The sequence below is a fragment of the Mytilus galloprovincialis genome, chromosome 5, assembly GCF_965363235.1.
Source record: "Mytilus galloprovincialis chromosome 5, xbMytGall1.hap1.1, whole genome shotgun sequence".
Classification (NCBI taxonomy): domain Eukaryota; kingdom Metazoa; phylum Mollusca; class Bivalvia; order Mytilida; family Mytilidae; genus Mytilus; species Mytilus galloprovincialis.
This window is the reverse complement of record NC_134842.1, coordinates 17,840,000-17,961,895: the sequence shown is the minus strand read 5'-3', so window position 1 is coordinate 17,961,895 and position 121,896 is coordinate 17,840,000. Positions and strand designations below refer to the sequence as shown.

At 32.0% G+C, this 121,896-nt stretch overlaps 3 protein-coding genes across 6 annotated transcripts; all 3 read right to left on the bottom strand.

Moving 5' to 3' along the window:
* Positions 1-314: 314 nt before the first annotated feature.
* On the bottom strand, positions 315-36,214 carry LOC143075301 (uncharacterized). Of its 2 annotated transcripts, none has more exons than XM_076250674.1 (10): positions 35,949-36,214; positions 33,026-33,185; positions 22,843-22,902; positions 18,449-18,561; positions 9,271-9,435; positions 8,709-8,804; positions 7,903-7,992; positions 5,306-5,417; positions 2,242-2,285; positions 315-1,635 (listed from the first exon to the last, which is right to left on the bottom strand). In XM_076250674.1, the coding sequence occupies exons 2-10, from the start codon at positions 33,166-33,168 to the stop codon at positions 1,130-1,132; spliced, it is 1,329 nt and encodes a 442-aa protein (XP_076106789.1). In that variant the 5' UTR covers positions 33,169-33,185; positions 35,949-36,214; the 3' UTR covers positions 315-1,129. The 2 variants fall into 2 exon arrangements, with proteins under 2 accessions (XP_076106789.1, XP_076106788.1); XM_076250673.1 differs by lacking the exon at positions 35,949-36,214 and adding an exon at positions 35,052-35,192.
* A 2,862-nt stretch (positions 36,215-39,076) lies between these two features.
* LOC143074366 (uncharacterized) lies at positions 39,077-50,086 on the bottom strand. The gene is made up of 9 exons (XM_076249854.1): positions 50,007-50,086; positions 49,006-49,152; positions 48,090-48,149; positions 46,718-46,830; positions 44,804-44,968; positions 43,460-43,615; positions 42,888-42,972; positions 41,103-41,143; positions 39,077-39,532 (listed from the first exon to the last, which is right to left on the bottom strand). Exons 2-9 carry the CDS (start codon positions 49,137-49,139, stop codon positions 39,231-39,233), a joined length of 1,056 nt encoding a protein of 351 aa, XP_076105969.1. The 5' UTR covers positions 49,140-49,152; positions 50,007-50,086; the 3' UTR covers positions 39,077-39,230.
* Positions 50,087-59,266: 9,180 nt separating this feature from the next.
* LOC143075299 (uncharacterized) lies at positions 59,267-81,538 on the bottom strand. 3 transcript variants are annotated; one of them, XM_076250670.1, is made up of 10 exons: positions 81,482-81,538; positions 76,639-76,696; positions 71,285-71,344; positions 70,214-70,317; positions 68,111-68,278; positions 67,580-67,666; positions 66,718-66,804; positions 63,867-63,969; positions 62,334-62,371; positions 59,267-59,709 (listed from the first exon to the last, which is right to left on the bottom strand). In XM_076250670.1, the coding sequence occupies exons 2-10, from the start codon at positions 76,653-76,655 to the stop codon at positions 59,432-59,434; spliced, it is 942 nt and encodes a 313-aa protein (XP_076106785.1). In that variant the 5' UTR covers positions 76,656-76,696; positions 81,482-81,538; the 3' UTR covers positions 59,267-59,431. The 3 variants fall into 3 exon arrangements, with proteins under 3 accessions (XP_076106785.1, XP_076106786.1, XP_076106787.1); XM_076250671.1 differs by having other exon boundaries at positions 70,214-70,293; XM_076250672.1 differs by lacking the exon at positions 68,111-68,278.
* Positions 81,539-121,896: the final 40,358 nt, after the last annotated feature.

Here is a 121,896-nt window from a genome sequence, read left to right as displayed (position 1 = left end):
CATAACTATAACAAGCTCTCTGTGTGAGGAATAGTCTTGTAGATCAGAAGTACTGTATTGGCATAAAAATACGGATTGTGTTAGATATTGCTGCTATTAAATTAAGAAACTGAAATTCACTTAAAATAAAATTTCGCCAGTGCACATATCTAATTCCTTATCAGGGTTTTACTATACCATTATTTATCTTTTCAGTTTTATATGCTCTTGAAATGTATGTCATTTTTGAAAATACAATATTATTTTAACTTTGATGCATGTCTTTCTGTTTGGATATAAAACACTCATGAAGTACCATACTATCTTTGATGATGTTTTTCAATATTCGAATGAGCATCTTACAAATATTTTTTTTAGAAAAGCTTCTAATTATTGTATTGCTTTTATTATTGACAGTAATATATACAGTCGTATTCCGACCTAAATTTATCATGATATGAGGTGATGTTACATTCATATAGTTGATGAACCATTCCAAACAGCTACATACCTAAATCTGAAAAACTATTGCAAAACATGGAATGAAAAATGTTTTCAAGTAGATACAAATGAAACGTGCTTGACATATGGTCGGCAGTATAAATATCTACAAGCACGGCTATATTTAAGGTAATTTCAGTGTATATCATGTCAAATTGACTTTTTTATATACACATTTCTTACATTAAAGATACTGGTATCCTAATCATATGACACGTTTTAAAGGAATAATCAAATGATCTACGCTCACGGCCAAACAATTAAGAAACTCAATACAAAAAATGTTTGTTGCACATATACACAAAAAGTTTGAGACAAAAATACACAAGATGATTGAGACACTAATACCTTAACTAACCTGAACAGAACATCCAAAAAAGTTCAAGCAAACTTTTTCTAAAAAAGTTGCAACTTAATCTTTAGTCCAAAGCATTATCCCAAAGGTAAAACGTTTGAAATACCAATTGAATATTCAATTCACCAATTAAATAAGTACCAGTATGACTTAAACTTAGTAACTACAGATCAACAATGATGCAATTACTATATAAACTGACCTTTGGCAGCTTAGAATTTAAAGCAACAACATATTGACATAAATACTACAATTTTAACAATAAATATTGCACATAATAATGTGTTCTCTGAATTAAATGCTCGACCTTGATTTTGAGTCCCGTTTTAAAAGTTTTTCTCGCTCAGGGTTATGAGATTCAGTCTGTTTAGCATTTTTTTCAAGCACAAAATAAACCGGCACATCACTGTACCGTTCATCTTTCGCACTAGAATCATTAATTAGTTTATCGAAATCTCCATGATCATCGGGACTTGAGTTATCGTCCCTTTGTATCGCTTTTGCTAGAGAATATGTCATATCGTAAGTTCCTTTATCACGCAAGTCTCTGTCCCTGAACAGATTACTTTCACTCCGTGCGAATCTTAATGCAGTGTACGGGTTGAGATACCCACATTCATCTGTCTCGATGTTCTCATCTGCTTCTGGCAGTTTATAGTACTCATTATTGACAGGTCTGTCGGGAAGGTTTGGTTTATAACAGTTCCCATTTTGTTGACCTATTTCTTCTTCTTTTATTTCAGAATATACAGGTTCTGGATCTACATACTCTGTTGTTTCATCGGAGCTTGAAAATTTTACTGAAATTTAAATAAAACATATCATTACAATCCATGACCTTTGAAACAGAAATAAATCAAATGATACAAATCATGTGTTAAATCTTTGGAAGATCAGACAAAAGAAAACACTGGATCTGAAACAAATACTCAAATATCATTTGACTCCAGGGAAGACATGGGATAATTTTAGTCTACACCATTAAGCCAGAAGGTCCCCAATGGCCATCGTGGGCAGTCATACAACAACTTTATAATGTCAATACAAGAAATTGTTAGGTAAATATCAATGGGACAGAAATTGCATCAAGAAAAAAGAAAGGGTCAACATGGAGTCTCAAAACAACCAGGTTGTGGCTATACAGTATGACAAGATCTCAAATAACCTGTGTCTTGCAATATGTGAGTAAATTGGAAAGAATACTCAAAGTTACATAGATAGATCAGTTAAATGTGTAATTTAAAATGTCAACGTTAAGATTTGGAGCAAATTATTTACGAAACGATTTGTAATGTAAACATATAAAAAGTTGGAACTGCAATAGATGTTCCCGTTAATGTACGATGCATTCAGTTTTACCAATCAAGACAATAACATAATTGTGTGAACATGTCAAATATCTATACCTAGTACTGATTCTTTTATTTTCTGTTTCTGTTTTCTGTGATTTCTGGAGAAAAAAGTAAATGACGTTCACGCAATAGTCGATATTTAAGCATGATATGTTAAAAATTTGTAGTTACATTCAATAGGTACTAATAATCGTAAGACTGCAAAAATGAGGCGAAACATATTAAGTAAACAGGATATTTAAACTAACAGAACAACCAAAATACAAACAACAGCAAAGTCTTGGAAATCAAATACATTCTATAGATGACAAAACTAAATAGATTCTTAATCGAAATGCAAAAATCGGTCTATTGTGAACTTTCACTGAGGGAATAGCAATTTTAGGTTGGCAATTCATATTTTATACTATAAAATCGTTGAATAACTGTAACAATGTGAAAGATAAAACATATCGCAGTGGAACCCATCGTGTTGTTTTACACTATTTCTTCATATATAAAACAAGAGTGCACACACTGAAATGTCTCGCATTCTTTACTAATCATTAATATTATGTTGATAGTCCTAAGTATAAAGCGTTATTACAACTGTCACATAAACTTAACATTAAACAAGATAGTTAAACAAAGACCAATGAACCATGAAAATGAGGTCAAGGTCAGATGAACCATGCCAGGCAGACATGTACAGCTAACAATGCTTCCATACAACAAATATAGTTGACCTATTACTTATAGTTTAAGAAAAATAGACCAAAACACAAAAACTTAACACTGTCCAATGAACCGTGCAATTGAGGTCATGGTAAAAAAAAACCTGCGGGACTGACATATAGATCATAATATATTTCCATACACCAAATATAGTTGACCTTTGGCTTATAATATTAGATAAAAAGATCAAAACTTAAAAACTTAACTTTGACCACTGAACCATGAAAATGAGGTCAAGGTCAGATGACATCTGCCCGCTAGACATGTTCACCTTACAATCATTCCATACAACAAATATAGTAGACCTATTGCATAAATTATGAGAAAAACAGACCAAAACACAAAAACTTAACTATAACCACTAACCATGAAAATGAGGTCAAGGTCAGATGACACCTGCCAGTTGGACATGTACACCTTCCAGTCCTTCCATACACCAAATATACTAGCCCTATTGCTTATAGTATCTGAGATATGGACTTGACCATCTAAACTTAACCTTGTTCACTGATCCATGAAATGAGGTCGAGGTCAAGTGAAAACTGTCTGACGGGCATGAGGACCTTGCAAGGTACGCACATACCAAATATAGTTATCCTATTACTTATATTGAGAGAGAATTCAACGTTACAAAAATTCTGAACTTTTTTTTCAAGTGGTCACTGAACCATGAAAATGAGGTCAAGGACATTGGACATGTGACTGACGGAAACTTCGTAACATGAGGCATCTATATACAAAATATGAAGCATCCAGGTCTTCCACCTTCTAAAATATATAGCTTTTAAGAAGTGAGCTAACACCGCCGCCGCCGACGCCGGATCACTATCCCTATGTCGAGCTTTCTGCAACAAAAGTTGCAGGCTCGACAAAAATGACATATAAGAAAAAAAGGACAGTAGTGAGTCAATGAGATATCAGTTACATGTAACATTGCAGGTGCTTTTGTTGTGAGTATTGTTGTGAGTCTATTTCAAAGGGTATCACCAGCCCAGTAGTCTGCACTTCTGTGTTGACATGAATTAACAATGATATATATGGTCATAATTATAAATTAACTGTTTACAAAACTTTGAATTTTTGAAATACTAAGGCTTTTCTACCTCAGGAATAGATTACTCTAGCTGTGTATTTGGCAAAACTTTTAGGAATTTTCCGTCCTCAGTGCTCTACAACTTCGTTCTTATATATTTGGACTTTTTAACTTTTGTTTATACGAGCGTCACTGATGAGTCCTTTGTAAACAAATTGCACATCTGACGTATATAATAAATTTCAAACCAGTTATCTATGATAAGTTTATTTAGATATTGCATATGCTGTCATGTGTCAATGAGATATCACAGTTAACATTGTAATAAACCTTTCTTGATGTACTTAATGTTCATTCCATCGTACCATATTTTAAACAAGAGGCTGTCACAACGACAACAAACCGGATTTATTAACATTTATTTGTGTCCTGGCAATATCACAAGAACCATTACTGATGAATGTGAAAGTGAAAATCGTCAATATCAAATTTGACCTCCATTTTGTCATCAGTATCAACATATTAAAATTTGAAAAGCTTAGATTGAATAGTTCATGAGTAAATGCAAAAACGTGAATTGAAACGCCATTTTTCAATCTTTCAAGATTCATAACTCCTGAACGGTAAAAGTCAAAATCGTCATTATTGAACTTGACCTCCATTTTGTCACCAGTAACAACATATTAAAATTTTGGAAGCATTGGTAGAACAGTTCATGCGTAAATGCACGGACACGACTGGAAACTCCATTTTTCAATCTTTCAAGAACCATAACTCCTGAACGGTAAAAGTCAAAATCGTCATTATTAATCTTGACCTTCATTTAGTTGTCAGTAACAACATATTAAAATTTTAAAAGCTTTGGTTGAACGGTTCCTGAGTTAATGCACGGACACGACTGGAATCTCCATTGTTCAATCTTTCAAGAACCATAACTCCTGAACGGTAAGAGTCAAACTCACCATTATTAAACTTGACCTTCATTTAGTTGTCAGTAACAACATATTAAAATTTTAAACGCTTTGGTTGAACGGTTCATGAGTTAATGCACGGACACGACTGGAAACTCCATTTTTCTATCTTTCAAGAACCATAACTCCTGAACGGTAAAAGTCAAAATCGCCATTATTGTACTTGACCTTCATTTAGTTGTCAGTAACAACATATTAAAATTTTAAACGCTTTGGTTGAACGGTTCCTGAGTTAATGCACGGACAACATTTGATTGCCGCCCGCCCGCCCGCCGTACATCCCCAAATCAATAACCGACATTTTTGTCACAAAAATCCGGTTAAAAAGTGTTTTATTAAATACGTATATATATATGTGTTTATTTAAATTTATTATTGTTATCCCAAAGTTTTTACTTACCTTTCTCTTAGGACAATACATGTAATTAATAAAATTGTAAGTATGGCTAAAGACAGAACAACGGCTATCAATATCGTATGACCCTTTCCTAAGCCTTTTTTAATATTACTTCCTGAAAAGAAAATATACTCGAATTAGTTCCACTACATGTTAATTTGCTCATTGTAAGCATGTATTCATGTATTACAGGGCATTCTCTTTGAAAATCGTAAAGAGTTTTGTGGAACCCAGTGTTTATCATGCGATTGCTGATGTTTGTGTAGAGTATTGTAAGCTGTCAAAAACAAAGACAGTGTATGTGTATAATACAGAAAAGTACTTATTTTTCTTTAAATGTTATTTTCTGATCCTTAAGAATCTTCTGTTCTTAGGTTTTAATATTCTATGAAAGTTTGACAATGTTAACAACATCAGGAAAATTCAGACAAACGAAGAAAGGGTACAAATGTACAGGAAATGAATGACACCTTCAAAAGAAACTTTTTAAAGTATAGACAAACATATCCATGACATGAATACGCCAGAACAACAAGAACAATAATTAAAGACTACACCAACACGTTAGGCAAACTAAAAGTTGTCAAACTATAAACAGTTCCAAAAGATGTAAAAGGGCAAGCCAATAAAGTAAAATATTCGTACATCAATGATACCATCATCAAAGCACTATTTTGGAAGTACATAACAAAATCCAGAAAAGCTAATCATAGCGATGTATCACCTGTAAAAAACAATCAAAAACGAAAGGGAAATTGATCAGTTGACAGGAAAGGGAAAGGAAAAGCGGAAATATTAAACCAACAATTTCAACAATTTAAATAAGTATGCATAATTGACCTATCGACATCGAAAATAAAAATAAAAAATACATAAAAGAATCTATACTTAAACTACAAATAACATCAAAAGTTAATGAAAACAACTTAAAGATGTAAATCCATCTAAAGCATCTGGACCAGACGGTATACCAAACAAGATTTTGAAAGAATACGTGACAGAAATAGAACCAGGCCTTAGTGCTATCTTTCAAACACCAATATACACTGAAATACTATCTGAATACTGGTAACATGCAATCATTTCGTGTGAATTCTAAAAGGGAGATAAGACCCTTCCTAAAGTTCCAGCAAGTCTCATTGTCATCTGTATTTTGCAAACTACAAGTTCACGTCATATGCGAGCAGACCTCAAAACATCTTAATAAGCATAGAGTATTTACATAGCTCATTCATGGATCTGGCTAATTGTGGGAAACACATCTTTTTGTCATTTGGCGTGATTTCATGAACAAATTCGACGACAGCATTCAAAATGACATAGTACGGAACTGTATATTGTCCGCTAGTCTTATGTCACATAAATGACCTCAAGGACACTGAAATATATTGCGTATAGCTGCATGTTCGCTGATGACGGTTTAACAAATCAAAACAGAAAAAGAACTATTTTATGAAGATTTATCTAACCTACTAGAATAGGCACACAACTGGTAAACGTGATGTAATGCAAAATGATGTTACATCTGAAGCATTAAAACAATAAATAGAGATTCTTTACACTCTATTGACAAATCGGATCCTACAATAATTACAGAAAAAACCTTACTAGCAGTTAAAAAATAAAATGTAAAGTCAACTACACACATAACAAATGTTGCCAAAAAATGCACACTCAATGTTTCCTAGAGAGGAACATACGGTACTGTCCACTGGAATGTAAGGAAAATGGTTGCTTGTCGTGTGGCAACAGACGATATCTCACTTGCCAACAAAAACTGAGTGCTCAAACATTTACTTTCCACTCCACTGGGTATATACACTATATATGTCAATGTATCCTGCAAAACCAAGAATGTTGTAAACCGTTTTCAGTGTCTGTGTGGTATGCAATATGTTGACAAGACATTCAGTGTCTATGTGGTATGCAGTGTGTTGGCGAGAAAGAACAGTCATTCAACGAACGCATGAATGGTCATCGAAGTGATTGCACCAGCAAGCCCTACCTTCCCATTCGTTTTCGTGTGAAACAACCTGAGCACGCCAAGGCTGATATCAAAAACCTTACCATCATTATATTAGACCATAACGAGGATAGATCAAATGCCTAGTCGGGAAATTTTTGGATATAAGAAAGTTCTTGACAGTTTTCTCAAGAGGGTATTAATGGGGGAAAAATATAATAAGTCACTACTATCATTTGTTTCCTATAACTCAGTTTAAGTACAGGACTCCTCATAGTTTTAAGGAATTTATTTTTTCCCAAAAAAAAATATATATTGAAAAAATTAACCAACGTATTGATTAGTGATGATTTGTAAAACGATTAAGATTTCAGTTTGACAACCATATTCCAAGATACGAATCAATTGATATCTAACTGATGAGGGATATTAGTTTTCAGAAATATCTAAAATTTGTTCATGATTTTCCTTTTTTGGTGATGCTTTTATAGCTTACATATTCAAAACGGTACATGGTTTGTTCATTATTACAGACCGTTCAGTGACCTGAAGATGTATACGTAAAAGTCCTTTTACGCAGGCCTCAAACGAATCTCATTGGCTATTGAACCACTTTTTGTATAAATAGTTTACGTACCATGTCCTGCTGCTAATAAAGCACAACCAGGTTCATTTGAGCAATTTCCAAACTGTTCACATATGTCACAAGGACGGACTGTAGTTATATCTATTACAAAAAATAGAATTTCAAATAATAATACTTTTTTTTATCGGAAAGTTGTAAATCACAAAAAAAAGAGTTAGGAGTCTTGACATAGTGTTTAATGAAATATGGTCTTAAATAAATTGTTACATTATCCAAGCATAAACCTACCTACCAAGTTTCCAAGTGGACAATAGTAAATAAATCTGATTAAGATACAGACAGAAAAATACAATTGCATGTTATGTGAAGTAATTCTTAGCCTACATGTTTTAAGCTTTGTTCCATTCCTTAGTTAACTGTTGGATATATTACAGTCCCAAATTTCCCTTTCGCTGAATTATCCTTTTCTATCATACGATACACAAAAATAGGGGGAAAATGGTATAACGAACACTACATGGTGTGATACGTCCAGAAACCTTCTATCTATATGTAACATGGTATACTCTGTTGACGAACTTTTGATAGACAAATTGACGGTTAACTATTATATCTTCCTACGTGTGTGTAATATACATAAGGTCTCTACAATATAGGTCACGGTTATCTTTTTTCATACGTTTGGCCAAAGTTAAAAACTGCATGAATATTCTTATATTTCGAAGTAAAGTTAAACTCGCTTGAAACATGCATTTGACAGTTTTTATATTGAGCATATCTTGTTTATTGATGGCTTTATTTCAAGGAGAGTAAGATTTTCTCTTAACTGTCGATACAAAAACTGTGTTACTACGTACTGTATTTAATTCCATTGTCAGCATCAGTTGCACCTATAACTGTTGAAGGTGCAGAACTCTTCCCTGTTGACTGTGGTATTGGTGTTGTACTTTGGTCTGCAGAAATAATTTTATTTGAATATATCTATACATCATAATATAAACGTGTTGATAAGTAAAACTTCAACTTAAGAAAATGCATTGATTTCTATCTATAATGAGTGCTGAAATTGTGATACATTTTACAAGTATTCTCTTTAATTAAATAATTATCCTTTAATCATCAGTTAACCAACTTCAATATGTTTATAAAATGTTTTTTTTTTATATTTTTTAATATTAATTTTAATTTTCATTTTATTTTAATTCTGATTTTAACTTCAATTTTATTTTGATTTTGTAATTTTGACAATTGTTTACGTTATGCAACAACATTGGATTATACAATCATTCTACTAAAAAAAAAAGTTTTAAAATATAATTATAAAAAAAAAAAAAAAAAATAGAAACTTAAGATAAGGAATTTCATAATAAAAGTATGGAGAAATTGAGTCAATTACAACGCAATGAAAAAGAAAGCTACCTTTGTTAGACACAGTAGACTTATCATCCCCATCCCCTTCTTCGTCGTCTTCACAGGGCCTTTCTATGCACTTCTTGCATTCTCCAGTTCTGCGGTCACACTTTTTGAAGCCTGGACAATCACATTTATTCAAACAACCTAGACCGTATGTACCTTTGGGACATCCTTTAAATATATTTTGTGAAGATTATAACAGAGCGATCATAAAACATACTTTTCAATCTGAATCGTATGCGTATAATAAAATTGTATGATATCACTTCAATGTTTGTGTCTGAATGAGCTTCATTCGAATATTATATAAGAAGATGCGGAATGATTGCCAATGAAACATCTATCCACCAAATTACTATGAAAACAACTCTAGGACAATTGTATGGTCATCAATACCATACAATAAAGTAAGTTATAAGAATTAATGTCCCTTCATGACAAAATATCGTATTTTGCTTAATATCATTTTCATGTTATCATCTTCTATCTATTTGCTATAGTTTTGGAAGCAAAAGAAAACAACACAAAAATTGTTATAAATATTCAAGAGAATATCTCCTATAAAGAGTAAAAAGATTATTCCGTAAATGGCAACTCGTTGAACTCGAGATCTGCAGATCTTATGTTTGCTTCCAAGTTTTTTCTATTTTCAGTTCCACTCTAGTCTACTATGGTTTCGAACAAAAAAAACACAAAATGGAAAACAACATCAGGAAAAGGGAACAGCTGACTGGGTGTGAAGGTATGTATTGCTACACTACGTTAACCGTACATATGACCCTTCCTTTCTTGCAGTAAAACGAAAAATGCTTGATATAAGAATACTTTTTATTCTCTATCTTGACTACTGTGTTGTGTTATGTTTCCTGTGCAAACCATGTCCTCACAACACATAGGCATAAATTTAATAGAGGACTCTTACATTAGGAAAGTAAAAATTCAACAGACAACGTGTGCTAAAAGTTCACAACACAATAGATACACAAAAAGAACGTTGCATAGATAGCAGTTTCACTGGGGTAAAGCTGATGACCGTAACTGCATTCACGGTCATCCCAAGATGTCGGATGAAAAATTAGGTCAGTTTCTGTATTGTCTGTTTAAGTGTTTCTATATCATTTTCTTTACAAATCATACATTGAAACGATGTAAATTTATAAAAGAATCACTCGAAAATCACTAATTACTTCCGAGAAATGTGCATGAAACGGGAAATTCGATTTGAAAAATTCGTTAAGATGACCGTAAATCATAATCAAAATATTTTCAAGATGACCGTAACATAAAACAAGGATGACCGTGATTGGTAAAAAGATGACCGTAACTTGCAAAGGATGACCGTAATTTGTAAAGACTGACTGTAATTTATATAGGACGACCGCAACTTATATATGGATGACCATCAATTCTAAGAAATATCCGTATTGTATTCAAAGCTTTTTTGTTGAGTTTGTCGATCTCAATAGGGGCACGGTTAGCGGATATAAATATGTTTCATAAATTTCTTTTTTTAAACTATAATATAATTGGCCATATTTAGGATTTATAACAATGATAGTAAATTGCATATTTCTCGTAAACAATGAAATATTTATTGATATCGACGTTAAAATTTTAACACAAATCGACAGCGATACGACGAAAATTTGAAGAAACATGAATGTGTCCCTAGTACACGGATGCCTCATCTACACTATCATTTTCTATGTTTAGTGGACTATGAAAATGGGATAAAACTGTAATTTGGCATTAGAATTAAAAAGATCATACTATAGGGAAAATGTGTACTAAGTTTCAATTTTATTTAACTTGAAGCTGGACAAACAAACAGACGAACGGACGAACGTACGCACAGACAAGAAAAACATAATGCCAATAAATGGAGCATTAAAAACATTAATAATACATACGAATATTTGGTAATCGAGCCCATGTGTATGGTTCCAGAGGAAGCAGATTAAAATCTTAATTTGTCTTGGTATATGCAGGCGGAAACACTTTTGAAATAGAACAAAAGAATCGAAGCTCTGTATGTATCGAGAAAGCGACAAATGTTAACTGTAATGTTTGTTATAGTAACAAAATTCTAAAAAGTTAATAGAAACAAATAAAAGACAATTTTCTTATTTTAAAAACACCATTTGCATAAGTTTTCAATGTATCTATTACATAGTAATGCAAAACAATAAGATATCAAGTCGACGACATGGTTCTTATCGGGACCTTTTATAGCTGACTATGAGGTATGGGCTTTGCTCATTGTGGAAGGCCTTACTGTTACCTATAATTGTTAATGTTTGTGTCATTTTGGCCTTTTCTGGATAGTTGTCTCATTGGCAATAATACCACATCTTCTTTATTATATATAGTATCGTATCTATAAGTTGGATGTAGAAAATGCATAACCTCCGATTTTTTTTATCACGGACGGAGAACATATCAATCTTATAGTTCAGAAATTTTAGTGTCTGCCCTTCCATTATGTGAATCAAGAAAAAATTCCCCAAAACAGGTAACGATTGTATCGAAAAGAGAAAAATCGAGTGCACCTTTTTATGTTAGGGCATGTTTGGGTGTATATTTTGTCTTTAAAACGTACAAAGCAAGAGTATTTTATATAGCATCTCGCTTCAGATTCAATCATTATTATATATCAAAGCTACAGGTTGACTTTATAACGTAAAAAATGACAGTACGAAAAGATGAAATATATGAGTCAAGTGAGATACCTATCTAATGAATCACAAAAACAGAGTAGGTGTGTTCGAATAGCTATTTTTTTCTAAAAGTACTTGACGACAGTCTTTTAATTTGGATGATGAAAATGGATATCTTCGAAAAAATATGCTTTTCTTGTGTGTGATAACTAGGGTTTATAATCTTCAACCACTAAAATTGTTTAGTCTGCCCTTCCACGAAATATTCATTTAGAATTTTTTTAAATGCTTAAGAATTTTCAAAAATTCCATCTGACATCCGAACAGACAATATTTTTAAGTTGAATCAATGCAGACAAGATCATTAACTAATGCTCATTAGCTAGTAGATACATTTGTCTTTTAAAATATAACTGACATATAACGATCGATCGTAATGGTGCTATGTGGATAAATTTATCAGTTTTCAAGAGCAAAATTGGCAGAGCGTCATCCCTACAATGGCTTCCATTTCTACGATTGTGAGCATGAACTGGCGTAATGGGGAGACAATTTTGAAGAAGTAGAATCCTGACTGTATGAATAACATTTCTGTATACATTGTATATACAAATTGACAACGTTCCGCCTTGTGATACGCTTTTCGTACAATACTATTTTAAGGATCTACTTTGCTGGAGTTCACCTTCACTAGTTTATTCGAATGATATTTTCAAAAAAATTCTGTTATTTTATTTGCACGACAAAATGAAAGACGATATAATATCAATGGGTGTACATGCATTTTTTTTTGGCATTTTTAAAAATGTGTATTTATTATATCTCATTAAAAGGAATCCCAGAAACAAACAAAAAACTTATGTCGAGCAGTTGAACTGTGCACCGCATTTTTTTCATTATGCTTGTAAGGTGTCATTTTATCGCGCTTTTGTAGCATGTTTTCCCTTCCTGTTCATTTGCATGTCTTTTGGCAAATTCATTTTAAAAATTAAACACTCTACTGTAAATAAGATACATATGGTAATCTTTGCATTTGAAGCACGTCTTATTTTCTTCTACCTTTAGGATAAAACTCTCATATTAATATGTGTATACCAACACGATTAATCATTTGATACAAAAAGATAGTTATATAAATACGGATATTTCTTAGAATTGAGGGTCATCCTTTAAAAGTTACGGTCATCATTTACAAATTACGGTCATCTTAAAAGCAGTTACGGTCAGCCTTGTTATGAATCGCTGATTCTGTTACGGTCATCTCGATTGTGATTTACGGTCATCTTGGCGATTTTTTCAAATCGAATTTCCCGTTTCATGCACATTTCTCAGAAGTAATTAGTGATTTCCGAGTGATTCTTTTATAAATTTACATCGTTTCAATGTATGATTTGTAAAGAAAATGATATAGAAACACTTTAACAGACAATACAGAAACTGACCTAATTTTTCATCCGACATCTTGGGATGACCGTGAATGCAGTTACGGTCATCAGCTTTACCCCAGTGAGTTTACAAACACTATGTAACACGATGTATTCCCGTCGTATTGTTTTATTCAAATTAGTAAATTTTCAAAAGTATCCTCTCCAATCTTTCATGAGATATTCATCATTACTGTAAATTGGGACAAAATTGTTAACTTTAATTTTTTTATAAATTCACATTTTTTTTTAATTTGTGTTAAACACAACGTTACCTTAAATATTTTTATGTCACCAGGTTAGGTGGTTTTCAGAACAAATGTACAAACTATAAATCAAATATAAATTTTGCAACTAAATCACAAAATCTGGAATATTATAAACAAAGTATATTAGGCAATAATTTCAAACTAAAATATACTCAGATTATTGCTGAAGAGTATATATATATATATGAATGTGAATGAATTCACGATTGAATACATTTTCTAATTTGTTAATTGTGTCATAATAAAGCTGTTTTCAGAGAAGGATATTCAACTACAGATAACTAGTTTGTTATTTATATGCTTATTAGTATCATGAAATATATGCTTATTAGTATCATGAAAAATAATAAACTATTCCGTGCGTTCATTGATTTTGCTAAAGCCTTTGATACTGTTTGGAAAAAGCGTCTTTTGCATAAATTACGTATAAATGATATTAAATAAATGAATAAATAATATATTGTAGATTTAGAACGGGAAAACACAATTTACCCATTGAAACTGGTAGATGGAATAAAATTGAACGTAACTATAGATATTTTAATTATGTCAATGTAACGAGATTGGTGATGAATTTCATTACATTTTGCAGTAAAGCTCTTTTCAAATTTTCGACCACAATATTTGGATACTTTTTTCTTGCACAGCATTTATATACTAAAGTTGGAAAACCATTTCAGTTAAAATACAAAAATAAGTTAAAAAAAAAAAAGCTTTGCAAATTTATCAGAGTTTAACCGTTATAACTTTTCAAGTAAGTTTTCCTGGTTAATCACCACTCTTCGCCACTACTGTTTATTTTATTTTATTTTTTCATCTCATCTTGTCATGTGTGTTTATGTTATGTTTTAACTTTTGATGAACTTCTTTGTACCATTGTATCTATATGGTGTTGAGAAATCCTAATCTCGAGTTTAGAGCCAATTCCCCCTGCATTTATTTAAATTCAAAACAATTAAATCTATACTAAAATTAACAGTATCACAACTCCTTGTGGGTAGCTATATATAGTAAAGAGTTAATAACATCATACACATGATTTGCGACACTTTTCACAAAAAAATTCGGAAGGGTTACGCGGAACCCAGTGTATCGCTTACTTTTGCTGTTAATCGCAGACTCAACAAAAATGAGGAAAAACATCAATAAAAATTTCCCTCTCGATACTGTCTTTTGATTGAAAGAAGCTTTCAAGTTTTGTAAAAATCCAGGATAGTTTATGAATCTAATAAATGTTTTATAAACTTTAACTGCAGACTGTATGTAATGTTAACTGGAAGAAAAACTAAGTCCATTTATAAGTAAAATACGAAAAAAAGTCGATTTTTTTTTACAAAATTTACTTCTAAATAATATCTTATGATCAGAAACAAGATTTTGTCCAAGTTTGGTAGAAATCCAGGATAGTTTAAGAACATTATAAAAATTTTAAAAACTTAACCACAGAGTGAATGTTTTGTTTCTGGCAAAAGAACTAAGTCCATTTATAAGTAAAATACGGAAAAGTGGATATTTATTTTTACAAAATTTTCTTCTTGATACTAACCGATTGTAAGTGATAAATTTGTCCTGGTAAAATATGTCTGGGCGGGCAAATATTACTAGTATAAAAAGTCCATGTTTACAGAGTTTACTAGTATATTTAGTCCGATGTTAGTAATATATGTCCCCAGACTAATTTTCCTAGGTAAACATGTCCTATAAAATACCATAATAAATTCAATTACATTTAAACCATGGAAATTTAAATGTTATGTTTTAGTAATGTTTAAGAGTTGCATAGTATTTTGATAAAATTTATGTCCCCAGAATAATTTTCCTATGGAATCATGCCCATGTCATTAATAGTCATAGGTTAAAATGTCCATGCTCTTAATTTTAAAAGGTGAATATGAATGTAATATGTTTTATATTGTTAAAGACAAAACGAAAGAGTTGTGTATCAAAACTATCAATCTGTTTAAAAAAATTTGACTCCAGACTAATTTTCTTAGGAAATCATGTCCATGTCATTAATAGTTCTAGGTTAAAATGTCCAAGCCCTTAGCTTTAAAAGGTAACTATAAAATGTTTTAATATTGTTAAAGAGTTGTGTATCAATTTTTTAAATAAATTTTATGTCCCCAGACTAATTTTCCTACGAAATCCTGTCGATGTCATTAGTATTCCTATGTAAAAATGTCCATGTCTTTTATTATAAAACGAAAATGTTATAAGCAATGGAAACTCAATATTCATGTTTTAATTAGGTTATAAAGGAAATGTCCTTCATTTTAATTGGAAAAAAATAAGGAAATTTTCCAATCTTATCTAACATATTTTCTTCTTTTAATTTGAATATATTTTATGATATAATAAAACAATTAGAAAAAACAAGTCTTGGGACAATTTTTCCTAGAAAAACAAGTACCAGACATATATTACTAGCTGTGGACTTATATTCCTAGTAAAATCATGGAAATGGACTTGATTAACTAGGAAAAAAAGTCTGGCGGACAAATTTTACTACCGGACCAAATTTACTGTTCCATTATGATCATAAACAAGCTTCTGTCCAAGTTTGGTACAAATCAAGGATAGTTTATGAAAGTTATTAAAATTTTTAAAACTTTAACCACAGAGTGAATGTAATGTTTCCTCGCAGAAAAACTAAGTCCATTTATAAGTAAAATACGGAACAAATGGAATTTAATTTTTACAAAATTTACTTCTGGATATTTTCTTATGATCATAAACAAGCTTCTGTCCAAGTTTGGTAGAAATCCAGTATAGTTTAAGAAAGTTATTAAAATTTCAAAAACTTTAACCACAGAGTGAATATTTGTGGACGCCGCCGCCGACGACAACGACACCGACGACGGAATGTAGGATCGCTTAGGATCGCTTTTTCGACTAAAGTCGAAGGCTCGACAAAAATCTTACGATTAAAATTGATCGAAAGTAATACTGAAATGTGTATGACTTACAGTATTTTTAATCTAAAGGTTTTTTGTGAAAAGTGTCGCTGAATTGAAACAAGAGTGCGCACGCTGAAATGTCTCGCCTTCTTTACTAATCATTGATGGTTGACAGTCCTAAATATAAAGCTTTATTACAACTGTCACATAAACCTAACATTAACCAAGAAAACTAAACATTGACCAATGAACCATGAAAATGAGGTCAAGGTCAGATGAACAATGCCAGACAGACATGTACAGCTAACAATTCTTTCATACAACACATATAGTTGACCTATTGATTATAGTTTAAGAAAAACAGACCAAAGCACAAAAACTTAACACTGAACAATGAACCGTGAAAATGAGACCAAGGTCAAATAACTGCGTGACTGACATATAGATCATAAAATATTTCCATACACCAAATATAGTTGACCTATTGCATATAGTATTAGAAAAAAAGATCAAAACCCAAAAACTTAACTTGGACCACTGAACCATGAAAATTAGGTCAAGGTCAGATGACACCTGCCAGCTAGACATGAACACCATACAATCATTCCATACACCAAATATAGTAGACCTATTGCATATAGTATAAGAAAAACAGACCAAAACACAAAAACTTAACTATAACCACTGAACCATGAAAATGAGGTCAAGGTCAGATGAAACCTGCCTGTTGGACATGTACACCTTACAGTCCATCCATACACCGAATATACTAGACCTATTGCTTATAGTATCTGAGATATGGACTTGATCACCAAAACTTAACCTTGTTCACTGCTCCATGAAATGAGGTCGAGGTCAAGTGAAAACTGTCTGACAGTCATGAAGACCTTGCAAGGTATGCACATACCAAATATAGTTATCCTATTACTTATAATAAGAGAGAATTTAACATTACAAAAAATCTTAACTTTTTTCAAGTAGTCACTGAACCATGAAAATGAGTTCGCGGACATTGGACATTGTAACATGACACATCTGTATACAAAGTATGAAGCATCCAGGTCTTCCACCTTCTAAAATATAAAGCTTTTGTAAAAGAAGTTAGCTATAAACGCCGCCGGATCACTATCCCTATGTCGAGCTTTCTACGACAAAAGTCGCAGGCTCGACAAAAACTAATAAACCACAAAAGAAGATGAAAACAACTTTTTGCTTTTGTGTGACTGTTACTTTGCTATAAAAGAAACGAACTCATGCATGAACTAGCTTCTGTCAACTTTAACTCCCCAAAAAGAAGCCGTAAAAGATATGTTTACGAGCAACTCAGAAACGGAGGCAAACATTGTCATAGACTGTTTAAAGATAAGACAAGATGTTATATAAACATTTTTACTTTACCACAACTACTTATACAAGACGTAAAATCTGTAAAATGAGCATAAGATTTTTATATCATATTATGTCAATTAGGGTTGCACTTTTATAAATTTTTTATTAACATAAACCACTAAAGATAGCTCATTACATGCAATGTTTGTTGAGGTAAACAAGAAGTTGTTGAGAGAAGAATATGAAAAAGCATCACACGGTATAGCTGACTCATATAAACCCTGAAACCAAATTTCAAACATCGTTGTAATGTAGTTCCTGAGAAAGATGCGACGAAAAATATTCATGGGACGGATGGACTGTCGGATGTACTGGAGGACTGACAGATGGACGGATGGACAGAGGTAAAATAGTATACCCCTACTTTTTTCACAAATAGAGTATGAAAATGTGTTTTTCCACTTATTGATTTATATAAGAGAAACAAGGGAAACGTAAGTATGGCTTTTTTCTACACATTTTATTATTCTTTTCATAATAGGAATCTGAAGTAATACGTTTTTATTTGCAGTTATATTTCTCTTAGGTAAGTAAAAAAAAAAGCTTACTTTTACATTTCTCTTTGTGGTTTTCATAGAAGCCTGGACAACAAATCACCGTCGTTGTGGTAACATTAACTAATCCAGTCTTAAGCACGTGAAATTTCACCTGTCTCTTCGTACTAAAATAATATAAAACAAATAAGTGTGATGGCAATTTAATAATTTAAATCCTGTACGAAAATTTGTTCAATCATTAATATTAATTCTCTCTAGAAAAAAAAACACACTTGTTTATATGAGATCATTGACGTCTCTCGCTCTTTATGTGCTAATACAGAGTTGTTATATCATTTGATTGCAGTAGTGTTAATGCTGAAGTAAAAATTCCAAGGAACCACTTTGGTGAAGAGGTAGTGCCATCTCTAGTAGCGTCAGGCAATAAAACAAATTCATTCAGGCCGTCTATATGTCTGTGCGGATTTATAAATACGCTACCACGTCCGGAGCATAAACTGTGATGCCGAGTGTAGGATGAATCCTGTAAGTCAAAATAATCTTACAACAGCTCTTAGAGGGGTCTAATAGTGTTTTATTTTTCACAGCAAATAATTGCGCATTTTGTTTTGTGGTAAAACAATTTTCACCAGATTCATTTGACGACCCTGTCTGCAGATCTTTCAAATGGATTATTGTTAATGTGTTATCGTCCTTAACGTACAGAACAGTTTTCTACTGGCTGTTTGCAGACAAAAATCCATAAATCCAAACAAGGAATGGCATCATGATTATGAACCTATTTATCTTCGGAGTATGACATGATCGAAAGATTGACATTCTGATCTGTTGGGGAATTGTCTTTTTTTTTTATCAAACAGTCGTCATTAATTTTTCGCCAATTTGTCAAAGTCCATTTTTCCTGTGTTTTCTTTCAATGTGACTATGTTGAAAGCTTGGTTTTACCATTGAGGCAATCATTAGACAGTGGTTCAGCGAACAAGCAAAACCAAAAATTGCGGCTTTCAACTTCAACACCTATACTATAGTCCAAATAGTCTGTCGTATATATTCTTAAAAATTATTTACGAATACGCAAAGTCTCTCTGAACAATCTCTTTTTCTTCAAAGTTTGCGAAAACACTAAATTGTATCAACTTATATAAAATTTATAACAAAGTTTTGAACGATTTTTTTGAAGGGAAAAGTTGACAATAAAAATAAATCAGAATAAACATGATACATCTTCTCTTTTGTACATGCATCATAATGTATCTTCCACCCAACAATTACCAAGTTTGTGTTAAAATCGTTTAAAAAAATATATATATATATATAATGTCTAAAAATAGCACCAATCAACATTCAATCTATTTAAGCGTGGATCAGTTTGTGAAAATAAACTGATACAGTTACTGAATTAAAATTATATAAATGTCTAAGAATATAACTTAAACACACTAATTAATACATTAAAAAGTTCTATTAGATGTTAAATAGAAATACGCAATATTTCGCTAAACAAATTAGCTTCATCAGGCGTGTGCATCTCTCAAGGTGAAATCGGATGCATGACAAAATAATATTTTTGTAGCTTAATCTATACAAGAGTTGAGGAAAAGTGTAACATATTGATTGATGTTGCATAAAATATGTTTTGTAGCTACAACTACATGAAGTTGGAATAAAAGTTTAACACATTTATAGATGTTCGATTAATTGTATGAATTTCTATAAATTAATTTGTATGATTTCAAGATAATTATGGTTTTGATTTGTTTTTAAATTTTTTTTCGTCTCTCTCATTGAGTCCATCAGGTTCAAGAGTTCGTAACTGGTGCATCCAAAATCTCTCTCTTTTTTGTCTTCCTTGTGTATCCCAATTTTGATTTTTCTCAATGATTTGAAATGTGACGTTTACAAAATCATGTCCTGCTCTTAAAAGGTGTCTTGTAATTGGGCAGTTCCTTTCTTTTGTATAAAATGACCGATGGTTATTTAGTCGGATGTTAAATGGTGTTTCTGTTTCACCAACATATTGTATTTTGCAAGTTCCACACGTTAGAACATAAATACAATTTTGCGTTTTGCAATTTGATGTTATGAATATGTTGTATTTTTTCTTTGTGACTGTGCTGACGAATTGGGTTTCGATAGTGGCGACTCTGCAGCACTTACAATTGCCCCTTCCGCATGGTGTATAACCTCCGATTGTTGATATCTCCTGTTTAGATACTTTGGATGTTACTAGAATATCTTTGAGGTTTTTGGGTCTGCGGTAAGCCATAACGGGAGGTGATGGAAAAATCTCTTTTAAGGAAGGATCATTTTCAATAAGACGCCAGTGTTTGTGGACAATTGAAAGATTTGTCAGGTCAGGATGAAAGCTAACAACAAACGGGATTTTATTTGTCTGGGCCGTCTTTTCTTTGTATTCAAGTAGGTTTGTTCGGTCTTTTTCTTTTGCTTTACCGAAAGCTTCTGAAATATTTTTGTTCTTATAACCTCTTGATTTAAGTTGCTGTCTGAGTTGCCCCAAACGATGGTTAAATTTTGATTCCGATGAACAAATCCGTTTTAACCTGATGGCTTGGCTGTACGGAATGCTCCGGGAGCAGTGTTTCGGGTGGCAACTCTTCGGAGAGAGAAATTGGTGTTTATCAGTTTTTTTGGTGTGAAGGTCGGTTGTCATGACTCCGTTTTCTAAAGTTATGGTGGTGTCGAGAAGCGCAATTTTCTCATTTGAAACTTCAGATGTGAACTTTATCGATTGATGAAAGTTGTTACAGAAATCGAGAAATTCTTGCAGACGTTCTGCAGTTTCGTTCCATTTGATGTCGATGTCATCAATATAACGGAGCCAAGACAAGGGTTTGTATGGTACATTCGAAAGGATGCGTTCTTCGAGACTCCCCATGAAAATGTTGGCAAAAGAAGGTGCCATTTTGGTTCCCATACTGGTACCGTCAACCTGCAAGTAGTGCTGGTCGTTGAATACAAAATTGTTGTTTTCCAGCACTAGTCTCAGCAACTGAACCAGACAGTCTGTTGGGGATGTTTATCCTTACGATTGTTCCATACTTGTTCACAAGCGACTATTCCTTCATTTTTGGGAATATTTGTACACGTTTGGGGCAACTCAGACAGCAACTTAAATCAAGAGGTTATAAGAACAAAAATATTTCAGAAGCTTTCTGTAAAGCAAAAGAAAAAGACCGAACAAACCTACTTGAATACAAAGAAAAGACGGCCCAGACAAATAAAATCCCGTTTGTTGTTAGCTTTCATCCTGACCTGACAAATCTTTCATCAATTGTCCACAAACACTGGCGTCTTATTGAAAATGATCCTTCCTTAAAAGAGATTTTTCCATCACCTCCCGTTATGGCTTACCGCAGACCCAAAAACCTCAAAGATATTCTAGTAACATCCAAAGTATCTAAACAGGAGATATCAACAATCGGAGGTTATACACCATGCGGAAGGGGCAATTGTAAGTGCTGCAGAGTCGCCACTATCGAAACCCAATTCGTCAGCACAGTCACAAAGAAAAAATACAACATATTCATAACATCAAATTGCAAAACGCAAAATTGCATTTATGTTCTAACGTGTGGAACTTGCAAAATACAATATGTTGGTGAAACAGAAACACCATTTAACATCCGACTAAATAACCATCGGTCATTTTATACAAAAGAAAGGAACTGCCCAATTACAAGACACCTTTTAAGAGCAGGACATGATTTTGAAAACGTCACATTTCAAATCATTGAGAAAAATCAAAATTGGGATACACAAGGAAGACAAAAAAGAGAGAGATTTTGGATGCACCAGTTACGAACTCTTGAACCTGATGGACTCAATGAGAGAGACGAAAAAAGATTTCAAAACAAATCAAAACCATAATTATCTTGAAATCATACAAATTAATTTATAGAAATTCATACAATTAATCGAACATCTATAAATGTGTTAAACTTTTATTCCAACTTCATGTAGTTGTAGCTACAAACATATTTTATGCAACATCAATCAATATGTTACACTTTTCCTCAACTCTTGTATAGATTAAGCTAAAAAATATTATTTTGTCATGCATCCGATTTCACCTTGAGAGATGCACACGCCTGATGAAGCTAATTTGTTTAGCGAAATATTGCGTATTTCTATTTAACATCTAATAGAACTTTTTAATGTATTAATTAGTGTGTTTAAGTTATATTCTTAGACATTTATATATATATATATATATAAACACTTTTGTATTTCAGATTATATTATTGCATTAATATGTATCAAAATCCTCCATGTCCTTCGACAATAGAATACGAAAAAACATCTTATTTATAATAAAACATATTACAGTAGAAACAATATGTAAACAAAATGCATGAAAAAAGTCTTTTTCTTACTTTATTTTTTACATCTCGATGTTTACTCATTACATGTAGAATTGCACTTACCCGTCTCCTTTTTTTAGGACTGATGACAATTTAACATATACCTCATGACTCTCAAGTCTCCTAACAAATAAATAATAAGTAGGTATTAGGTTATCTTAAGGCTATATCCAAAGTAAATGTTATTTTATGATATGATGGACCCCTAAATATATATGTTAAATAGTTTTACCTTGATAGTTAGTATTATACATTAATGGGGAATGTTGGCGTATGAAAAATAAAAATATGTGGTATGATTGTCAGTAAGACAACAGTCTACACAAGAAAAAACCAAGAGACACAAACATTAACAATTATAGGTCACAATAAATACGAGTCTTCAACAATGAGTTGAACCCATACAACATAGTCAGATCTAAATGGACCCCAAAATGACAAATGTAAAATATTTCAAAGAGAAAACTAACCATGCACATTTTTGGGGGTTAAAATAGTATGGATAAGATGGAGAAAGAATGCGTTTTAAAAACAATGCCGAAATTTACGAGATGTACTCGTGAACTTTCATTTCAAGTTCACAGAAAGTTATTTTCAACAAGGGGACATTTACTATAGTAAATTATGTGACAAAATGAGAGCAAATGCAAAAAACAAATGGCAACAATCTGTTTCTGGAATAGACACTCAAGGTTAAAGTCAGATAAACCAAGCCAACAATACATTAACACCTTATAATAAAATAATTCCACACATTATATATAGTTGACTTATTGCTTATAATAAACAAGAAACAGATCAAACTATGAAAACTTTACATTGTCCAATGAAACAAGAAAATGAGGTCAAAGTCAGATGATACCTACAAGATAGACATAATATACCTTACAATCATTCCATACACCTAGTATTGCTCATAATTTAAGAAAACCAGATCAATACAAAAAAAAACATAAAATTGAGCAATGAGCCGAGAGAAAATGAGGTCTCGTCGTAGAGAAAAAAAAATACAAGAAAATGAGGTCAAGGTCAAATAATACCTGCCAAACTGAAATGTACATCGTAAATATTTATATAACATCAAATACAATTGACATATTAATGATATTGCTACATTACTAAAAATAACCAGATCAAAACACAGAAACTTAACTTTAACCACTGAACCATAAACATGATTTGATTTTTTGATTTTTGATGTTTTAACGCCACTTTTAAGCACCGCTTTTGGGCTATTTCATGGCGGCCAGTTTTTATTGGTGGCGGAAGCCGGAGTGCCCGGAGAAAACCACCGACCTTCGATAGGACAAGAGTGTACACACTGAAATGTCTCGCCTTCTTTACTAATCATTGATATTATGTTGATACTCCTAAATATAAAGCTTTATTACGACTGTCACATAAACTTAACATGAACCATGAAAATGAGGTCAAGGTCAATTAAACCATATGCCAGGCAGACATGAACAGCTAACAATGCTTCCATACAACAAATATAGTTGACATGTTGCTTATAGTTGAAGAAAATAGACAAAAACACAAAAACTCAACACTGAGCAATGAAGGTTGAAAACCAGGTCAAGGTCAAATAAAACCAGCACGACTGACATATAGATCGTAAAATATTTCCATACACCAAATATAGTTGACCTATGACATATAGTATTAGATAAAAAGACCAAAACTCAAAAACTTAACTTTGACCACTGAACCATGAAAATGAGATCAAGGTCAGAAGACATCTGATCGCTAGACATGTACACCTTAAAATCATTCCATACAACAAATATAGTAAACCTATTGCATAAAGTATGAGAAAAACAGACCAAAACTCAAAAACTTAACTATAACCATTGAACCATGAAAATGAGGTCAAGGTCAGATGACATCTGCCCGCTAGACATGTACACCTTACAATCATTCCATACAACAAATATCGTAAAACTATTGCATAAAGTATGAGAAAAACAGACCAAAACACAAAAACTAAACTATAACCACTGAACCATGAAAATGAGGTCAAGGTCAGATGACACCTGCCAGTTGGACATGTACACCTTACAGTCCTTCCATACACCAAATATACTAGACCTATTGCTTATAGTATCTGAGATATGGACTTGACCACCAAAACTTAACCTTGTTCACTGATCCATGAAATGAGGTCGAGGTCAAGTGAAAACTGTCTGACGGGCATGAGGACCTTGCAAGGTACGCACATACTAAATATAGTTATCCTATTACTTACAGTAAGAGAGAATTTAACATTACAAAAAATCTGAACTGTTTTTTTCAAGTGGTCACTGAACCATGAAAATGAGGTCAAGGATAATGGACATGTGACTGACGGAAACTTCGTAACATGAGGCATCTATATACAAAATATGAAGCATCCAGGTCTTCCACCTTCTAAAATATATAGCTTTAAAGAAGAGAGCTAACACCGCCGCCGCCGCCGGATCACTTTCCCTATGTCGAGCTTTCTGCAACAAAAGTTGCAGGCTCGACAAAAACTGACAATCCTAGTCAATTAAGATTGGAGTCTAGTGCACCCGCACGAGCGGGGTTCGAACTCACAACCTCAGTGTTGACTGGCTAGTGATTACATAATAACTACTTAGACCACTCGGCCACCGAAGCCGGGGCCTTAGCCCCACCATAAAAATGAGGTCATGCTCAGATGACACCTGTCAGCTTGAAATGTTCACCTAACAATCGTTCAAAATATAGTAGACATATTGCTTCCGGCATCTGAGATATAGACACAACCTCAGGTCAAGGGAAAACTGTCTGACAGACATGAGGACCTAAAAAGGTAAGCACATACCAAATATAGTTATCTTATAATCACAATGAAAGAAAAAATAAAAGAGTAATGCGCCCATGGGACACAGATGATGCCCCGAAAAGTTATAAAGGGATATAACTGAAGAACGGTAAAATTAAGTGACGCTACACAAATATGTACATAATCTGATATTTAGTTTAGGATAACTTAATTAAGAGAACAGAAAAGAAAAAACTAGTTATTTTTCCATTTTAAACAGGCATAACTAAAGTATGACTTTCTGTGGCATTTAAAGATGGGTTGACGGGTTGGTTGCAATACCAATGTGTATCAACGCCAACGGAAATTGGGTACTAATGAAGCGAAGAGAAAGGAAAAAATAAATAAACAAGTCTAGAATTCCTTTAATTTAGACCATTTCTAGCGGTTTCAAAGGGTTTCGCTTCTGTAACGATTTACTGATATACAAAGCTCTATTTTTTTTTATACCAACAAGTAGCAAACAAATACAAGATTTTATGTTATACTCCAAAACGGTGCACTTAATACCAGAAAATTTCGAGGTCAATAGCCCTTCGTCGCCCCGTTTGCATGATACTCAATTGTTTTTCATTTTTTTTACAGACACATAATTAGATTATGATAATATGACTTCATATTTACTGAAATTCGCTCTCAAATGAATCCAGCCTAGGGTACGGCAACTTGCTACTGTTCACATATTTTCAGTACGGCAACTTGTTTTCCAACTGTATGACAACTTGCTAGTTTTATTATATGTTTATGCCATCCTTTTCAAGACTTATAACATTATTTCTTGAAAAGGACGGCATATACATATAATAAAACTAGCTAGTTTAAATAATTTATTTATAAATCAAATATAAATATAATTCGCTTAACGGCATTGTAGATCATGGTACATGTATCATACACAATATTTTGCAACGCGGTTCAATTAAATCATTAGCATTTATGAAAAATACATATTTTTCTAGATGTATACAAGACTTAGTGTTTTAGCTGCTCTTTGGTCGGATTTTTGTCTCTTTGACACATGCTCCATTTCCATTCTCAATTTTATTGTTATGTTAAAATTTTACCTGTTCACCATACAAAAAATCCCTGTGTCCATAAATAAACCCCTTTTAATTGTAACTAACTATCTATTTGATTTGTAGATTACATCACATCTCTTAAATATCAGAGTTTACGTCAGATATGCGATGCAATGTAATGTAGTCAATTGGCATTACTACTAGCCGACTATACGGTATATGTTTTATTCATTGTTGAAGACCGTACGGTTGCCTATAATTCCTTACAACCACTTCATTTGAACTTTGGTGGATAGTTTTCTCAATGGCAATCATTCCACAACTCCTACTTTTTAACTAGATAATCATGATGATTTTATCCTAGTTGAATATTAATTTTCCTCCTTTGCTACTCATTATTTTTTTTCACTCGTTTTTTTTTTTTTTTTTTTGCCATTTTTGTAGACAATTGTTTTCTGCATTTTTTGTGTTGCAGAATTTTTATTTTGAAATCTTCCAAAGACGTTGTAGTCCAATTTCTTCTAAAATCTCACGAAGGCATGACAAATTCCTGTCATGTCTCAGTGATATTGTTTGCCTTAAATTACCGGAGAATAAATGCTTTTTCCCCTGGAGAAGAATCCCAATTCGAAAAAAAAATGGCTTAAAATTATTCCCAAAAAGACAACTTTTTTCCCAAACAGTGCAGTCTCAGTAGTAATTGTGCATGAATACAAACTAAAAAACACTCATTTGAATACATTTTTCATGCCTAAAATGACTATATGTCTGATTGTGCAGATTTGATGGTCTATTTATGTATAATAATCACTGACGATAAGGGGTCTTATTTCATATGAGGGTTTCAATTATCTCTAAAGGGGATCTGCACATTGAAGTTCCAGTCAAGTTCATGGTTTATTATAAATTTACCAATATGATAAAAATGACGCATATTTTCCCAATAAAAAAGAATAGACTCAGAGGTAGTTTTGAAAAAAAGTTAACAATATCACTGTGTCTGTTTCAACATATTCAGCAATAATACTTCCAATACTTTAGAAAAAAGATATGATCATAAGTATAAGTGATCTATAAAGGTTATAAAAATTCTTAGAGATGTACTTTATAGCTTGTTTATATTGTATAAATTTTGACATGTAATAACTTCCAATCAACAAATTAAGAAAATATGGTTTTAATAATATATGTTAAAAGTGATACAACACTATTTAAGATTTCATTATTTTCATATATTTGAAGTTTAAGTGTTTATTTTTAAGGTAGTTCATAAAACCAAATCTATAGGTCTTACTAGTATTGAATTTTATCATGTCTTTTGACACAATCTTAAAGTTAAATTTAGAAATGCATGTATTCAACATTTTATTCGTTAAAAGTACTACAAAAAAAAAGAACTCGGGCGAAATCAATCCTCCCACACTACCTCTCCATCAACTCATTGTAATTCAAGCAAAACAGCATTAACGACGATCTTTTATTTTTCTACAAATTTGAAAAAAAAAATCTATAATAGAATAAAAAGTAATGGGGGTTTCTACCAATAACACAAAATCAGTAAAAACAAGAATGTGTCCCCAGTACACGAATGCCCCACTCGCATTTTCTATGTTCAATGGACCGTGAAATTGGGGTAAACCCTCTAATTTGGCATTAAAATTAAAAAGATCATATCATAGGGAACATGTATACTAAGTTTGAAGTCGATTGGACTTCAACTTCATCAAAAACTACCTTGACCAAAAACTTTAACCTGAAGCGGGACAGACGGACGAACGAACGGACAGACGGACGAACGAACAGACGGACGAACGGACGAACGGACGCACAGACCAGAAAACATAATGCCCCTCTACTATCGTAGGTGGGGCATAAACATGTATACACACAGCAAAACACACAAAAAGCAATGGAACAGTCCTTTCATTGATGTTCTTCATCTCAGAGCCACAGCGAAACCTTCAACACAGAAAAATAATGTTCACCTCACAGTAAATTTAAGACGGACCCTAGCAACTGCAAATTGACGATCACGACACAGTTGTGAATTGAAGAACAAAGCCATGGTCTTATATCAAGACTAAAGAAATCTTTAAAAGAAATCAAACATTTACTGTCATGATTTACCCAAACAATCACACTAAATAATACAAACATCAAGACCACCATGGGGCACATCGAGATATATGTTAGACAACTTGGGAGGAAATAATGTACGTGTATGGCAAATAATTCGTAAAGACTTTGTAAGATGTAACACCAACTCGAACCCGGTCAAAAATGTTTAAAGCAAATTTTCCTACCGACAATGTAAAATTTCATTTCAAACTATGTAGAATATAAAGCTGCACTCGCACCAGCAAAGTGAAACGGGATTAATGTAAGTTGTAATAACTTGTTCCCAATCCACTATAAAAAAAAATGTTTAATCTAATATATATTGATAATTAAAAGTATCAATTGAAAGGCGAAGGACTGTTGATCCTTGTAGAACACCTTTTGACTGATAATTAAAAAAAAAAATTATGAATGAAATAAACTAGAGGCTCTAAAGAGCCTGTGTTGCTCACCTTGGTCTATGTGAAATTAAACAATGGACACAGATGGATTCATGACAAAATTGTGTTTTGGTGATGGTGATGTGTTTGTAGATCTTACTTTACTAAACATTCTTGCTGGTTACAATTATCTCTATCTATAACAGTACTTTCTGTGGAAAATTGACTACGAAGGGCAATAACTCCTTAGGGGGTCAATTGACTATTTTGGTCATTATGACTTATTTTTAGTTCTTAATTTGCTGTAATTTATTGCTGATTACAGTTTATCTCTATCTATAATAATATTCAAGATAATAACAAAAAAACAGCAAAATTTCCTCAAAATTACCAATTCAGGGGCAGCAACCTAACAACCAATTATCCGATTCATCTGAAAATTCCAGGGCAGATAGATCGTGACCTGATCAACAATTTTACTTCCTGTCAGATTTGCTCTAAATGCTTTGGTTTTTGAGTTATAAGCCAAAAACTGCATTTTACCCCTTATGTTATATTTTTAGCCATGCAGCCATCTTGGTTGGTTGGCCGGGTCACCGGACACATTTTTTAAACAAGATACCCCTATGATGATTATGGCCAAGTTTGGTTAAATTTGGCCCAGTAGTTTAAGAGGAGAAGATTTTTCTAAAAGATTACTAAGATTTACGAAAAATGGTTAAAAATTGACTATAAAGGGCAATAACTCCTAAAGTGGTCAACTGACCATTTTGGTCATGTTGACTTATTTGTAGATATTACTTTGCTGAACATTATTGCTATTTACAGTTTATCTCTATCTATAATAATATTCAAGATAATAACCAAAAACAGCAAAATTTCCTCAAAATTACCAATTCAGGGGCAGCAACCTAACAACCAATTATCCGATTCATCTGAAAATTCCAGGGCAGATAGATCGTGACCTGATCAACAATTTTACTTCCTGTCAGATTTACTCTAAATGCTTTGGTTTTTGAGTTATAAGCCAAAAACTGCATTTTACCCCTATGTTCTATTTTTAGCCATGCAGCCATCTTGGTTGGTTGGCCGGGTCACCGGACACATTTTTTAAACAAGATACCCCTATGATGATTATGGCCAAGTTTGGTTAAATTTGGCCCAGTAGTTTAAGAGGAGAAGATTTTTCTAAAAGATTACTAAGATTTACGAAAAATGGTTAAAAATTGACTATAAAGGGCAATAACTCCTAAAGTGGTCAACTGACCATTTTGGTCATGTTGACTTATTTGTAGATATTACTTTGCTGAACATTATTGCTGTTTACAGTTTATCTCTATCTATAATAATATTCAAGATAATAACCAAAAACAGCAAAATTTCCTTAAAATTACCATTTCAGAGGCAGCAACCCAACAACGAAATGTCCGATTCATCTGAAAATTTCAGGGCAGATAGATCGTGACCTGATCAACAATATTACCCCATGTCAGATTTGCTCTAAATGCTTTGGTTTTTGAGTTATAAGCCAAAAACTGCATTTTACCCCTATGTTCTATTTTCGCCATGGCGGCCACCTTGGTTGGTTGGCCGGGTCACCGGACACATTTTTTAAACTAAATACCCCAATGATGATTGTGGCCAAGTTTGGTTAAATTTGGCCCAGTAGTTTCAGAGGAGAAGATTTTTGTAAAAGTTAACGCCGGACGACGGACGCAGGACGACGACGGACGACGGACGACGGACGACAAGTGATGGGAAAAGCTCACTTGGCCCTTCGGGCCAGGTGAGCTAAAAAAGAAGGACATTTGTTGCGTATCGTCTGTTTCTCAATGAAGAAGTACATGTTTATGGAACCAGTACGCTCTGATATGTTAAGAACGATATACTGCCCCAATATATATTGAAAAATTTAACATAGAAAACAATAGGGCCAAGGATATGTGGTGTGGGTCTTCTTAAAATTTTAGTACAAAACTGGCGTCAAAGAGAATATATTATAGCACAAATACGAGAAGTTATCTCAAGAATTAATACTATATAACTTAAAAAAACTTAAGAACATACACCTCAAGCACCAAAGCTGTGATTATTTGTCTTTAGATACCATACATTTAGTCTGCCGGTGTAATAGTAATTTGGAGGTTAAAAGTCTTACAAACGAACTAAATCGACTTAGCTGGTTCCTTTGCGGATTTATTTTCAGAATTACATTTTAGGCAATAATATATCTCTATTAATTAATAAGAGATCTCTATTAGTTTATAAGATATCTCTATTAATTAATAAGATATCTTATAAAGTATGTATTTAAAAGATATCTTTATAAAGAAGTAAGATATCTTATATACTTTATAAGATATCTTATATACTTTATAAGATATCTTATTAATTAATAGAGATATCTTATTAACTTATAGAGATATCTTATAAAATAATAGAGATATCTTATAAACTAATAGAGATATCTTATTAACTTATAGAGATATCTTATTAACTTATAGAGATATCTTATAAACTAATAGATATATCTTATAAACTTTTAGAGATATCTTATTAACTTATAGAGATATCTTATTTAATTGGTTATAAAGATATCTTATTTAATATATAAGATATCTCCATAAGTTAATAAGATATCTCTATTAGTTTATAAGATATCTCTATTAATTAATAAGATATCTTATAAAGTATGTATTTAAAAGATATCTTTATAAAGAAGTAGATATCTTATTTAATTGGTTATAAAGATATCTTATTTAATATATAAGATATCTCCATAAGTTAATAAGATATCTCTATTAATTAATAAGATATTTCTATTAGTTTATAAGATATCTCTATTAATTAATAAGATATCTTATAAAGTATGTATTTAAAAGATATCTTTATAAAGAAGTAAAATATCTTATATACTTTATAAGATATCTTATTAATTAATAGAGATATCTTATTAACTTATAGAGATATCTTATAAACTAAAAGAGATATCTTATAAACTAATAGAGATATCTTATTAACTTATAGAGATATCTTATTAACTTATAGAGATATCTTATAAACTAATAGATATATCTTATAAACTTTTAGAGATATCTTATTAACTTATAGAGATATCTTATTTAATTGGTTATAAAGATATCTTATTTAATATATAAGATATATCCATAAGTTAATAAGATATCTCTATTAGTTTATAAGATATCTCTATTAATTAATAAGATATCTTATAAAGTATGTATTTAAAAGATATCTTTATAAAGAAGTAAGATATTTTATATACTTTATAAGATATCTTATTAATTAATAGAGATATCTTATTAACTTATAGAGATATCTTATAAACTAATAGAGATATCTTATAAACTAATAGAGATATCTTATAAACTAATAGAGATATCTTATTTACTTTCAAATTAAATAAGATATCTTATAAAAATTAAAGATATCTTAATACTTAATAAGATATCTTGTTAAATAAATAAGATATCTTCAAATTTGAATAAACATAAAAACGGCGTGCCATAATACTGACGTTGGGATTTGGAGCCCTGCATGTAGCAGATGCATTCGACTCCGAACTTATGTCTTATAGACTAAGATCGCAAGTATTCCTGTCGAAGGTTGGTGGTTTTTTTCTGGCAGTCCGGCTTCTTCCACATAATATAAAATTATTACAACAGAAGGCAATACTTACTACATGAATAAAAAGTTCAAGCCGACATTTTTTACGGTACGTACAAGAACATGTAAATCTTGTGTGGTTCTTTTTTAATTTTTTCTTTAGGATTTCAAAAATGAAATGTCTCTTAGGACTGTTTGAAAATCAATAAATACATGTACATGAAGCATTTCTTATAACTTGGTATTAATCTATTCTAAAATGAAGAAAATCATATTACCATGTTATATTTTGACATTTACGTTTGTCCGCTGTATAAACTATTCCTGATCCTTGTTGATCTATTGATACTCCCAAATTTGCAGTACACAGTATCAGGGTACAAATACAAAATATGTTTGTGGTATGAAGCATCACATGCATGAATAATTCCACGGAATCTAAAACAAATAAATTCACATTCAGAAGTTAGAAAATCAAATAGGTTGCATATTATTCCGTATATTCAAAAATTTATAGGAACCCATGTGGCAAATACAGAAAATGTCATTAATGACATGTGTAATAGCAAGACAGTAAAATCCCAATAACTCAATATTATCGCTGACACGTGTAATAATTAGCAAAACTATTTAATTACAAAAGCTCCCTTGTTCAAGACATAAATCAATATTTTGACACAACATACTCAAAATGGTGAATGTTTTTATACATTCAATTCTACATATATGGTGCCATACTGATTCTAACTCAATACGTTGCATTTATTTTGACGATGGTTGTTCTCATTTGTTAATAATTATAGATTATGTTATTGCCGTTCGTTTTTTAAAGCACACAGTTTGTAATATTAAATAGCAACATAATTCCCACAAAACATATACAAACGAAAAGATGAGCTTGCATTATTATACCTCATTTCATATTTTCTGTATAAATTTACAGACAAATACATTTCCTTTTGAACGAAATTGTCATGAAAAGGCTATTTATGGTTGATATTTTAAAAAACTTTTAACTTGGTATGATTTTTTCCTTGGAATAAAACATTTTCCTGCAAAAGGCTATTTTACCGATTAATAGTTTGCAAAGTCTTTACTGGAAGAAATCATTTTCCCGTACTTTCTGTATAATAAACTACCTATTTACTGGCTATATTTGGACAATAGCATTGCCAAGTATATAGCCACCCTCCAAACCCTGTATTTCACTCATCTTCGAGTCGGGGTATAGTTGATGTGTCGTGGGACAGTAAACTTGCTATTGTCCCCATAAGCGTAAACGGTGGGAAATACTATGTTGATTTTCAATAATATAAAGTCTGTACTTGAGTTGAAAAGTAATACTATGTATTACTACTAGTATTAATTTTGACTGGTGGTGTATTAAAATTTTCTCGATATTTCCCCCTTTCAAATCTCAAAAGGTTGGAAGAAGGAGAAACAGTTCTAAGCTTAAATGAGAACACAGTTATAAATTGTTGAAACTAATTCTAACAGGAAATGCCGGTTCTTTATTTTTATTGTTTCTATAACTTATGCATGTTATGGCAAGGAGGTAATTTTGAACTTTAATAAGGGTTTGGGGATGGGAGTTTCTTTTTTAGTATACACGCACGCATTACTATTATGATGTTTACGGACTTAAAACTGTCGGGTAAGAGAGGCATTCCCAATTCTCTTTGATTGCTGACCTTATAAAGGCTTATTAAGGTCCAATCTACGATTAACAAAATACTATCAGTTTACGGAATTTAATCGTCTTAAAATATGATTATGCAATGTATTGTGTAATTTATCGATTTGTGCGTAGGTGGTATGAAAGTTGTACATATACGTGGTAATATCTAGAAAGATTGACATTTCCCCTTCGTCGTGTTTTTAAAAGTAACAAGCCAGTTTTGTTTTTTCGACAATTAAATATAAATATTATGAAACTGTTTTTTTAGCACTTTTGGTTGGCAATACAATATCATATTAATTTATTTGCGTCTCAACATTTACATTACAATCAAATAAAAAAAACATTTTAATTCAACTGCATGTGGTAAAGACCGTTCGTGTATGAAAGACTATCATTTGTTTTAGTGATCTGTTGTTATCTATTGAAAAAGAGTGACTGAGTAATTTATGTGTAATTATGATATCATTTACACACCTTGAAAATACAGGTAAAATAGTAATTGCGTCAATAGGTAAATGATTGAAAACCCGAACATAGACCCACAAAAAAAGTCATCTTAAAATAATATGATCTGTAACAAATGATAAAAACAAATAAATTGTGAAAATCAACTTTCATCTTACCCTTTGAAATAATAAATTCCTCGTTTCACAATGTAAACATTTGATAGTTCGCCATGTAAGGAAGTTAATATTTTCTAAATATAGATTAAAATTTAAAACGCTCGAGTGCTTTTCATAATTTCAAAAGTCAAGTGTGGTGAAAAGTACTCGGCTTACCGATAGGGTATTGCTGTGTAGTACCGACATATGAATCATTGATCATGTCGATTGTTTTTTCCTGTTTAATGTCAATAACGGAAATATAAAACGAGGAAGTTAAAAGAGTGAAACGTGATGAATTGAATTGTACAATAACAAAATTCTCACAAATTAAGCTTTTATTTGGAAAAATGAAAATGATCAATGACGTCAAAGTTAGATGTCCTTGAATTTTTATACTCTTTCACTTTTTTTGGAGGGGGGGGGGGGGGTAACATGTTATTGTTGGTATTTAGATCGCTTTATTGTATTGGAATGAATTTTCAATGACGTTTACTATACACATACTGTACATATAAAAAAGAAAATGTGGTTTGATTGCCAATGGGACAACTCTCCTGACTTGGGACAGGTACACACATACATAATGTGGCAGGTTAAACATGGAAGGGGGATCCCAACCCTCCCTAACCTCGGACAGTGGTATAATAGTACAACATAAGAACGAACTATAAAAATAGCTGGAAAAGGCTTACAACTCATCAGATGGACAAAAATACAAGTGGACGTGGTCGTGTACTTGTACATCCCAACAACAACAAAAAAGACACTAGGAACAGATCTGAGAGTACTCGTATATACATGTACATGTATATAAGCCTTCCCCGTTTTTTAAAGCGTCGTTACCACCGTCCGACTTCACTGATAATAATTTTTGTCGTTTTTACACGTCTAAATTTGACAACAAAAAATAATTACCTTCACCAATGTTAAAGATCAGGACCTTATTCTACCAAATACTCCCAGTATAAGTATTATACATGATTATTACTAGTATATCAAATTGAATCCAATTATTATAATCCTCATTCAATGCATTAAGGTGGTCATTGACATAAAATTAATCCATTAATTTCACACATACACACTTTGTTAAAGTGTTCAAATATAATAGCCTACGTAGATATAACTATTATAATTGTGAACATTATGATGACAGATGGAAATTAAAGTACTGAAGTACTGAACATCGGATGACTGCAAGTTCTTGTGGATGGTCCGCCAAGCACTTGTCTCAGAAAAAGAAATCACACCTCTATACCTGAAAGTGAGGTTAATGTACAGAGATATATTTTGTTTCTGAGACCAGTTCGTGCGTGGATGAATAATAGATTACAGGAAATTCAACCTCACCGTAATAACTTTTATATTGTAATGATGCAAATCAGTATACACTAGTTTGTTGTTATATATTATATGAATATAATAGTTACATGCATATATACTGCAACTGTGCTATTTGAGCAGTCAAATTGCATTGACTGTATATTTATATGTGATATACATGCAGTCACTGACCGTATATCACCTTGTTTATGACGTTGACAATGGGTTTCTGTAGAGTTTTATTTATGACGTCAATAAATCATACACTAACAGGTTCGCAGAAATTTAACGTCGTCCGCTCCAACTTAAAAATCGATGTTTTTTACCCTAAACAGTTCATTTATAACAGTTTTAAGAGTTGCACAGCCTCGCTTTCTACCTGTTTTTAAGCCTTGTACAAATAACATTGATATTTTGAGACAATGTATGGTTATTCTATCTATATAATTTTATCCATTGTATATCATTCTATTCTACTATTCTAATAATAGTGCAGTGCAAGTGCATGGTGGACACTTCTGTAAATATTCTTTTTTTTCTAAAAGATTGGATATGAGTTGGCATTCATATTTTCCCGCAAAACAATTACAGAGTTACATGTCCTTGCCGGGGTTGTCGCAAAACGCGCTTGATATATTCTTCCGCATGCTTTAACACAATTTATCGGTACGTGTGCATATTATCAATAATTTTTAATTCATATATATAAATATATCTAACGACAAAACATTTTATATCATTAATTTAGGCTCTTAAAAAAATAGTTTTATCAGTATTCACGATTTATAACAAACGCTAAGGAATGTTAGTTTGCACTCGTTAATATCCGCGTATTTAACATGTTTATAGATATGTTACAAACCCAAAACGAAAGTTACAAAATGGAAATCTAGGCGATAGCAATACATCGGAATGCCCTCACGGCACTCCAAAATGCAAAGTTCGAAGATAAAGCTTGAAAGCAAAATAGCAAATGTTAAACCCCAATAAGGACAACAAGACTGACACAACACATAACATTAAAGACTGGGCATGTGTAACACGACCCCTATCATAACCGGGCGTTAAAACGGTCCGATAAGCAGATCCTTCTCTACATGTGGCTCCCGTCGTGTTGATACAGACATTCAAATTAGATCAGATGCACTTTTTGACAGTTCTTTTTAGTGTTCGTACTTGCATTGATTTGCTCGTCTTGAATATGCTTGAAATATATACCCCTAAATGTCATTCGATCTATGTATAAACATTTTATGCAATAGCAGGAACTGAGAAACAAATTTAACAACCTAAATACATTTACAATCCATCTCCATGTTTAGTAGTATAAAACATATCACTTCTGATCCCTGGTATACGTCAGTATTTCATCTTGTTAACTATACAACATACATATACTTACTGGGGTTAACATAAATAGAGATAATTTCCCAGCAAAAAGTTTTCTCACTAATATGCATATAACTTTTACTGTTTAGTCTGTTTTTTTTGGTGATATCCATTTAACGTGACTCTACTTATACATCCTGTCAATGTGTTAATGTTCTATGATACTATTTAAGGTCTTTCCTCTACGCGAAGAAAGACCTTATTGTTTTTCCAATGTTTTTTTTTCTTTTTTTTTTTCTTCAAGCATTTTTTTGGGACGCCCTTCTACCATGTAGTTATACATCCCGTCATTGAATAATTTTCTGAATAATTGTTCTATTATGATGTTTGTATTCTTGTCTTTCACTTTTGCTGATGTGTTTTGTCTTTATTCCTTTTTGTGTTTCTATGTTACATATTTGTTTATCTCTGTAGTGATTAAGACTATAACACAATGTTGACTGCTGTACCATTTTTTGACATTTTACCTATTATGTCTGTTTTCTTTGTTCACTCATCGTTCTCAATATAATGGAATCTAATGCAGCTGTCATACAAGAGAGAGGTTTGGCTAGCTTTTAAAGCAGGTTTAATATACCATTTTCTACACAAGAAAATGCTTGTACTAAGCCATGAATATGTTAGATGTTATCAATTCGTTTGATGCGTTTGAGCTTTTGATTTTGCCATTTGATTAGGGACTTTCAGGTTTAAAGTTTCTTCGGAGTCAAGTATTTTCGTGAATTTACTTTTCACATGCCAAATAAATGTAGTACGTAAAATCAATTAAAACTTCTGAAATTTCAAGAAGCAAGTAATGTTTCCCTAAGTGAGTTAGAAACTAAGTTTCGCAATTTTCGAAGTGAGTTAGAAAGCAATTTATTGCCAAGTTCAATCTAAATGTTTGTGCTTTTTAATGTGCATATCAATGTACAATCAAACCTAACAATGCTGTTTTTGGCACAACTTTTGGGAATTTTGGATCCTCAATGCTCTTCAACTTTGTACTTGTTTGGCTTTATAAATATTTTGATATGAGCTTCACTAACCCCGCCGCATTTTTGCGCCTGTTCCAAGTCAGGAGCCTCTGGCCTTTGTTAGTCTTGTATTATTTTAATTTTAGTTTCTTGTGTACAATTTGGAAATTAGTATGGCGTTCATTATCACTAAACTAGTATATATTTGTTTGGTGGCCAGCTGAAGGACGCCATCGGGTGCGGGAATTTCCCGCTACATTGAAGACCTGTTGGTGACCTTCTGTTGTTGTTTTTTTCTATGGTCGGGTTGTTCCCCACTTCCATTCTCAATTTTATTATGTAGACGTAACACGCGTTTGGCGTACTAAATTATAATCCTGGTACCTTTAATTTGATAACTAATTTCATTTACAGTTCTTTTTACAGTATGCATATATTTGAATAAAATAATTGCTTATGAATTTTAACAATTTAGAATTTGAAATATCTACATTTGTCCGACAAATGAGTCATTTGTGAACACGTTAACTCATTTCGATTCTACAGTTTCATGGTCATTTGGAACTGATGGTCGCATGTTTTCAGTCAAATACTGCAAATGCATGCTAATGTATTGTAGATCTTTGCTTTTTCTTTCCACATCTGAGTCACCGTGACGAACATCGACATTCATTGCATTGTACATACTAATGTAAACTCGGTTACCATCCACGTCTTTGTAACTACCACCCCTCAGTATTTCTTCACTGATATTAACTTGAGTAAATTCGTGGCTTTCATTCATTAGTTTCATTGTATGGCTGCTCTCACTCATCAACTTGTGAACTGATTCTAAAAATATCATTGCCAATAAGATAGTATTTAAGTAAACCGTTCACAGCATATAATATTGTAAAATAAATTACTGATGAGTCTTTTGTAAACGAAACGCGCGTCTGGCATATATATAAAATTTAGTCCTGGTATCTATGATGAGTTTATTTACAACCACTGGGTCGATGCCACTGCTGGTGTAGATTTATTTCCCCGAGGGTATCACAAGCCCAGTATTCAGCACTTTTTGTGCTGACATGAATTGTCATTGATATTGTTATATTTATAAACTAACTGTTTACAAAATTTTGAATTTTTTGAAATACTAAGGCTTTTCTACCTCAGGCAAAGATTACATAAGCTGTATTTGGCAACACTTTTAGGAATTTTGGATGTCAATGCTCTTCAACTTCGTACTTTAGTTGGCTTTTTTTAACTTTTTGGGGTTCGAGCGTGACTGATGAGTCTTTTGTAGACGAAACACGCGTCTGGCGTATATATAAAATTTAGTCCTGGTATCTATGATGAGTTTATTTACAACCACTGGGTCGATGCCACTGCTGGTAGAGATTTATTCCCCCGGGGTATCACAAGCCCAGTATTCAGCACTTTTTGTACTGACACTGACATGAATTATCATTGATATTGTTATATTTATAAATTAACTGTTTACAAAATTATTTTTTTTAATACTAAGGCTTTTCTACCTCAGGCATATATTACCTTAGCTGTATTTGGCAACACTTTTAGGAATTTTGGATCTCAATGCTCTTCAACTTCGTACTTTATTTGGCTTTTTTTTAAAACTTTTTTGGATTCGAGCGTCACTGATGAGTCTTTTGTAGACGAAACGCGCTTCTGGCGTATATATAAAATTTAGTCCTGGTATCTATGATGAGTTTATTTACGTGTTTATATTGTCTAAGGTTTCAGTTAATAGTTTGATATATCGTTTACAAATGTATATATTTCAAGGTTGTTATTTTGCCGGTTTTTTTATCAAATGTCTTACTGCTGTAGTTCGGCGTTTTCATATTTCTTTTGAAATATTTTCATATCGATATTGTTTCAATTCTTTCGTACAAAATCAACACAATGTAATCTATTTTCTTGATTCGTCCATTGAAATTGGTGAGTTTAGAGACAGATGCAAAACTTTCCATGATGGTAGCGAAATCGCTACTATTGTGACATTACATGAAATATCAAAATGAATGAAACATTTTCTGTTTAAAAACGTAGTTCCTTAGTTAAAACGATAGTCTTTTTTAAACATTTTGAACATTCAGAATGTTTCTTTCAGTCTATAAGTCTATAGCAATGTCAGATTAGACGATCGAGAAACTTAATCTACCTGTATATCATTTGTATATTTAAAGGAAAAAAAGTTTTAAAAACATATTGTTAAGTTAAATTCTACTGTTATGAGCAAAATAAGAAAGATGAACGTGTTTGCTTTATCAATTGTATTTGTTTAAAGATATTAATTTCGGGACGAAAATATCAACATGTATAGTACATGAAATATTAAAATAAAGTAATGTTAGCTACAAGCTCACATTCTTCATTCTTGGATAAAACTATTTACCTGTGGTTCCACGTTTCTTGAAATTATATCTACCATGATACCTGCAAAATATAGTGACGAAAGATATCAAAAGGAATATTCATAATGCCTTTATAATAATTAAATCAAAATAAACTGAACTTCGCCATGGTAAATAAGGGCAAAAGTAGTACATGTATACCGGTGTTGAAAGTCATAAATCTATTGAGAGAAAACAAATCCGAGTTACAAAGAGAAAAAAACCAATCCGAGTTACAAAGAAAAAAACCTATTCGATGAACAAGAGTATATAAAACACAACATAAAGAAACAAAGACATACTAACACGATTCCAACTAAACCTTGGAGTTCACAGGAAGGGTTAAACGATCTTGTTCCATATGTAGCAACAGTCATGATGCGCATGCTAGTACAAACAAGTTGATACATATATCGAATGCACCATAACATATTTAACAACGGACTCTGACTTCTTTTAAGCTAAGTTTTACTGTGCGTATTATTGTGTATTTCTTTCTTCTACATTTGCTAGATGTATAGGGAGAGGGTTGCGATCTTACAAAACACGTTTATCCTCGCCTCTTTTTTGTGCCTGTCCCAAGTCAGGAGCCTCTGGCCTTTGTTAGCCTTGTATGTTTTTCTGTTTTAGTTTAGTATGAAGTCCATTTTTACTGAACTAGTACACTTTAGGGGCCAGCTGAGGCTTAGTTCCGGGTGTGAGATTTTCTCATTGCGTTTAGGACCTGTTGGTGGCAATAGGCTGTTCTGTGCTCTTTAGTCGGGTTATTGTCTCTTTGACATATTCCCCATTTCCATTCTTACTTTTATTGATAAAATAAGAATATCATAAAGAATATATTAAATGCTAGTACTACTTTTTCATGTCGGGGCCTTTTGAATGTATGGCCGACTATACAGTTTTTATTCTTATATTGTTGTTTCTGTGCCTTTTACAGCTGACCATGAGGCATGGGTTTTGGTCACTGTTGAAGATTTACGTTGGCCTATGCTTGTTAACTTTTACGTCATATGGTATCTAGGGAAGTTTTGTCTCATGGGCAGTCATATCAAAGTTTGTTTTGAATATCTACCCAAAGAAATTTTCACTCTGTTGCCTGACTGTCAATCATAACATTTTTTAGTGCCAAAGATTGTCATTGCAACTATCAACTATTAATAGATATAGGAAGATGTGGTGTGAGTGCCAATGAGACAACTCTCCATCCAAATAACAATTTGAAAAAGTAAACCATTATAGGTCAATGTACGGCCTTCAACACGGAGCCTTGGCTCACACCGAACAACAAGCTATAAAGGGCCCCAAAATTACTAGTGTAAAACCATTCAAACGGGAAAACCAACGGTCTAATCTATATAAAAAAACGAGAAACGAGAAACACGTATAAATTACATAAACAAACGACAACTACTGTACATCAGATTCCTGACTTAGGACAGGTGCAAACATTTGCAGCGGTATTAAAATTAAGTCTTGTTTAACTGTGATACGTTTATTTATAAATATGAACAAGTAAATTTGTTTATTTTCAAAGATACATTTTATGCTGGAAGAGTTAAAAGTCTTTACGATGGCATTTGTTTTGCTTTTGTTATCTGACGTTGATACTCTCTAAAGATTGTTACAGGGTGGATTTTGCTAAATAATAGCATATAACAAGACGCTCGTGTATAGTGTTTCTTTTTTGAGAGACATTATTTGAGTAGGTTAATAAAAAATGATTTCGACAAATGAAAGACTTTGAAAAAATGAACATCTAAACCATTTTGAAAATTCTGTTAACAAACCTTTTTACTAATAAAACAAGGATAATGATCAGCACAAGGAGTGGTATGATCACTAATACTGCAACAACTGATGTAGAAATATCGCCTACAAAATAACACATTTTAGTTAAATTAACAACCATAGTCTTCGATTATTGAAAAAATAACAAACGCTTTGAAATACGACGTTTCAAAATGAAACCTTATGATATAAAAACGAAACGTGTAGGAGCACAAATGAATAACAGACCTTCATAATGTATGTACTTCGGATTCAATGATATCAGTTCAAATGAAATTCATAAATAAAGACTAGCTACGAATTAAATTGTTTAAGAAAACACTAATTGCTCTTAGTCTCAAATTTAGAATTTTCAATGCCACAAAAAAAAAATTTTCTTTCTAATTTTACTGTACTTGTTTATTTTACCCGATCATATAACCAAATAACCGATTTGACAGTAAATAATAATAGTTGTAATAAAAAAACAGTTAAGGTAATTTTTCTCCGGATCCGACTATAATTTAGGTAAATGGGTTCTTTTAGAAATTAAATAACACTTTTCTTGAATATAGTTCAATATTCATATTACCACTTTGTAACGCTTGTTTTGGGTCCCGTTTACTTGCATCTGCAGTTGGGAATACACTCACATCGAATTGTTTGGTATTTGCTGATGATTCAATTGTCCTTTTTTGTCGATTGAAGAATCTTGTATATGAAGCAATTGTAAAAATCGACGATGACTCTATAATAATAAACATTTGTAATGAGAAACGAATACATATTCTGTCTAATGCAGCCCCTTCATGTTATTTTGATAATTATTAATATTGAATACACCATCGCATCTCTCTGTTGCTATTATATTAACGGTACCAAATTACTGTTCAAGATGTGCATTTCGACAAATACCCTTTCTGAGCACCTGAGATCACCCTTCCCCAGTTTTTGGTTCTTGTTGCTCAGTCTTTAGTTAGTTTTGTTGTGTTTTGTGTACTATTTTCTGGCTTTTTTTCTTTTTAATTAGTAATGACGTTACCCGTTTATTTTCAACTTGTGAGTTTGAATATAAAATAGATGGGGTAATTTTGTCAATTTCCCTTTGGTATTTTTCGACTCTCTCTTTTAAAAAATCTTCAGTGGTGATCGAGACCAACATTGCACTATATATCCAACAGAAATAAACATTATTTGAGGTAGTAAGGGATCATATGAACACTTTGTTATTGCATTTGCAATACTCTGATAACAATTACGACTTTCTGCCCCTACACTACCATTTGATATTATAAAACAAATACATGTATTAGTTTTGTGAATCTATCTTTTGACGAACCTTGATTCAACCTTATTTGTTTGTGTTGTTAAGCCCCCTAGATTTATAACTAAATTTGATTAGATATACCCGTTCAGAACATACGAATGCAGGTAAAATACAACCTATAGGAATCACATGATCCATAAGAAATGATACTTGGTTGACTTGACAAGGTTTGCGTTCCTGTTTTGCACTCTTCGTGTTAATCAACGCTCAGTCAAACGTCCGAAAGAATACAATCATCATAGATACCAGACCTTCATTTGTAGTTTATGTTGCAGTTTGGTAATTTTGTTAAAGTTCTTTAAACAGATAGAAAACAGAGAAAGAGGAAGGAGTTTCTTGCTTATGGGACCAAAAGTTTAACATTATAAGTACAATACGAGGTTGATGACAAAAGGATTTCTAGAGGGTAACTTGACTTTTCCTTGCCTAGTTCGAATGACACTCAAACATAGATATAAGAAGATGTGGTATTCGTGCCAATGAGATGACTCCTCATTTCAACTTTTTGTTATACATAACAGACCATGTAGTTATGGCTCTTTTTTTTTTATCTTCCCTACATAAATGTGTGATTCGACTTCGTCAACTTTCCACTTCTTTATTTAATACCTGTCATAGTTTCTGGTGTTCCGTTGATTGTTTCTTCGTCACATCTGGTATCAGCCGGATTTTCATTGCACGTTTTACATTCTCCAGTTGTTTTATTACACTTTTCAGACGCAAGGCATCTGCATTCTTTTGAACAGTTCAAACCATAAGTGAATTCTGGACACTCTATGGATAGAAATATCACGGAAAGAATTTAAACGTTTTTCTTTACTAATTTATGCAAAAGCCATTGGGGCTTCACGATTTTTCAAAAGTGCATTTGTCCATACCCGTGTAAATTGTTTGCAAAAATAATTTTTATGTTAACGGTATATTTGTATTTCTTGTATATTCTTTACCATGAACTGCCAATGCAGATATAATACATAAAGTACATAATTGTAATAGTAATCATAAGAAATTATCGTGTGCGTTTCTTGCTAAAATGTTATTCGATCAAAAGAACTCCACAACTCTGTTTTTATTTCTTTATTTTAACCAACAAAAGTATGTTTGTACAGACCACGATCAGTCATTTCAATTACAAAATTTCATATACATAAGGTGCTATTTGTTTATTGTTTTAGAATGCCATAATCATACAACTAGCATAGAAAGTATCAATCAGGAATTACCAGATAAAGCCAACGTTTCTATCACGATTGTTTATGATAAAAATACCGGACATCCAGGAAACGTATTTATTATTTTTATGAACAATGGCAAGGACATCCGTTATGGAATGTCGCTCTTTTTATGAAATGGTACTTATATTTGAAAAAAAACCGTATATGTGCACTTTAACGAACGAAACTACAAGGGATTTCCGCATCGATAATGTTATGATTGTTGTCTGCTGGCAAATTGATGTCAATACACTAACAAATTCTTCCTGATTTTCAGGTTACACTTTTAAATCTAGGATTATAAAAGACTTATTCCACAACTGCACATCTTGGTATGTTTAGATTGGACTTTCTTCAGATGTATATAAGTTGTCTTGAACGGTATATTCCTTACTTCTACGTCCCACCTCATTTCATGCACTTGAGAGGTTAGCTAGCTTTAAAACCAGGTTTATTTCACCATTTTTGTATTAAAGGAATGTCTGAATAAGACAGTTGATTTCCATTCGTTTGATGTGTTTGAGCTTTTGACTTTGTCATTTGATACTGGATATTCCTTGCAATTCGGTAATTTTTTTATTTTACTTTTTTTGTTGGTTTCTGCGAAAGAAGGTTTTTGTTTAAGTACAAATCAGGCATCTATTTTCATTTTTTGTCACATACATGTAGGTGTTTTTTAGAGGTAACTATACGGTTTGGGTTTTGTCCATTTTGAACTTATAGTTGCGTACATTCTAGTCCTATGGTCTCAAGTAGATACTCATCTCTATGGCAATCATACTGCACATTCTTTTCAATTTGAGGCAAACATTACATAAGTTTTTAAATGAGTACCTCGCATAAGTACTTTTAAACAATAGATTTGTACAATGCTGACTTACAAAATCTCGTCTTGTATGATTTTTAATTTTAGTTTCTTGTGTGTAATTCGGAGTTTAGTATGACGTCCATTATCACTGAACTAGTATATATATTTGTTTAGGTGCCAGATGAAGGACGCCTCCGGGTGCGGGAGTTTATTGTTGTATTGAAGACCTATTGGTGACATTCTGCTGTTGTCTGTTCTATGTTGGATTTAGTGTCTCTTTGACACATTCCCCATTTGCATTCTCAATTTTACGAATGTGTTGAAGATCTTTTTTCTTAAATTGTAAATTATCAACTATGCCTTTTGAAACTCATTTAGAAGTCTCATAGACAATCATACAAGATCTGTTTATTTTGATATTGATTGTGTTATGCTTGAAGCCTTTATGTACAAGCATGTGATCATTTGTATCCATGTCAAATGCTTTTAACGATGAATTACTTTCACATATTCCTTTGTGTTGTCTATAGAAACCTGGACAGCAAATGGTTACATTGACTTTTATATTGGACAATCCTGATTTCTCGACTTCATAAGTAGCAATTCGCGCTCGACTGAAAATATAAGACAAACAATTGTTTAGCACATACCTTTGTCGTTAATTATTTGTATCACTAAGTATTTTTAAAACTGCACAATCATCGGGAAAGACACACATTGGCAAATCTTGAATTTGCATTTTTACCACATATATATTTTTTGGGGTTATTCATCAAAATACCAAGAATTTAGAGTACTGTAACCTATTTATGGAAGTAAAGTTGGTATACGATCTTTAAAATCAGAGGGAGACTGCGACTGTTTTGTAATATTCATGTTAAAGTGAAAACGGCAATAGTCAAAATGCAATCTGTGTGCTTAACTACAACAAATTTAAAATTTACCAACTTGAATGTAAAATTTGTATAGAAATCATGGGTGGTGGAGGTCCTCATTTATTTATGGAGAAATTCGTTTTCATTCTACTCTATCAATTTGACGTGATGTTTTATCTGCAATGCATGATACATTGCCGTGAAATATAAACATTTTTACGGTCTTCTTTGCTTTGTTGAAAGGAGAGAGGTGCGAAAATGTGATACATATACTAAAAAAACCTTGCTGTTTAACACATGTTTTTTTTTTATCTTCAATCCGAAATCTACACCTTCTACAATTGCTGAAGTACTGTCACTTTCATGAAAGTTGCCTCAAAGACCTGAATGCATTAAATGTTGGTGTTCACAATATATGAACAATATAATGAAGGACTCACTGCCTTTATAATTACTTAAATATCCTTTCTGTGAGGGCAACTTCCTGACAAGTCTTGTTATCAATATTTCAAAATAAAAGTCTAGTTACCAATAACCAGCAAGGAAATTTTTTATAAGTATTGTTTTAATTGATTATTTGTCAAATAAAGCTCAAAATGGAAGCATTAAAAGTCAGAACAAAACGAAGAGACACATACCAAATTGTAACTATAAAATAGGTAACGTGGTGATAAAAGGCTGTTTCTCAAATGTTTATAGCTTTCGCGTAAAACAGAAGTAAAATAGTTTGTTATAATCAATATTTAGAACTTATTTATGTAAATGATTGGTAAAACCTACCTGTGATTCAAAAGTATCACTTACCATCGTTTTTTGTTTATAAATGTTACATACTGTTAACGTTGTGAGAAGGGATTTGGAATATGGATTTTTATAAATATATTAAATGATAATAGCAAACAATTTAAAAGTATGTTCATGAGACTATAACTAATAGTATATCTTCGTCGTGTAAATTTGCACGAATTAGCTCTTAAAACTATAACTAAATAACTTACCCATCTCCTTTTCTTAATTTACCCGTTACATTGTGGTAGAAAGATATTGCTTTCAGTTCCCTGTAAATAACAAGGAATACATGACCAATAATTGATATATTAGGTAAAGTTAGACAAAAGAAATTGTTATTAATTTTTATCGGAATATTTCAATAAAATTCTTACATTTTGTAGAAATGTTGGTTATTTCTTATCATTATATTTCCTCTTGTGCATTTCCATCAAAAACACATTTAATGCATGTTATCCTCATCCAAGCACACATTTATATATATATATGATGCATTTTTTAAATGATATGCTTCATGCGCATTCTGATGTATTGCTTTAAATGCCTGGTCTTCGAAAAGGAATTATAACCCCTTATGAATAGAAATAAATGGACGACGGGCAATATTTGATTTTATTTTAAATCCATAACAGGGAGGAAAATGATACAACAGGGACAGTCAAACTCAAAGATCGAAACTAAACTGACAACGACATGGCTAAAAAAAAAAAGGAAAATCCACAAATAATAGTAAACAAGACACAGCCTAGAGAACTAAAGACCAAGAAACACAAACCCCACCAAAAACTGGGAGTGATATCAGGTGCTGTCATAAACATTCTTCATGTGTGTCAGTTTTATGTATAACTGTGTAAAATCCTTAATTGGCATCCGATGTGATTGACATAACATTGACGAGGCTTGGTTTTGATTGTTAAACTAACCTATTGAATATAAATCCGTGAATTTGATATCTGTTTTTGTTGATCAACTGTTTATTTAATATATAATAATGTATGTATCTAATCTGAATTAACTACTCTCTCTCTCCGATTTTCACGATCTCGGTTTCTATCATTTTTCGTCCACTTTCTCTCTATCTTCCTCTTTCTCTCTCTAAACATAATTACATGCTAGTTTTATTACCATGTTGTTTTGGTGCAGATTCCAACATCTTTTGTAAGACTGATATTTGCAAGATCGGCGTGTACACGAACAAAACAAATAAAACAAACCATGCCAACTCCAATAACTGTTATAGGATTTTTATGAACTATCATCTCAAAGTTTAATCTGAAAAAACAAAACAATGTTGCATGTTTATTGATACCCAGTTCAGTACTGGGATTATGCACATACCAAGTTGTAAAGATTCTTTTTTGACATTGGACCTGGACATCTTTTAAACTGTGTGTATAGCTGTGTGTTTCGTTATTCTACATTGGTCAGAGGTATAGGGAGAGGGTTGATATCTCATTTAACTTGTTTAACCCCGCCTCAATTGTGTGCATGTCTCAAGTCTGGAGCCTCCGATTTGGTTACTCTTGTATATATATTTGTTTTTAGTTCTTTACATGTTTTTGAGTTTATTATGACGTCCACTTTTACTAAAATAATATAAATTCTTATTTAGCTGCAAGCTAAGGCTTAATAACGGGTACGGGATTTTCTCTGTGCATTTCAGACCCATTGGTGGCCTTAGACTGTTGGCTACTCGTTTGTCAGGTTGTCTCGTTGACATTAGACATATTACCATCCTCAACTTTATTAACATTTTGTATTAGTAATTGCAAACTTTAGTATTTAGTGAACTATGAATTTATTAGTCCTAATTTTTATTTAGCATATTATTTTTAAAGTGAATATCATATCAAACATTCGTGCCACGTTACAAGTCGATGTGACCTTAACTTTATGATAAACAACTTTTAAACTCAAATTTTAAGATGAAAAAACGACAATAACGATTTTATTCCTATTTCATAAAAAAAGTATATTGATTGACATTTTTAAGCGTTATTAATTCAAGTGGTCTGACTAATATGTTAATTTGATAATAAGTGGTTTGTTTCTGAATTCATAGCATAAAATATTTGTTTTCATGTTTGCAACATCAACAGCAATAAGAATGATAAATCATTACATACCCCTAAAATTCCTTGTTACATTTAGTAGATAAACTACCTTTTCATGTTGTTAGCTTTGTTGAAAAAAAAACCGCTTTACATTTGTTTTACATAAAATAAAACAATAGTTAATTGATGCATTAATTACTTCCGCATGACTAATTGATAGTTTTGGATAAACAGGATTATTTTGTTAAATACTGTACACACCCGTTTGTTAGTTTGGTTGCAGTTCATCATTCATTTACCATATTAAAATAATCTAGATTTATTCATTGTTTTACCAATTTTGTGTTGGTATATTTTGAGTGATAATTTTTCATAGAACTCGTCTAGATATAGGACCTTTATGAGCGAGTAAAAAGAGAATGTATAATGTCTAGCGCTTACATCATTGCCCTTGTTATGGAAATCATATAAAAAGATGATCAATGGTACTTCCATTTCTAGGTTCTTTCTTAACTACATGTCATATCATAGCTAGATATGAGAGAGAATCTGATGCAAAACCATTGATGATCTATAATTATCGTTATTTTACGAAATTGTCCTTTAATCGTAATGACTGATAATTTTATTTCTCAGCACAGTATAGTGATATGAAAAGTTACCGATAGAAACTAAGGGCGCATGTCCCATTGTCAATGAAATTAACAATGTTGTCATAGGTAAAATAGCGATCAACAAATTATCATAGGTCATTTCATCTCGATTGCCTTTCGCATCTTTGCCGTACCGGCTAAAGAGGGAATATCAATCTCGTTGAGATTATAATGATAATCTATTAGTATTGACTGGATATCAGATATATTTTAGTTAATATTTTAGAGGTATGAAATCGTTGTTCAAATTGTTTTTGACGACCATTTGTTGCATTTTCACTTCTACCTGGTTTTTACACAACTTTCTATTACATTACACTCATATGATTCGAAGTTCCTTCGGACACTTGTCAAAAACAAGAAGATCAAGAAGCAAGTCACTTGATATATGGATGATGATCTTTTTATGAACAATCCAATCGTTTCTGATTGTATTCCATTAATATATCCTCCAGATCTAAATATTAAAGAAACATCAGACATGGTTCTTTTTGTTTCTTGTTTAGACATATACTTCAAATTTGAAGGAAGCAGTCATTTCAGAACCAGAATATATGACAACCGAGACAATTTTAATTCTAAAACAAGTAATCCTGTGTTAGGATGCTAACACAAAAGTCACCAAAACGGACACACATCATTGTTCTGCAGTATCATTGATGCCAAATAATGTGTGTGTAAAGTTTTCTTCAATACGATGAATTTTTTTCTTCTACATTTGAGCCATTTCCGTGGTAACGGCAGCCATTTTGGAAATTCCAAACTTAAAAGTCAAGTCAAAATATACCAGAAATCATCTGTTTTAAGTTTCATCATATTTTTGCTGTTTCCATGGTAACGGCGGCCATTTTGAATATTTAAAAGTCAAACTGCTGCTGCAAATTGTTCTCTCCATACTTATATACCATCATATACCATTAAATGTGTCTAGAATAAATTTAACTTTGATGTTCTGGAATGTTCTATGAAAATTCAACCCCCTAAAATTATTCCAGGAGACCCCCTACTGAAATAAAAAAAGTTCCATGCTGAAGCAGACATGTGTCTCTTAATATTTATAGAAGTAATCATTATTCCATCTACTCTACATACAGTAGGAAATTCAAGAAATGTAAAAAAAAATTGACCCCACTTATCTTTGAGCCCCCCTAATTATGCCAAGATGACACCCTGGTATTACGGACATTGGGTTCTGAAACCCCCATGATGCAGACCTATACCCAGAATAAATATTAAGTTTTCATCCTCTACTGCTTTGAAGAAAATGGTAGGACAGTTTAAGGGGTCAGAAAGAGAAGAATAAGAATAATTAAAAACCAATTGTTCAAAGAACAATTGAAGGTCTTTCAACCAATAAGGATCTATTTTGATATGAAAATATTAAGATTCAGTTGAAAATGTCAGCTGCTATGGCTTTATGATATAAAAATATGAATTTCGAGCAAAGGTCAAAATCTAGAACGTCCAATTAACCTATGACCTTGATCTCAATTTCAAGGTCATAAACCAAGGATCCCAAATCAAAAGACCCTAGGTCTGTATTATGTATGGTTCATGAGTAATATCACTTTACGCATAATTCTAAATATATGAGGGGCAAAAACTCCCATCTATTGTCTACGCACCCTTCCAATCAAAATTCATAAGTTACGACATATCGCAACTAACAATTTAGTAAAAAAAATTGTCGAAATCTTATAAAGTTAATGAAAATAAGTGAAAATAAGCCAAAATTAAAATTTAGAATTTGACCTTGACCTTTGACCTTGACCTAATTTTCATTTTTTATTACTAAGGACCTCAAATCTAAAGACCCTTTGTCTCTATCACTTATGGTTTACTATTTAGAAATGCATATCACTTAGTTTAAATGAAAAAGCGGAATAACTCTCATATGGAGTCTCCATAAAGCTTCGTCCAAATGAATATCCTAATCCTTATGATGTAACGAGCAATTTGGTAAAATAAATTTGTCGTAATCTTTTACGGTTGCGAAGGAGTAGTGGCCACAAGAAAAACACTGTTTGGGGAGATAACTCTTACAACGTAAAGTATTTTGTTACGCAGTTGTAAATTTTTAAAGCGTATAAACTATACGACATCATATTTCAAATATGTAAGCGACATCTTTTGAAACATCATTACTACGCAAGAAAAAAATTTATGCGGAAGAAAAAAAAAAAATAAAAAAATAATAATTAAAAACCAATTGTTCAAAGAACAATTGCAGGTCTTTCAACCAATAAGGATCTATTTTGATATGAAAATATTAAAATTCAGTTGAAAATATCAGTTCCTATGGCTTAATGATGTATAAATATGTATTTCAAGCAAAGGTTAAAATCTAGAACGTCCAACTAACCTATGACCTTGACCTCAATTTCAAGGTCATAAACCAAGGATCCCAAATCAAAAGACCCTTGGTCTGTATTATGTATGGTTCATGAGTAATATCAGTTTACACATAATTCTAAATTAAACGAGAAGACCTAATTTTTTGGTGTCGCTTCTCTTCTTTCCACAATAAATTAATCATAATGCCTCTATGTCCAATGGGTACAGTGCAAAATCGCATTTGTCATCCATTCATATGATTAATCAGATTGAGTTATTTTGGGTGAAAAACGAGAAAAAAGACGTCCGGATATGTTTCCGTCATTGGGGGAAATTTTAAGTCAGATTAGACTTCCGGTTTGCGTTTTCCTGTATACTTTGAACATACATTATACTACGAATACAGTGTATTTTCTGTCTTATATCCGTCATTGGACGAAATTTAAGTCAGATTAGACCTCCGGTTTGCGTTTTTCTTCTTACTTTGAAACAAATACATATACTACGAATAAAGTTAGTGTATTTTCTGTCTGATATCATTTTCAAGTTTACTATCATCGGCGGTCACAGAGTTTATTAAATAGAGAGGGTCAGAATAATATATCAATAACCGCCGTGGATCGATTATTAAACTGAGAATTGTCTGTAAAAAGAAAATACACTTTCGGGACGTCTGGAACGTGTGTTTTTAAGATCGAAATTTCAGGATTTACCATTTCGGGATCCGGGATTTCTTTTTTCGAATTTCGGGATGTCACGGAGATATTTAATTTGTATAGTAAATTCAGAACCTCGGGATTTCATTTTTTAAGCCCGGGATATTGGGATCAGGGCCCCTCCGCAGTGGCGGATCCAGAAATTTTCATACGCAGTGGCCCGTTGATTGCCTAAGATGGGCCCGCTCCGGTTATGCTTCAGTGATTGTCTATATAAGCAACCAATTATTTTCCAGAAAAGGGGGGGGGAACGGGCCCCCTAAATCCGCCTGTGCCCCGACCCCCCTTAAATGAATGTTCATAATATACAGATAAGCGCTAAAGTTAATAGAAAACAAACAAATAAAAAGGATTTTTTTGTGGAAAAAGGAGGAGCCGGGCTAGAAAAACAATTATCCTGTCCCAAATTACCTATGACTTTTGATACCTTTTCTGAAATTCTCAAGTATGAATGCCAATGAGACAGCTCTCAACAAGAGACCAAAATTACGCCGAAATTAACATGTATTTAGATCACCTTACGGCCTTCAACAATAAGCAAAAGCCGATACTGCATAGTCTGATATAAAAGGCTACGAAATGACAATGTAAAACAATTCAAATGAGAAAACTAATAGCTAATGAGACAGCTCTCCACAAGAGACCAAAATGACACCAAAATTAACACGTACAGGTCACCTTACGGCCTTCAACAATAAGCGAAAGCCGACACTGCATAGTCTTATATAAAAAAAAATGACAATGTAAAACAATTCCATGAAATGAGAAAACTAACAGCCTTATTTATGTAAAAAAAAGAACCAAAAACAAATATCACTGAACCACTGAATTACAGGCTTCTGACTGAAATGTTCATAATACATGTACACTAAATGTATGTTCATAATACATGTACACTAAATGTATGTTCATAATACATGTACACTAAATGTATGTTCATAATGCCACTGGATAATGAAATTAATAGAAAACAAAAAATGGGAATTTTGGAAATAAAGGAGGAGGGTTAAAAAAACATTTTCCTGTCCCCAAGTACCTATGACTTTTGATACTTTTCCTGAAATTCTCAAGTCATTAAATCTTTTACAAAATTCTTCCTACAACACTTTACATCCTTTCAAATACGCTCTGAATGCCCGCGACTTCGCGGGTGTGTTCTAGTAATTCTAAATATAAGAGGGGCAAAAACTCCCATTTATTGTCTATGCACCCTTCCAATCAAAATTTATAAGTTACGACATGTCGCAACTAACAATTTAATTAAAAGAATTTGTCGAAATCTTATAAATTTAATGAAAATTAGTAAAAAATAAGCCAAAATCAAAATTTAGAATTTGACCTTGACCTTTGCCCTTGACCTTATTTTCATTTTTTTGGAGCAAGGATCTCAAATCAAAAGACCCTAGGTCTCTATCACTTATGGTTTACCAGTAAGAAATGCAAATCACTTATATCATATACAAAAGGGGGGATAACTCTCATATGGAGTCTCCGGATAGCTTTGGTTAAAATTAAAATCCTAATCCTGAAGATGTAACGAGCAATTTGGTAAAATAAATTTGTCGTAATCTTTTACGGTTGCGAAGGAGTAATGGCCACAAGAAAAACCGTGTTTGGGGCGATAACTCTTACAACGTAAAGTTTTTTGGTACGCCTTTGTCAATTTTTAAAGCGTATTAACTTTACGATATCATATTCCAAATATATAAGCGACATCTTTTGAAACATCAATACTACGCAAGAAAAAAGTTAGGCGGAAGAAAAAAAAAAAGAATTAAAAACCAATTGTTCAGAGAACAATTGAAGGTCTTTCAACCAATAAGGATCTATTTAGATATGAAAATATTAAAATTCAGTTGAAAATGTCAGTTCCTATGGCTTAATGATGTATAACTATGAATTTTAAGCAAAGGTCAAAATCTAGAACGTCCAATTAACCTATGACCTTGACCTCAATTTCAAGGTCATAGACTAAACATCTCAAATAAAAAGACACTAGTTCCTTAATATGTATGGTTCATGAGTAAAATCACTTTACGCATAATTCTTAATATAAGAGGGGCGAAAACTCCCTTTTATTGTTTACGCACCTTTGCAACCAAAATTTATAAGTTACGGCATGTCACAACTAACAATTTAGTAAAAAAAAATTGTCGATATCTTATAAGGTTAATGAAAAAAGGTGAAAATAAGCCAAAATCAAAATTTAGAATTTGACCTTGACCTTTGACCTTGACCTAATTTTAATTTTTTTGGACCAAGGATCTTAAATCAAAAGACCCTAGGTCTCTATCACTTATAGTTTACCAGTTAGAAATGCATATCACTGATATCATATATAAAAGGGGGGATAACTCTCATATGGAGTCTCCGGATAGCTTCGGTTGAAATGAAACAGAACATCCTAAGGATATAACGAGCAATTTGGAAAAATAAATTTGTCGGTTTCTTATACGGTTGCGAAGGAATAGTGGCCACAAGAAAAACAGTGTTCGGGGAGATAACTCTTACAAGGTACAGTTTTTTGTTACGCGGTGTCAGTTTCAGAAGCGTATTAACTGTTCGATATCATTTACCTTATATCTAAGCGATATCTTGTGAAACAAAAAAACAGCGAAGGAAAAAAAAGTTGGCGGAAGAAAAAAAAAAAAAATTAAAAACCAATTGTTCAGAGAACAATTGTAGGTCTTTCCACTAGAAAAGATCTTTTTTGATATTGAAATATTAAAAATCAGTTTAAAATGTTAGTTCCTATGGCTGTATGATGTATTTATATGAATTTAAAGCAAAGGTCAAAATCTAGAACGTCATATTAACCTATGACCTTGCCCTCAATTTCAAGTTCACAAACCAAGGACCTTAAATCAAAAGACCCAAGGTCTTTAATATGTTTGGTTTATTAGTAATATCACTTTACGCATAATTCTAAATGTAAGATGGGCAAAAACTACTATTTATTGTCTGCGCACCCTTTCAATCAAAATATACAAGTAAGGACATGTCGCAATTAACAATTTATGAAAAATTATTTGTCGATATGTCATAAGGTATTTGAAAATAAATGAAAATAAGCCAAAATCAAAATTTAGAATATGACCTTGACCTTTGACCTTGACCTCATTTTTATTATTTTCGACCAAGGACCCCAAATCTAAAGACCCTATGTCTTTATCACTTATGGTTTACCATTTAGAAATGCATATCACTTAATTTAAGGGAAAAGGGGGAATAACTCTCATATGGAGTCTCCGTAAAGCTTCGGTCCAAATGAATATCCTAATCCTGAAGATGTAACGAGCAATTTGGTAAAATAAATTTGTCGTAATCTTTAACGGTTGCGAAGGAGTAGTGGCCACAAGAAAAACAGTGTTTGGGGAGATAACTCTTACAACGTAAAGTATTTTGTTACACAGTTGTAAATTTTTAAAGCGTATAAACTATACGATACCATATTCCAAATATCTAAGCGACATCTTTTGAAACATCAATAATACGTAAGAAAAAAAATAAGGCGGAAGAAAAAAAAAAAAAAAATAATAATAATAATAATCAGAACAAATTCAATAGGTCTTTCCACGGAAAGGTGGAAAGACATAATAATAATAATCAGAACAAATACAATAGGTCTTTCACCTGAAAGGTTGAAAGACCTAATAATAATAAGAAACGATACAAAAACAATAAGTCCCCAAAACTCCGTTTTGGTGACTTAATTATAAAAGACAAGGTACCATAAGGCTCGTTTTTTGCCCCCTATTTTCTCATGTTTCAAATTCTGTTTTGGAAAGCTTCTTATCGTGTTCAAATATTCCCTTATGGTTGAAGTTTGTTTGGCTGAACTTCAAAACCATTAATTTCACAAAATGAGTGAGGTTTTGGGGGATAAATGCCACAAAAGACGCCAAACGAAGGAAAAATTTCGATTTTCGGTCGTTGTTTCCTAAAACTTAATAGGGTGAGCCTACGTGACCCAGAGAAAATAACGTCGATGTAGACAGCATAAACAGTGCTAATGACATTCGAATGAAAAAATTGCTGCGTCACGTCGGCGCAGGCACTCAAAAAAAAAAATATGTTGTACAAAACACTAAAAAGTCAACAATAATTACAATTTTTGATTACTAACAGAAAGTTAACCCCCCTCACCTCACCCAGTTGCTAAAATTAGTAGATTTGAAGTTCATTCTAACAAACTTTTAAGCATGAGGGAATATTTTTACATAATAAGCAGCTTCCAAAAACAGAATTTAAAAAGTCAAAACAGGCATGATCATACCTTGTCATTTCGCCCACCTGAGCAACATGTACCAACTTGCATATGCTATATTCATTTCCAAACTTGTTCGGTATTCAAGAGCTGCTACTCAGACTTTTAAACAACGCCACCAAAGTCTGAGCAGAAAGTTGATGAACAAGGGATATGTCAAAGAACGCATCGTCCTTTTACTAAATCATCGGAAGATACAAAGAACTCGTTGACATTTTACCAGTATCAACTTCACAAATAATACATGATGATCTTGAAGTAGATTCTTGGTATTGGGGTTGTTTATTATCTAAACTACGCATTGAAAATATCAAAATAGAAAAAAAAAAGCAAATATGATGTATCTGTACACGACACACACATTTTGTAGATTGTTAACCTTTACTGCTTAGACCATTTGTGTGTGATATCTTTTACACTTGGTTCGATATTTTATACACCCTGCATTTATGTTGTGGTCTTCATGTCATTCCATTATACTACTGTGCTCCGAATGTAGAGCGTCTATATGCCAGTTCGTGTTTTATTTTGTCATAGTTGTTTGTTATATGGTGATAAATATTACAACAAAATGGTGACTGCTGTACTCCAGTTATTTACATTTTTATCTATAATATCAGTTTGTTATGCTAACACATTGTTGTCAGTATATCATGATAATGTATGTTAGTCTTATGTTGTATCTCTCGAAAAGGAAGTAGGATTCTGGTTACAATGATTGAAACATACCCGTACGCATATGTAAATAAAAGCAACACTAGTGTTATGGATTTTCAATAGTAATAAATCGATAAGCAAACAAAACTCTTAGTCACAAACTTCAATTAAAAAAAATATAAAGGAAACACAACGGGACAACAAGCACACTGACTTGCAACACAACCCAACGTCAACATATGTAGGAATGGACTTTTTTACAAGTGCCGTTTTTCCGAATTTACAACAGATACACCATAAAAAAAACAATCTTGTGATTGCATCTGTAATATTGTCTACGGAATGACTTGATAATCCCTTGGGACCCTTGTTGATATAGCTTGCTTGTATGCTTGTAAGCACTGCCTCTTTATCAAAAAGAAATCAACCATGACATGGAAGATACCGGAGATATCATGTTATAACCCAGAAGAACAAATTAAAAGGCTAGGTGTTGTTTTTTGCTACTGTTTGTCACATCTTTTTTTTTTTTTGTGGTATATTGTCAGCTTGTTTTCGACTTTTGAATATTCTTTTTGTATCTTTTGCATGTCATTGGGAAATCAATAAAACATGGATAATTTGACTGATGCATCGATGCAAACCTTTTCATATCAAAGCAATGTGAACAACATTTAGAACGACTGTGTTTTTGCTAAGCAAATTTATTTAACAATTGGTGAAAACGCCTATTCATTAAGAATCATATTTTTATTTTATTTTATTAACTGTTTATTTTTGTACATATCTTTACTGAATCTGGTTTGATTTTTACAAGCATTGTTGTGAAAAGAGCTTAATATACAGATTGTCTTATCTCAAATTGCCATGCTATTCTACAGTTTCGTAGTCATTAGCAACTGAATGTCTAGCTGTCTCTATTACCATATCAGAATGCATGTTTTGACGGTCATTACCGTTGGGGGTAAAAGCATCTGTGTACTCGTGTGTGACGTTTAATTCATTATACATGCTGACATAGGCTCTGTTGTTGTTTAAAGCATTGTATGAGTGACAGTCATCTGTCATCTGCAGGTATTCATGGGACGACTCAGCCATAATATTTTCCCCGCCATTATTGACATCATTCGTTAATTTGATGACTGGTGCTGTAAATAATATTTATAACAATGTATTTAGGTTTGTCAAATATATGAAAAGACAAATTAAGCTCGATTAAGACGTTAGTTGACTGATCGATGTCTTAAGGTCTCAACTCTATAGCAGACATATATTCGATGTATTATAACCTAACTTGTTGGAACATCTTGTTTCCCTACTTGAAGAGTTAATCTTATCATTAAATTTTATAAGTTGATTCATTAAAGAGGAACGAAATATGCCAGAGGGACAGTCAAACTCATAAATCGAAAATAAACTGACAACGTCATGGCTATGTTCCGGACCATATGAGTATTTGGACCATACGCGTATGGTCATGACCATATGCGTATACTCATATGGTCCGACCATACGCGTATGGTCCGACCGTACGCGTATGGTCGGACCATATGAGTATTATACTCGTTTGGTTATTAACGGGCCGGACCATATGAGTATTTGGACCATATAGGTATTTTTTCAAATATACAATAGAAATAATACAATAAACGTTATCTTAAAAACAAATGTGTTTACAAAACAATGTATTAATTTTACATGTCAAAAGCTACATAAACATTAAATATTGATGCCACAGTCAGTTGATCTTAGTTTTCATCGCTAATTGTATTCGTGTATGCTTTTGTATACTTAAAATGAAATTCACACGGTACCATACATGTAGTTTTTCTGAGATTGCTTGTTTTGGCTGCGTGCAGTGATATCGACTCGGACAATTCCGATGTGTCTACGGTGTTTTTGAGAAACTCTAGATCTTCAATATCGTAAAATGAATTTCACAGATCAAATTAGATAAAGACAGTGGATATTTCATGGCTCTTTTCAAAATGCTATTTTACCGTCTTATAATTAAGATTAAATAGAAGTATAGAAAAAAAGAATAGAAAAAATAAAGAAACATACACTTTTAATATTTTACTTTTAAAATGTCTTAAAAAATATCATGATCTTTAAAAATATCATGATCCTTGCCGGTGATGTCACCTACTTTAAAGAATAAAATTCCTTGTACAATATGTTCATTTAATTTTGGAATCTTTTTATAATTGTACTTACGAATAGTAAGAAATATTAACTGTGCGAAACTGTTTTTTTTAAATATTTTTTTTTAATATACATAAAATTACATTTTAGTGACGTAACAATCAGAAGGGTCACACCTAATGAAGAGTTTTTAAAAGTATACGTGTTCATTACCCCGACCATACGCGTACGGTCCGACCATACGCGTATGGTCGGACCATATGAGTATATACCCATATGGTCATGACCATACGCGTATGGTCCAGATACTCATATGGTCCGGAACAGCTACAAATGAAAAGGACAAACAGACAAATTATAGTACACATGACACAACATAAAGTAAACAATAAACCACACGAACCCCATCAAACACTAGGGGTGATCGCAGGTGCTCCGGAAGGATAAGCTTATCCTGCTCCACATGTGGCACCCGTCGTCTTGCTTATGAGATAACAAATCCGGTAAATAGTCTAATTCGGTAGGTCACATTTATGAAAGGGAAGGGATTGCAGTTACGACGTAAAAACATATCCGATATATTTTAGTATGTTCTCACTGTTGTACTGAGATTTGAACATCGCTTAACTGCTATCACTTCCAATTTAATTCAGCATTCCCAATATCGTTTTCATAACACCAAAATTATTAAACCTTAAAATACCTTTACATTGAAAGTAACATGCATCAGTTTTAATGAATTTTGAAGTGTCATTAGAAAGTTTATTCCGAATTTCCCCCCCAATAATGTACATCAGACCACAATTGACTGATTGATTGGAGAAAAAAACACCCCTTTCAGGATTGTATTGCTATTTATTGGCGGTCAGTTGACACTGACGGAGGACTTCAAAATGTCTGGAGAAAATCACCGACCTCAGAAAAATGCCACTCAAAAGATCGGGATCGCAAACGATCTACATTTTAAAAATCTAAATATTCGAAAAAAGTCAGAACTGTATTTTAACTAACGGATTAAAGTTCAAATATTTACTTGATATGTATTTTTTTTTAAATCGGAATTGTTACAATTTCTTTGAATAAAAATAAAATAGCTAGAAATATGATTCTTGACATAATATCAAGATTAGACATAGACGGGGTCAGTAAATTCCATATTGGGCAAGAGCGACATTCGTTATCATGTAGTATTTAAGTCTAGTAGCCTATCAAAGAAATCGAGTCTTCAAAACCGATTTACTAAGAACCTAGTTCCATTTTCCTATTAAAAAAACAAATATAATCACTACTTGTTAGCTTCAAATGTGTTTTAAGAATTAATTTAAATCGTTCATCAATTTTGTCTTTGTCTGTTGCAACCATTATTATTTTCCTCAACACTGTGTTGTTTTAATAAAGGGACGTAACGCCAATACAAACCGTGTATTGAAAAGGTATCGCCTTCTTACATAAGATGTTATATACACGGTATCCACGCGTTCACTTTTAACCAATCATATGTCTAGAATGTACAAGTAGTAAGATAAACATAATTTATTTATCGTCTTCTTTCTGGTTAAAGAACATGAGTTATTATTGACCTTTTGAAAATTATTTTACTTTTGAGGTTGAATAATTAAATAATTACCAGTTTGACTTAAATTTCGTTGCCGCCTTCTTTGGTACCTGAAATTTGAACACCAAGAGATAAAATGTAAAAAAAATGTTATTAATCAAAAAATATTTTGAACTAGCTCCTGTGTTCAAATCAACAAAAGAAAAACCAACGAAATTTGCAACAAATTTATATAAACTATCATATATCTTACAATGGTTCATAAAAAAGCAGCAACACTTTATCGTGAAAATAAGTGTACACTTAAAAATTAAATGGAAATGTGATATTTTGTTTTCATTTTCATAAGGTGCACATATCGATAGCCCCTTTATTCAAAACAATTGATTTCCATAAACACTGATTCTACCACATATTTTTCGTATACAAATAAATGATGGAATACAATTGAGAATGGAAACGGGGAATGTGTCAACGAGACAACAACCTGACCATAGTACAGATTGCAGGAGAAAACGTTGCATGAAAAACAGGAACGGATTATCTGATGGAAATTGACAATGAGGTTCGGTTGAAAACAAAACTTTACGACAAAAGAGATGATTTCAGCTTTCCAATTGTGAACTTTCCATTTCTAAGTAGCAACATTCTGTCAAAAGAAAACCAGGATATAATTATATACCATCCGTACCCGACCCTTTCGTGAGTTACGTTAATGTTATTAAATAGAATATAAGATTATCTTATTAGTTGATCGTTTGATAGAGTAAAAGGTATACATAAATTTAAAAAAAGTTAAAAACTGACACGAAGACGAATATAAATACATGTAGGTCACAGTATGATTTCCTTTTCAGTGTGTATCGTTCTGAACATGCATGAAATATTTGCCAGTGGATGTTAAGCAAGCAACCAAAAATCAATCAACCTCTTCAGTTTGACTCAATAAGATTTTCAAAATCTTACACACGAATATGTTAAATCTGGATTTATTTTATGAAAGTCTTCATTAAAATTCATCTGACATATATATGAAAATGTTTCTTTATTGTAGCGATACATTAACAAAACTTCATGTACTTCACGTTATTTGTTTCTAAAATTAAAATGCGGGACTTAAATGACAGTTTCTTTTACACCTATCATCGATTGAACTTTAAAAAATAACAAAAAACTATCAGAGGAATAAAGTTTTGAAGTAAATCATAGATTGCATGTTTATCAAGGAAAATAATGACCTCACACAAGTCATTATTTTATGCCTTGGAGCATATATCATTGAATCATGGTATCGTCCGGGTTGATTCTGAAAAAGAATGACCTGTCGTTCTGAAAGAAAATAACTCCATATAGGTATATAATATAAGATAAACTCATCATTGATACCAGGACTAAATTTTGTATATACGCCAGACGCGCGTTTCGTCTACAAAAGACTCATCAGTGACGCTCAAAAAATTTAAAAGGCCAACTAAAGTACGAAGTTGAAGAGCATTGAGGACTAAAATTCCTAAGGTACTCCATAATTTGATGTCATTCAGGATTTGAACTTTAAAATTTGTTAATTTGTTAATTTCTATGACAATCTATATACATGTACTCTACCTTATGAATCCCAATACAAAAGCGATGACATTTCCTATTACACTTATGGACAATACGATGCTAATGATAGTCCAATTGTCAGTCTTGTGGCTAGAACCAGAACCTGCAATTACAATTATACAAATATGATATTCATTTGAACAAACATAACGTGACAATTTTCAAAAGCAGTAGTCATTCTATGATCATTAGTTTGGTGATAGTGAAATATTAAAACAAATTTCTGAAATTTACTTTCTCCTTTTTTTATATAGATCAGACAGTTGGTTTTCCCGTTTGAAAGGTTTTACGTTAGTAATTTTGGGGCCTTTTATAGCTTGTTTGTTGTGAGCCATGGCTCCTTGTGGAAGGCCGTACATTGAACTTACTTATTTAAATTGTCATTTGGATGGAGAGTTGTCTCATTGGCACTCAAACCACATCTTCCTATATCTATTAATCCATGCAAACTCGTCTAATACACTGTATGCATTTAAAATATATTTCATTGGCTCTTATTAAAGAGGTTTTGGAATTTTTCCAGTCTCTGGAGGTTATTTTGGCCTGCACTTTCAATAGAGGTGATTAAAATGTCAATGTTATACATATAACCGAGTGTATATAGTCTAACTCGTCTCTTTAACATAGGTACCTTGCAAACTACTAGAGCATGGCATGTGCGAGCAAATCTCAAAACATCTTAAAAAACATACAGGATTGCTGATACATGGATTCATATCTGGCTTCTTGTGAAAAACAAAACTTTTGGTCACCCGAAATAACCTTTTGAACACATTCGAAAAATTTTATAAATTGTGCAGAATTTTATCTTTGTTGACAGATAAAGAAATAATGGCACTAATGACGTTTTATCCTGTCCAGTACTATAGAAAAAAATTCTCACAAGTAAAGGCAACGATGTTCGAAAGTCATAAATCGATTGAGAGGAAACAAATCTGGGTTACAAACTAAAACTGAGGAAAACACATCAAATATAAGAGGAAAACAACGAAACATTAGAAATACTAAAGTGATACAAAAACACACTACAATGCAACGCATAAAGAAACGCACTATAAGATAACAATTGCCATTTTCCTGATATGGTGCAGGACATTTTATGACCATAGTTAAATCTGGTTTTGTGGTTAGACAAACCGCGCGATTGCATGGCAATGTTAAATATTCACTAAAATGACAACATCACATAACAGGACTACAATACAAATAAATGAAAACAAAAATTCAGGACAGAGGAATAAACAAAACATCACAATAGAACATTACGACATGCTAATATTTATTAAATGGACCATGCTGATCATTCCACAACCTTTCATTGCATATTAGAACAAAACCATCACTGAAAGTTAACCAATCAATCTACCCCTTATTTATCCCATGTTCAAGCTCAAGTAACCATGTAAAATAAAGTTTTTAAAATATTCTATAGAAACACCAAATAAAAATTAACGTTGTTTTGAAATACACAAGAAATATGTTAATGACCCAGGTATGTTTTACTGCAATAAAATGAAGGAATAATTACCTACAACTGACAATTTCAAAGAAATGTTTTTTCGACCTTTTTTCGTATGCAATAGATATGACCTACAATAATTTGGTGGTATTACTCATAAATTACATCGAGGACACTGAAATATCTTAAGAATGACTTTTCACTGATGACGGTATACCTAGTTAACTGTTTAGACCATCAAACAGAAATTCCACAATCTATTGTATGGAAATCGATCTATCCTCGAAGAATGGACACACAACTGAGAAATGGGATATATTTCAATACATTGTTACATATTAAGCATTAGAACAATAACCAGAGATTTTATACACTCTATTAACAAATCCTACAACAACTCATGACTAAGAGTTCAAATATACATATAACAAATTTGCCAAAAAAGGCACTCTTAATGTTTTCTCGGAAGGCGCATGAAGTACTGTCTACTGGAATGTGAAAAAAAGCTTGCATTTCATTAGTCATTCAAATATACAAAATCAGCATAAGTGTGGGACTAGTTACCAACAAGCTAGAAAAAATACAACGTGATGCAGAAAGGTTTCGAAAAGAATGACAAAATTTAAAAGTTAAACAAGGCAGCTAGTGTGAAGAACGATTACATTGACTAATCTTTCCACACAACATCTTTCTTGCAAAGGTTATAAATTTAGGGATGTCAACGAGTACTCATCAATTATCGCTCGGCAGGAGCGAGTTTCGAATACTAAAATGACACTCGACTAAACGGTTAAATGTCAAATGTTGTTGTCTTCCCAGAGGGAATTCATTTGTTCTCCAAAAAAATTAATACTCAAGAAATTAATTGATTCGTGATTATTTGTTTAATAATCAAGATTGCTATTTCAGTTTAACAAACATATGCTAGTATACGAATCATGTGACATCTGACGGATGAAGGATATTAGTTATCAGAAACAACTAATATTTGTTCATGATTTTGTTGATAATGTTGTACCATTATAGACTCAGCCTATGTTATAATACATATGTATTGAAGTTATATATCTATGACATGAAAACTTCCTGGTATAATTGCAATTGACCCAGTGCACGTGTTTTTGTGTGTATTTGTATCTAAATAAATGTTTACATCATAATCAGTATCAATACCGTATTTGTTTTTCTTTTGTGTAAAGGATACAATTGATTCATAGTCTGGCATGACACATGCTTTTATAGCTTACATGTTCAAAATGGTACATGGTTTGTTCAATATTGTAGACCATTTGGTGACCGTAAGTTGCATACATCCTACTAGGCAGTCCTCAAACGAATCTCCTTGTCACTAATACCGTTTTTCCCCTAATTTTTCATTGATAGTTTACGTACCATGTCCAGCTGATAAAACACAACCAGGTTCATTTGAACAGCTTCCAAACTGTTCACATATGTCACAAGGATGGACTGTAGTTATATCTAAATTAAACAAACATAATTCTATTATTTCTGTCTGAATGTTGCAAATCACAAAAGCAGGAACAAGAACGTAAGGAATCTTACCACAGTAACCAAGTGGTCTAAAAAGTCCTACTTCTATCACTATTGAGTCAATACTGAGGTTGTGAATTCGAACCCCGCTCGTTCCGGTGCATTCTACTCAAAACTTAATTGATTTGAATTGGTAGTTTTCCAATCAAAGGTTGGTGGTTTCTCCGGGCTCTTCGGCCTACTCCACCTATAACAAATGGTTGCCACGAAATAGACCCAAATACGCGCTAAGAAGTTATTCTTATCCTACTAGTATATGTTTTAAGTTTGATTCCATTCCTTAGTAAACTGTTTGGTATTTTAAAGTCCAAAACGTCCCCTTTGCAGAGTTATCATTTTACATAATACGATACCGCAAGTAAGATAAAAAAAAAAATAAAAAAATTATAAAACCAATAATCTATGATGTGATACTCCAGAACCTTTCTATTTATATAAAACATGTAAGAGACTATGTTGCCGAACTTTGACATTTAGACTATTTTATCTTTCTACGTATGTGGTATTTACAATATATTTCATAACTTCGCTGAGTTGAAAACTGCATGAATATTCATTTATTTCTAACAAACGTTAACACTCGTTTTAAACATGTATTTGATAATGTTTTAATAATAAAAATATCTTGTTTATTTATGATTTGATTTAAAGAAGTGTCAGATTTACTCTTAACTGTCGATACAAACACTGTATTACTACATACTGTACTTAATTCCATGGTCAAATTCAGTCGCTGTTGAAGGTGCATAACGTTTCCTTAATAACTGTGGTCTAGGGGTTTTACTATAATCTGCAGAAATAATTCTATTTTCATTTCTTTATACATGTAAAGATATTAATAGGTACAACTTATTGTCGAAAATTTTATGATTCCTAACTCACGTAAGTTACACTACACAACTTTGAAAATTGTAATACTGGTATTTTAAAAAGAATGAAATAACGATTATTATTTATCAGTTAACCTTCTTTAATAATTTTTTTAAAATCTACGGCATATTTTATTTTTATCTTTTAAGTTTCCTTTTATTTTTTAATATCGTAGCTGACAATTATGTTTTCCTGTTGCAATAACAAAGCCTAAATAATTTTTTTCATTCTTCTAAATAAAGTTAAAAATATGTAATTAAAACAAGATGCTAATGATATATGTAGAACACTACAGATAGGAAAAGATAATACGAAAAATATGAAGAATTTAAGTCACTGAAAACTCAATGAAAAAAATAGCTACCTTTTGTTGAAACCGTGGACTTATAATAATTATCATCTCCTCCCTCATCATCTTCACATGGTTTTTCTTTGCATTTCTTACATTCTCCTGTTCTGCGGTCACATTTTTTGTAGACCGTGCAATAACATATATTTAGGCACTCTGGACCATATGTACCTTTGGGACATTCTATAAGTATATATTTTGCGTAATAAAGGACGCTATTCATTTCTTTGCAAACATCATATAAAATATTTTTTAATACGGAATACTGTTTTTGAAAATGTTGCATTCTAATTTCAATGACAATAGAAAAATCTAACGATAACGAAATACACTAAAACAGTTTATGAGTTAAAGACACATTTTGAACTTGTGATGCTGATGGAATTCAGTCTAATTAACTTTATACCAACTTCTAATGTTATTCTTACCGATCTGTGGTTTGCTTTGTAAAAACAAATGATCACCATTTTCAAGGCAACATATGTTGACGCCAGATATTCAAACAAAATCGACAGCAGAGTAGAGAAACATATAGAGTGGGGTGCTCATTTTTGCCATATCTATATGAAGATAACTTCAACATGCCTAAGCTTGAAAACATGTTTGTTTGAAAATAATCATCTGTAAAGTTAGATTAAAGGGTGTTTGAAATTTCCAGAAGTTTTGTCAATGGGGGACACATATTCGCCGTTTTACACATCTATTTAAAACCAAATAACTGCAGCTTTATATATTATTTATAAAATAAATTTCATTAAAGATGAACAGCAGACATTTCTAAGGTGTAAAAAAACAGAAATTTAGGGAAATCAGTCAAAAAATTACTAAGATAAAAATCTTAGAAAATACTGTTTTTCATTCCGGGAATTGACCGAACATCGTTGTCCGTTTTTCGATCTTTTGCAGTAAGCGCCGTAATTTTGTTTAAGTTTAAAACAAATAATCATAATAATTATAATTTTCATCATATTTCTTCCATTCCAGCCATCCTTTGAAGTGTTTACACCTCAAAATCATAAAATGGCGAAATTGTGTCCCCGGCGAATATGGCCCCCACTCTAGTAAGTCAAACGAAAAAATGATTACCAACGTTGTCAAAAGAAATTAAAAGAAGAAAAGACAAATACTCTACAACACACTTTAAAAATCTATAAATTGAGCTCCCCGAACTATACATATTATCAAGGCTTAATTCATCAGCGTGATGAAGATTATGGTGAATCCGATTGCATTAGTAGTACGACTCAATCATGACTTGTGATCATTTACATTTTGAAAAAAGACATACAATAAGAATAAACATAGTGAACATTACAAATTGAACATTTATGTAGTCAACTGTGACAATGATATTCCGTAAAAGGACTAGCATTGGTGGCACTCGTTAAACGAGGTTTTTTTAATTATAGGAAGATAATCTTTGTTTAATGTACTTGCAAATTGTAAAACTTCGTGTAAAATAGCTATCGTGTATTATAGACTGTTTTGGTTGCAGTTGTCGTTTGTTTATGTAATTTATACATGTTTCACTAGACTAGACCGTTGGTTTTTCCGTTCAACACTAGTAATTTTTTGGCCCTTTATAACTTGTTCGGTGTGAGCCAATGCTCAGTGTTGAAGGCCGTACATTGACCTATAATTGTTTACATTTATAAATTGTAATTTTAATGGAGAGTTGTCTCATTGGCACTCACACCACATCTTCCTATATCTAATTAAACCCTGATAATTCCTTAAAACTGCTGTATGCTTTTATCTGGAATCCTTTTTTTTTATGATAAAAGCTTACAAAAAGGTAAGAAAAAAAGAGTTGAGATGGGTTGAACCCGTGCAACAGATAATCCACCAGTCAACTAGTTAACTGCAACTCTATGATATTTCATATTCACATTCTTCATATTTCGGAGTCAGTTTTGATGCGATTATATTATTAATTTAGTGCGTAAAATACTCGTCACCACCAAATTTATGAACAATGCATGCTATAAGTACTCCCAAAATTGACCATCTAGACAATAGCCAATTGTAGAAAACCTCGTCGTAAAACAGATTCAACTTTGTTTTGCCTGCTTTGTTAATAATTTTACAAGTTTTAAAGATATTCGTAATATAGCTTACTTTTACATCTCCCCTTTTTTTTGGTATAGAAGCCTGGACAGCATATCTCTGTCGTTGTGGTAACATTAACCAATCCAGAGCTAATCACGTTAGTAATTGCCTTTCTTAATTCACGGGAAAATAACAATATCATCACGTAATGAAAAACGATAGAAATAATACAAAATGATTATAACACTAGTATTGTTATGTATTCGAAAACAAAGACGTATAGTAGATGTTGTAAGATACACTTAATTTGTTATATCCAGTTCATTAACGATAAATTCAAACATTGGATATGGGTTTCCTTTTAAAATTGGTTTTTGACTATGCGTATTGCTGTGTGTTTGCTTATTCAACATAAGCCATATGTATAGGTGAAGGTTTGTGAAGACACAAGATATGTTTAACACAACTTTATTGTTGCGCCTGTTCATGCCTTTCAATTTTGTGTACATTCGTTTTTTTGATAAATTTTGATTAATTTGTATGTTTCAGATTTTAGTGTGACATCCATTTTTGCTATATATTATTGTGTAGGACCCAAATGCAGCCCGCCTCCTGGTGCAGGATTCCTTGAAGTGTGGAAGGCCCATTGGTGGCCAAGGACAGTGTTTTGCACTTAATCGGGTTATTCCCCCTTTCTATTCGATTCTTTAAATGTAATTCAATATACCAATTTGACTGATGTCTCTATCAAAGCGCTACATGCACAATAAAATGCTTGGGAGTATAGATAAAACAACTAATGATAGATGACTTCAATCATGTTCGAAACGGTTTGTCTTTGAATGTAAAACACAAACCTTATAGACTGAAGCAAAAAATTAGAGCACGACATATTATATAACCACCTAGTATTATTGAAATAGTAACTATTTTAAATGGTTGGACCTTTTCTGTTTGTTTTAACGCTCCCAAAAATCGTTTAATTAAATTGATTTGTCCCGAGCTTTCTCAGCAAATGTTACGTCAGTAAAAAGTGTCAATTATACTTATTGTGGTATCATACCTTTATATAAAAATTATCAATATATATTAAAAAAATAATATTTGTACTTGTAAAGATGACAAAAACCTAACACATACCCATCTCCTGTTTTCAAGACCGTCGATACGTTTACATAGACATCACGTTTCTCAAGTTTCCTGAATTAATAAAACATTATACGAAATAAATACGAGCATAGCTTGGCACATTCTTGCTATCTAATTTTTGGTTAGATTATACTGGTTTTTGTTATGATCTTGACTACAAAATTTGATAGAAAGTACAACAAGACGTTAAACATATACATTTTAATAAATATTAACCTCACAGATATGTTTTCAAAAATATATTTGTTTCTAGAATGTCTAAACCTCGATGCGTTTTTTTAATTTACAGCAGGAACGTAGAGCCTTTTGAAATAGCTAACATTGAAGCTCTAGAATAGACTGGACTTCCAAAATGCTTTATAAACACTTTATTAATTTCCACGAAAAAGTCAATAAAAGCAAACGGAAAACTATGGAAGTAAAACATGTAATACAATAAGTTAGCTTCTTTACAAGAATGTTCAGATTCATAAAATAAGTACTTTACATATTAAATCAGCTACAAACTTAATGAGCACGTTAAGCTAGTATAACAATGGTCGCTACTTTGTTTAAAAACAACAAGCCTGTGACAAAGCAGTATTTGAAATGAAGATATAATTGAAAGGTCCCTGTTTTCGAGATATACATGATATAAGCCATTGCAAATTTGGTGGGCAATGATTCTCTCTAGATTTTTATATATTTAAAATTGTCTCTTTTTTCTTTCAAAAAACTATGAAATTAAATTTACTAAAATCATGAAAAAGAGGGTAGGGGTTACATGGATAAAAAAAGAGGAACATCCTATATCTGACAAAAAGTTAAAAAGAAGAGTAGCGAACACCGGTACCCCTACCTTTTTTTTGTGCCTGCACCAAGTCAAGTGTTAAGAGTAATTTGTTGTCTAATGTAATTTATTTTTTTTAATATCATTTTTGTCGGAGAATATGGATGCTTGTGAATTATGCTGTATATTGTCCATATGGTAATATTTTGATGATTTTGTCAATATATAAAAAGGAGATGTTGTATGCTTGCAAATTAAAGTGGTATGAACGATAATAAACGTCAGTACGTAATTTACAAAAACCTATTAAACACAAATTAATCAGAAAGAACAACATATAGTGGAAGATAACTTACGTATCACCAGCCGAGTAGTCAGCACTTCGGTATTGGCATGAATATCAACTATGTGGTAATTTTTATAAATTTCCTGTTTACAAAACTTTGAACTAATAAAACAACTAAGGATTTTCTTACCCTAGGAATAGATTACTTTAGCCGTATTTGACACAACCTTTTGCTATTTTGGATCCTCAATGCTCTTCAAATTTGTACTTGTTTGGTTTGATATTTTTTTTGATATGAGCGTCACTGATGAGTTATGTAGACGAAACGCGCATCTGGCGTACACACTTATAATCCTGATACCTTTGATAACTATTAGCAAGCAAAACTATACAAATAATGACACAAGTATGAATATTAGCACGAAGCATCATTTTTATATACTTTTTAAGTAAGAACAGATGGCTATAAAATACATTTTGTTGTTAAGATAGCCACGGCCTATTTCTAAACTGGCTGTTCTTTTCAATTCGAAAATACTTATGTTTTCTGGATTTTCTTTCGTTGACCGTCATTTGGGAAAAAATATTATCAGGTTTGGTGCATGTGACATATATTCAAGAAATAATTATTTGAACTATTAAGTTTAAAACTGACACAGAAACATCAAAACTATTCACTATATACTTTTCGGATTTTTAATGATATCATGATTTAGTTTGATAATAGTTTTAAGGATATGATACACATGCGTTTAACAGTTTTGTTCATGCACAAACTATGTATAGACATAGAGGGCGATTTGCATGCACTACCAGGGAACACTTGTTTTTATCCTACAGACGAGAATTCCGATTTCGTAATCATATCTTGTTTTAAAAGTTGCAATGATCAAGCAGTCGATGTATACGGTGACTTTTGTATTTGATTAGTAAACTTAGATGGAAAGGCCAGAGAAGATGATATTATCGTCAATTTTGTGGATTGGTAATTAAAATGGCTTGTTTTAACATTCTGGATGATATATTGCAATATATTGGATGGACATGCTCCATCATTGAAGCCGATATTGCATCGCCTAGAACGGTAGATTCTTTTCGTGTTTGTTCAAATTTAACGAGGAGTAGACACCCATATTAGACAAATGCATATGTTTTGGTTGAATTGATTATGTCGACTTATGGAAAAGTAAACGCAGAAAATATAGCGCATGACGTCTATGATTGGATAGACTCGTATAATAAAAGAAAGTCATCTTGACCACAGTAAAAATTTTGTTTAAATTTTGTTAATTGTAAATGTAATTAAATCTGATGCGACTGTCATAGAAGAGAGAGGTTCAGCTCTATAAAACCAGGTTTAATTCACTTTTTTTCTACATCAGAAAATGCCTTTACCAAGTCATGAAATGTCAGTTGTTATCCTTCCATTTGATGTATTTGAGCTGCTGATATTTTCCATTCGATTATGGACTTCCGTGTTAATGAGACAAAGAATACAACATATACAGTTAAGTCTGCTTTATATCTTAACTTACATCTATAAATGAGAGTCGGTTGAAAACAAAAACTTACGAGCAATGATTTCAGCCTTACAAGTGTGACCTTTCCATTTTTAGCAAAGAGTTCAAAATAGGTAAGTTGAAATCATCACTTCATAAATTTTACAGACGCCATTTCGAATGAGTTGACCGTTTAGGAATATCCGTTTCACAGATGTATCAGATATATTCTTTATGTCGTAACTACAATACAGTTCCCTTTTCACGAATGTGGCCTACCGAATAAGACAATTTACTGGCTCTGTGTTCACATGAGCAACACGTTGGGAGCCACATGTGGAGCATAATTTGCTTACACTTCCGGAGCACCTGATATCACCCCTAATTTTTGGAGGGGATCGTGTTGTGGTTGTTCCTCTATTTGTGACATTTTTACCTCCTATTGTGTTTGTTTTGTTCATACATCGTTGTCAATATGAGACAAGTGAGAGGGTTAACGGTTTCAAACCAGGTTCAATCCACAATTTTCTACATTTGAAAATACCTGTATCAAGTCAGGAATATGACAGTTGTTGTTGATTCCTTTGATTAGTTTGTGCTTTTGAATTTGCAATTTGATTAGTGACTTTTGGTTTTAAATTTTCCTCGGAGTGGAGTATTTTTTTAACTTTTTTTTTTACTTAATGAATATTTTATAGGCTGTGACAAAAAACGCAAAGTGGTAGTGCTAGACGGACATTTGTTGGTTATCGTATAACGCCAAGGGTATGGAGTAGTTTTCTCTGTGAAGATGACAACAAATTGATTTTTCAAGTTTCTTGCCGACAGAACTGCCTCTTTATAGACTAATAAAAAATGCTTATTTTGCCCAAGCTGTAAATATTCTTTGCAATTTGAATACGGATACTTCCCAGCTAACATAAGTAACCATGAAGAAGCAGTTACACCTATTTTTGCCAAGTGAGGCAAAAGATTGGCTTCCTTAGCTGCCGTTGCATCCTCATGTCAAGAACTTTTGAAATACAGATGCAAGGAATTCGAGCTGAATTGGTAACTGTAAATGCTACCGTGTTTTGAATTCCTTATACTGTTTTGTGTATTTGCAACTGTCAGATAACTATAAGACAAGTAACCTGTCTTTCAATTCAAACTAGGCATTTTGTCCATCTGATGAGCCTTTTTCAACTGATTTTTATAGTTCGTTCTTATGTTGTACTGTTATACCACTGTCCCAGGTTAGGGGAGGTTGGAATCCCGCTAACATGTTTAACCCCGCCACATTATTTATGTATGTGCCTGTCCCATGTCATAAGCCTGTAACTCAGTGGTTGTCGTTTGTTTATGTATTACATATTTGTTTTTCGTTCATTTTTGAACATAAATGAGGTCGTTAGTTTCTCGTTTGAATTGTTTTACATTGTCTTATCGGGGCCTATTTTAGCTGACTATGCGGTATGGGCTTTGCTTATTGTTGAAGGCCGTACGGTTACCTATAGTTGTTAATGTCTGTGTCATTTTTGTTTTTTGTGGATAGTTGTCTCATTGGCAATCATACCACATCTTCTTTTTTATATTTGAACTTAACGAAGTAAGTGACATTACGTGTTAAACTGATGGAAATGATAAACCTTTAAATTTGTGTATTGTTTCATCGTTCCTTTGGAACTGTAAAAGAGGGACGAAAGCTACCAAAGGGACAGTCAAACTCATAAATCTAAAATAAACTTGCAACGACATGGCTAAAAATGAAAAAGACAAACAGACAAACAATAGTACACATTACACAACATAGAAAACTAAAGAATAAACAACACGAACAACACCAAAAATTAAGGGTGATCTCAGGTAAGCAGAAGGTAAGCAGATCCTGCTCTACACGTGGCACTCGTCGTGATGCTTATGTGATAACAAATCCGTTAAATAGTTTAACTCGATAGGTCACATCCATAATAGGGAAGGATATTATAGTTACGACGTAAGTAACATATCCGATATAATTTACGTTTCATCAAAACGTACATTGGATTATACCTTTAACACAGATTTCAAAGAATTACGACATGAAGCCGATTTGATATGAAAACATATGCAAAATGAGCAGTGGACATTTTGAAAAAATGATTCTTTTTATGGCCAGCAATTGTTTTTTTTTAATTATCATTTAGTAAACCTTTATACCAAATGTTATGGTTGTTTTACGATTTTCACACTTATTTCTTTAATATTTAAATTATATGAATGACAAATTATGCTTATATCGTAACAACAAAATATATCTAAACCTACATGTATTAGAAGGCGATTGTCATACATCGGATACAGAAAAAAGATTCGAAACGAAACATGTTATCATGTTACATAAAGAATTCATATAGCAGCAAGCTTGATGAAACAATTGTTGAATTTTAAAAAATGATTCAATTAAGTTTTGAATAATACATGTACATACACATATGATTATACATCTATTAGCCCTTTTTAAGAAGATCGTGTCTTGCCTGTCTAATTTTCTATAAAACGCATCTCATCTCAAAATTGCAATTTCACAAATTTCGGAATATTCATATTGTTGATACCGGTTTTAATCAATGTCTATTTATTTATAGAAGTGAATTCTTTTTTCATACTATCAACGACATGAATCATCCTTGGGTAAGACAGCTTATGAACAAGACATTTGATGTTGGGTATATAATGAAAATAAAAAATCATAATTACCATGTTACATTAAGACAAATGTGTTTATCTGATGTGTACACTATTCCTGTTCCTTGTGTGTCTGTTGACTCACCCCATGTAATCAAACATAAAACAAGAAAGAGGAAGTTTAAACTACGAATTGGTTGAATCTGAAAATAGAATATGTAATGCAACAGTTATGTTGATTTCAATTTTTAATCACGCTATACATAGTTTATGTATTTGCTTATCACTTGACTATCAAATTGTTCACATGGGAAAGAAAATAAAATTAAAGCCATCATTAATTCTATGTCTTCATATTTGTTCAACAAAGACAAAAGTTATCCCTCAATCATGTCAATGCGTGTCCGCAGTTCCAGGAATTTTCTCCCCATCACTTTAAATTATTGTCCACCCCCTGAATAAAACAAGTATGAATGAAATTGATTTGATTTTTATGTAATTACTTGTAATGGATTTGAACTAGATTTTGGTAACTGCGAGTACTAAAAAATCGGAAATTTGTGTCTTTTATTTTTAATGTTTTATGTATTTTGTACTTTTCTGTACCAATCTGTAGATTAAAACCATGTTTAACTGATTTAGTGTTTGTGTGTTGAGATTTATGTTGACGACGCAAGACTGAGGTACCTTTAATAACTATTGTCGTGATGTTCTATTGTATTGTTTATTCGTGTATTTCTCTGTCCTGTATAATCTTCCATTTATTTGTATTGCAGTCCTGTCATGTAATCTTGTCATTTTAGTGTCATATTATAATTGACATAAAAGCGGGAGGTTTGGCTAGCCACATGCCAGGTTCAACTCACCATTTGTTCATAAAAATCATGTACCAAGTAAGAATAATAGCTTGTGGAATCGTGTAATTCGTTTCTATGTTTGTTGTTTTGTCGTTTGGTTTTTGGTTGTACCGTTGTTTTACTCTTATATATGGTGTTTTCTCCTCAGTTTTAATTTGTTATCCGCATTTGTTTTCTCTCAATCTCTTTATGACTTTTGAACAGCGGTATACTACTGTTGCCTTCATTTAAAGATGATCATCCATAACAAGATACGGTTTTTATCATAGAAAACAAAAAGGAATTTACAGGGAAACTTTCACGATATTCTCAACGTCGCAGTAATTTTACGACTCTTAGATGTCCAAGGTTCTTAGACAAACAAATACATGTTATTTTCGATTAACACCGATCCGTGATGTATATATAATAGGATAGGAAAAAAAGCTTACCATTGTTGGTTCAAGGATAAATATCAGTAAATTAATCGTGTTAGATCAATTAACAAAGGCACTTGTGACGTATGTTACAACATTTTTTCCTCTACTAGATATATGATTCACTTATTGTTTTGATATATTTTCAATAGAACGGAAACATATTTATTAATAATTTATCCAATTGTTTGATTAAACAATTCAATAGCACAAAACACTTAGGAAAATACATGTGTGCAACGACTTGATGAATCAAATTGCTTTATGAAACACAGCTGTCAAGGGAAAAAAGAAGAACAATTAAATGCCACAATCTTTTCCAAAATATAAAGTTGTGTCCTAAATCTAATTCATGTATGTAAACAAATTTCACAATTCGTTTCTAGTCTAAAAAGCTATCTGCATCAAAAGTGAACATATGAAATCTTCTTATATAGATATAGGAAGATGTGACGTGAGTGCCAATGAGACAACTCTCCATCCAAATTACAATTAAAAAAAAGAAGTAAACTATTATAGGGTAATGTACGGCCTTCAACACGGAGCCTTGGCTCACATCGAACAACGAGCTATAAAGGGCCCCAAAATTACTAGTGTAAAACCATTCATCAGGGAAAACCAACGATCTTATCTATATAAAAAGAACGAGAAATACGTATAGATTACATAAACAAACAACAACTACTGCTGTCCATCAGGTTCCTGACTTAGGACAGGTGCAAACAATTGCAGCGGGATTAAACGTTTTAATGGATCAAAACATTCTCCCTTTTTCTGAAACAATAGCATAACATCACAACATAGAAAAACACACGGTAAAATATCAATTGGCAGCCTTAATACAATCAAAAAACGTAAATTAATACACTATGAACGAATAAATTTGATCTGTGATATCTTAATGCAAATGCACTGTTAATTAAATATTAGGGACAAACATTCAAGGCCAAAAAACAAACAAACAAGTCCAAACAAAGCCATGGCAAGACACCACTGCGAAATATTTAACCCTTCGAAAATATTCACTTTAGAAAAAAAAACGGTTTTAAAAAATACAGGTAAATCTTGAAGTTTATACAAATGTAGTAAGGCGAAGTGAGTGAAAATTAGAATATTCAGAATAATCAAAACTGGTATATAGACAAGATCCATATAAATATAAAATAACAAAAACATTATAAACAGTATCAACAGGTCGAATAAACAAGAAAATACGATTTGAGAGTACTCGCAGTTACTGACAGCTAGTTAAAAGCCAATAACAATTGATAAAAAATAGCATGCACCAGAGACCAAAATCTACTAAAACACATTCGAGGGTTTAGTATTTAATGTCATGTCAGGGAAGACATGACTTGTGCAATGCCAAAAATAAATGTATCGACAGGTAGTAGGATAGTGAGGAGCGACTTATATAGAGATACTAATTAATGTGTCTGTGTCTCTATACATCCCGACTCACAGAAGATACAATTTAGTTATGTTCTAATTTGCTAACAACAACATCGATATTAGTGCCAATGTAAATAATATTCAGAGATTTAATTCCAATATTGGTACGATAACCCTTACTTAGAAATTTGTTTAAAGGTTCGATTATTTCACACGGATCACATAGTGATTTCCTTGCTTTAAGTACAATATTACCATAACCTTAAGGATGAGAAATATAATTTTTAAAAAGTTTTCTACAGGTAAAGCCAAATTTACTAATCAAATCTTTGTATCTATGAAAGAATTTAGTAAAAGTTTTAAGTAATTTATGGTATCGAAATCCCTGACACAACAATTTACCAGTGATGCATGGATTATGTTCGTTAAAATCTATGACATCAGAACACACAAGGGCATACCGAACGAGTTGGGATATATAAACACCGTACGATGGAGCCAAAGGCACATCACCGTATAAAAAGGAAAATTAACAATAGGAAATGAAAAATCGTCTCTTTTTTCGTAAATTTTAGTATGAAGTTTCCCGTTTAAAGTCGAAATGTCTAAATCTAGAAAAGGACAACTGCTGCTGTTTATGTTAGATTTAGTTAAAGAAAGTTATTTTGGGTATGTCTCTGAAGTGTATTTAGCGATCTCAACGAAAAAATATCATCCAGATAACGGTAGGTATTTTTGAATGTATCAACCAAATATAACAATGATGGGTCTTTACTGAGTTTGGTCATAAACTGAGATTCATAGCTATCTATTTTACACTGTTAGATTCACACGACATCTAGTAGTGTCGAATATTTTTGCATCAGAGGCATATTTGGGGTGGTTTTTACCTATGACCAAAAACCATATCATGTTTAGGCATTACCTAGGCCAAAAGAAATGCCCAAAAGAAATGCATACATCAAATATATTCCGCAATATATGAAAAAAAAATTTACTCTTAATTTCGAAAATCTTTGATACACCCCTGTACATTGTTTATTTACATCATTTAAACTGTATATACAATGTTTTTTTTTCAATTAAGAAATTGCATGTTAAGACAAAAAGCACATTTGATTTGTTATGCTGCTTAGTACTACTTATTCAGCAGAATTTAACCTAGGAAATAAAGAGGTCGGTAATAAAGAGTAGAAACAAGAACTACTTATGTTGAGATATATACAGATTAATGGTCTTTATCTACGATACGATTTCCCCCAAACTGTCCCTGTGTTAAATTCAATCTCCGATCTCCAACTAACCATCAAACACAACTGTTGTTATGGAGATAGAAACTATTGGTTGATTGTGCATTTTAAACAAATCTACAATAATTAAGTTGAAACAGTTCAAAATCAAAGATGATCTGACAGGCAGGTTCTACAAAAAAGCCAAAAGCAACCGAAACAAAAGCTAAACCTAAGGTTGACTTCTTCATGTTCTTAGGGAGTTATTGCCTTTTTTGTGTGTTTTAACTATTTTGAAGACTATGCTAGATAAATACAAACTGTCCATGGCAAAAATTATCAAAAATACAAGACTTTTTATATACAATAACTGATAACAATAAAGAATTACACTGAGATAAAAAAAATAAAAAAAAAACAAGAATGTGTCCATAGTACACGGATGCCCCACTAGCTCATCATTTTGTTGTTGTTGTTTTTTATTTTACTCTTATTGTCTGAAACCACTGAACAAAAAAGCACCTGAATTAGCAACACTATTTATTAATGTCCGCTGGAAGGTGCTCCCTGGAATGCTCTATGAAATTTGACGTTTTGGCTTTGAAACATTATTTAAAATTAGTGTCAGGTCCAATAATATACTAGTATTCTGATTGGCTGAAATTTCATTTAATGACTAATAAAAATCCAAGATGTCTCCTATTGAAGGACCTAGTTAAAAAATTACAGCATTGGGAAAATATACAAACAACAACTGTGACTAAACGCGATCCCAAACCTCCTGAAAGGGTAAGCAGCTCATATCTTTTCGAAAATGATTAACACAAATGAAAGTTTTGTTCGTTTGACAGTTGACTTTTTACCAATGTTTTATGCACAATTGTTTAAATCAAAGATCCTTCGGCGTACACAATGTAAAGAGAACAATTACTAATAGTAAGTAAAAAATCTTTCACAGACAAATATGTTACAAAGATATGTCGTAAAGAAACTCAGTATAGATTACAGTATTAAAAATAAATATTTGCGCCGGACGAGCGTAACTCAATTCTACAATTTTTTAGAAAAACGGACGTGAAAAATTCGATGCTTACCTCCAAAATACGTCCGTATCCTTACTTGTATTTCTTCTTCTGGTTAATTAAAACCACAAAACGGGTATGATGTACTTTAAAGCCCTGCTCAAAAGGATAGGTTCATTAATTGCAATATTGCAACCAGCAACCATATATCACGAAAATAGTGAAAGGAAATGCAATAGCTGGAATGTGGTCCAAACTGTGAGATAAATACTTATCTAAGGATGCAATATTGGTGTGAAACAATCGTCACCAAACTTTTGTGACAGAAAATATTCAATATAGCAGAACGTATTATCATGATTTGGAAACAAAATATGCTCTAAAGGTGCAAAGGAAATTAAATTAAACAGCATCTAAATAACCGCAAAATATAATGGTTCTATACATAATTTTAAATGCATCAATGCCTTTCACATATTTTTCGATTGATTGAAGCGAACGACACTTCTTTCCAAAACTAACCTTTATATTTTTGACTACAATCTATTTAAAAGGTATTATCATGTCAAATTGTAATTGTAATCCTCCTGATTTATTTACAATGAACTTCAAACATCCACCAACCCGCTATTCTTAGGATAGTGTACACTGGAAATAGTTTCATATCTGTAATTGATAAAAACTCTATCATTTTGGGTTAACAATCCTCTTCAACTTTGTACCTTATTTTTTTTAATTTTTTTAGCGTTGACGAGATTTTGTAGACGAAACTTGCGTTTGACATTCAAAGTTATAATATATATTGGGAGTGGTATGAGTGCCAATGAGAAAACCATCCAAGTAACAATTCATAAAAGTAAACCATTATAGGTCAAGGTACAGCCTTCAATACGGATCATTGGCTCACAACGAACAACAAGTTATAAAGGGCCTCAACAATTACAAACCATTCAAACGGGCAAACCATAGGTCTAATTTATATAAAAACGAGAAACGAGAAACACATATGAACTACATAAACAGACGACATCTACTGTAAGTCTGATATCCTTAAAAAGTGTTTTGATACACATTATGTTTATACATAGGAATATAATCTATCAAAAAAGTATGTGAAATTAGACAATACAAGAAAACCATGTATTAATATTTCACTGACTTACTTACTACAAATTATCTTTTTTAAGCACAAATCGATAACATTTTTTTTTTTTGTATTTGACTTAATCTCACTCTTCAATAGTTATCAAAGTTACCAGGATTATAATTTAGTACGCCAGACACGCGTTTCGTTTACATAAGACTCATCAGTGACGCTCATATCAAAATAGTTATAAACCAAACAAATACAAAGTTGAAGAGCATTGAGAATACAAAATTCCAAAAAGTTGTGCCAAATACGGCTGAGGTAATCTATGCCTGGGTTAAGAAAACCCTTAGTTTTTCGAAAAATTCAAAGTTTTGTGAACAGGAAATTTATAAAAATGACCACATAATTGATATTCATGTCAACACCGAAGTGCTGACTACTGGGCTGGTGATACCCTCGGGGACGAAACGTCCATCAGCAGAGGCATCGACCCAGTGGTGTAAATAGTTATCAAAGGTACCAGGATTATAATTTAGTACGCCAGACGTGCGTTTCGTCTACATAAGACTCATCAGTGACGCTCATATCAAAATAGTTACAAACCAAACAAATACAAAGTTGAAGAGCATTGATAATACAAAATTCCAAAAAGTTGTGCCATATACGGCTAAGGTAATCTATGTCTGGGATAAGAAAACCCTTAGTTTTTTGAAAAATTCAAAGTTTTGTAAACAGGAAATTTACAAAAATGACCACATAATTGATATTCATGTCAACACCGAAGTGCTGACTACTGGGCTGGTGATACCCTCGGGGACGAAACGTCCCCCAGCAGAGGCATTGACCCAGTGGTGTAAATAGTTATCAAAGGTACCAGGATTATAATTTAGTACGCCAGACGCGCGTTTCGTCTACATAAGACTCATCAGTGACGCTCATATCAAAATATTTATAAACCCAAACAAGTACAAAGTTGAAGAGCATTGAGGATCCAAAATTCCAAAAGTTGTGCCAAATACGGCTAAGGTTATCTATGTCTGGGATAAGAACATTCTTAGTTTTTCGAAAAATTCAAAGTTTTGTAAACAGGAAATTTATAAAAATGACCACATTATTGATATTCATGTCAACACCGAAGTGTTGACTACTGGGCTGGTGATACCCTCGGGGACGAAACGTCCACCAGCAGTGTCATCGACCCAGTGCTGTACTTGATTTCATAACTGTGCTGTCGTAAAGGACAATACAAATGAAATGTATTAATCTACAAAACGTTACCAACACTATATTACTCTATAGCGATGTATATAAGAAGCTGTAGGATATTATATTTCAACGAGACAACTCTCCCCACGAGATAAAATGACATTAAAGGTGAGCGACGCACACAATTGTAAGCCTGGTATCTTTGAGACGTTAAATTGACGAAAATATTATTTCTTAATGAATAAACCATCAGCTTTATTAGGATTTCTTTGAAGCAATTACCAAAGTGTGTTGTATTTCGAAAGTTTACCTCATGACATCTCTATCGATAGCTATGGGTTCACATCGAAACTGTATACATCAAACGCATTCACTGCACGTATTCTACATCTGCCCACAAAAGTTTTGATCATGGCTGCGTGCATACTGGGTCAATACACACATTCGAAACCGTTTGTGGACAGTTTTATCTTACAGCAGTCATGTTTGGTCTTTAGAATCATTAATGAACCGGTATCGATGCATTTATCAGATGTTATAAAAGGTAAAACAACCCAAAAAGAATACACTTTTCTAAATAATGTTCTTATCAATGCAATATCACTGGAACGTCTGTAAAATGTATTTGTATTTATTGATACATAGATTCCATATACGAAGTACTTTTATGTTGACGATAACTATCCGTGGTTTGTTTATTTTTGTGTAAATTCACACTTTTTCAAAAAATTGTGTTGTATTATTAGAAACACTCAGGTTTTTCTACCACAGCAATAGACATTTATCGTAATTGATAGAGTGTTTACCGTTTTTACGTTTGTGTTTGGCGTACCTATTCAAATGATGTATGTGAAGTAAGCAGCCGCTTCGTTTTTCGATATTCGATATTCAATATCCAACCTGCTGCTAGCAGTCGGTTGGATATTAAAAATTAAGTTGAAATCTTTAAAAAAACCAACAACTTAATAACATTAAAAGCTTGATTTTCATAGTTAAGAGGACTGATAAGATACGTGGGAAATTGTGTCATGACCTCTTCAAGCTGTCGTAAATCCCTGTTGTTCTCGAATATAAACCCTTTTCTAACTTGCATATTTGCCTTTATGTAATATAGGTTGTTGTCAATAAAAAAAACTTCAAAGATGTACTTTTATACATGATATTTCTTAAAACAAAAAGAAAAACCGATAACTCTAGAAAACATTTAGGAATTAATAGAAATAGAAATATTTATGGAAAGCCCAAAAAGAAAAATATAGTGAAAACCTACCTGAGACCGCTTAAATAAAGGTGAGCCTTCCTGGTCTTCCAATGTCCATAAAATTTAATTAAATCATAGACTCTGTATATATAAAGGTGTATTAAAATTATTTCCCAGAATAATGTCAGATTCGATATCTATGGAGGGCTTATATTGTCACTTTTCAGCTAAAAATTTTCAAAATTTTAGGACAAAGGGCACAGGGCAATGGTGAGAGGCCCCTGATCTCTCAATCTTTCTAATATTATGAAGACATTTAGTTAATAGGAAGATACAAACGTGACTAAATGGAATTTGGGTACACTTCCTGTCTTTCATGTTTACGGAGCGCTCAAAGTGCCAGTTGGATATTCAAAATATGTAGTGAAAATCTACCTGAGACCACTTAAATGAAGGTCAGACCCCCTGGTCTGCCAATGTCCATAAAATTTAATTAAATCATAGACTCTGTATATATAAAGGTTGTATTAAAAGGATTTCCCAGAATAATGTCAGATTCGATATCTACGGAGGGCTTATATTGTCACTTTTCAGCTAAAAATTATCAAAATTTTAGGACAAAGGGCACAGGGCAATGGTGAGAGGCCCTTGATCTCTCAATCTTTCTAATATTATGCAGATATTTAATCAATAGGTAGATACAAACATGACTAAAAGGAATTTGGGTACACTTCCTGTCTTTCATGTTTACGGAGCGCTCAAAGTGCCGGTTGGATATTCAAAATATATAGTGAAAACCTACCTGAGACCGCTTAAATGAAGGTGAGACCTTCCTGGTCTGTCAATGTCCACAAAATTTAATTAAATCATAGACTCTGTATATATAAAGGTTGTATAAAAAGGATTTCCCAGAATAATGCCAGATTCGATATCTATGGAGGGCTTATATTGTCACTTTTTAGCTAAAAATTATAAAAATTTTAGGGCACAGGGCACAGGGCAATGGTCAGAGGCCCCTTATCTCTCAATCATTCTAATATTATGAAGACATTTAGTCAATAAGTTGACACAAACGTGACTAAACGGAATCTGAGTGCACTTCATGTCTTTCATGTTTCCGATCTAAGCCCTCCGTAGATATCGAAGATGACATTATTCTCGGAAATCCCTTTGATACAATCTTTATATATACAGAGTCTATGAATTCGTCCAGTTTTATGTACATTGAAGGAAAATGGGGTCTGGCCGTCAATTAAGCGGTCTCAGGTAGGTTTTCGCTGTATATTTTGAATATAAAACTGGCACTTTGGGCCCTCCGTAAACATAGAAGACAGAAAGTGTACCCAAATTTCTTTTAATTTCGTTTGTATCTACCTATTCAATAACTTTCTGCTTAATATTAGGCAGATTGAGGGATCAGGGAGCTCTAACCATTGCCCTGTGCCCTTTGTCTTGAAATTTGGACAATTTTTAGCTGAAAAGTGACAATCTATGCCCTCCGTAGATATCGAAGATGACATTATTCTCGGAAATCGTTTTGATACAACTTTATATATACAGAGTCTATGAATTCGTCCAGTTTTATGTACATTGAAAGAACAGGGGGTCTGATCCTCATTTAAGCGGTCTCAGGTAGGTTCACACTATATATTTCTGTTTCTTGGGTTTTCCATATTCATTTCTATTTATATTTCTAAATGTTTCGAGAGTCTTCGGGTTTTGTTTTTGTTTTAAGAAATATAAGATATTAAATATCATTATTTGATTTCGTTTCATTGATAAAAACCTATATATCATAAAGACAAATATGCACTTACATAAACATTGAAAATGGTTTATATTGGAAGACAACGAGAGTTTCAGACAACTTGATGGGGTCATAAAACGATTTCCTACGTATCTTTTTGCTCCTTTGAACTATGAAAATCATGTTTTTAATGTTATCAAATATTATATTTTTTTGATGATTTTCAAATATTTTGATATTTGCTAGCAGTCGGTTGGATATTGAATATCGAATATCGAATAACGAACCGGCTGCTAACTTCACATCCATTTTCCATTCAAATGTCATGTATTTTTGATAAATATTGTATTTTCTTGTATTTTTTGTTCAAACACCTGTTTTCAAACAAAGTTTGTTTACAATTCATATCATATGCACACCGAACAACGAAGTCGCACTTGAAAATGTCCAATCAAATTAGTGGAAAAACAGGATACCACCTGGACACTAAAACTACCACGACAATGATATGCGAAAACGATATATGCCAACAATTATTTCGTGGCGTGATTATAGAAAAAGAATGCTTGTATATCTTTTGAAGGTAAGATGTTCTTGCATATCTCGTATTTTGTAAGTTTGTAAAAGGTAGCAGTTTTCAACGTATAGTCATACAAAATTTTCGCTACTGTATCAATATTTCAATTTGTCTCTAATGATATTATTTAATTACTGCTTGGTACCGGAATCAAGCAGTTTATCCATGGAATTATTGTGGCGACGTTATGAAAATAATCTTTATATTTTAAAAAGGTGTAACTAATAGTAGTTTCCTTTTATATAAAAAAACAAACAAATAAGCGGCGATATATGATATGTAAAACAATGGAAAAAATGCAAACTGAAGATGTATTAAATTATATTTTGCAGTTGGCTTCCTTAAGCAAACAACTGTAGTAGCTCTAAGTATCTAAAACTGGGTCTCATATTTCATAAATAAATCTATATCGTATATTTTAGTAACATATTCCTGAAAAGAAGTTGAAAGCACATTTCCAACAATATAAAATGATTTTTATAACAAAAAAATAAAAAAAGATGAACAATAATAAATTCAATGCATGTTTTCATGATAATGTCAAAGTGTAATGTAAAAAAAAAACCAGCTATCACACTTTCAATGCCACTCAGAGATTACGCCTTACGTCAGTACTCAGACTATTGGTTTATAATTTACTTTAAAGCTTTGACCTTCACATTGAATATAACATAATAATAAAATAATCAATTCATAAGTAGTTAAATTATTATGTCAGCGATTTCAAATCACGAATTACATAAAAAAAAGATATTATGCAAAATCTTATCACAGACTGGGTAGGTATCTTATTATAATATTATGACAACATTTTTTGCTTTTATTTAAACTACATTATTTGGGTCAAATTCAAGAGCCAGAAATATTTTACCAAGTGTTGGCTGATGTTTATCAAATTTTTTTTTCTTGTTTTTTTTTAACATACATAAGGCTGTTAGTCCTCCTGTTTAAATTGTTTTACATTTTGTCACGTCGGGTTTATTTCATGTGGGTTTTGCTCGTTATGAATGGCCATAAGGTTTCCTATATGTGCTTACACCTACGTCATTTAGTCTTTAGTGAATAGTTTCACACACATCCCTTAATGTGTATGTATAAAGGAGGGTTTTCAGATCGACTTAGACAAATCAAAAACATGGATAATGTTTAGGAATAAAACTGCAATTAATTCTGTCTCTATATTATTTTTATAACATCTGGTTGAAAACTATTACATTTGTAGATAGGAACCGAGTGAGAGCAAGATATATTTATAATTTTAATAGGCCATTTGTTGACTTCTAAATTTTTAAAATGATTGTGTCTTCTGTGTCATATTATTGATGAATTACTCACATCTGCCTCTAGTCAAAAGCTGTTTGATAAACATAAATGAGATATTATTCAATACGAAACCATCGAAACGATCTTATGAGCCAATGATCCGGGGATTTAAAAACGTACTCATCCAATTATATTGTTCTAAGACGTTATAACAATGTATAAGGAATAGATAATATCCAAAGAAGAAAACAACAACTGGTCTCATTGAAAACAAAGCCTAATTTATAATGAATCCACAGTAGTTATTTTACAGGACCAGGACAGAAGATTTTTAAATGCTATTTGTAAATAAACTATAGCATGCTGTATGGGAATTGTTTATCAACCTTTTCATTTGCCATTATACTTCGATTTGACTTATTTTATTTATTACAGTAAATAACAGACTTGTTCTATCAAAGATTATAGAAGTGGGAAATTCAGCCTCGTGCAGTTCGGATTCAGGCATTATACATGTAATAACTATAGAATAAATAATCGAAGTATCCAACGAATGCTATAAGCATGATAAGATCACATTGATTCCGGAATGCGCATAGTGCAAGCCTTGATTATTAGTGATGTTCGGTCACGACATTAGTTATCATTTTTATTACAATGAAAACGGATTTTTGTATAAAGAAATAAAGTAAAACATGTTAGGATCTGTATCTTTTGCTACCCATTCACAATCGATAACATCTTGACAACACTTATTGTTGTATGATGACAGTGGAGTGAAATTTCACATATTAAGCATGCACTGAATGAATGCAATAAACGACAAAAAAGACAAACCAAGGTTTCATACACAACAAGACAATCACATGAATACCACAAGGAGTTAAAACTTGAGTCGATGTGATAAGTGTCTTCTTTTATGCATGCATCAGAAGCCGTCACAAGCAGTCAACATGTATATTATATTGTAAGTAAAAAACTTATGTTTATGTACTTAGCTATACTTTTACATACATCAGTGTCTTCATTACTTAACAACCTCATAAACTGGGAATCAATACTGGAATTAGTAATGGTTTTATTTAAACAGTTGTATATTAACTCCTTCCTTAAATGAGAAAATTTTTGACAATTTAATAAAATATGTAACTCATCTTTAACCAAATTTATATTACAGTTATTACAAATCCTGTTATCTATAGGAGTTTTTGGTATAGTGTATCTACCAATTTCAATATGAAGTTTATGACTGCTGGTTCTGAACCTGGTCATACTTACTCTATCATTATCATTATTTACAACAGATAAATATTTTTCAAATTTAAAAATAGTCTTATATAATCTATATGTTCTTAACTTATCACTAGTTTGTAATTGCTCAGACCACTATTTTCAGCATACTTAGTTCAGCATGTCATCATTTTGAAAGGTTTACTTTACAGGAATAAAATGAAATATAAGATATTTTACACAATTGTATGTTCATACTTGAGTTATCATACTTCATGCAACAGAAGGTTTCGCCGAAAAACTGCATAAAATAATATGGTCGAATTTTAAATGATAATAGAATCTTTATTATAACGTTTTTTTTCAATTGTAGGAATAGAAAATGAGGTAGGTATAGTTATGATCGGGAAAACAGGTAGTGGTAAAAATGCAACAGGTAAAAGCATCCTTCAGAAAATGGCTTTCGCGTCAGCATCAAGTAGTTCATCATGTACGAAACACTGCAGACGAGGTGACAACATTTACGACACAGGACACAGAAACCTCTTTCTAAATTATTAACATCTATTTTATCAGTAATCAAAGACGGGCTTCAAAGTTATTGTGAAACTGCCTATTCTAGCGGGGGCGTGAATCAGATGTGGATACTTAAAAATTCCAAAGATCTTTTAGAGTACACACAATCTAACTCTCGTTCACCTTGTAACAGTATAAAAACATTTGACTTTTCTTCTCTTTACACAAGTATTCCAAATTCCAAACTAAAAGACGAATTGAAAGAGTTGGTATTGCCTTGCTTCATCAAAAAGAATGGCAAACGTAGATACAAAAAGTGAACTTTCCATTTCTAAGTAGCAACATTCCAGCAGCACCTGCATACGGGGTATATATCTCCCAATTGATACGATATTCCCGTGCTTGCATTTCCTATCATGATTTTCTTGATAGAGGTTTGCTGCTCACAAGGAAGCTATTAAACCAACAGTTCCAAATGGTGAAGTTGAAATCATCCCTTCGTAAATTTTACGGACGCCATCACGAGTTGGTTGACCGTTATGGAATAACCGTTTCACAAATGATATCGGATATGTTCCTTACGTCGTAACTACAATCCCCTTCCCTTTCATGAATATGACCTACCGAATTAGACTATTTACCGGATTTGAAATGACATAAGCAACACGACGGGTGCCACATGTGGAGCAGGATCTGCTTACCCTTCCGGAGTACCTGAGATCACCCCTAGTTTTTGGTGGGGTTCGTGTTGTTTATTCTTTAGTTTTCTATGTTGTGTCGTGTGTACTATTGTTTTTCTGTTTGTCTTTTTCATTTTTAGCCATGGCTTTGTCAGTTTGTTTTGGATTTATGAGTTTGACTGTCCCTTTGGTAGCTTTCGTCCCTCTTTTGTAAAGGACCACTCTGATTCAAACAAAAAATTCTCTGAAACTGATATTATCAAGATGCTTGATTTCTTGATTGACAACATATTTGTTACGTTCGGAGGATGTGTTTTTCAACAGACTGTCGGCATTCCAATGGGAAAAAACTGTGCCCCTCTACTTGCCGACTTGTTTCAATATTATTATGAGACTGACTTCATGCGGGAACTTTTTAGGAAGAAAGATAAGAAGTTAGCAATATCCTTTGACTCTACTTTCCGCTATATAGATGATGTTCTTTCACTAAATAATTCTAAATTTGGTGACTATGTAGAACGCATCTATCCCATCGAGCTAGAGATAAAGGATATTACAGATACAGTTAAGTCGGCCTCATATATTGACTTACATCTAGAAATTGAGGGTCGGTTGAAAACAAAACTTTACGACAAAAGAGATGATTTCAGCTTTCCAATTGTGAACTTTCCATTTTTAAGTAGCAACATTTCAGCAGCACCTGCATACGGGGTATATATCTCCCAATTGATACGATATTCCCGTGCTTGCATTTTCTATCATGATGTTCTTGATAGAGGGTTGCTGCTCACTAGGAAGCTATTAAACCAAGAGTTCCAAATGGTGAAGTTGAAATCATCCCTTCGTAAATTTTTACGGACGCCATGACGAGTTATCGGATATGTTCCTAACGTCGTAACTACAATCCCCTTTCCTTTCATGAATGTGACCTACCGAATTAGACTTTTTACTGGATTTGTTATCACATTAGTAACACGACGGGTGCCACATGTGGAGCAGGATCTGCTTACCCTTCCGGAACACTTGAGATCACCCCTAGTTTTTGGTGGGGTTCATGTTGTTTATTCTTTAGTTTTCTTTGTTGTGTCATGTGTGGTGTTGTTTTTTTGTCGTTTTTATTTTTAGCCATGGCGTTGTCAGTTTGTTTTAGATTTATGAGTTTGACTGTCTCTTTGGTATCTTTCGTCCCTCTTTTACTCCACAGGACACAAAAAATATAATCTCATTGTTGTCAATACGCCATGATTATTTGACACGGGCATGGAAATCGTAGACGTAACCAAAGAAGTTGTAAAGTGCATCGGAATTACCTCCCCTGGGCCACATGTTATAATTTTTGTTGTGCCGCTTAGTTCCTTTTACACAAGAAGAAGAGGCGACTGCATTGCATTTCATCAATGTTTTTGGCGGTAAACTCATGGACTACATGATAATTATTTTCAGCCATGGAGACAGTATAAGAAAGAAGATTCTATTGAACAAAGAATTGCAGATTCACCACAATCTCTTCAGAAACTCGTCAAAAAATGCAAAAACAGGTTTGTATTTTCAATAATAAACTCACATCAAAGAATCAGAAAAAAGAAACAACTTAACACTTTAATTGAAATTGTTGACAAAATGATCGAGATAAATGATCAACCATTTTACACAGAAATGTACAAGAAAGCGGAGGAAGAACTGCAAAAAACCGAATGGAAGAATTGAGGAAAGCAAATGAAAAAATGACAACGGTCGATCGCCGTACAACTGTTCGAAACGAAGACGATGGAGGTGTTTTATCGATGATTGTCAATGGCATATATAATTTTGGACAAGGCATGGTCACATCAGCTGTGCAGGCCAAGGGAATTTCTGCTCTTTTTAATGGCTTAGCAAGCTGGTTTTGGAAGTAAAAATGGACATGTACGCTTTGCAGAATAATATGTGAAAACAATTGAGTACTATATCTGTATGACATATTCGTTATTCATTGTTTGATTTACCTAAGAATGGTTTAAGTTGATGTAAATAAGAATGTCTTATTGTATACAAGAAAATAAATGAATAAGAAGAAAATTTTTTAAACTTTTCTTTTGCGGAATTATAGTGTTATCAATTGTCTGTTTCTGTATTGGTCGTGTTATAGATTTAAAGTTCCAATGACCCTGCGGCTAACAGTTAATACACAACAAAAACCACTCAGCTCACTACACTTTTATTAAATTGTTTTGAGTCTTTTATTGGGAAGAAGATACAGGATTTCATATTTGAACTTGACTTTTTGCAGTTACTGTGCAATTGTGATGACATTGATGTGATTTCCCGTCCGTCCAAGAACTTAATCTATGCTATGACAATTAATTTTGTCTAGCAAATATAATGTAGTTGTGGAGAATAATTTAGGCAGTTTAACCTGTTGATCGATCAATGGAAATGTGAGATTGATAATAATCGAAAGTCTTACTCGAAAATGCTGTGAAATATTTAAGAAAAAAAAATCAAACTACTTCATTTTTAAATTTATTTCATATACAATATCGATTTTGAGTGTGGAGCTATAAGAAAAGGAATTATACCATAACGATATTTTAAACTCATAAGTAAAGATAAATTGCAAAACTTTATGTGGAAAGGACACTGCGAAAATGTTTATGCTGTACTTTAAACAAAGTCGAAGATGAGATACACTTTGTCACTGAATGTCCACTATATATAGATAACAGAAATGAGTTGTTTACTGAAATTTCTCTAAATTGTAATAATTTCCAATCTTTGGACAATTTTTCAAAGTTTTTCTTGCTAATTACACAAGAAAAAAATTTAAATGTGTATAAATGTTTAGGAAAGTATTTATCTAAAAATCTAGATAAGATTTATCTAAAAAATAAGGAAAAGTTCAAATATAAAAGATGCAAATAAGCCACAAATATACATATTGTAAATGGTATATTTTAAAGTGGTAAATAGAGATTGATACATGGCCTTTTCCATATCAGCCTGTGTATCATCCCGAGACCCCCATATCAGCCCGAGACGGAGTCGAGGTGCTGATATGGGTCGAGGGATGATACCCAGGCTGATATGGAAAAGGCCATGTATTAATCGCTTTATCATATACTTCTGACAATAGTTTTATGTAAGGCAAATAAACAAATGCAATAACTAAAACAGTCAAAAACTTTATAAAGAAGTTAAATTATGAATCTAATATACTATAATTGTCCAACAACAGCATTACTACCTTCATATATTTATGGTAACATTTCCTTTTGGAAGAGTTTTATGATCATTATTACTCCATGTTTGTTGTACTATAAAATGATTCATAATTGTCAATGGCATTTGTTAGCAAGTACTAAACTATCCCCACAAAAGTTCCCGTAAATTTTGACGTCGTCATAAAAAAGATCTGACGTCACAATGGAAAAGTAAACAACCGATACCGGAAACACCGGAAGTAACTTGCACGAGAAGCACTATTATGGGTTTTGTGCACGAGATGTACCTGATATGGGTTATCAGCCCGGGTGGGAAATTATGGCTTGTGTACTTCCGCTCATTACACATATGCAAAATCTATCATATCAATGCTAAGTATATGATAAATTGTATTATCTAGTTCTGTCCTGGTCCTTTATAGCATTTTTAATAAAATCAAACAATGTCGTTTTTTATATGTCTCTAATGTATGTCCAATCTTATGTACTTGTATGTAATGTCATGTCAGCTCTTTATGGGGCCCTTTAATTGGAAATAAAATATTCTTATTCTTATTCTTATATACAGATTAAAACAGTATGAAGTTCGGGGTGGTATTGAAAACTTTCATGTAGACAAAACATCCTTTCATGACCAAAGCATGAGAAAACTGTCTCGTTATGTAAAAAACATCGCCATATATCTTTATCTGAAATTATTTATATTTTGAAAGAGAACATTAGTTGCCCTTTCTAAAAAAGAATTGATGAATATGAAGTTCATTCTGAGGGGTTTACAAATGGGAAGATAAGGAAACACTTTGTATCTTTGAGTTCAACATCATAACCGAGATGGAAACAAATCTAGACAAAAATTACATATGAGTGTAAAAAAGTACAAGGTAGTCATTTAGACATTATTCTCGTGTTAGTTTCTCTAGAAATGTCGAAATAGAGTGGTTGACCGCATGTATCTGTCCTACGCCTTAGCACCAGTGCTTTTGCTTTTATCACTGACCTTTGTGTAGGAACAATAACTGTTTTTGAAGGGGAACAACATTTTCAAAGAATAATTTGAAATATTTTACAATCACCTTTTGCCAGGGGCTTTTTCTATTTTTTGAAGGATGAAAATGCCCATGTTTATTGCCTAACACGTACTCAAAACATTTATAATCTATAATGTGTAATCTGTGACGCATACATGGAGTATGTAGCTGACATTTACTCATAATTGTTGAATAAGATCATCCCTGTGCGGATTTGATCAGAAAAATAGGCAGAAATTGTATTTTTTTTTTATGTTCAGCCAATATGGTTAGATTTGATAGAAATAATCAAACGCCAAACATATAATCTTTAAAAAAAACTTACGATTGATAAGAACTGTCATATTCCTGACTTGGTTCAGAGAGAAAATGGTGATTTTATAGCTAGTTAAGCCAACCCCCCAACCCCCATTTTTAACAGTTGAACGTATGTTACACTTAGTGTGTAGTATGCATAAGTCAATTTTACTTTATCAACATTTTCTATTTAAAAGAAAATAGGTCATTATATTTTAACAATATTTCATTTATTGAACCAATTTATTGTTCAAACTCACAATCATAACAATAGGATCAGATAAAATGTATAAGTTTTCCAATTTAGCATTTAAAACACCATGCCAAAAAAATCCACTCAATTTAATGTGACCATAAAGATTGAAGGATTCACTGGAATATGCGCAGTACATATATACATTACATTTGAAGTTTGAATCAGCAAACATAATATCGAAAGTTTGAAGGTCTGAAGGTAAGACATTTGACGAAAATATACTGCTTTTCATAAATTTTTGTCTTGAGCATAATTTGTTGGCAATGTTTCAGTTAACCTTGTTTACCTTCTTAATGGGATTTTTTTTTGGCCCTTAAATTAATTCTTCTTTTCTATTAATCATGTGCTGAATAACTATTTTATTTGCTGTTATTGTAATATATAACACAGATATGTCACCAATTAATAATAACAAAATCTATGCAATTACAAATTTTACTCTGCTTTTAGTTCTAAAAAGAATGAAAGAAATATCAAAATATAGAAATTTACCACAAAAAGAAGTAATATCTATTAGAAATATTTTTACAATAATATTTCCCAAAGAATATTTGTTATAAAGAACAAAATAGTAGTCTACATGCGTACTTCAAATTCTAGACACGATTTTATATGTGCACAGTGTTGTTTTCCTCTTGTGGATGTGTTTCCTCAGTTTACTAGCAGTATACTATTGTTACCTTAATTTTCTCAAACATTTAAAACACTGTTGTGACGGCATTCTATTGTTATACCCGTTCTTTATTTTAGTGGTTGGGCTATAATTTACCCGTGAGAAACTATTACGTTACCTTTTTCTGTCTAATATTTTAAGAGTAATTCTCCTCTTTCTTAAAAATATTGGACAGCTTAAGGTAGAAGAATTGATTTTTCAAGATCAATTCTGATACGAATTGTATAAGTTTCTAGACAATGTACTTTCAAAACAGTTCTATATACTTCATTTTTGTGTATATTTTAGAGGTAAATAAAAACGAAAAGCAAAATAAAAAATAATACTGAAAATTTAAAACGGAAAGTTCCTAATAAAATAATAAAACTTGTCAAAAGAAAGGACCACAACTGTCATATTCTGACTTGGTACAGTCATTTTCAAATGCAAAATGGTGGATTAAACCTGGTTTTATAGTACTTTTACGACAGTCGCATCAATTCCATTATATTGACAATGATGCGTAAACAAAATGTCACAAATAGGGGTACAACAACAACACGAACCCAATCAAAAACTACGGGTGAATTCAGGTGCTCCGGAAGGGTAAGCTTATCCTACTCCACATGTAGCGCTTGTAAATACATTGAATGCCATATTTATACACTATATACAGAAAAAGAAATATATGAACATCTTCAACAGTACAATGCTTTATTTTGATAAAAAAAAAAAGGAAAAATAAAAGCGTTATATACAAAGGGAAATAGAGAGATAGCAATATATTTCGATAACATGAAAAAGAATCCTGTTAACATCCATACGCAAAGAAACAAAATGTAAATGATCTTAAGAGCCTGTGACGCTCTCCATGGTTTATATGCATTTTCAACAAAGCACACTCTCAAACACTCATGATCATAACTGATGCAATGACCGGATAAGAAATAAGTCACGTTGTTGAACGCTTTTATTTGACATTCCAATAAGTACACATTTTTTTCTACGAAAATTCAATGAATGCAGGTCAATCCATTGTTTGATTGGATTTTGAAGAATATTGCTTGTAAGATCATTTTGTTATTTATAACTGAATAACTGTTTTTTTTTTGTTCTTTAAACAATGCCTTTAATATTCGGGGCAAAACAAGAGCCTTATCGAACTTATTATTCTAATAAATAGATGCACGTTATCGCTACCATTGACAAAATTGAAGAAAAAGACAAAAAAACTCACTTTTCAGGATTGTACCCTAGTCATGCAAACTGCTTTTACGTGGGCCAAACAGCCCTAGCAGCTTGCTACTCAGGGCAGATTTGACGTCAAACCTAACTGTTGCAGCCGAAGCATTATCATAGGAATAAAGACCACAAATTGTTTGCAACGACTAACATCACATTTAGTAACCTGCAAGACAATGTGTATGTCCTTGGTAAATATGAAAGCCAGTAAGCTCAGATCAGTCCATTTAAAAACGAATGAATGACAGCTGTAGTGAATATACCAAAAAGAAAACTCATCAAAAATGATACAAAGCCTATAATGTGGTACTCAATGACAGCTGAAACGTCAGCATGGCGAATACTCAAGTTAGCTTCAAAACCAATATTTCATAAAGTAAACTTCAATTCGGATAAATCTGCGATTGAACTAGACATATTTTTAAAGTTAATGTACTGATATCATCTGCCTATGCTAAGTTAACATGTGACCGGGACCGGTTAATATTGAATTATATTTTTATTAAATGACCTTGATAATGTTTTGTTGTTAGATATAAAGAATACATAAACGTTTGAATGAATATCAATTTCTTCTGATATGCTTTTAAGAAAACCAATAGAAAGATATTGGTTACACCGTTTATAGACAAGCAGCTTAAGTAACGTAGTTTAATACAGATATTTAAGCCATACATATTTTATGCACATATGATATATCAAGTTCTATACTGTTTAAGAATGTAGCAAGCCGTGTTAAAGTTTGCGTGTATGATTGTATTGATTAACAATTGACACGTGTTGAATTATATAAAATTGTATTTCAAATGAAGTAATGCAGGATAAATTGTATAAACTACAAAAAATATTTAAGCAACATGGACAAGTCGAATAAACTTAAATATTCATGTACAATTTCAGGGGGTCTTGATTTCTGTTTGACAGCTTTAGATTGAATAGATTTAACATTTGTAACTGGCCTTTATCACTTCTGATCTGGCAAATGCATAACTAAAATGTTTTTCTGTGTAATGTCATCACTCTACTGTGTATTGGAGGAATATATAGTTGAAAAGGCCTATGCAGAATATTTGCAAGTAAAACACTGGTGCTGCTAGACACTTTATCTGTATTAAACAAATATCAAAGATACCGTTTTCCCAGGCCATGCGTAGTTTTATAATATAGTTAAATGTATTTTTTCAATGTCGACGGACAAAGGATTTTCCGACAGAGTTGTATGTTGAGTTAAAATATTGTTAGTTTCTTTGAATAAAAAATAGTAACTATATTTGTTTTTGTTTGTTTGTCCAAATTATGGTAAAAAATATAACGTCTATATTTAAATGATATTTACCTCCTGGGGAGACAAAATGTACATGTACTATTTCTCTTATTATCATGCAATATGCTTGTGTATATTGTTTGTTTATATTGTAACCCCTCATCATTTAGTGAAATGCAAAGTTTTAAAGTTTCGCAGCTATCTGGTATCCGGGATAAAACAAGGTATCCGTACATATTGATATTTGTTCATGACATTATCAATGATACAACTGAAAGATAATCGGAAATTGACTGGGTAATATTTTAAAAAAAGTTAAATCACAAAATACTTAACTCCGAGAAAAAATAAAAAGGAATGTACATAATCAAATGACAAATTCAAAAGCTCAAATACATGAACGAATGGATAACAATTGTAAATATGATGTTTATTTGTCATATTCCTGACTAGGTACTAGCATTTCTTATGTGAAAAAATGGTGGATTAAACCTGGTTTTAAAGCTAGTTAAACTTCTATGACAATCACATAACATTTCATTAAATTGACAAAGGTGTGTAAACAAAAGAAAAAAGACTAAAAATGTCAAAAAATAGGGGTACATCTGTCAACATTGTTTTATAATCTAAATCACCATAAAACCAAACAAATATGTAACAAAGAAGCACAAAATGGCACACAGAACAATCATATAAGCATTAAAAGATGCCAGAAAACACAAATTCACCAAAGTACAATAACACAATGACGAGTACAGAGCCAGGTCATATATGTTGCAAAGAAACATAACAAGGTATAGATAAAGCACATTAGCAAAAATGAAAGACAAGAATACAAAATTGTTTTACAATCGCACAAAAACGTGATTTTTTAGTTTGTGTTGTATTTTGTGCTGTTGAGAATACCCGTAATGATACATCCATTCCACAAATCCAGAAGTCATGGTCTCCGTTCACGATGTTTTATTAAGTCATTGTGTTGATACTTTAATATTTTATCAAATACGAAGTTCAAATAAATTCAATTTAAAGAAGTGCTCGATGAGCCCAGATAACAAACTACTACTAAAAGTGCAAATAAAGACATGTGACATCAATTAATGCATAAAAATGGGGAACGTTTATATTAACTCACCTTCCTTCACACATGCAAACAAACGATAAGTGTTTCCAAACATTTTATTAATTAAAGAAGCAGATAAAGTATTTTCAAATACAAGTTCCTTATTTAGAAAGTTGCTACCTTTGTCATCAAGATTTTTTCTTTATTTTCAAAGAATATATTTCAGAATATTTTCTTATGTATCACTTTAAACGATTTGTTTTCTTCAATTTGTTAATTTTCCTTTATTTGATGCTAAATGTGCAGTGATTTATTCTTCAAGAGTGCAAAACTCATAAATATTTTAAACTTTGTCACAAATATAATGTTTTATTGAGAAGTATAATTTTACTGTCTAGTAATGACTTGAAAAGTTCACACCAAGCTAAAATACAGTTGGTTAAGAAAGAATTGTTATACATAATAAAATTACTGTGTTTATAGAAAACATTCCTAATCTGAATCTTTAAGCACATTACTTTATATACCAGATTTGTTTTCGCTAGTAAGTTTTAAAAGGGAGAGAGCAAGGTTTTCCAAACACAAAGTGGTTCATCTGCTTGTTTCAAGTAAAGAATCTTGTTATTGGTTTTCCTATATAGCTAAAAATGTAATAACCTTTTGTGTTGATGACAGATGTATCATCGTATTTGACAAATTTATATCAAATTTCTATATGCTTGAACTTTTGCTGTTTCTACATCTATATATAGTTGATGGAGGATGAGAACGTTAACTCATATTTGTATATGCAATCTATGCATAAAATATGTTAATTATACATGCTTGCCTTCATGAGTGGGGAAACCGGGATGCAGGCGGAGGGAGGATCCCTAATCAAATGGAAAAATCAATAGTTCAAACACATCAAACGAATGGATAACAACTGTCATATTCCTGAATTGGTACAGGCATTTTCCTATGTAGAAAATAGTGGATTGAACCTGGTTTTAAAGCTAGCTAAACCTCTCACTTGTATGACAGTCGTATATAATTCCATAAATTATAATACTGGTAACTATGTCGATGCCACTGTTGGTGGACGTTTCGACCAAGAGGGTATCAGCAACCAAGTAGTCAGCACTTTAGTGCTGACATGAATATCAATTATATGGTCATTTTAAAAAATTTCCTGTTACAAAAACTTTGAATTTTATGGAAAAACTAAGGATTTTCTTATCACAGGATTTGATTACCTTAGCCGTATTTGGCACAACTTTTGGGAATTTTGGGTCTTCAATGCTCTTTAACTTTGTACTTGTTTGGATTGTAACTATTTTGATTTGAGCGTCACTGATGAGTCTCATGTAGACGAAACGCGCGTCTGGCGTACTAAATTATAATCCTGGTACCTTTGATAACTATTTACTTTATGATCAGAAAACATATCATGCTTAGGCATTAACGTGGCCATAGGAAATGCGTACATCAAATAAGTTCCGCAATAAATGGTAAAAGCTTACTCTTAATTTCGAAAATCTTTGATACACCCTGTGCATTTTCTATTTACCTCATTTAACTGTATTTACAATGTTTTTTCGATTATGATATTGCATGTAAAGACAAATAGCACATAATTGGTTTGTTGTGTTGCATAGTACAATTTATTCAGTAGGAGTTAATCTAGGAAAGAAAACGGTCGGTTATAAGGGATCGAAACAATAACTTCATATTTTAAAGATACACAAAGATCAGTGGTCTGTATCTACGATATGATCTCCCAAAAATTGTCCCTCAAGTGTAAAATCCAATCTCCGAACTCGAACTAACCAACACATACAAGTTACTGTTGCTAGTTATATAAGCTTAATTTCAAGGTTTTTTTTTAATTACGCAAATCAAACGTGACTTTTAATAAATGAAGTTATTATAACTGCAAAGTAGCACCTGTTCATCGAGTATTATATCTTTATGATGTTGGAGAATCATGTTTAGGTATAAAATATGTCAAAAGATAAGTGAAAATATTTGTGCTTATTGTTTTTGTAAACAAATTTAAATACAGTTTACATCATTATTTTTTACTAAACTTGAATATTAGAAAATGTGTACATTGTTCTCATGTTAGGAATAGAAGCAATTTGTGGATTGTGCATTCTACACAAATCTACAATAGTTAAGTTGAAACCGTTCAAAGCAAAGATGATCTGAAAGACAGGTTCTACAAGAAAGCCAAAATCAACCGAAACAAAAGATAAACCTTTGGTTGACTTCTTAAGGAGTTATTGCCTTTTTTGTATGTTTTGATTATATTGAAGATTATACTACATAAATACAACATAAATACAAACTGTCCATGGCAAAAATTGTCAGAAAAACATGATTTTTTTTGGATTCGAGCGTCACTGATGAGTCTTTTGTAGACGAAATGCGCGTATGGCGTATATACTACATTTAGTCCTTTGTCTTGGTATCTATGATGAGGTTATTTTATATACAATAACTGATTGCAATAAAGGTTAACATTGAGATCAAAATATGATATCTAACAGTTGAGTGATTCAGACTCTAAAAACCATTTTGTTTGTCAATCTTGTCTAGCTCATCATTTTGCTGTTTAAATGCTTTTCAATTTACTCTTGTCGTCTGAAACCACTGAACCAATACATACAAGCATCTTAATTGGCAACAATATTTATTAATGTCCGCTGGAAGGCACCTCCTGGAATGCTTTATGGAATTTGGAATTTTGGCTTTGATCCAATATTTAACATTGCTATCAGGTTCAATCATATATTCTGATTGGCTGAAATTTCATTTAATGACTACTGGAAATCCAAAATGCCTTCTATTGCAGGACCTAGTTAAGAAATGACAGCATTGGGAAAATATACAAACAACAACTGTGACTAGACGCGACCAAAACCCTCCTGAAAGGGTAAGCAGCTCATGTCTTTCCAAAAATGATTAACACAAATAAAAGATTTATTTGTTTGACAGTTGACTTTTTTACCAATGTATTTAGGCACAATTGTTTTTATCACAAATCCTTCAATCAACACAATTAATAGAGAACAATTACTAACAGTCAGTGAAAGATTCTTCAAAGACGTATATGTTACAATTGTCGTAAAGAAACTCAATATAGATTCCAGGATCAAAATTGTATATTTTCGCCAGTCGCGCGTAACTCATTACTTACGGAATTATAGTACAACGGACGTGAGCCATTCGATGCTTACAAAATACGTCCGTTTCATTACATGTATTTCTTCTTCTGGTTCATTTCATACAACCTCAAAACGGTCAATCAATTTGGGATGGCGGCCTTAAAATTCTAAACAGGATAATTTCAACTTCATCGCTTAGAACTCTTGTTTTTACATGGTATTTACCATGTAAGCAGCAAAACTCTAATACGAAAATAGTGATAGGACATGCAAGCGCATTAATGTGGTATCACCTTAAAGATACACCATATGCAGGGGCTGATTTATTGTTGCAACATTGATATGAAAGGTTCAACTTAGTCAGAAAAATTTTGCAAGAGGAAATCTTTATTATAGCGGAACATATTATTATAATTTGCAGACAAAACATGTTATAAATGTACACAAGCAATTTGATTCGTTATCATTTAAATAATACTTACTTACTTATAGCTACTTTTAGCTACTTTCCAGTATAGGATCCCTTAAGGTTCCTCTTCACCAGACTCGTAATTTAAGTTTTTTCTGGTACTATTTTGTCCGTAAATTGCGGATGTTTCTGTTCTATAATCTTTTTTAATGTAGCTCTTCGTCGGACCAATATTTTTCTAGTTGGTTTTAAAGGCATTAATGAACAGGGACTTTGTTATTCTATCTGGTAGTTTGCTCCAGGTTTTGGCAATTGTAACAGAGATTTAGTGTTTACCGATACTAGATTGGACATGTTGGAATCTTTGGTAAATGACTTTGTTACTGTTTGTCCTGCTACTTTATCTTTGTTGAGAATCAGAGGAAAATATTTGTAAAACTTTACAAAAATTTACAAATTATTTGAAAATTGTTAAAAATTAATATAAAGGGCAATAACTCCTAAAAGGGTCAATTGACCTTTTTGGATATCTTGACTTATTTGTAGATCTTACTTTGCTGTATATTATTGTTGTTTACAGTTTATCTCTATCTATAATAATATTGAAGTTAATAACCAAAAAATGCAAAATGTTATTAAAATTAACAATTCAGGGACATCAACCCAATAACGACATATATATATATTGACCTATTAAACAATTACACGCTCGTTAAATTAGTTCTAAATGCTTTGGTTTCAAAGATATGGCCAAAAACTGCATTTTGTCCCTATGTTCTTCTTGTAGCCATTGGCTGGCTGGCAGGGTCATCGGATAATATTTTTAACTAGATAAATACCCTGTGTGGTTAAATTTGTCTTAATACTTTCAGAGGAGAAGATTTTTGTAACAGTAAACAGACGACGGACGACAGACATCGGATGACGGACGCCATGTGATGAGAAAAGCACACTTGGCCCTGTGGTCCAGGTGAGCTTATAAGGAGTCGTTATAATAAGAGAGACGATTATAACAAATGTTGACCATTATCATGGCAACACTTCCTTTTATACGAGGCGAAATTTACATTAGCAGATTTATCTGTCACTCATATCTTAAAATCAATACAGGTATCTCCAAATTTCAAATGGGGTCATGAATAGAGTTTTGTATGGATCAGATATATACAAAGCGTATTTATAAAGGGTGGAACATCATGAATTTTAAATCATGGTTGAAAAGATTATCATGGTTGAAGATTACCATGGGTACATCTACACGGACAACCAAATATATACTACTCTTCGCGAGTTTCCGTTGTGTACTTAATATGAACCCTGAACGAATTGGATGTCACAGTAAAACTGCAGAGTAGTTCAAAAAAGTGGTATTGTTAATTCTGCATTGGTTTATGCTCTACTAACACGCTTTGGTAGTCATATCTTCATTTCTTTATGTTCATTAAAGTATATAAAATTTTATAAGGTTTATATTCTGTTTTATTTCAAAAGGTACAACCTGTAATACACATATCAGAAACATACGTGTCATCGATTCAGAAGAGTCTTGAGTAAACATTATCTTTAATGTTCTTTTCAGGTGCTTTACAAAACGTAATTGTAAAGTACATCGACATCCTTAACACCATCTGTCAAATATATATTCAGATTTCATGTTTTGAACGTTCTGCTACTTGATTTATATACACATATATTTTGATGATAAGTCAACTAAGTATATTTCTTTAAAGAATTATTTTTTTTCAAAAGCATTGTTTACCCAGGAAAAATCAATGTAAGATTATTTTCCATCGATTTGAGGTTACAACTTTTTTCCGAGATTGTGACATTATTTCATTAAAATTTACACAACCAATTTTGAACACGATCAAATGTGGAACAGGATCTGCATACCTTTTCTTACCGCCTTATATCATGGCCAATAATTAAGAGGCAATGTACATGGTGTTAACATATCTCAACTGATATATTATACTCGTGGATGTTCACACTATAAGGATTTCATATAAAGGGATGTGGTCCTTACACAGATTGTGTTTTAACTTACTTATGAAATTTGACCACGTCTTAGATTGTGTATTAACATGCATGTCGTCTGTCAGCTGAATATCGAACGTGACCTACCCCCTAATATGTCTGTTTTGACGATGATACTTTGCATTGCTTTACGACGTGTCTCAGTAATGTATACATTAAACTTTCAGGTATATATTCATGATGTGTTTTTTGTGGTAACAGTTGAATAATGTTTATGTCTTAACGTTTGCAGACCAAATAACTATAAAATAGCTTTTCAATACCGTCATTATCACGATAATATTTTGAACTAGTATTGTGAAAATAATTGTATGGATTTTAAGATTATATATTCGTCACAAAATAGTCATTATTTTTTATGTCTTGTGCTGTCTGTCATAAACAGAACATGTTCGTTGTTATTCTGCGGCTTACATGAGGTTTAGACTTATGCATTTTTTGTGTGTTCTTCTGTGATGAGTGTTCTTGTGAATGTTAGTTTTGTACTTCTGTCACGTAGTGTTGACATTTTAGCGATATTTGTTAACATTGCCTTATAAGCGGGATGTTTCGCTAGACATCAAACCAGGTACAACAAACCCTGTTTTCTTAAAATGTCCTGTACCAATTCAGGAATATGGCGGCAGTTGTTATGGCATAGTTTGTTGCTATGTATGTAAGCGATTGAACGTGTTGCACTTCAGTGTTTCAGCTGATTCTTTGTTTTTCTCTTATAATTGATGTGTTTTCCTCGGTTTTAGTTGTTTTTGTTTTCTCCATCGATTTATGACTTTTGAACTGCGGTATACTTATATTGCCTCTATAGGTAGAATTATAAAGTTAATATAAGGAAACAGAAAACTAGTATGATAAGTAAAACTATAACTTTTTTTTCAAAGTTTTAAAAATTGTTTTTTTTCTGCTGAAGTATAGATTAAAAGAATCAAAATTTATTTTTATATTAGACCCTTTATCGGCCCTCGTTCATGATATCGTCCCTCGCACCTTTTTAAGACTGATATAATTACCTTGGGTTGATAAAGGTTTGAAATGAAAAATGTCTTGTAAAATTCTATTTTTAAATGATAATGTAACTGCACTGATAAACCAAGTTATGTATGCGATAACGTTAAATTGTGACGAATACAATTAATTTATTGATTACATGTATTTCGCTAGAATTCATGCAAATTGTTTAAAGGTAAGATGTTCTACGCATTTCGAAAATTAATTGTTGGTTAGTTCTTAATATGAATTTCTTGTCAACTTAGAGTATTTGTAAATTCCTAAATGTTACAATGTTCAAGATTGATTATGGGGATATTGGTTATTTTCGTTCTTGTCTTCGATCGGTGCTTAACCTTATTTGTGTTTTTGTGTTTGGAAAATTAAGTGTCAAAAATTTGTTTTGCTATTCTGTCAATTCATTAGAAGTTCCCTTTAAATATTATATACTACTTGTAACTAAATAAATACCACTATGACAATAGATTTGTTTTTCGTTTTTTACAAAAATTAAAAATATCATATATTAATATTAATCCATGACACACTATCAGCATACGAACATTGACAAATCAGCGGAATATGAACCATGTCACATTTTGTGTACAGAACAGCTATATTTATATCATACATTCGTCCTTTCACTAATGACAAAAAAGTTTTGACATGATGATGAAAGCGGTAGAACAAAGAAATATCTATCTATCTACATTTTTTCAATAAACATTTCTATTCATAAATCCCCTCCGCATAAACAAAACCAAGTCCCTGTAAAATAGAACTGTGCTCAATGCTTTAATATTGCGTAAACAAGGTAAGATGTAAATGACTCATGTAAGACATAACGAATAAAACTTCAGTTGATATACACATTCAAATGAATTATTTATTTTGTTGATAAAGGTAAAAAAAAAAAAGTAAATGAGCTGTGTCATATATTTTGCTACACTTTTGCATTAAACCTTGGATCGTTGGATTGTAATTTATATTCGAAAACATAATACATTTATCTCTTTTATTATTTAAAATTTAACTGATTGATTTTAGTCAAGATTAGTAATATTTGTATAGAAAGAACATAAAATTGGCTAAAAAAACTATTTAAGATTGTCTTTAAATCATTAAATCTCTAATTTCTTATCGAACATTATATGTTGCATCATTTTTTCGATTTTCGTTTATAGTTCAACGACCCAAAGATGTACAAATTGAGAAAAATTTGTGACATTACCTTTTAGTGTTTCTCGACTTTAATCAGTAAAAAATAAAAAATAAAACCTCATTTGAATGCCTATATCAATTGAATCTTCATTCGTCATGTCGATTGGAAACTAAGAAAAATCACTAATCGGTTTCGCTACTGCTGTCGAAGACAGAAACTAAACAACAAACGTACTCTCAGAATGATAAACCGTGAGTAATAGAACGGTGTTGTTAACTAAACACCGTGGTAAGAAAAGGTAATAAGTTCACATTGACCTAAACTTGGTGTTGTGTTAGTTGAGATCACACTTAAACTAAACACAATTGCGTTTTCATTGATAAAACTCAATGTTTACATGTAGTCGATAGTCAATGTACACGGTAGGTATAGTGTCCTGCTAGGATCGTGGTTTTTCGAGTGATTCGGTCCATTTTTTTCGAGTGTAGTTCTGGAATTTACGAGTGATGAACATGCGATCAGTTCAATTAACTGCTATTTCGTAGTAATATTATTTTTTTTTACATTACTACCCATCTTATATTGAATACTATATATGTTTTGATCAACAAAGAAGCACAATTTTCCTGTATTTAACCAAACAATTCAATGTTTGTTATTGTCCGGGTTTTTTCGAGAGCAACTGTGAAATCGTCCGGGTTTTTAAACAAATTGTCCGGGTCTTTTTTTTACAGAAAATTGAATAAAAAAAAGGTATTCTAGACTTTAAAAAAATGACTTTTTCTAGTTTGTAAATGTAATAAAGTAAAGGACAATATCATATATTCCCATAAAGTCGTCAAATACATATTACTACGTTGATCAAAATGAAGCTTTTTGCAATCTAATGCAAATTTTCTGTACGGAAAGCGTTCTACAACTACTTTCCAGTGTTCATTTAGAAATTACTTGATCCTTTACAAACATAGAGCAGGGAACTCATATTCATGTTTACTTCATGTCATGCTACTTTTAATTTTTACATTTGATAACATTTCTTGTGGTGAACCCAGAAGATTGAAAAAAAAGAGTCAAAAACATAATAGCCAGCAGAGAAGAATCAGGAAAATGCTATGTAATAAAAGATATTCTACTAAAAGAGGCCTGACTCCGACCCCATAAAAAAAAACAATAATAAAATTTAAAAAAAAACACACACTTAATCCACCCCTTTTTTATTTGGCAGTGAAAACAAAATTTGAATAAAATTTCGTATATAATCAACAATGAAATGAATAGTTCAATAAGTTTAAATATGATATAAAAATACAAAATGTGTATATATATGTTATCACCAACTAGATTGTCAAGTGCTTCGAACGATATCAGCAAAACAAGATTGTAATGTCTAGATAGATATCAATCTTTTTTCATTTTTAGGCACTTTTCTTTTATTGAAAGGAAGTTCGCATGGTGTTAGTTACTGTATAACCAATTGTTACATGTGTATAACAAGACTCCTCCTGACAGTAGTAGCATTTGAAAAAATAAAATAAATAATACAAGATACAAGACAAATAGTTAATGAAATATTTCGGATGTATACTCTTTTAAAACAAACATATAACTCACTTTACACAAAATATGTATATACGTCTCAATCCGAATTGTCATCGGTATGTGCAAGAAAATGGCTTTATTCTGTATTTTGGAATGAAAGCATTGTAAGGCTAAATTTGACTTTATCAAAGAAAAACAATGTCAGAATGATAATATCTTTTTATCGTAAATTCTAACAGACCATGTTTAACTTTGTTTATTAAACTCAAGCTTCTATATCACGTCTTGTCAGAAAGGAAGTCTGTTTGTTTACATTTTGTATTCATATTCACTCGGGAAAAAAAGTGGTAACACTCAAAAAAGCCCGACTAAATCACTCGGAAAAACAACGACCTAGCCTGACACTATATCTACCGTGATGAATGTGTTGTTTAGATTAAGAAGCACAAAACTGTAGCATTCAGAACATTAACTTTACCATGTATATTAATGGAAGAATTTTTTAATGAAATTGATATTTATAACAATTATTAATAAAGTTCTTTACAAAAATGTTTGTCAAAACTTTATACATTTATTTGTTATAAAAAAACCTTCACGTAGCTTTAGTAACCCCTCATCAAGACTCAAAACATCATCATTGCCGAACACATCTTTCATTTGAAAAGGTTTTCTCAAATCAACTGGACGTACACATAAATATTTGCCACCGGTCTTTCCTCAAACAACGATTCACTCATAAATGAATAACAAAAAAAGTGTGAAGTATGATTTGTCTACTTTCTCAGATCCGTTAAAAAACAATTAGAAATAATTAAAGAAAAACAGTATCCTAACCCTTTGCCAAATACTCCTTGGAGAAGAATTTTTTCACACGAACGTCTTTATTCGGTGTTTTTTCGAAGCTAGTAATCAAATGTTCTTTATTTCATTATTTAACACTATAATATATGTGGAAACTCTGGATTCAGAATTATTTTTTTTCATCTGTATGACCAGAATTTTTTTTTTTTATCAAATAAATTGTTTTCAAGGAAGAATCCATTCCCTCCCACATTTGTTTAAGTCAAATGGTCGTTCCCGACCTGCTAGAAAAGTTGTCCGAAAAATTGTATTCGGTTCTACGTAATAAACATTTGAATTACATGTGAACAAATCGAACGTACAGGTAATCAAACACGGTGTATAGATGTGAACAAATTTAATGTGAAACCAGTGTACATTACATACAACTAATTGTAAACATGTTTACTGTACATGGCGTTTGGTGTCAACACGGCCTTATGTTTTATTCTCTAGATATTGGTACTATATCGACAAATATCATGAAGATGAACACACGGCCGAAATGTTTAGTGAAATGCATGTTAAATTATCAAATTAAAGAGTTTTAAACGCAGATTATTATTTCAAAATGTCTAGTTGTCAATACAATAAAACAAAACAAAGTAAATACACGTGTAAATAATAATTCATCATTTTTTGGAGAAAAAGCTGAAGAGGTTTATTTCATCTAAATTTATTTTACACTAGGGTCATTTTAAGATTTTAATTTTTATAATTACTAACAAAGTCATTATTAGTATTGTAAGATTATAAGAATATTATGAATAATTTCTTAACAAAATACATAATTATAAACGACTTGGGATAACCCGAATCGCGTATGTGACCATTTTTGTTCTCCTTCAAATTTTTGTGAAAATTATTATATCAAAATGTATAAGTAAAGCAATTATATATTAGAGGAGGAATAAACATTAAAACATATAAATGATCGTTATGACACGTACTTCACAGAAGATATTCCCCCCAAAACATTGATTGTTATGTTTATATTGTTCTGTCATAAATAGGGTAGCTGGTTTTTTTCTCGTTTTAAAGCCGATTAGTCGGTAGGATTTTACTCATTGTTAATACCCGTAGTGGGACCTATAGTTATATTAATACACGTCATTTGAACTCAACTGGTGAAAAGGTGTATCTTTGACAATCCGTATTTTATGTACATGTGTGTTACCTTCATGAAGCAAGCGGTGCTAGATACCTTCTTGAACTTACAGAAAGTTGTTAAACATTTCGTCATGTTGAATTTTTCTAAGCGGAGTTTGATGTAAATAGAACAAAAATAAAAGAGATGCTTCTGTAATTTTCTTTTTGTTTTTGTCACATGAGTGTACTCGATTTTGTGTCATGAATAAGCACACCATAGTTCCTCTTTTCAATTAGTGAATCCTTTAAGATAAAATAAGATCAAGTACTAGTTTTACATATTACGTAAAGTTATGAATTCAGCAATACACGTATGTTTAAGGTCATCAGTCTATGTAACCCGTGTTTCTAACTTATTATGTGGTGGGGTTTACAAAATAGACAATTATGGGTCAAATATACAGCGAAAAATGACATAAAAAAATCATTGAAACAACTGGATAAGAGACGTATACATAATAGTAGTCTGATTACCGGCCGTTATTGACATTCTTGACAATACCGTCAGTAATGGGCTAACTTTACTATTTCAAACAGCCAATTTACGAACATGTGCATTTACTCTGATCGTTTAAATTCTTCGCTTCAAAGATGTGAGAGCAGGATAGAAAGCCCTGAAAATGTTGACTGAAATAATTTTGAGTTGCCAAAATTGAAAATAAGAAACTTACATATCATCTGAACGATATCATTCAGTTTGTGAATATGAAAATTCTATATTCTCAGATGGGCAAGCTTTTGAAGTGGTCAATTTGTCCATTGTTTATGTTTTACTCGCAACACCAGCTGCAGATGTCGTCATGAAAAGAAGTGTAAAATTGCTATTTTAAAGAAAAATTAGTTGAAAAACATTTTTTAATCGTTCTGACATCGCGAGACTTGTTCAGTTTTCAGAATTTTCTTGCAATCACCTTCAACCCACTATTTTATTTTGCACTGTTTACGGTGTGAATATGGGTAATGATTGGCCTTGTAGAATTATATCCCCAGACGAAAGGTTTTGTCTGATCTACTTGAGTCAAAATAACTAAGACATATAAATTTGACATCATGGAAGGATCATTTTTATTTAGACAAAGGGCCAGTGAGAACCTTTCTAATCCACAGGCTGATTGTTCCCAAAATTCTACTCCCGAAACACAAATTAACAATTTTACTGTTGCAAATTAAAAAAAAAAGCACTGGCTACAGTCATATGGAAATGTAACAATAATATAAAGAAACCAAATATTATTGTTACATATTCGTGATGAATCGTTTCCTTACCCGACTTTGCATTCCAGCAATTACTCTCCAATGTTACAATAAATTTTATATTACTGTTACATTTCTATGTAACCATAGCCAGTGAAGGAATATGACAGCCAATTTAACGTCTATTTTTCGGGATCACTTGGAAACAGATATGATATAGATTATACTCAGGTTTTATCATGTTTATGAGTACAACAAAATGTGAAATTACACAGAAATGAAAACCAAAAGTGTAACATGCAATGCAAATTAATTTATTAATTAATTTTTAACAATATAATATATATGTGTCATCAGTATGTCCTAATCAGGATACAATCATGACTTTAATATTTGTATATTCCGAAGGCATACTTAATGTTTTACGGATGGAACCAACCTAACATAATAGGTAGTCAGTAATGACCAAAAATAAAAAGAATAAAGAAAAACTACATAAACCATTAAAAAGAGAATACAAAACTAAAGGACCAACCATCCAGACCGCCATAAATACCTGCTTAAATCATGTCATTTGTTGATTGGCTTTTATCGCTTTTGATGTTCCTCTGTTTGCAAATGATCAAACAGTTAATGTCTTGTATTTAGTAATCTATGCCTAGGCTTATTTGTTTTTCTGTCATATGAATATTGATTCTAAACAAAACGCCAAAAAAAACAATGCTCAAAGACTGATTAGTGATGGCAATAGCATACACATATTTGTTTTAAGAACATCAATAAAACATTGATTATGACACTTGTCAACGTATTTTACTAAATCACTAATTTGTGTTTATACAGTGCATGCATTCTAACTTCTTATCGTGTAATAAATTGAAAAAGTCATAAATCACCAATCGAATAGACACTTTTGTTTAAAAGCGGTTAAATTCTTTTTTTTTTAAAGTGTTTGAATTGTTTTTAAGTGTTTAGCAAAATAGGACTGTATGCAATATCAACCATGTCAGCAAAAGCTCTCATCTCTTATGATTATAATATCATAATAACGATAATGAAACCAGCGTACGATCTCTCCCGTTAATTTTATTTACCATAATATTTTCCCATGAAGTAAACGAAAAAACAATCAGATACATTTCAACAATCAATTTTTCTGTAATCCGGTAAATGTTACCTTCCTCAACAGTTTCATTTCTAATGGCGAATTTTCTCATTGGCAATCATGCTTAACAAAACAAACTGCTGAATTTTTGAAATACTATGGCTTTTCTACCTCAGGAGTAGATTAACTTAGCTGTATTTATTAAAACTTTTAGGAATTTTGGTCTTCAATGCTTTTCAACTTCGTACTTTATTTGTCCTTTTAAACTTTTTGTTTGATTCGAGCGTCACTGATGAGTCTATGTAAATACGAAATTTAATCCTGGTATCTATGATGAGTTTATTTACAACCACTAGATCGATTCTACTGCTGGCGGAGTTTTAATTCCCCGAGGGTATCACCGTCCCAGTTGTCAGCTGACATGAATTATCATTGATTTGGTCATATTTTTAAATTGACTGTTTACAAACCGTTTGACATTTTGAAATACAAAGGCTTTTTACCTCAGGAATGGATTACCTTACCTGTCTTTGGCATAACTTTGAGAAGTTTTGATCTTCAATGCTCTTCAACTTCGTACTTTATTTGTCTTTCTTAAACATTTTTGGATTCGAGCGTCACTGATGAGTCTTTTGTAGACGAAACGCGCCACTGGAGTAAAGACAAAATTTAATCCTGGTATATATGATGAGTGTATTTACAACCACTGTGTCGATGCCACTACTGGTGTTGTTTAAATTCCCTGAGGGTGTCACCAGCCCAGTAGTGTATTCTATTTTCTACTAATTGTTTCTTTCGTCACAAAGTACACTATTCATACATACCTGCTAATGTCATATATTTATCAGTTTGATGCTACTGCTTTTGATATTCTCCTGCTGACAAATGTTCATTTAGTTCACGTCTTGTCATTAGTGATATCTGCCTAACACGCCATATATTTAATTAGAAATTTTATATTGATTTTTTTCCATATACATATTGATTCTAAACAAAACTAAAAATAATAAAGCTCATCGTCTGATACATGGTAACATTTTCTTCTTTTAAAAATGTCTTTTGACGCACATCAATACAATCAATTTATAACGTAACGACACTAGCAAAATAATTTTATTTTATTGCTCACATTGAATGCAGTTTACATATTGTAACTTGTAATGATCACGTAGTCTTTTTCATATCTATTTTACAGTGTAATGGATTTATAAAGTCATACATTTCCGAATGAAATTGACACTCTTGAATAAAATTGGTTGTAACTCCTTTTAACAAATAGTGTATGTTGTTTTTAGTATTCGTCTTTTTATATTTATATTCATTTGAGAATTTGAAACACTTTCGACTGTATGCAATGAAAACGAGTTCATCATAAGCTTGATGACTTTAATACAGGTATCATAGATGCGATAATGGAACCCGCTTAGGCTACACTTCAATCAGGTTCATTTATCATCCTATTTGTGCTATGAATTTAAAAAAAAATATGTCATTCATTTCAATAAGATATACAATTTTATTTAATCCGATAACATTAACGTCTTTTTTTTAAGTTCAGTTAAAGCCCTTCAAGTCACAGAACACATCACATTCGTGTTAATGCATAAATGCGAAGGGTATATGTTAACTCAGTATCAAGTAATGTGTTGTGTAAGGTCAGAAACTTTGGCTTTCTGACTTCTAAAGTTGGTGATGATAACAGGGCTTTGTGGCATTTGGTTTTGATGATTATATACACAACTCTGTTCCATTCGTCTGATTAAGTCATCATAGGATCCAATTTACATTTCTTGGTTATCCAACAAACTAGATATAACCAAAGTAAGTCGGTTCTTTTTTTGTTTTTAAATAAAGTGTTAATTGCAAATAAATTGACTGACCAATCAGGAAATACTTTCATTATATACAAAAAATATATGAATCACACGGAATTACAAGACATCAGGAAGAAAATCGATTAAGCTTTAATATCATATTTCGTCACTGATTTGGAGAAATCAGGACTCGTAAAGGCAAACAAAGAATGTAATATCTATGAGTGTGTTGCAAAGCCTTTTAATTAAAGAAATCCTCTTACTATTTTGTGGTGATATTAGTGTGAAATGTTTCCAAAGTTATTGGTAATAAAAGAACTTGAAAACTAACTATATGATTTGTTAACATGTTTAAGTAATTTTGATAGTTTGGTTTTAACGTATACGATTCACGACTGTCCGAGATTAGGGGGCCACTTAATATATTTAGCCTTCATAATTTTTTAACAGTTATATTAAGTTTGTGACTTATGGAAAAAAAGATTTACATATAAGATATACTTGAACAGCATGCGAAAAAACCCGGTTATCATAAAAACACGATCTTCTGTTGTTTGTTATCAAAGATGCAGCGTTTTGGGTCGTGTTCGGCGTCAAATCCATGATTCTTTAAAAAAAAGACATTAAGGGATGTTTACTTAAGAAAAATCCTTTTCCATAACTTTTAAAAACTGAGATGAAGTTATATTGAACACTTCCGCTATAGTTGAATACAATTTTGATACAGATGATTAGTTAAACTGTGCATTGATTGACGCCCCGAGTAACTTGCATTTCAAAAAATGTTCATTGCTTTACCATCAATATACTTTCAATGTCCTTTACAGTTCTGGTTAAAACGTTTGTGTCGATTAACGATCTCTTATATCTTGTTAAATATTAGATTTTTCAAGTTTGGGTTAGTCCGTAGATATACAGTATGCCTTAGGAATATACAAATATCAAATTTGTTGAATACCGGACGTAAATAAATACTGATTTAGAAATGTTTGCTGCAAAAAAAATGCTACGGAATAGTTATTGCAAAAATGTAAACTCGCATAATTTTTTGGCAACATTTTTTGAAACTGCAATTACTAAAATCGCAATTTTTTCCGTTCTTAAAATAATAGTAATGATAAATGCATGCTAAGGTTTCTCAATTTACAGACTTTATTTATAGACCCAGAAACAATTATACATTGTGTGTATCCGTACGGTTACATCTGTTGTTTGTTAGGTTGCTGCATCGTTGTCGCTACCTTGTATACATTTTCATTCATCCACAGGTAAATCGTTGCAGGGGCTTCTAAATATTTTCTTCTGCAATAAGTATATCACTGAAAGAAATTGTCATTTACTATTTTGGTACAAATGCTACTTCAACAGAATCTTTGACTGCTTGAGAAATGAATGGTGCTATGATTATTATTGAGCTCGAAGTTACCTGTATTGTCCAGGAATTACTTCAATTGCGTATAATGTAATGACATATCAGTTGTTCAGTCGTCACAATATTTTGTTATAGAGCAGATTTTACCCCTCGTCTTAGTTAACATTGTTTTATCGGGGTAACAATAAGCTCTATCACCCTCTCAGCTATTTGTGATTTATATAATATCTTAATTCAACTTAGTCTATAATCATGTAACATGTTGGAGCCTGTTGTTGAGTCGTTGTCGTTTATTGGTGTGGTTAATTAGTGTCTCTCGTTTTATATATATATAAATTAGACCTAGGGTTTTCTGTTTGAATGGTTTTACCCTTTTCATTCTGGACTTTTATAGTTTTTCGTTTGAATGTGAGCCAATGCTTTGTTTAGAATACCATACTTTGACCTATAATTGCTACATTTTTATACATGTGACTTGAATAGAGAGTTGTTTCATTGGCACTTATACCACCTCTTCTTATTCATATTCATAAGTAAATTAGAAAACCAGGATCATGTTGCTATGATACTTAGAACTGTGTCTGAATCAGCAGAACATTTTTTATTTATTTTCATTCAGCAACTTCGGCCTTATTTTTTTATAGTGAAGAAATAATCGTATAATAAATATACCTATCATAGTTTCAACAGCAGCAGTGACCGATAGGATCATGAAAAAAATCAAATTGACCTAATAAAATGTTTGATTTTATGTGATGCATAATTTATGTACGTTGAATATTAAAAACAGTTTCGTAAAAAAGGCCTGTAAGGTTCAGTTTATGTGTGTTAGGTATTTAATTCAATATGCGTTGTAGCAATAATATTCAGTTTTTGTTATAAGCATTTTATTTTGCTGTGTTTTAATCATGCGTTTTAAGCATTTTACTCAGTTGTAAAACACGACCAAAAGCAAAAGATAAACAAGATAAACACGCTTTTGGTCTGTAGAAATTTGTTTTCAGACAATCCGTATCATTGTACTATCCATACAAATAATGCGTTTTAAAAGAGGGACGAAAGATACCAAAGGGACAGCCAAACTCATAAATCCAAAATAAACTGACAACGCCTGGCTAAAAATAAAAGAAGGCAAACAATAGAACACATGACACAACATAGTAAACTAAAGAATAAGCAAGTTATCTCACAAATGTCAAGATGTGCCTGTGGTTTTCTAAATATAGAGCAAATGATTTTTTAGATTTTTTTCCCTATATAGCCGTTTGGTAGTTGTCTATATCGCTCAAGTATTTGTGGTCGTCAATATACGCTCGTACATGTAGCATAATCGAATATCGACACCTCGTAAAATAAAACGTTCAACACTTACCGAAGATCACACATATAGTGGTCTGAAAATGACAGACATTGATAATTTCTTAAATGCATTACTAATTTCATGGGTTAAACGATTAACTGCAAAAAAAATATTGCAAATTGGAAAGTCATTCCAACGTATTATTTTATCAAATTTTGTAAAAACAACCACATATTTCATATGATGACAGACAACATAAACGCAATACCCAACTTAAGTAATACATTACCCTCGAGATCACTTTACTTGAACATATTAAAAAGCTGGTACAAAACAAATAATGCATCAACAAGAATCATACCACCAATCTTTACAAATATCAGGCAGCAAATGTTGTTGGGTAACACAATTATAAAAAAAAAGATGGCATTATTTTCATCAATGAGATCATTGATCATAAAAGGCATATTTAAAAAAAGTTATCTTGGAGAGATTAACCTCAAATCCTAATTGGATCTCAGAACTTTCAGAATTGAAAACTATATTCCAAACCAATAGCTTAATACACTGAAATCTGACAAATCTTTTAAAACTTCTGTAAATAAAGGCAACAGTAGTATACCGCTGTTCGAAATTCATAAATCGATATAGAAAAAAACAAATCCCGGTTAAAAACTAAAACTGAGGGAAACGTATGAAATATAATAGAACAACGACACAACAGAAACACAACACCAAAATGTAACACACACGGAAACGAACTATAATGTAACAATGGCCATTTTCCTGACTTGGTACAGGGCATTTTATGAAAAAATGGTGATTGAACCTGGTTTTGTGGCATGCCAAACCTCCCGCTTTAATGGCAATGTAAATTAACACATTAGAATGACAACATTACACGACAGGGCTACATTAAATATATGAAAGAAAATATAGGACAGAGAAACAAACGAATAATAGCCATCAAACGGTACCAGGTTTTTAAATGGGTAAAACACATTTAAACTTGTCCTTGGCTGTTAATCAATAAACAAAAAAAGAAAAATGTTATCTTAAGAACTTTACAGCCATTTAGATATAAAAATGATAGGAGACCCAAATGATTCTTAAGATGGAAAAACATCTTCAAAGTAGAATCAATTAATCCAATAAGTACCGTGCTACAATTCTTTTTAAAGATGGTAATTACTCCATTCCATCCTCTCATGTAAACCATTACTACAACAATATAACATACAAGATACAAGTTTGTGTGTCCTGTGTAATTTTACTGAAGACTACGCACACTTTTTATAAAAAATATAAATACTTAAATGCATTTTGGTAGTATGTGCTTCTAAGCAAAACCAAGATAGGGTCACATATATTAAATATAAAGACTATAGTATTGGGTTATAAAAATACATAATTACATGTATAATGATATAAATCACTTATTAACTATTTTGATCTTTTCAATTGATAAAAGTACTTTTATCAATTGAAAAGATCAAGATACAATGTAGTCAATAAGTAATTTATATCATTATACATGGGATCATGTATTTTATTGCCCAAAATTATGAATAAAAAAAGTAAGGATGCGTATGTTGTTTTCAGAAATGAATTTTTAACAAATCAAATCAAATCAAATATTTTATTGTCATATAAACTTTACAGTTTGTGATCAACATATATTAACACATACTAAAATTAACAAATTGAACAGCAATTTTTTTATTGATATAAAAAGAAACATATGATCATGAATAGCTAGATATCTGCTTGTTTCAGATATACGAAAATTTTGTACAATATCATTATAAATGCATTAATGAGATCAGAACACGTGCTTATAAACTAAAACAGCATGCTTACTGAAAACGAGTGATTACTGATTACAGTAGTTGTCTCCAAACTCATACGCATCAAAAGACAACTCAGTTAGAATGTCGAGATTTACCACCTTTAGCATTGAGGACCAAAAATTCAAACAAGTTGTGCCAAATACGTCTAAAAAGTAAAATCACAAAAATACTGAACTTAGAGGAGAATCAATTCGGAAAGTCCATAATCAAACGGCAAAATCAAATAACAAAACTAAGGTAATCTATTCCTTTTGATATACGAATTCACTGGATAATGTCCCTGGTTATCCATGGACTAATTCACAGGTATATTCGGCCAACTGCTGTAGGTCAAGTTATTTGTCGCCATTTCAGCAAAGAAAAGTGCAACAAAGTTATCTTAGACAAACACATCTTGACATTAACCATTTACTGTAACCTTTCTTTGAACAACTGGAATTTGTTTAGCTTTTAAATATCTGCAACCGACACGATACACTTTTATTTAAAATCTTTTTGGGATCATAGTGTTTTGTCATTAATATATACATTTTCTTACGTTTTTAGCAACAACTGTACAACTTGATCACATGATTATCAAGTAACACTCCGGCCTGGCGTGAACAAAACCAGTGCAGCGTAGTTCCGTGTGGTAATCATTATAATGGTTTGTTCATGGGATGAATGTGCACAAATCAATTTCCCTTTATATTATATATATATCATAGACTATTTTTGCTCTTGAACATTTGTATTACAAAGGAATCAAATTATACTTTGATTTGATAAATGTGATAATTTTTACCGAAAAATCAAAGATTAAAGAGATGGGCAATAAAGCATCTAGTAAAGACAGTTCTGCAGGTATAATACTATTGTTTTTCTTGTACAACAAAATTTTAGGCTGTAGACGATTGCTATTTGGTGTTTTCGGGTCTCGCTATGTTAGCTCAAAATAAATATCAAATATCGTCACGGCATTCTTCCAACATTTTTGATAACACGTTATCATAATTTAAACAATAAAATAGTGATATAATTATGAATGTTGTCTTTACAATTCTGATTACTTCAGTAAAACAGTTTCATTAAATAGAACCTATTGAAACTGCATATTTTCACTTTCATATCTATTTTTATCAGAGGACATACGGTATCGTAATATCTATCATGGTTAAATACATGTATCTATGTCATTAATAAGAAAGAAAGAAAAACATCGAACAAAAGTCATAACAGCAGAAATATGAAGCATTATTTGGCAAACGACTATAAACTAATAGAATTTCATAACTTATTGGTACCTTTTTTGTTTTATTTAATGCTTTTGCAAGCTTCAAGACGACAAAACAGCTTTATTCAAGTCATTTAAGTACAAAGGTTGAAAATATGTTTTTGTAATGTTCTAAATGTCCTTGATGATATATTGAGCACCACCACTGTGGATAACTTTCTTTAAAAATTATTTCTATTTTAATGTAGCAAAATTTCGACAGTTTCTGAGAGGTAATAATATAACGTCTAATTCAGTTATCGTTTATAATTGACTTTTAATCGATAACATCAGAATTCTTCAATTAAAGTTTATTGATAATATAAATGGTAATTATGCCAACCCCTGGTATATTAACTCAAAGACGAAACACATCAAAATCCTTTTGATTAAATAATTTTGATTAAATTCATTTTCCAAGAGAGTCATATCTTCGATATAGGTAAAGTGTGTTTATTTGGCTTTTAAATTTTACCGAAATATTGTTTGGCAAACTTTTGCAATTGCATAATAGATTATTATTGTATTATTGCTTAAGTATCAATTAAAGGTGTTAAGGTGCAAGTTTGATAACTTTGAATATCTCCATTCGAATCCATTATTACGGAAATATATTGTACAACTGTGAACAGATTATTGCTCTTGGGAAATTTTTGTTGAACTCGTGAATATAGGGCACAAATTTAAATGTTCATTTTTTCTATTGGGAAAGAATGCAAACTTTTGTAAAACCACGTAATCCAAAATGAGCAAAAATGCGATTTTTCTCAATCCACGAAAGTTGGTACCCACAAAAAAATAAATAAATCCACAGTA

Bases quoted from the DNA above. Each gene is read 5' to 3' on its own strand.
- LOC143075299 (XM_076250670.1), bottom strand. The intron at 68,279-70,213 runs GTAAGCTATATT...ATATACTTATAG, and splicing joins AAAAAAGGGGAGATGTAAAA to AATGTCCCAAAGGTACATAT. The intron at 62,372-63,866 runs GTAGAGTACATG...TTCAAATTTCAG, and splicing joins TTTGTATTGGGATTCATAAG to GTACCAAAGAAGGCGGCAAC.
- LOC143075301 (XM_076250674.1), bottom strand. From the start codon at position 33,168: ATGCATGTGATGCTTCATACCACAAACATATTTTGTATTTGTACCCTG. The intron at 18,562-22,842 runs GTAAGTGCAATT...ATATTATTTTAG, and splicing joins GTCCTAAAAAAAGGAGACGG to TACGAAGAGACAGGTGAAAT. The intron at 2,286-5,305 runs GTAAGTAAAAAC...TTTTTTCTCCAG, and splicing joins TGTATTGTCCTAAGAGAAAG to AAATCACAGAAAACAGAAAC.
- LOC143074366 (XM_076249854.1), bottom strand. From the start codon at position 49,139: ATGATAGTTCATAAAAATCCTATAACAGTTATTGGAGTTGGCATGGTT. The intron at 42,973-43,459 runs GTAATATGAATA...GTTATTTTGTAG, and splicing joins AAAACAAGCGTTACAAAGTG to GCGATATTTCTACATCAGTT. The intron at 41,144-42,887 runs GTTTGTTAACAG...TATATTTTGCAG, and splicing joins CTTGTTTTATTAGTAAAAAG to GTATCATGGTAGATATAATT.